Source organism: Crassostrea angulata, chromosome 10 (assembly GCF_025612915.1).
Source record: "Crassostrea angulata isolate pt1a10 chromosome 10, ASM2561291v2, whole genome shotgun sequence".
NCBI classification, from domain to species: Eukaryota; Metazoa; Mollusca; class Bivalvia; order Ostreida; family Ostreidae; genus Magallana; species Magallana angulata.
The window spans coordinates 30835924-30980102 of record NC_069120.1 but is presented as its reverse complement, the minus strand read 5'-3'; the positions used below and the strand labels follow the sequence as shown (position 1 = coordinate 30980102).

The 144179-nt window shown below is 33.4% G+C and overlaps 6 protein-coding genes across 15 annotated transcripts in view; 1 reads left to right on the top strand and 5 right to left on the bottom strand.

Moving 5' to 3' along the window:
- Positions 1-1592, bottom strand: part of LOC128166499 (choline O-acetyltransferase-like) — a 106864-nt gene extending 105272 nt beyond the window's left edge. The window contains exon 1 of one of the 2 annotated variants that reach the window (XM_052831704.1): positions 1473-1592. The gene's annotated coding sequence lies outside the window, so the exon portion shown is untranslated. The remainder of the gene's footprint in view (positions 1-1472) is intronic. The other variant, XM_052831705.1, reaches the window with a different exon arrangement.
- A 14514-nt stretch (positions 1593-16106) lies between these two features.
- Positions 16107-37404, bottom strand: LOC128165557 (zinc finger homeobox protein 4-like). Of its 7 annotated transcripts, none has more exons than XM_052830209.1 (11): positions 37121-37366; positions 35789-35937; positions 33074-34619; positions 32688-32872; positions 30106-30411; positions 29873-29956; positions 26648-26919; positions 23532-23717; positions 21980-22096; positions 21370-21555; positions 16107-17170 (listed from the first exon to the last, which is right to left on the bottom strand). In XM_052830209.1, exons 1-11 carry the CDS (start codon positions 37217-37219, stop codon positions 17028-17030), a joined length of 3273 nt encoding a protein of 1090 aa, XP_052686169.1. In that variant the 5' UTR covers positions 37220-37366; the 3' UTR covers positions 16107-17027. The 7 variants fall into 7 exon arrangements, with proteins under 7 accessions (XP_052686169.1, XP_052686170.1, XP_052686173.1 ...); XM_052830210.1 differs by having other exon boundaries at positions 32688-32869; positions 37121-37348; XM_052830213.1 differs by having other exon boundaries at positions 26846-26919; positions 37121-37346.
- Positions 37405-42105: 4701 nt separating this feature from the next.
- On the top strand, positions 42106-59886 carry LOC128165559 (carbohydrate sulfotransferase 15-like). The gene is made up of 8 exons (XM_052830217.1): positions 42106-42215; positions 47171-47486; positions 50400-50631; positions 50960-51076; positions 51214-51370; positions 51449-51605; positions 58900-59047; positions 59121-59886. Exons 2-8 carry the CDS (start codon positions 47256-47258, stop codon positions 59306-59308), a joined length of 1230 nt encoding a protein of 409 aa, XP_052686177.1. The 5' UTR covers positions 42106-42215; positions 47171-47255; the 3' UTR covers positions 59309-59886.
- Positions 59887-70151: 10265 nt separating this feature from the next.
- Positions 70152-127962, bottom strand: LOC128167421 (myosin heavy chain, non-muscle-like). 3 transcript variants are annotated; one of them, XM_052833134.1, is made up of 39 exons: positions 127377-127962; positions 124556-124712; positions 122486-122513; positions 119237-119351; positions 116974-116991; positions 116694-116711; positions 115604-115696; positions 113693-113756; positions 111317-111415; positions 111085-111228; positions 110895-110993; positions 110541-110659; positions 107671-107823; positions 100253-100423; positions 99730-99894; positions 99476-99590; positions 99141-99322; positions 98858-99049; positions 97518-97678; positions 97124-97232; positions 96829-97032; positions 96578-96726; positions 96130-96400; positions 95151-95299; positions 94901-95045; positions 92302-92514; positions 91996-92202; positions 91780-91884; positions 91535-91687; positions 90245-90412; positions 90027-90139; positions 89746-89926; positions 89167-89379; positions 83991-84370; positions 83588-83711; positions 82171-82379; positions 78060-78168; positions 73619-73788; positions 70152-71154 (listed from the first exon to the last, which is right to left on the bottom strand). In XM_052833134.1, exons 1-39 carry the CDS (start codon positions 127728-127730, stop codon positions 71046-71048), a joined length of 5928 nt encoding a protein of 1975 aa, XP_052689094.1. In that variant the 5' UTR covers positions 127731-127962; the 3' UTR covers positions 70152-71045. The 3 variants fall into 3 exon arrangements, with proteins under 3 accessions (XP_052689094.1, XP_052689095.1, XP_052689096.1); XM_052833135.1 differs by lacking the exon at positions 116974-116991; XM_052833136.1 differs by lacking the exons at positions 116694-116711; positions 116974-116991.
- Positions 127963-131962: 4000 nt separating this feature from the next.
- LOC128167422 (myosin-9-like) lies at positions 131963-132615 on the bottom strand. The gene has a single exon (XM_052833137.1). It carries the CDS (start codon positions 132344-132346, stop codon positions 131978-131980), a length of 369 nt encoding a protein of 122 aa, XP_052689097.1. The 5' UTR covers positions 132347-132615; the 3' UTR covers positions 131963-131977.
- Positions 132616-136046: 3431 nt separating this feature from the next.
- On the bottom strand, positions 136047-136733 carry LOC128167420 (myosin-11-like). The gene has a single exon (XM_052833133.1). It carries the CDS (start codon positions 136413-136415, stop codon positions 136047-136049), a length of 369 nt encoding a protein of 122 aa, XP_052689093.1. The 5' UTR covers positions 136416-136733.
- Between the last annotated feature and the right edge of the window lie 7446 nt (positions 136734-144179).

The following is a 144179-nucleotide window of genomic DNA, read 5'->3' as shown; positions in this document are numbered from 1 at the left end:
GAATTGAACATTCAGAAATACTGATCAGTTACCCGCAGTGATAGATATTTAAAAAATATATGTATTATTTTTACAATTTTAAAATGTCAATCAGTAGTACTTGTCTCGTTAATTCAATACTTCTAGAAATCTCTTAAGTTATATTTTTCAAACATCAATTTAGTATAAAAATATCTTGTAATGTGTCTCAAACTATACACAGACAGAACAATCGTTATGATATAAAAAGAAGGAATATTTATGATATATGTTCACCACATTGTGATGATATATAGAATCTCATACGTGTGGTGTATACAACCTTTGCTTTATCAAACGGGTGATGCTTTATCAGATAATCTCGGTCCGAACTATTTTTGACACAGCCCCTCGCTTCAACACTTCAGTGACCTATTTCCAAAGATTTGCTAGTACTCTCAACATAACTATATCTACTGCAAAAAAAATGATATAAAATGGATTTTGTCAAAGATTTAAATTACAAATATAAAAGAAAGCACATAACTGCGTAGTATAGGTGTCGGAACCGGGGGGATGGGGGAGGGGCTTTTGCAAAGTTATACATAACCGTAACCAGACATTTTTTTTGTTTGTCAAGATTTTTGATAAGTTTAATCCCCCTTCCAACTTTCAATTTGCTTCGCGTAGTTTATAAAACTGCAAATCACGTTAGCTATATATCAAGGAGTTCATTGGGACGACGCGATGAAAACAGAACGCTCTGGTTGTGTTTATATACAAGAACTTACCGAAATAATTTTCTAAACACTTTTATACCACAAACAGTAAGCATCTTTAATCATAAGGCTAGTGTTTGTTTTATAAAACAAGCAACCGTTCCTCGTTCGAGTCAATTCAAACTATCGAGCATTAACAACTTTTTGTATGTCAACAAACTTGATTATTCAAGTCTTCTGACCAGTATTTCCATTTAATCAAATCAATAAGCTCTAAGAAAAATTATTTAGAGCTAAAAAATATTTCAAGATTTATTTTAGTAAAACTTTACACTAAAACAGTTAAAATTATCTCAGAAATGAGGTACTAAATTGTATTGCGCAAGTTCACAGTAACCGCGTAACACGTGTACAACGTTGCATCATCGTTTTTAATCTTTAAAAAAATCAATTCGGGTCATATAAGGCACCGTCTCAAAAGCTTCATAATATAAATCAAATTGTATGAAATAAATAAAACATCTATAATTGAGTGATTTTTTATTTGCTATATCAAACTCGTTGAAATGTTTATGTTCGCTTGGCAGGCCTCGCGAATACTTACATTATTTCAACTCGTTGGATAAAGCAAATATAAAATCACACAATATAGATATCATCCTTATATATATATATATAACTTAAAACAAGCAATTTAAAACAATGTGTAGTGCAACAGCTGATAGTTCCAAAAGATTACATGTTGATATATGTTTTACACACGAATTGCCTTTATATACACTGTATGTTACTAACCTCGGAGTCGTACAATTAACTTCCTCCAGCGATTGAAATGACCAAGTCCAGGTTTTGTCACTAGCTTAATTTAGTTTCCATCGATAATTTCTGAATTTTCCAAGAAGATACAACAAGTACTTGTACGCGATTATGTTTAAAATAAAGTGTGAAGACAGATTCCCCTAATGGCCTGTCGCTGAGATGTCATTAAGTAATTAGTAAACGTAACGTGATCGTTGGAAAAGGTCAGTTAATTGATAGAACCGCTGACCATCGGCCGGGGAGGATTGCTCGGTCAGAGAGCCAATTGAATATCACGTGCATTTTTATTCAAGTACATTTATTCATTCAGACCACATTATATATTATGGTATATAAGGTACATTGAATAAAGATACTTTTGCTTGAGTACAATAACGTGTTTCATTCAATTTCTATTTCTGATGCCATATACATGCATTTGAAAGCCCACACGTTAAAAATGTTATGACCACATTAAAACCAGAGTTTAATTAATTAATAAAAACAGGCACGTGGCATCGTTTTGGAAAGTGGGGGGGGGGGGGGGGCAGACATCCAAAAAATCTTGACAAGCTAAAAAAAAATTCCTAATCCCGGGGGGGGGGGGGGGGGGGCTGGCCTAGTATATGAGTGGCGTCAAGCGAAAAGGGATCGATCGGACCTTCGTGACAAAATAGAGTATAAGAAAACAAATTGTAAAGTAAAATATTATACTGTTTATATGTACACGTTTTAAAGGTTAACAGATTATTAAAAATAAATATTAATTTGTGGATAATTTGAACCTTTTCTTTGCCATTGTCGATTGACCGCGTCTAATAACATTTTTACGATAAAAATAATATCAATAAAACATCTTATTCAAAAGAAGTGAATTTTCCAATGAAAAATAAAAAGTGTAAAAATAAATCGCGCTAAGCTATAAATAAAAATGTAACATTATTCAGTTAAATTGTTTACTATGTATATGTTACGGCGCATAAACGTCTGCCCGAGGATTTGGCTTCGATGGGGAATGATCTCGGGTCCAGTGGTAAAAACCTTATCGACCTCAATGACAATTCTGTTTATTCTCTAATGCCCAGGGCGTGACATAAGAATATTATGCAATAAGTAATCATTGATTAAGAATTACCAATACAAAGATAATTATATAGAGTGGAATACAAAATATTGAAGTGAAAGATGAGTTGAAAGTTTTAGATACATAATTTGTAGCAATTCTTCATTTAACAGCGGCGGCCATTTTAAAAAACATACTTCCGGTAACAATTCCCTGTACTAAAACAACAGAGTAAATCTTTCATGGCTTGATTTTACAGAATTTTTTAACAGTTAAAGAGCATAAATCTTACTAAATCAAAGTAATACAAAATATTAAATTAAAAATAAAATATTGATTCGTTTAATAAACTATTTATTCGGGGGACGAAAGCAAACGATTCCCTTTTCTATACATTCCCATGATGCAGTTTGATTTGTTTTCTTGTTTGTCCATAAATAAATCATTTTATTTACTTCGAATATATCTAACTTTGAAAGGAGACCGATTCTGCTAGTGTTAATACGCCAAAGTATATAACTTTCTAAGATACTGGCAATTGTTTTATACGTAAATATTTTCGATATTGTTATACCGAAAAAAATGAACCATGCAGCTTTAAAAAAAGCACTTCTGAAAAACCACTTGCCCAGAAAAGTTCAAGCAATATCAGATAGTGTAGAGTGAAATTTGCTTAAATCAAAATCTTAAGGAGTAGGATGGAGCCACATTCGGGATCCAATTTTACAAAGGTAAATATTTTTATTATTCACAAAAACTTATATGTTATATTATGTGGCTTAACTTAATATGTTAGCATTTTGACATATTGCTGATTCTTTAAAATTGTTAAGACTTTGACTCCTGGATGATTCTTAGGCCTCACAAGGAGTTTGATGTAGGTTTAAATCCCATATATAAACTGTTTAGGAATTTTTGATAACTGCAATGCTCAACATGTGATACGACTTTTAAATCATCCTGTGAGAAAAGGGACTTAATTATAACCATTAGAATATCTAAGAGGGTGGATTTTTATTTATACAGGATCTACAAGCATTATACTGCATTGTATATTGATATTTTGTATAATGACTCCATTAAGCTGATTTTTATCATGCCTATTGTTGCTCAGGTGAGCAATATTGCCCAGGGACCTCACGGTACATATTAAGATCAAAGTCTGAAGCCTTAATAAATAGTTTACATTCCTGTGAAAATGATTAAAATATGAAAAATTGCAAACATTGACCTAAGTGAAGACTAGTTCGACAATCATTTTAAGACAATCTGTTATTCTCTCGTGCCATGAGCATAAGTGACGGGCGGGAGTCGGGAGTGTAAGACTCGAACCTGTTCTTGTAGAGATGTTTTATTCCTAAATAAATAGTAACTAGCTTTTTTGGATGATGAAAAGAAAGTATGTGTACATTTAGCACGAACGTTTAATTCTTAACATATCTATACTTTACAAATTCCTAACAACTTTCCTATATTTTAGCTAAAATAAAGAAGACAAATTATCGACCTTTATTCATAACATCATAATAATTACGTATAATAAAGAAAATATAGCAATGTGCACCTCAAACTTACACTTTACATAGCTGTACAACTTCTGAATGGTGTATAAGAACAAATTATTTGAGTTGAAAAGTTTTACATTTCCCATACATTATAGATCCATCAAGAGAAGCTTTGAATATTTGGCCACATATTCAAATTCTCCTTAACAGGACTGCCAAATCCGATGATCACGCTATATGGTGATTAGCACTTCAGACTCCATTATTTTGTTGATTTTTCCTCCGTTTTTATTTTTAATTTAAAATGATTTCGTTATTACTGTTATCTTCGATTATTTCGTTTGTTAATTCGTTTATATACAATATCATCGTATTTCATTTTTGAGGATCTTGTATATTACATGTTTCTGCATGTGTAAATATCTTGAGATCACTTTAAGTTAGATAAAATTCAATAATAAATGCAACGTTAACAGTACTAGTGGAGTTCACATGATATACTGTATGCTCAACTTTTATTTCCACATTGCTTTATCTAATGTGTGCTGAGAGATCAGGTCTCCCGTCTACCGAAGTTTATGACCGCTAGCCATTAACACAATGCTCTTTATATGGACAGTTTTTCATATCGGAGAGATTCATTTTCTGACAGATCGTCAAGTTTCTCATTCTCTTGACCAAAAGGACGGCATTACACGCACCGCGTGATTAGATGGTCTGATGATGAATTCCGATTTAAGAGTTCTCTGAAAACTGCTCAAACATCTTCAAAGACCAAACCAACATTTCACAGCGCTAAGAGGGTCGCCAAGTTCTTATAATTAATTATATCATAAGCCTGAATGACGACGCATTGTTATTTATAGCTTAGTATGATCAATTAAATGCACCTTTTTTATCTGATCAATAATAATTTCACTTTTGAGCAAGACGTTTAATTAATAACATTGTTTACAAGGTAAATACAATATCGGAAGAAATGCTATTTTAATTAGTTTGGGTACCCCCAGTATTGATCGCCATGTTTGGGTTTCTACAGATGGTCGGTCGGTGAACACTCGCTAATTAGATCTACTGATTCGATTAAAGACTTCACTACAAAGAAGCGGGCCCTGCCACACTGAACTGATCTGATCATACATCCAGGCAATCTTAAAGCGCTACTGTAAATTTGTTTCAGAGCATAAAACAGAAAATTATTGACAATAATTCTCAACTAGGTTCGATAGTGCGAAAACTTAAGATTATTGATGAATGATCCCAAAAGTCAGACAGAAGATGGAGTGTTTGAATTATACTTGATGAGACAGCAGTCAATACCCTACATACTTGCCCAAAAGCATCCCTTACTTCGCTTATTGAATGTATTTAAATTCAATACAGAATTTTAAAAAAATTTATTCTACATTACTTACATTTAATGAGAGAGAGAGAGAGAGAGAGAGAGAGAGAGAGAGAGAGAGAGATGGAGAGAGAGAGAGTACTTTGTAGAACAGACAATAAGAACACAGTCTGTTGTAATGTAAAGGGACGTTTCTGTCATGATCTCAATGCCATACAAGACTCCTTGAAATGGCACAGCAATTGCCTGATGTGAATCATTATAAGCTCAACCATAAATCAACAGCAATCACAACTGTATTTTTAAGTATTCACTTAGAAAAATGATGCATTACTGTTTGTTTGACGTAAAATAGCAAAAGACAAACATTCACTTCGCATATCAGTTATTGCGAAAAGATCACTATGATTTAAATCAATTTGTGTACAAAAATCTTAAACGTCCAGTACCTCTCGTCAGCTTTGTATACATATAACAGTAAAATAAAGCACGTAAATAATATATAAATAGTGCCTGTTTGGGAGGGTAACAGTTGAAATTGACACCCCGAGAAAACCATTGTCAACCGACGCGAAGCGGAGGTTGACAATGGTTTTCGAGGGGTGTCAATTTCAACTGTTATCCTCCCAAACAGGCACTATTTATTTTGTTATACTGAATGTCTTTTTTAAAATTGTTAAGAAAATTTTACTGCTTTTATATAGGAATAACGTGAATTCTACAGCGAACCGTACGCGCATAATTTTCGCGCATGTAACATTTTTTAATGTTACCCGTTGCCAAGTGCGTTGCTAACGCTGAGGGTAATAGTAAATATTATTAACTGCGTCTTAACCAATCAGATTTCAGTATTTAACATGAAAGTATAACAAAGTATTTTACATCGAATAGAAACAGCGTGCGATAAGGAGACAAGATGACGGTATATCTTCTTATTTATCTTGGTGTCCTTAAAGCAGCGATATGGACAAATTAATCGTTATATCATCACCTCACGTTTACAAACATATCCATTCACCAACTCATGTCTGATAGCAGATTATCAACTCACGTCTGCTAGCATATCATCATCTCACGTTTACTAATAGATCATTATATCAAATAAACTAACGGGCATCATCTCGTGTAAACCAACAGTTCATCATCTCACTTACACTAACATATCATCAGCTCATGTATGCTAATAGATCATCATCCCGCGTATACTAACAAATCATCATCTCACGTATACTAATAGATCATAATCTCACGTATACTAACAGATCATCAATCCACGTATACTAACAAATCATCATCTCACGTATACTAACAGATAATCATCTCAGGTATGCTAACAGGTAATCATCTCAGGTATGCTAACAGATCATTATCTCATGCATACTGCAAACAGATCATTATCTTACGTATACTAACAGCTCACGTATACTAATATATCACAATCTCATATATACTAACGGGCATCAATTCACATTTACCAACAGTTTATCATCTCACTTACACTAACATATCACCAGCTCACGTATGCTTATAGATCAACATCCCGCGTGTACTAACAAATCATTATCTTGCGTATACTAATGGATCATAATCACAAATATACTTACAAATCATCATCTAACGTATACTAACAGATTATTATCTCACGTATACTAACATATCATCATCTCATGAATAATAGCAAACCATCATCTCGGGTATACTAAAGTCTGTCCCAACACATTTATGCACAACATTTAGACGATTTTTTAATAAAAATACGCATACCTGTGAAAGAAGTGCAATTGAAATAGTTGAAAGGGATAATTTACAAGGTAATTTTATTGACACATTATCATCTTTCACTCGGAAAAATTCACAGGAACGAGAAAAGATTCCTTACGGAGATTTATAATGGGGAATGTTAACATCTTTTTTCCATTTGGAATACACTCGGAAAACACCGCGCAATTTTACAACGTTATCATCCGGGCTTGCTGCAATACAAAATCCCCGTAGACATCACATTTTTAGGCATTGTATTGAAACCTGATAAGCTAACAGAGGCGTTTCGACTTAAAAATCTTGAAAAATGTTCATCCTTTTGAATGAACATCGTTTGAACCCTGAAGTATTTATACATGTAAATATCATGCAATTAAGCAAAATGTAAATCCAGGATATCTTGGGACAGAGTATAACAAATTATTATCTCACGAATACTTACTGATCATCATCTCACGTATACCAACAGATCATCATCTCACGTATACTTACAGATCATCAGCTCACGTATACTAACAGATCAATACCCAACGTACATTAATAGAGCTTTAGCTAACGTATACTAACAAACCATTATTTTTCGAATGCTAACATCCACATATACACTTAGATCATTATCGCAATTATTCTAACAGATCATCATCTCACGTACACTAACAGTCCATCAACTCACCTATACTAACAAATCGCTAGCTCACGTATACTAACATATCATGTATACTAATAGATCATAATCTTGAATATTCTAACAGATCATTATCTCACATATACTAACAAATCGTTATCTAAGGTATACTAGATCATCAGCTCACGTATACTAACAGATCATCATCTCACGTATACTAACATATCATCATCTCAGGTATACCAAAAGGTCATTATCTCAGGTATACTAACAGATCATCATCTCGCATATATTTACAGATCATTATCTCAGGTATACTAACAGCTCACATGTACTAACAGATAATAATCTCAAGTTTACTCAGATCATCAACTCACGTACATGTATACCAACATCATCAGCTCATTATACTAACAAACCATCAATTTGCGTCTACTCACAGATCACAAGCTCACAAATTTTAACTACATTGAAATCACTACAAGAAAGGAACGTTCTGACGTCAGGCTTAAAAGTATTCGTACCAAACTTTAACATTAATGGAAAAGCTAATATTTTTAAAACATGTTGATCGTCAATAACTACAATATATGTAGTCACAGAAATATAACAAAACAAATTCAGAGAAAGTGATAAAACCGACTCGTACCCAAACAGACTCATAATCCAATTGTCCGGCGGTAAACAATGATACTTATTAGATTGTAAATATAAAGATAAGCTGTTTAGGTTATGTTTTGATATAATTACAATAATTAAGAAATTATGAGTTAAATGAATGTAGATTTTTGATAATATGATGTCATCTCCTATAAGTTTGCCAAAGATCGAGGTTTTTTATATCAACATTTGATAGAAAATCTCTGTTTAAATTGTACATGCAATCTTAAATATATTGACAAATCTATGAATTCTTCTCCCTCTCTGAAGACATGCATAATATTATTATTCAAGTCTTTATACTCAGATTATTTGATTACAAGTCTGTTTGGGTACGAGTCGGTTTGGTTACGAGTTGACTGTAATTTAAAAAAAAATACATAACCTACTTTTGCCGGTTTTGTATTTTTCTGAAGTGTACATGTACCTTAACAAGAGGCCATTAGGCCTGAACGGACACCTCAGTATCATAGCCCATACACATACTAGACCTTAGTACCATAGCCCATACACGTACTGCATCTCAGTACCATAGCCCATACACATACTACACCTCAGTACCATAGCCCATACACATACTACACCTCAGTACCATAGCCCATACACATACTACACCTTAGTACCATAGCCCATACACATACTACACCTCAGTACCATAGCCCATACACATACTACACCTCAGTACCATAGTCCATACACATACTACACCTCAGTACCATAGCCCATACACATACTACACCTCAGTACCATAGCCCATACACATACTACACCTCAGTACCATAGCCCATACACTTACTACACCTCAGTACCATAGCCCATACACATACTACACCTCAGTACCATAGCCCAAACACATTCCACACCTCAGTACCAAAGCCCATACACATTCTACACCTCAGTACCATAGCCCATACACATACTACACCTCAGTACCATAGCCCATACACTTACTACACCTCAGTACCATAGCCCATACACATACTACACCTCAGTACCATAACCAAAACACATTCCACACCTCAGTACCATAGCCCATACACATTCTACACCTCAGTACCATAGCCCAAACACATACTACACCTCAGTACCAAAGCCCATACACATACTACACCTCAGTACCATAGCCCATACACATACTACACCTTAGTACCATAGCCCATACACATAGCGCATCTCAGTACCATAGCCCAAACACATACAACACCTCAGTACCATAGCCCATACACATACTACACCTCAGTACCATAGCCCATACACATACTACACCTCAGTACCATAGCCCATACACATACTACACTTAGTACCATAGCCCATACACATACTGCATCTCAGTACCATAGCCCAAACACATACAACACCTCAGTACCATAGCCCATACACATACTACACCTCAGTACCATAGCCCATACACATACTACACCTCAGTACCATAGCCCATACACTTACTACACCTCAGTACCATAGCCCATACACATACTACACCTCAGTACCATAGCCCAAACACATTCCACACCTCAGTACCAAAGCCCATACACATACTACACCTCAGTACCATAGCCCATACACATACTACACCTCAGTACCATAGCCCATACACATACTGCATCTCAGTACCATAGCCCAAACACATACAACACCTCAGTACCATAGCCCAAACACCTTCTACACCTCAGTACCAAAGCCCATACACATACTACACCTCAGTACCATAGCCCATACACATACTACACCTCAGTACCATAGCCCATACACATACTACACCTCAGAACCATAGCCCATACACATACTACACCTCAGTACCATAGCCCAAACACATTCCACACCTCAGTACCATAGCCCAAACACATTCTACACCTCAGTACCAAAGCCCATACACATACTACACCTCAGTACCATAGCCCATACACATACTACACCTCAGTACCATAGCCCATACACATACTACACCTCAGTACCATAGCCCATACACATACTACACCTCAGTACCATAGCCCAAACACATTCCACACCTCAGTACCATAGCCCAAACACATTCTACACCTCAGTACCAAAGCCCATACACATACTTGTCAAGGAGTCTCGTATTAATACAATAATTATAATATTGTAATGATGACCACCTCCCTGCCTGAAATCTTTCAAAAAGGACTATGAAACCTATAATTTTAGCGAAAATTTTAAAGATCATAATGGAGTGCATGACATGATTGAAAAGGTGCTAGACTCTGATATAATATAATTACACACCATATTTGTTAACTTTCAAGATAGGAGATAGGTTTTATGTGTATGTATATGTTTTCATAAAAAAAACCAAACCAAGGTGGCTTATGTTTATATAAAAACAACCTCCCACCCCCACCCTCAAGGGTAGACAGAAACTCACTCTGTGGGCACTTATACAACTACAACAACAACAACAAAACAGCTTTAAAAGCTTCACTTCGCCTGTTCCAGCTTTAATTAGTCAACTTCCTATGACAAGTGATCACCACCTGGCATTTATACCAAAATTATTTTACATGTAACTTTGGTTATCCAATTATAACTTTACCTGGGTACTATTAACATGTGAATTTGTTTATGAGAGTTCAAAAACTGCTGATAAACAGTGATAAAATACTTGATCATAAAACTTCTTAATTACATTGTATTCATTGATTAATTACTAAATATGAACAAACAAAGGAAGATAGCTCCATAACGAAGAAGAAAAGGAAGATAACTCCATCAACTGCAGCAACTTTTTCCAAATGCTTTCACAATATCTTAACTTTGACTGACAGACTCATTCTTTCTCTTTTCTAAATAAGTGAATTTTCTCATTTCTTTTCATTGAAATTCCTGAGCAGAATAAAAGAATAAGACAAATATTTACCCCCCTCCCCCTAGCCACAACCCTTGCCTTACATTTAGGTTACATGAAAGAAGATGGGTGGATAAGGCGTGTAAAATGCCCATACGCGGTCGGACAGGCTACTGAAAAATTAAAGTATCAATAAATCTGATGGGTTTTTATTTAAATCATTGAAAACAATATATATTTAACGAATCATTGATTTTTAACCTATAGGTATGTTCAATACTTGGAATATGTTGACTCAAACAGGCGTGTACGTATCAAAACCTGCAAATACTGTCATTTTTTAGAACTTCAGGGCATATTCTTTTATAGAGTGGGTCTGTGCTCCATATTTTTTTCATAGTCTCTATTGGAAAACAAACCGATTTCAATCAACAAAAACGTGGAGAGATGACCCACTATACATTAAAAATATCATTTTGTATCCCAACAATTGAACATTTTGAAAAAATAATACAAGTCCGGTAGTTCGTGGCCTTAGTCACACATAATATTTAAAAAGCCCACTTTGTTTTGTCTGAAGAGAAAAAAACTTTTTGAGAATCTGGTCTTTTTGCAGATTTGGCCTAGGCATGGCGCCCCTATGGTGGTAGAGCCATGAACATCACAATTTAGATTTTTCTTACCATAGAGATCCTTCGCACCATAAATGGTAACCATCGGCTTTACAACCGATTTACCCAAAAAGATGCATTGCACCTGTCATTAATATCTACCAACCCTCAATCGGCATCCTGTACAAAAATTGACAGACAGGTCATCTACACAAACACTGACAGACAGATGCTCATCAAATGTCCTCACCAATATTGACAGACAAATCATCACCAAATGCCTCTACAAACACTAACAGATAAATCATCGCCAATGCCTACACAAACGCTGACAGACAAATCATAACTAAATGTCTACACAGATATTGATGGACAAATCATCACCAAATGTCTACACAGACATTGACAGACAAATCATCACCAAATGTGTACACAGATATTGACAAACAAATTATCACCAAAAGTTTACACAAAACACTGAAAAACAAATCATCACCTGAAATGTCTACACAGATATTGACAGACAAATCATCGCCAAATGCCTATACAAACACTGACAGACAAATCATAACTAAATGTCTACACAGATATTGATGGACAAATCATCACCAAATGTCTACACAGACATTGACAGACAAATCATCACCAAATGTGTACACAGATATTGACAAACAAATTATCACCAAATGTCTACACAGACACTAACAGAAAGATTATCACAAAAGGTGTACATAAACACTGACAGACAAATCATCACCAAATGTCTACACATATATTGACATAATTTATCACCAAAGGTCTACACAGAACACTGAAAAACAAATCATCACCAAATGTCTACACAGATATTGACAGACAAATCATCGCCAAATGCCTACACAAACGCTGACAGACAAATCATCACCAAATGCCTACAATAAAACTGACAGACAAATAATCACCAAAGGTCTACACAGACATTGACAGATATATATTCACCAAAGGTCTACACAAACACTGACAGACAAATCATAACTAAATGTCTACACAGATATTGAAGGACATTTCACCACCGATGTCTACACAAACATTGACAGACAAATCATCATCAAATGCTTACAGAAACACTGTCAGAGAAATCATCACCAAATGTCTACACATATATTGACAGACAAATCATCGCTAAATGCTGACACAAACACTGACAAATCATCACCAAATGTCTACACAGATATTGACAGACAAATCATCACCAAATACCTACACAAACAATTTTACAGACAAATCATCACCAAACGTCAACACAAACATTGACGGGCAGGTTATCAGCTCAAGACATTAAAACAAAAATCATCAGCTCATATTTACTGACTCATTGGCATATATTGACAAACAGATTTTAGCCCAAGTATTCAGAAAACAAGAGGCCCATGGGCCACATCGCTCACCTGAGGAACAATAGGTATGATAAAATCAGCTTAATGGAGTCATAATACAAACTATCTGGACAATGTACAATACTACATGTTGATCCTGTATAAATAAAATCCATTTTCCCCTGGATATTCTTATGTTTATAATAATCTTTTCTAACAGGATGATTTTATAGTCATATCATATGTTGAGTATTGCAGTTCTCAAAAAGATCCTTAACAATTGTTTATATATGGGATATAAACGTACATAAACTCTGTAAACTTCTTGTGAGGCCAAAGAATTGTCCTGGGGCCAAAGTTTTAACAATTATAAAGAATCATCTGGCTGATTAGTTTCTGAGAAGAAGATTTTTAAAGATTTACCATATATATTCCTTTGTTAAACTTTGACCCCCTATTGTGGCCCCACCCTACCCCTGGGGATCATGATTTTCACAACTTTGAATTTACACTACCTGAGGACGCTTCCACACAAGTTTAAGCTTTCCTGGCTGATTAGTTTCTGAGAAGAAGATTTTTAAAGATTTACTCTATATATTCCTATGTAAAACTTTGACCTTCCATTGTGGCCCCACCCTACCCTCGGGGGTCATGATTTTCACAACTATGAATCTTCACTACCTGATGATGCTTCCACACAAGTGTCAGCTTTACTGGCTGATGAGTTTCTGAGAAGAAGATTTTTAAAGATTTACTCTATATATTCCTATGTAAAACTTCGATCCCCCATTGTGGCCCCACCCTACCCCCGAGGATCATGATTTTCACAACTATGAATCTACACTACCTGAGGATGCTTCCACACAAGTTTCAGCTTTCCTGACTGATTAGTTTCTGAGAAGAAGATTTTTAAAGATTTACTTTATATATTCCTATGTAATACTTCGACACCCCATTGTGGCCCCACCCTACCCCAGGGGGTCATGATTTTCACAACTTTGAATTTACACTACCTGAGGATGCTTCCACACAAGTTTCAGCTTTCCTGACTGATTAGTTTCTGAGAAGAAGATTTTTAAAGATTTACTCTATATATTCCTATGTAAAACTTCGATCCCCCATTGTGGCCCCACCCTGCCCCCGGGGGTCATGATTTTCACAACTTTGAATCTACACTACCTGAGAATGCTTTCACACAAGTGTCAGCTTTCCTGGCTGATTAGTTTCTGAGAAGAAGATTTTTAAAGATTTACTCTGTATATTCCTATGTAAAATTTCGACCCCATATTGTGGCCCCACCCTGCCCCCGGGGGTCATGATGTTCACAATTTTGTATCTACACTACCTGAGAATGCTTTCACACAAGTGTCAGCTTTCCTGGCTGATTAGTTTCTGAGAAGAAGATTTTTAAAGATGTACTCTATATATTCATATGTTAAACTTCGACCACCCATTGTGGCCCAACCCCCAGGGGGTCATGATTTTCACAACTTTGAATCTACTCTACCTGAGGATGCTTCCACTTAAGTTTCAGCTTTTCTGGCTGATTAGTTTCTGGGAAGAAGATTTTTAAAGATTTACTCTATATATTCCTATGTAAAACTTCGACCACCCATTAAGGCCCCACCCTACCCTCGGGGGTCATGATTTTCACAACTATGAATCTAAACTACCTGAGGATGCTTCCACACAAGTTTCAGCTTTCCTGGTCTTATGGTTCATGAGAAGAAGATTTTTAAAGATTTACTCTGTATATTCCTATGTTAAATTTCGACCCCCCCCCCATTGTGGCCCCACCCTACCTCGAGGGGGTCATGATTTTCACAAATTAGAATCTACACTACCTGAGGATGCTTCCACACAAGTTTCAGCTTTCCTGGTCTTATGGTTCATGAGAAGAAGATTTTTAAAGATTTACTCTTTATATTCCTATGTAAAACTTCGATCCCCCATTGTGGCCCCACCCTGCCCCCGGGGGTCATGATTTTCACAACTTTGAATCTACACTACCTGAGGATGCTTTCACACAAGTGTCAGCTTTCCTGGCTGATTAGTTTCTGAGAAGAAGATTTTTAAAGATTTACTCTATATATTCCTATGTAAAACTTCGACCACCCATTGTGGCCCCACCCTACCCCTGGGGATCATGATTTTCACAACTTTGAATTTACACTAACTGAGGATGCTTCCACACAAGTTTCAGCTTTCCTGGTCTTATGGTTCATGAGAAGAAGATTTTTAAAGATTTACTTTGTATATTCCTATGTTAAATTTCGACCCCCCATTGTGGCCCCACCCTACCCCAGGGGGTCATGATTTTCACAAATTAGAATCTACACTACCTGAGTATGCTTCCACACAAGTTTCAGCTTTCCTGGTCTTATGGTTCATGAAAAGAAGATTTTTAAAGATTTACTCTATATATTCCTATGTAAAACTTCGACCCCCCCCCCCCCATTGTGGCCCCATCCTACCCCCGGGGGTCATGATTTTCACAAATTAGAATCTACACTACCTGAGGATGCTTCCACACAAGTTTCAGCTTTCCTGGTCTTATGGTTCATGAGAAGAAGATTTTTGAAAATTTCTCGAAAATTCCCAATTATCTCCCTTTGCAAAAGGGCGTGATCCTTAATTTTCACAAATTTAAATCCCCTTAGGCTAAGGATGCTTTGTGCCAAGTTTGGTTGAAATTGGCCCAGTGGTTCTTGAGAAGATGTTGAAAATGTGAAAAGTTTACAGACAAACGGACGGACAGACGGACAGACGGACGGACAGACAGACAGACAGACGGACGACAGACAAAATGTGATCAGAATAGCTCACTTGAGCTTTCAGCTCAGGTGAGCTAAAAAGGCGACAGACGGATATATTACGTCTACAAATCAAGATGAATAACTGTGTTTCATTTTTCTAAAATGTTTATTTCTACAGCTGAGTTTTGCATTAACAATCCAAGTAGAAATGCATAAATAAGGGTCAGTACAGCATAATGATACTTATTTGTTTATCTATGAAGTCAACAATCAAATACTGGAATATTGTCCATTGCTTATTTGGTAAAACACTATTTATAAATCTAGAAAAACACACAGGCTTTTGGTAAGTTTTCTCTCTAATCTGTAATAATATACATACAAAGGCGAACCTATGCGTTGCTTGAAACATAATTTTTCTTGCTTTCTTATAGAACTGATTTTAGCATGGATATTTAAACTTCGTATATCTAAATTTTAAAATTGCAATTCGCATCATATAGAAAAGCATTGCAAGATTATCTTGCTTGATTTCCCTTTTTTATCTTTTTAAACTCTACTTATTATATCAAACTTTCCAACATGCGAATTATTTCTCGATGGACTGGTAGAATTTGTTTATGCCTATCTTACGGAGTTCATTGATTTGTTAAACACAGGAATAGAAGTATTCGCAAAATACAAACAGACATACGGATGAACACAGGGTAAATCAGTGTGTCATTTAGTTACAAAACATATGTTTCATTTAGCGCAACTATATTACACTTAATAATGAGAGTTACATGGCTACACATGAAAAATTACAATATACAGTGATTCACAAAATACTTTGTCAATGCCGAAAAGCAAATGACAATAACGTTACATATCAAGCACTATGCTTTATATACTGAACTCATATCTATTGTTACAACAAATCACTACTTGGGTGACTTTCACCAGCCACGAAAAGTTTTTAAACACTTTTTCTTCGAAAAACCAAATCCCTTTGTTTTAACTGGGAAAGAATAAAATAAATAATATCTTCTTTTTTCCTTTAAAAGATTTGTAATTCAATGGGACTTTTCAGAAGTCCGTACTAGGCACGTCATCCGGAGGCTGAATTTGTGTCGGAACCGCGTGACTTCTGGTGATGATCGTTATCCTGGGCTGGGCCTGAATCTGTTGTTGTTGAAAGGATGGTGAAGAAGTGCTCTGCGATGGAGCCGCTAAGGAGTGTGAACAAAAAAAAAAGCAAACTGCGTTATCATGTAAGTACATCAGAGTGAAATTGTTGTCAATAGATATAGTCGTCTGCTACATGTATTTTGTGGTTACTTCACAGTTTAGAATTTACACGAACCAAGGGGTCACATCGCTCGAGTAACATCTAATTAAAGCAGCGAATTCTAGTTAAAGTAGATTTAAAAAATTATCGATACTCGATATCGATTTAGTCTTACATGTACTTCAACTTAAAATAACTTTACTTCTTACTGTTTGCTTCATTAGAACTAGATTTAGCCCGTGCCTATATGGGTTAAACGAGTTAAATGAAAAGAATTTGAAAAAGTAAATAAAAGTTTTGCCACAGCCATACTCTTTCTTACCACCCATTAAATGGAATTTTTCATAAGAGTTTATGGGCAAAGAGCATGGCTTGGGTTGGATGGTCTTCACACCCACCCCATCCCCGGAAATTCTTTTCATATGCTTTAAAATAGTAATGTTGTGTGTTTATTGAAAATTCCTTTATCGCTTTCCGTCACATTTCAAGACACATTTTTTAAAACTATAATGTGTTCCAAACACTTTTCAATGGCCTGGTGTAACTACGCCGCGGTATTACTTCAGTAACTTCGCCGCTATCGGTATTACTTCAGTAACTTCGCCGCTATCGGTATTACTTCAGAAAAGGACTTGGGTGTGAAGAGATTGATTTCATGTTTGAATGTTCATCTTACTCTTTTCACATTTTTTATTAAATAAAAAATCCATTCCATCCATTCGCAAATCCAAAGTTTATGCTTACGAATTAAAAAATTGCTGTATAAAAAATGACGTTTTCTCTAAAGAGTGAGGGCGCCTTCTATGTTCACTTAACAAAAGCGTCTGTTGCGATAAGAGGAAGATTCCTCTTCTCGATGCTATGTTTTATTCAAGCTGCATGATATAAATCGACTGCGAACAAAACAAACTTTAGAAATATCAGTGAAAATGTTCGCATGTTAATTTTTGATTTGGCAAATTATTTTAACTTTTAAATATAGCGATGTCTAAGTCGTAATACAATCATAGCCGCCTCGACATCGGGGGCGAATCTTGATATGAGGCGAAATAACGCGGTACCTCTTTATGTCGTTTGTTTTGTTAACAAAGTTTGTTCATCATTTTTTTTCTTCATAAAATATGGCTGAATTGACAGGGAAAACTACTGCAATATCTTTTATTATGCACATACTTAGCGTAACCATCAATTAAAAGCGCTCACAAAAATTGATATAAAATCGGACCAAACTGAAGACAACATTTTTGCATCTAGAGATGATAACAGAGGGGTCAAACAACGAAATGAAACCATTTGGTTTAAAAAAATTAACATTCAAGAGAGAGAGATTGAGAGATTACAGTACCCTATTCTAATTCTAGACCTCTCATTTCAATATTAGTTACACCCACCATGAATATTTATGAATCTTATTTTCAATCAAAGGCAGACAAGTCTAAATTCCAGATATTTGCAGAGCAGTAAGGGTAAGAGAAAACAACGAATCCTTTTATCGCAACGCAGTTTTAAACCATTATGACTTTTAATTTCTATTGGAAATTGACCGAACTCTGTAACAAGTGACGAAGTGAAATTTAGCAGGGAATAAACGTAACATTAGTGACCGAAAAAGGTGTCATGTTGTAAATTTTGATTTTACCGGGTGGCAGTAAATAAAAAATTTACAACATGACAACTGGTTATTTCAAAATTTACAACATGACAAAGGACCCAAAAATACGGCTTTTAGTGCAGTCATCCCTTTTGAAGTGCGGTGCGGATAAGAAACCGTTGATAAGCGAAGAAGAAATACTATTTGCAGTGGCGTAGTCTCACACCTGAAAAATTACGCCTTGAGCTGTGATGAAAAGCTGTCGAAAAAGGAGAAAATATCCACTGTCTTACCACTGCCACTACTTTGAAAAAGTATATAGAAAACAGGTATTCATTTTGCTGATGGGAATGGGGTTGAGATTGAGAATAATCAATTTTAATTACAGGTAAGCTGTAGTCTCAGTGTAGTCCTACAGAGGCAAGTATTATGGACCTACCTGTAAAGACAATTAATTGTATTTTTATATGCAAAACTTATTTTAGAAGGTTTAAAAAAACTTGATAACCATATAGGATTTTAAATTGAAGCTTGAATATTTACATGTGTTTGATGCAGAATAACTTATTATGCATTAATCATTGTTTATTTTTAATGAAAAAAGGGTTTTAACTCGATAAAAATATTTAAATAAAACAATTTTCAAATTGATTATATGACAATTGAAAAATACTATAGTTTAGCTTATCATTAATCTGTGGTATTTTCTTGTTTTTTGATTATGGCAGTAAAGACAAATGTTTAACTCAATCTCAATTTTCTTTAAAATGGGGGGGGGGGGGGGGGGGTAATATCGATAGATACTTGGGAATTCTTTTTAAAACTTAAATGTTAAATTACGGTAGAATTACTATTTATTAATCATTATTCCTTTTAAATGACAATTCAATTTATAAATTGTCACTTTCAGATAATTTAAACATATTCTATACTGTCGTTTTATAGGCATCTTATTAATAAACTTCTGATTTTGAGACCGTTTATTACAAAAATTTACAGCTAACATTGTATACATGAATCTTAAATGCAAAATATAAAAAAAAATTCTCGCTTTTTCTTATTTTCAAGAAAAATCACTAGCACCTATAGATGCCCCATTTCCAACGGACTGAATATGTATCCCCCCCCCTTTAAACTTAGCAATTCTTATCATACCAATTAAACTCTCATATTTTACATGCATGATTAATCATATTCTGAAACATACTCAGGCCAATTGTTGAATTATCAATTTCCCAATGTAATATCAATCATAATTACACATACTGGAAAATAATCCGATTATATTTTTTTACAGATTTCTTTGGAGCTACATGTACATTGTAAAACCAATTCTTGTTCTTCAAAAACATTTGGATTTGATTTTGTTTCTGATTTAAGAATTGAAATTTTCAGCAAAACTGTAAATAAATATTTCAAACAGTTTTATCCAGCCATTGCCCACTCAATTGGATTAACAAAAGTTTTCCTTGTTTGGCGTTTTGCTTTTTTAACGACCTGCACATTTCACATTGTGTCCTAACGGTATGCTTTCCTTAACAAAAACGACTTTCTTGTTTAATGCAAAATCTATTGAATATACGAGGGCTGTCCCAAAATAGCTTAGACACAAGGCGTTCTTCACTTAATCGAAGACGCAAAATGATGAAACTTGTGCCACAAAGGGTAAAAAAAATTCTTTAAATTATGTTTTGAAATCAAATATTGTTTGAGATTAAATTAGGGGTATGAAAGCATGCTAGATCACAAATTCGTCATGCGGCGCAATGTCAAAAACGAACTATTGAGATGAAAAATGCAAGGTAAAGTACCTTCGAATGAAAAAAAATAAAATAAGATATAATTATATTCAAATTTGTTAAAAGTTCTTTGTTTACCCAGAAAATGTTTTGGCTATAACAAAACTTTTAAAGATTTTATAGCGCATTTTGTGATAATTTGAAGTGTTAACTTATAACAAAATGACGACATCAGCGTTTAGGGCGGCACAGCGGTAAGTGATAAAACTTTGTAAAGACCTTGAAGCACATCCTAAGCGGCGAATGAAGTAAATAAAATTCACAAAATCGCTTAGAAATGCGTTTTGTGAAAAAGTAGCAGCATTGAAAATACTCGGACTAGTATGATGACAATAAGTGAAAAAAGAAACTCCGGCCGATAGAAATTAATGGACGTCAAAATGCTGAATGACACATTTCGGTAAGACATACATTAGACAACAAGTAACACAGGACAAGTTTGGAGTCGACAGATCATTTGTACTCAGAAAATATTTTCTAAGTAAAAATATAAATGTATATTTAATGTGCCTCAGTGTACATGTTCAAAGAACATTTGTGCCGCCTGGCAAAACTTGTTTGAATTGTTCAGTATTGTTTGCCAAAGGGCCATTTAGGAGAACATAGAAGTCTCTAATGAAATTGCAGTGAACAGATTTTAAGTTATGTGATCTGTCTACGCTTTTTTGAGACAACCCATTGTAAAACTCAGACAAAACAAGGAGGTTGTTGACATGCTTGTTTTGCAAGATTCGGTGTTAAGTGTGATACCGGTTTCATTTGTGTCGCCATTTCCCACAGACATCTGTAGCATGCGGAAGGAGCGTGACGGGATCGCACCTCCGGTGTATCTTTTGTCAATCAGTTCCTCTCCACTTAAATTATCGGGTAATCCATCATCCGTGTCCTCTAGGTCGTCACTCTCGGGCGGGGCTCCCTTTTTGGTAACGAGGGGATCTGTTATTTAGGGAATCACGGAAGGTGTTAAAGGAAACGTGTTAACAGTCACGGTATGTAAGTGCAAAAATACGGGGTAGTACATCAAACAAATGGTTGTTGAAAATCAATACCAATTTATTAGTTGAAGGATTTCTGGCATTTTTGTTTCTCCCTATACTTCCCATATTATCAGATGTAAGATATCCAGCTCAAAAATCAATCAAATCTAGCAGTTTTCCAAACTATTTTGATATAGTATTTGGACAGCTGTACAATTGTTTAAAGATTAACTTAGATTAAGTTTCAGGATTACCTATAAATTTAAACTGGATTTTTTTAGAACACTTTTTTTATACTTTACATAACAATATGACATATACATTTCTTTGCCTCTTGACATATAATTTATAAGTGGAATTTAACTGATCGACCTTGAACCTACCATATTCCTGTGCCTCGTCGGCAAACCTCTGTAAAACTCTGAAAGACGGCGAGGGGATGTGTTTGCCGGTATAACGAATTGATGTTTGTTCGTAGTTTCCTACCCGTTCATTCTCATCTAAAAAAGATAACATTCTTAATATTAATATACACGTATAATATTCATCTGTACGCGACCTACGATGTGAATTTGACATTTGACTTTTTTCTACATTGCTACGATCGATTTTCATCATTCCTGTCGACCAATGAAATTTGCGTTTCTCACTATCAACGGCGATGACTTTCACCCACCGTTAACAAAAAAAACAAAGGTTATGAGATTTTTAAAATGGTTTTGAAATGTTAAAATATGTCTTCAATTGCTGTTTCTCCCGCGCTCATGCGCGGCAAGAGTCAAAACCATGCCTTGTTAAAAAATGCAAGTATTTGTAATATTGTGAATTTTATATTCATGAAACGTATCTGTTCTCAAGTCAATATCAAAAATCTAATTCGAGGAGATACGCCTTATGTTATTCAATTATTCAATAAATACTGGAAAAAAATCAGTATAACTCCTTCTAAGCAAAGATAAGCAGACAACAAAAAACATGCAACTTTTAAAGAGATTAACTAACAAAATGGTCTCTGATCACATTCAGTTTTAGCTTACCAAAGCTAAAAGCTCAAGTGAGCTTTTCTGATCACGTTTTGTCCGGCGTCTGACTGTCCGTCTGTAAACTTTTTACATTTTCGACTTCTTCTCCAGAACTACTTTAACCAAACTTTGCATAAAGATTATTGCGTGAAGGGAGTTCAATTTTGCGAAAAAGAAGGACCATGCTCCCTTTCAATTGAAGATAATTGAGCATTAATCAAAATTTGCAGGTATTTTTCAATCAAAGTACTGAAGACCTGACGGGAGTTGATTTTGTCGATGTTTATTTATTTTAAAATCAAAAATATGTTATTTTGCATGACAAGTACATGTAGTTTCTAATTTGTATTTGAATTACGCACATTTTTATAATATGAATTTTTGGACTTTTTCGACAAGAATGTCGAGAAACCCCATATGAATCATGTTAAATAATATTTAAAGATAAAATCAATTCAATCAAACTATGTATCAGTAATAGAAATATTTCTCGAAAATTGTATGGATCCAAGCAATATTAAACTCTAGTCTCTTTCAACCAAATGCTCGGCTGACACCTTAAATCTCCGACAAGCAAGAGAGACTCTCTGCTTGTCGGAGAAAAATATTGTTCAAAGAAAATTATTAAGAAATTTTTTTAAAGAGGCTACATTTATATATGGGCATAAAATGGCCCCCTTTATTTTATTTTATTTTTTAATATTTCCAGTATTGAAGATATGCACCTTTTATAAAACAGGTAAAAGCATGTCTGTAATCGGTCGGGGTATGTTTAGACCACGATAAGTGTAAAGAGAGGGGGGATAGTTTTAATCAGAGTCTGCATATCAAATCAAAATGTAATTATTTAAAGAACTTTCAAACATATAATTACTATATGAATCACATGCTTCTAAGGCGTTTTCGTGTTTACCTTGATTTTCTTGCTTGCTTTGCGGAAAATCTGAAGAGTTTTGTGAATCGTTGATAGATATCTGATTCAATTTCATAAAGGCTTTAGATGGTATGTCTGTTTTCTTGTTTAATCCAGAAAATCTCATCTCATCATCTATTGAATTGTGACGTAGCAATGGATCCCTCGGTTGCTTTGGTTTGCGACCTGACAATATGCAAATATTAAGCTTTCAGTAAGTCAACAAAGACACTTAGAGCCATTAGTTTTCTTAAGACTGAAAAATCCCACGTTTGTAACGTAGACTGTCTATCTTAAGATTTGCAAACGTAATAGCTTGACCAAATAAGATAAGTGTTGCTCTCTGACGTGATTGTGTTCCAATTAAGCAGACATCTATTACGATATTGATAACCGATGATGCTGAGCAAATTAGAGTTTAGATTATTTTAATCACCCTTAGACTTAAAGAAGTAAACATATAGACATGCAAAACCAGATATCTATATTGTTTGATTTTATATTTGCATATCCAACAATATAAAATGGTTTGAATATTTGCGAGGCTTGCCGAGTGAATATAAACATTATTTGATGAAGCAAATATAAAATCATTCAATTATATATGTTTTATTTATCTCATACGGTTTGACTTATTTAAAGCTTTTTGGGACAGTCCCTAAGAGAGATAGGAATTTGGGTTTTTGTTTTAACCTAATCGATGATGAAAATAAAATACTACGTGATTATTGTGACATTGAGCAATAAATTTCATTACGCATTCTCGGAAATTAATATTGCTTATGTCATGACTTTTTTCCTTTGAGCTAAATCACTTAAATGGAAATTTTGAAGACTTTAACAGTCTAGTTAATAATATATGTACCTCTGTGCATATTTCCTATGTAAAATTACAAAGAATACATGCACGGATCCCAAAAAAAAAATTCCGAGAGACATTTGAGTTGTCCGAGGGGAGGGGGATTTTACCATGTAATTAATATTTTCCAGGTTAGTGGATCCGAGCCCCCCACCCCACGATCCGCACATGAAATAAGGATGCTCTATGTATACTATATAATCATGAAATACTCTCCGTATATCTGCCAATGGTGAGTATTCACTACATTTTAAAACTCGGAACATCTCAGCTGTAATCCCTAAGTTAAATTCAAAGTCTGATAACTCTAATTTGTCAACCATCAAGAAAATCTGCATTGCCGACAAATGAAGTTTTCTTCGGTATAATAAAATATCTATTTACTAACTACTAACAAGTTTATTGTCCACCGTCTTGGGAGATAATAAAATTGCTATCGTCCTCAGAGCCAAGAAATAGGTATACATTGTTGACATGAATGCTCGTTAGTTTGAATTGATTCGAATAAGAAATGTTTCATAAAATCAATAACAAAGCGAAATATGGATTCGAAATTAAAAATATGAAACAGAGATGCTTACCGGTTGTGAAATAAGTCTTATGAAGCATTCTTTTGGGTAAGTTTTGGGTAGAGACACTACCTACCGGATTGCGTTCTGTTTTGGGTCGTTCTTGATAGCTTGAGTGATTTGCAGTTTGTATATAAATACAGCTATATCTGTACATATCAATGTCTTCATTTTGTAAATGTAAATACTCACCAAAACGTATCTAAAATCAATTTTTAGAAATAGTGTTGGAATACATAGGTAAATCTTAGAAATCTGTTGTTGAAGATAAAACTATTACGTTCTGGCCGGAAGTATTTGATAAAGCATCCCCCTTTAATAGAGCAAAGGTTTATCAAGGATAGTATACAACATACGTATGAGATAAATATACATGCAAACTACTCACACATTTCATACATTTAGGTACATGAGAGATATATCGGTATTTTTTATTTATTTAATAAAACAATAATGTTCAGATATTTGAAGAACGAGTTATGCATCATGTGCCTCACATGCAAAAACAAAAATAATGCAAAAAATTCGGATGAACAAATAATAAGAAATAGATCAACACCTTAGAAGGGAGCATACAACAGTGTAGTGTGGCAATACTTTTTAATACAGTAGTCAGCTTTGTATGATAGCTCAAACACTTTACAAAAGGTTATGTTCAGCTATCAATCACCGAGGATATATATTGGAAAAGAATTTTTTTAGATCCAATCTGTTCAAGCTTCATCTTCTACAGGATTAATTCAGACGCACGAATCAATAAATTGTAAATGAGGATCCGATGAATTCCTTGGATGGTAATTTGGGGACTGACCCTTAGAATACGTTCAACCATTGGCAAAACAAAGCTCCACAATTCGTTGATCAAAGTTATATTTAAAGAATTGTTTATCCTTAAAAATTTAAACAACTTAACATTTAACAACTTATTCCCTAAACATGGTGGAATATACAAACATCGTGAATTGAAATCAGAACCTCTAGTTTGATGTAGGTTCAGGATTAGATGAGCTGACTTTACATTTTATATCCTTGTAAAGCATGCACGTAGCATCGTTTTTGAAAGTAGCGCGAGAGGGCAGACTCATCAAATAAAAAAAATTCAACAAACAAAATAAATTAAAAAAAACTTCCTAAATTTACAAAAAATATCCTAATCCGTGGAATGCCGGGGAGGGGGGGGGGGGTGCGTAGTTTACTTGTGACTCTTTAATTTCACTGTTTATTTCCTTATTTTCACTTCAATTTTTTACATGCTACCAAAAAAGTGGGACCAACTCCATGATACTAAAGTAATTCAATTTTTTCTGTAAATTTAAGAAAAAAATTTGCTGCGAAAAATGTGGGGGGAGGGGGTAGCCCCCACCCCTGATTCCAACGTGCCTGTGAAGAACTGAAGTCGTTATGTAAACTGAGTACCTTGTCCTGTCAACCTGTCTTGATAGCTTTAACATATGGATTCCGAAGATGACTAACCAAAACGTATACTAGAATCCTGTGCTAAAGTAATTAAAAGGAGTGGCATTCTGGCGATCTTGATAGGGTGGGAATCAAACAGAAATATATTCAGACCACGAAAAAGGAAAAAAAAAGAGAGCGATTAAAATATAAAACAGAATGCAAGAAAGCCTGGGCATCGGGATCATCCATGAATATCGGATTAGCAAAAAGGATATCCACTGTATGCCTACTATCTATATCTTCCATGACAATTTCGTCATCATCCAAGTCGTCTGTCTCGGTCAACCATTGTAAGACACGAAATGACAAGCCTGTTTTTTTCGATTTAAGAAACCTTGGATGTTCAACATCAGCTGACGGTGACGCCACTTCCGGACTAAAATCCTGGCCGTTAGAGGATTTCAATGGCATCTGTATAGCCGGCTTACCTTGACCGTCAGCTTCTTGCACCATTTTGTAAACTTCTGATTGCTGGATATCTTGCTGGGGTTTCTCTGGGTATCTGGAAAAAAGACTTCTGTGCACTTATGTTGTAATGGCAGATATTAAAGATGTTAAAGAATGGGTTTTTGGTCCATTTGGAAAATGTTTTAACATCAAATGCGAATCCAAATATAATAATTGTATATTGCATCATGCCCTTATTATAGATATATGGAATGTGCATGAACTACGTACATGCATTAAGGTTTCCATCTATAACTATCTTATTTCATATCTAATAGATTGCAAGTTTGATTACTAAAATATTAGTGTGATTTTAAGGGGTTTATTTAATAATAAAGATTCATCTTTAAAATTAAAAAAAAAATTGAATATTAACAAATTTATCTCATTTTGAAGTTAACATTAAAGTCTATGGGAAAAAAAAGCTTTTTTAAATATATCTTTACAATACAAATTATTTTCACAGAAATCTCTCGGTAAAAAGTTGCAAAAGCTTTAATTTTCCTTGACAATGCTAAAAATCATTATTTAATGTACATATTCTTAATAACTGATTTTTTTTTTGGCAAGGGGCAGACAATTACACTGGTGAATATTGTATTTACCAGTGTAATTGTCTGCCCTTTGCAAAATTTAAAAAAATTCTCCCTGCAAACGCATTGTTCTAGAAATAAGAAGAATGTTAAATAGAGGGTAACTCTTAAATCGCCGTTAACATAAACGCTACCAATTGTAAAAAAATAAGATATTGAAGCGGGTAAGATTCACAATATTGGAGTTTTATCTCCGCCCCAGCCGGGGTTTGAGCGCGAGACCTACGCGCGGAATCAATTCTTCTAGCAGTGTGCCGCTTGGGCAGTCGCAGGCAAGCCAATAATTCGCTTTAAGGTAGAATGCTACACCAAAATTTTATTCTATGGATCATTAATATTCAAAGAAGGATATATATTTTGTGTCGTCGCTTTAAAGCCAATCACTCTTTGCAATGGATATGAATAATAGTGCGTAAATATCGACGATATCAACGCACTTTGAAAAAAAAATTGTCGATTTATTGAACTTTCAGATAAAATTGGTATATGGTAAAATTTATTCCTGTTATAACGTCTGAGTCATACACAAATACGTCCATCCACCCCACCCCATCCCCCCCCCCCACCCCCCCCCCCACACACACACACACACATATATATATATATATATATATATATATATATATATATATATATATATATATATATACTAGACTTTGACATAACCAAGCTTTCAGCCTACAATAATGCTATCAATTTCACTACACTCTGCTTAGTTAGAACAATCTAACTGTGTCTCGGAACAGGCCTTCACAACTGTAAAAATGCCTCCCTGATCACATATGTAGCAAAGAATAACAGAATCCCTCCGAAACGATTTTGGAAAAAAATTAATGAAGCTGCATTGAAAATAGCAGTTAAATTATTCATAACAAACAATTTTGAGGCTGTAACTTTAATTCATATAAATGAAGAATTAAACACTTTTTCACCAACGTTTTTACTCGCTTCGAATTTACACACCATGAACTCTCGGGATTTTTCACATTAAATGCACTGAGTTAGAGTTATCTCCCGTATTTCCTTTGATGAACAGAATAGATGACAACTTTTCATTGAAAATGTACACGTATTTGTAGTATCGTTTTTTACTTTTATGTGGTGTTAAATTGATTTAAACAATCATTGCTTTATAACCGGCGAAGTTGGGAAGGGGAATATTCAATTTTTTTTTGTTTTTCTTTTCAATGGCCGCGGCAGGTGCATCTATCCCCTTCAAAGAATTGTTCCATAAATCTATACATTTGTATCTAATCTCTAAAAAAAATTGGCAAACACAATTCAGGCCTCTGGGAGGAACTGAATCCAGTGGTAGGATTAATGTTCTATGTAGGAAGCTCATTCGGTATGGATAAGAAACGTTCTTGTCAATACCATCTGACGCTATTACATGTATATCCCTTGCTGAAAGAAAGGATCGCCGTATCCAATCATCGAAAGAAAACGAAATATCAATAAATATTTCACATATAAACATAGCTTTACATCTCAATGTTTAAAAAAATTGAGAATTTTTTATTTTCAAAGTGCGTTGATCAAAATATAACGCACTTTGAATTTTTTTTTCAAAGTGCGTAATTTTTTCAAAGTGCGTTGCCACAATGCATATCTATGCATGTGCGTTGTACAGTGTAGCTGAACTTATTAATGGAAGACTACAGTATAAAGAAATGGTTTTTACAGTAGTAAAATGGTGGGAAAAAATCTATACTGTGTATAAATAACTACGATATAAAGTGATAAATAAACCAAATAAAATGCTAATGATGCAATTCTACCCGTCAATTTCCAGCAATACATTTTATTGATCAAAGGTTAAATAATTTTGACGATGGGAAAATAGCCATATATGGTATAAAGGATGAAAAGGTGTCTTTTATTTTTATTTTCTATCATTAAGTGTTGAACGAGTGAAGCAGACCACAGGTGCTTGAGGACAGGACAGGGCCGACCCCCCCCCCCCCACACCACCACACACACACACACCGGGCCGAGTATTTAGACCCCGGGACTATTATACTTTATTTTTCTTTAAATTATTTTTTATGACATACATATAATCTAATGTATACAATAATTGTGCACAAAATTACTGAAGATTCTATATTGATGGGATATGATTTTTTTTTCAAAATGTTTATTTTATGTAATATTGTGCAATGAATGTATACATTAGATTATAAATATGTCATAAAAAGATAAAGTCTCCGGGTCTAGACACTAGTCTTGGGGATGGGCGAATGGAGGAGGGGGTGGTCAGTCCTGTCCTCCAGCACCTCTGAAGCAGGCATGCGATTTTCTTCATTTCCTTGTAAATTCTCATTCATTGAGTAAGTGCTTTAATTGTTGATACTAAAAGAGCATATCATGGACTACTTGTGGTACTTTCTAAAGATCAGAATGCTTCCCTCTCACCGAATCGTCTTGTTTGGCAGAGAGAAATTAGATCGCGAGAGCTGAGCCGCTGGCTCTGAACATCTTCTTTGGCGTGACCGAGCGCTGAAACCACATGATACGATAGCTGAAAAATTAGCTCACCCAGAGAATAGCTTTTTTGCATTTAGATAAAGAAATTTTACTTTATCAGACAGGATAATTGCATTATGATACATATCGTAATGTTCATATAATCTTGAAAAAGAGCTCACCCAGAAATCCCAGTAAGAGCGCCACCACTTTGAGTTCGTAAGGCATCCTCGGCATTGTTGTGAGAGTACATTTGTATAGGGGAATTATATTGCGCATGTCTGTAGGCTCCGGGTGACCTCTGCTGGTGTTGATGGTTCGGTTGATTATTAGAGTATTGCAGGGCCGGCACCGGAGCCTGCTGATACTGGGGCTGGAACTGCTGGGAGCGGACTGGGGGTGACGGCTGACTTTGGTAGTTGCACGGCTCCGAAGAATTTAAATCTGGACCGCGGTAAGATTTCGGCATCACAGGAGGTGGCGGTCGGCTTTTGTTGAAAAAGAAATATATGTGCGATTAATCTTTAAGTGAACTAATTGTAATGAGAACATGTAAAGCAATAATACTTGGTAAATTAAAGTGAAAAACATTTTAAGAAACGTTAACGCACTACATGTAGTATCTACACATATAGATTATTTCATGTAAATACGAATATGACAACAAAAAGGCATGTTAAATGTCTTCAAAGCCCCAAATATATAGAGATCTTTATATGCCATTGAATAAGTGGGTCAAGTTGACAAAGAAGCGTTGAATGACACAAACCACAAAATCATACAAGAGGCTCATGGGCCACATTGCTCACCTGAAAAATTAATTCTTGTACCATTCTATTTCGAAATGTTTAAATATGAAACTCTTTAAAAATATTGTAAATCTTTCATGTATTCATGTATTGGCAACACATTAAACGATGCATAAAATAGTAGCTTACTTTTTTGGACATCATATCCTAAGATCTAAGATGCTCAACTGACCAACCTTATTATCCTTGGCCTCAACGTATCAAAGATAACAATATTGTAAAAAGAACTATAAATAATGATAGAAATAAAGTGAAAGATGGTCACTGTGACTTTGATATGGGGATTAGATGATATGTAGATGCTTACACAGTAAATAACTTAACGTAGTATTTTATTTCTTGAGAAGAAAATGTTTAAACATTGCCGAACTTTGAACCCATCTTTGGACCCCAGTATTGGTATGGGGTTCACGGCTTTAGCAATCGTCAACATTGAGAATGCTTGCAAAATAATTCCTCACATTGTAGCATTGTAGTTCTTAAATAGGAGATTTAAAAACATGTTACCTATATATTTCTATGTTGAACTTTGAACTCATTTTAAGGACCCTAGTATTGGCCCCGGGAGTCACAATTTGGAATCTTCACAATCTGAGGGTGATTGCATAATAATCCAACAAATTGTAGTGTTGTAGTTTTTTAGAAGAAGTTTTAAAACATTTTCCCTACATTAATTCTAAAATGTTGAACTAGGTTATTGTTTTAACAATTTAGAATTTTCACTATATAAGGTTGTTTGCATAGTAATCTCATAAATTTGATGATTTTAAAACATTTTCTCTATATATTTCAATGTTAATCTCTGAATCCGTCCTAGGGCCCCAGTCTGAGGGTAACGGTTTGAACAATTTAGCATCTATACAAGTTTATCTTTCAAAAAGAATTAATAAATCTCACTAATTGTAGCAATGTAGTTTTTGAGAAGAAGATTTTTTAACATTTTCTTTATATATTTCTATGCTAAAACTTGACCCCCCCCCCCCGGGGGGGGCCCCAGTATTGTTTCGTGAGTCAGTATTTTAACAATTTACTTCATATACAAGCTTTGATGTAAATAAACTTTTCTGGTGCAATGGTTTTTGAGAATATTTTTAAAGACACAAACCCTCTTTTCACTGTTTCGTAAAAATCCCCCTTTTAAAAAGGGTTTCGCCCTTTATTTTAACAATTTAGAATTCCCTTCCAATTAGGACGCGTTGTACCAAGCTTGGTTAAATCTGGCCCAGTGGTTTCAGAGAATATGTCAAAAACGTGAAAAGTTTACAGACAGACGGACAGACTGACAGATGGACGGAGGACGGATAACAGGTGATCAGGAAAGCTCACTTGAACATTCGGTTTAGGTGAGCTAAGACGCAAAAGGTGCCTCTCTTTTTTAATAGATTAGATTCATTTTGTATAAAAGGCATATTATAATTCAATCTAATGGTTAGAGAAGAAGGTAATACATTTTATTAAAAGCTTAAAAACACGTGTAAATCCTAAGATGCACAGCATTGCAGATAATCTCATTTTTTCATTTTTCGTATTCAATGAAGATATTATTAAAAGACAGTTATTGTGCTTCATGTTTGTCTAATGTTTAATATGATTACTTGATAATATACAGTATTCTAATTATTTAACCAGAATTCCTCCCACCAAATAGTGTCAGAAACATCGCATGTATTTCTGCTATCTCAGATGCCTAGTTACACACGTACATGATGTTGGTAAGTTGCCATACTTTACACAGACAGCTATTTGAGAGTTTTCACATTGCAGCAATGAGTGAATTGGTGGGCGACTTGAAGTGTAATGTTTGTTTCATGAGGAACGCTTTTTAGCCAGCAAAGCTGCATGTTTTTCGGATAAATCACGAAACATTCTATAAATTCCTTCTACTAGTAATTCTTATTTTGGTTGGTTAGTTATTTACAAACATCATTATTCATGGTATAAATAAAAAAAAATACCTTTTCTTCTGTTTGAATTCTTTGAGGTCTATTCCTCCTGTAATATATGCAAATGGTTTTGGTGTTCCGCTTCCCTGAGTCTTTAACATCGTGTTCAACACTGCGTCGGGCATTTTATCCGAGAATTGTCCCTGGGGGACAGGGCTGCCGTCTCCTGGCGTCCGCTGTTCATCGCTGATTGTCTGCTTAAAATAATGTTTTGCATCTCAATGGAAAGCTACTTATTTGACACTAAACATATCATGAAGTGTGAAATTAATTTACACACACAATAAGTTCCTACATGAAAAAAGTGACCCGGGATGACCAAAATGGTATGGTATGACAACCCAAACTCTCTCCGTTTAATGCATACTAGTATGGTATCAGAAGTTGACATAACCTACCTGAACTGATTTCTTAGTCGCCTTCCACCCGGGCCCATACGATCCTGTGGGTCCTGGAGGAGGGGGAGGAGGAGGAGGAGGAGGCGGCGGTGGGGGTGCCATACAAGGGGGTGGTGCAAACTGATTATGTGATGTCATATTCTGCTCTTCTTTATCTTCCTTGTTAGAGTTAAAAAACACAGACTTCTCCAACTGACTTTTGGAGTTAATAGCTTTCGGAACGCCTTGGTTGTAATACGGTGTGACGTTTCCCTCTCGTTCGCGAACACTCGGAGAATCATTCGTAGGTGGTGAGCGGAAGCTTGATGTATCAAAACTATTCGATTTTACACTGGTTGAAGGCGAAATTGGTTGATCTTGGTCGTAAAATTCCTTGAAATAGCTAGAGCTTTGAAATTTTTCAAAGGGAGACAAAATATCCTCTATTGAATTTATTCCAGTAGAACTGTTGTGGCTTGGTTTTCTTACACGGTGATCAAAACTGTGCGACCTCACCGGCGGCTCTGGTTTTTCGCCATCTTGTTTTGGATGGTGGCCAAGTGGTGGTGATGAAATTGTTGACTCGTACTTAGGTAATGTTCCTGACGATGTCTGTCTCTGATATTGTATTACTGGTCTCTCCTCTACTCTTTTCTCATCATAAATCTGGTTTCTCTGAAATACGCGTGGTTGCGAATTACCTATCAAAAACATGGAGGAATCTGCACGTCCAAGGGTTGGGCTTTGTACATTTGATTCATATGATAAATGTCGAATTTCATTAGGTGATCGACTGTATTCACTAGAGGGGGATATCACATTTGATCTGACGCTAGATAAGTCGGATTGGTAATCGTTGTATTGTGGTTGTTCCCTAGATGTTTGTCTGACCAGCTGATGCGGGGGCCTAACGACATTCTCTTTTCCTGCAAAATGTGGCGATTCATAAATACGTTTTTGATCGCTGTGGCTTCCGTTGCTTCCATAAGAAGAATCTTGTCGATTATACAAAGGAGAAAATGGTCTATTCCGCTCAGAAAGACTTTTCTCGTATGATGGGGGAGAAATACCTGGTCCTGGACCATAAAATCCCCTAGATGGATGATTAGCAGGAAACCGAGCTCCCTGAAGCTGATTTCCAGTGGTCAGGTCTACTGCTGTGGGACTGTAAGATGTCTGGTAGCCACTACTGTCACTGCCGCCGCTTCGAAAATCTGCTGATGATGCTTGAACATTACTTGGACGGTAAGGCGACGGCTTTGGCATAGTGAAACACCCAGGATCAACAGAACTATTGCTGTCATGTTTTCTAGCTGAGTACGGATCATAAATATCCATGCTAGTTGAATGAATTCCACCAGATGTTACCTTTTGCCGCGGTAAAGACTGAAACTGACGTAGACTGTCATCGTCTGTCGAGTACTGACTACGAAGTGGACGTTGATACGAATGAAAACCGTCGTCAGAAGAAAATGTACGGTAAGCAGACGGGTTAATGGGGTGTGGGAATTTAAAACTATGAGATGAAGTAGGACTAACAGGACAACTAGCGGCCACTCTAGGAACCCTGTAATTAGAAAATTGGAAAATTTGTTCACTTACTGACGATGTGTGATAAAATGGACGAGGTCGACTGTTCATTGCTAAATCCATGGTGCATATCCACAGTGGAGATCGGTCAGCGGTAAACTGAGAGTCAATTAGTCGTTTTGTAAGTGTTAGCCTACATATGTTTGCTATCACTTAACTATTTAGAGCAACACGTGTTTTCAATAAGCATTGTCTGTGCTTGCTTGATTTGTGTTTTACACGCATGAATGGATGGAAATAAGAACAAAAGTATTTCTGAAATTCTATCTACCACAACCAAGTGCGGTTTATCTATCAGAACGTGTTTAAAACTGTTTTTGTTTATTATACATGTTGTAACATTAATTACTTGCCTAAAGATCTGGATTTTATTTAAAAACATTAACAAACCAAACATATGAAATATTCATTTGGCTCTCTGAAAAAATGTTTTTTGTAGGGAATATATAATGATATTTGAATAATCAAAAATTATATATTATGAAGAAGAAAACCGCCGTTAATCTCGCAACACGTGCCGTACGTAACCTTCCAGATAATAGTTACTGCTGGATGTCATTAAGAACATTTGTTACTAATTGAAAAAGTGGTTTATTCAGTAGAATAATGTACATGAAGGTTTGTGTTTCTGTGAATCAAACTGCGATGCACATAATGCATTTCTACATAGATTTGGTATATTCTATATTCAGAGATTTGGCATGTTTTATATTTATCATGATTCTTTATTTAAGAATTTAATTGAAAATATGTTTGGTGATCGCAACTTATCTTAAAACTTTATAGTGGAATTATATATACTGCGATTTCATTCATATTCAAGGGTATCAAATTTCGTGTATAAAGTGAAAATCACAGTTTCAAGGATATGTAAATTCGAGGCCAATGACCCCATCAATACAAAATGTTAATATAAATTGCATTTCAATGAACATTTAATTTCATGGATCAACTTAAAAACGAAATCCACGAAAATTGGTATTCAACAAATATTGATGAAACCACAGTATATATATTTTTTTCATTTTGGTATCTTGTTTCTACGAAACAAACTAGATTTATATACATGTATGTAGCTTCAAAATATTGCATTTTTTTATTGCAAACAAGATAACTTCTTGCATATATGAGACATTTTAGACCTACTTTTTAATAGTTAGTTGAAGCGTGTTGCCGGCATTCTTGATGTGATCTTGACCCTCAGAATGGTAGGCATTTGTTACGTTATGGTTCCCAATTTTGAGGATAAGATCCCCAGATGACAACGACCCGTCTGCCACACTTCCGGGTACCACCTGCATTAAAGAATTCTGATGATAATTTCGTAAATTAAAAATACCGGACCTACAACAATGCTTGTTGTTTCGTAAAACATCTACTACAGGTACAATTAGAATACCAAGCGCATTTTGTCGTTTAATTCCTTGATTATACATATCTTCTTGTGTTGTCACTTCTAATCAGCAAGATTTAGATTAGATTAGAAAGGTAATGGTAAACAAACATGTAACACCACTACTGGTCTGGTATTTTTTTCATAAGAAAAAAACATATGCTGTTAATGTAAAAAAAAATGAATTACAAAATCTCATTGCCTGAATTCAAATAAAATTGCAGTTGTTTTATATTTAAGCATTGATAACTTGTGTATTTGCTATTAATGAAGGTACTGATGTTTTGTGGCTTAATAGTATGAATTGAGAAAAAATATTTGAGAAATGTTCAAATTTTTGATTTACTTCAATGCGGGAGGAGTAAAACAAAGCGTGGAGCCGGTCCTCATTGTCATAGTTGGATATGTACAAATAGAACCAACATCCCCATAGTTTCACGTGATAAAAGTATCAGAGACCATATAACTGATTCATCATAGTTGTATTCTGTGGAAACAGATTACAAATGTAATGGTAGGTACTTTAATTGCATTATAAACCATTACATGTCCGTGCAGTGGTTTACATGACAGACATCAAGTAAAGAATCAGAAAAAAGCATATGTTCCAGACTTATAATTCAAAGCGAAATGAACCGCAGCATTACGTCATAGCATCAAATGAGATAAGAAAAAAAACCAAACGCCACATGCAGCAGGCCCCTAATCAGCTTGCGAACAGATCGCAGCAGGATCAACCGCCCCACCAGTTTTGTTTAATCTCAGACGATACAGAAATACCTTCGCTGTGAATCATATACATACCGTGCAATTTCAGATTGATTTTTCTGGATAGTTTTAATGGAAATTAACGTTTATTGCTTTTGCCGAAATATTTCTATTTTAGTTCCATTAAAAATACAATTCACCTTTAACAATGTATTTGTATTAAATTTGTTAAAAAAAAAAACTTTCAAATTTAAACATGAACTTATAGATTAATACTTAAATTTCATTTTACAGGTTTTAAATTGTTTTCCATGAGTGTACTATCAATGGTAAAGAGATGCCCCTATAGTAACATATGAAATATGGAATATACTCACTCTTTGTACTGCAAGGGGCTGACCAAACTCCCGTCCCCCTTGTAGGCGAAATCCCCAAGGGATATTTTCGTGAGGACGCTGAAGCCAAATTATTTCCATTCTTTTTATTCGCTCGTTCACTTGGCTCTCTGTAGATGTAAGTGAGCAGAAGAAGAAAATTTATCAGAGAAAGAACTCCAAAACATGATTCCACGTACGGACGGCAAAAATAGATAAGTGTGTTGCTATAGAAACGAATCCATCAATCAGTTTTAAGTTGATGACTATCTTGCAAAGTTTTATGAAGGAAAGAGAAATACAGAGTTTGATAAGATCCAGATTAAGTAGAAGTCAGTCGAATTTGATGTGAGTCAACTCTACAAAGTATAGCGAGGTTCACTGGCCTTTGTTTCATTGTTACCACGTGCCGATATTTGCTTTTTTGTCGACTTTTTATTTTTAAAACAAAGTAAAGTGAAGGACCTCTTGATAATACATGTATTTTTTAAATGTGCTTTATTATTATATCATCATAATCCAGGTCATAATATTTTATTTAATGCATTTTTATTCGTTTCCAGGTCTATAGATTTGATGAAAACAATTTTAGCTAATCGACGTCATTGCAAATTAAAAATTCCGCCATTTCCGTCTAATTATTCGTCGAAGCGAGAAGAAATTTTCGTCATTCTTGCGACGATTTCCACCCTTAAGAAAATGTCCAAACCTTTCATTATCGGCTGCAGGAGTGACTGATATATTTGTAATTTTGTCAGGCAGTGCGCATCGGGAAATGGGAGATAATTTTTGTTTTGACAAAATACTCGTCTGTTTGATTTATATTATTTGTAAAAGACTTAATTTTTCATTATCGAAAACGAGAGTGGTCAAGGGACCAGGGGGCCGTTTCACTAAAAGGCGTAAGCCCGGCGTAACCTTACGCTTGGCGTAAATCCGGACTTAAGGAGGCCGATTTGGGTTTTTTTGCGGAAAAACTACAATAGCATAACTCTTTATTTTTTAGAGATAAGACGCACTAATTACCAACCCACTGGTTTGAAATAAAAAAAAAAGTTAAATTGTTATTTTATTTTCAGCCATTTACAGCAAAAAGAATTGAGGCCACTTACATGGTTATATCATTCATTTCAATGTATTTATCGTTTTTAGTTTTAAAGAATATGTTAAGAAAACAATGAAGAATAAATTCGGACACAGTACATGCGAACAACGAACAAAAAACATGGTTCAACATATTACGCCTTTTATGATATTAATGTGTTAAGTGTTAAATTCCCGTGCTTGCGCGGGGTATCGTCTTGTAGAACTTAATTAAGGTAATAATTTCATAAATTACCTGGTTTGACTTCTATGCATAACTCTGTGTTCTGAATTTGCAAATAAAAAATTTTTTGAGAATTTTTTAATAAATCTATCAGTCCGTCTGTCTGTTTGTGTAATTTTGTACAGACTACACTTCTGTTTTAAAAAATCTTAAGAAGGACTGAATGATTGCTCATGATGACGTAAAAGTGTGTTAAGACCTTTACAAATTTTCATCGAGAAAAGATGACTGACATGTAGTAGTTACCCAATACAATTGCATTGGTTATGTTGAGATACACTTTGGACGAGTGTATAATTCACGAGGGACACAGCCCCGAGTGTATAATGCACTTGTCCATAGTGTATCTCAACATAACCAATGCAATTGTATTGTGTAATTCAATTGTACCATATTTAGCTTTCTGCTATTTTCAATTCTTATGGTATTCTACCGAATGGTACTTTTTATAATTGTACTTTTAATTTGATGAAATGAGATCATTTCTTGCATACAGTTGTATTGAACTGAAATAAAATAATTAATTGATTTCATCATGCATTTATTTTTACAGTGTGACATGGTGATTAGGTCGTGGTGTATGTGGCTATGGTGTATCTATATGGCTTCAGTTTGAATAGAAGAAACATAACTCCATGTACCTTAATCCCTTAATACCGGTATTAGATTGGTCCATATGCTATGGTGTATTTAGGGATATACCACATCATTTTACAATGGAAAATGCACCTAGCTATGGTACAATATTCTAAAGGACATGTATATACCCTCCAAGTAGATAAAAAAAATTGACATTTATGAAATGGTGTAAACAGAGTGGACAAGAAATATTCTTTGTTTATATCAAATATTTGATATGAATTATTCATTTAAAGGGTCATGGTCACGATTTTGGTCAAATACTGTTTTTCTGTTTTTGTTACTTACAATGCTTTAGGAATGCATTTTTAATGATAAAATGAAATTTGAGAGTCAGTCGTAAAGCTATAAGCAAGGTACACTGCTCACAATTCTTTGTCATGTAATCAAGGCCCGTGTCCTGTTTTTGTTTACATCGGTTCAATATACCAGTAAAAAATATTCAAGCTGCTTTGTCTATATTCTTGTTCACTTTCAGCATAAATAAACAGTTCCCAACGTTTAGCACATTCATTTTAGGTCAAAAATTGGAATTTTGACTTTAACATTCAAAATGTAAACAAAGGCTTTGTTTACATAGCAAAGAATTGTAAGCTCCGTAACTTGCATATAACTCAACGAGTGACACTCAAATTTTGGTTGCCTATTTAGAATGCCTTTCTCAAGCATTGTAAACACTAAAATCAGAAAAATATTTTTCGACTAAAATCGTGACCATGCCCTTTTAAATAAATATTTTGGACTTACACATATAATGAAATTGTTTATTACAGTTAAATTAACCTATAGGGTCAGTATTGGTTTCTGTCTTTACAAATAGCATATCGATTTTCGTTCCACTACTTAAATTAGGCCTTACACAGTGAACTCTTGGGTTCTAGTTCTCAAAATGTATATAGTGATTGAGAAAAAGTTTCATAATCGTTGTCCGAGCAGTATAAGTGGTAGCCGGTTTTTTTAACTTTACTATCTTTAAATTTATTTTCAGTTTACTTTCTATAATACGATACATGTACTTTATATACGTTTATTTACAACCAGGGACATATTAGCAACTATCGAAAGTCTCGCAAGACGCGATTTTAAAGATCGTTTAATGCATCAATTTTTCCTTATTCTGTTGTAAAATTAACACAATATCCTTTAAAAGATAAGAAATGTTTTATTTTACTTCATTCCCGTATAGGATCATAATTACGATGATGTAATTCTAACATATACATGTATCCACAATGATGGTTAAATCGGATATTTATTTTCCTTATATCTCATTCAGTTTGAAACATAATAATTCAAAATTTATGAAACAGATCCGTATCAGCAAGAAGAACACATTCGTTTGCTTTAATCAGTAGCAATGTTTTACAAGATTTTTTTTTTTGGTATTTGAACTTATTATTCCACAACAATTGACAAATAAGTTCTTATTTTAATGTTTCTCGTTGGTCCTTAACGTGGGATGATAACGTAAAATTTGCAATCTTTTTAAAAACGTGCATGATATTTTCTGAAATAAATAAATGTAAACATGGCGATAAAGACGTTGCTAATCCCGTTAGTGTACATACGTCTTTTTACAGCTAATTTCTTCGGGGATGATACATTTAATTTCGAAAAATGTCACTGGTGTAAGAAATGCAAATTTAAAAAAAAAGAAAAAGAAATTTTAGAAGTTGTGTCGAAAATGAAATCTATTTCTACAGCTTAAACAGGATCAGATTTTAGAACATTGTCAAGTTATTCATTAATTAGCAATGTTGTTGCCATTATTGCCAATTGTCTATCTGTAAACCTCCCTACTGCATTTTTGACATAAAACGCTACCAATACACACGTTCTTTGCAAAGAACGAACTGCATCTACATTGCAGTACTTCTCCCGCAATTGTACAATTTCCTACAGATGTTCTTTCTGGAAAGGCAAACGCCAAATCTTAAGTGGACATGATTTTTTACGTGGCATCTGCTTCGAGTAACACAGAGTGTAATTATGATTCTTGTCCTCAAACAAAGCGTGCTTACACTAAGGTATAGTTACGGTTGAGTGCTTTCATTTCAGTACATACTTTGTCATAAATGTCTTCAATTGGAAGAGCAAACGTGCATTAAAGGAAGAAAATATTAGTGAAATACAAAATACACTATCCTGTATAAAAGAATAAAAATAAAAATAAAAAGGTGTTTATACAAACTGATAATTTTAAAAGAGAAAAAGTATGCCCATAGATGGAATCGAACCAGGACACAAAAACATCCTGTGTAACGTAGCCAGCGGGTTTAACCTACTGAGCTATCCAGAAGTTACTCATAGTGATGTAAATATAGACCACTTTAATAGAAATCAGTTTCCGAAAATTTTGTCGATTTTTGCAAAATTCAACCCCAGGGCCGGGGTGCCCCAAAAAAATTCCATCTAAATATAATATTTTCTTTGAACAAAACTTATCAAAATATCTAGGATTTTTTTAGGGTCAACCCGTTGCTGAAGAATATCTAGGCAAAAAACCATGCAGAAATATACCATTTTACTGGAAGAATGCTATTTAAGCAACTTTAAAGACTAATGATAAAATTGCAAGAGCAATATGATAGGTTCAAAATGCAAATTCGAAAAAAATTAGAAATATTTACCATAGAAAATAACAAAAAAAAACTTTTTTTCAAAAGTGATTTTTTCAATCCGTAGCCCTTCAATTAATGTAAAAAGGTGACATAAATACAGTTTTCAAGAGCTTGGATTCCATACTGCTTAAATATCATATAGTGATGCATATAACTCAAGTTCATAAGGAGAATTCACAGAGTGAAGCATCTTAAAACTGTATATGAACAAAGATCATTAGTATTAATAGTATACTAATAATTTATATGTTAACAATCTGTTTTATCGAATTTTGATTTAATTGAAGCTCTTAAAAACAAAATGATCGAATTTGAAAATGGAAAAATATCTTGCATATTTGAAGATCCCCCTCTCTCCCCCCTCTCTCCCCCTCTCTCTCTCTCTCTCTCTCTGGTCTGATGTTCAAGTCAAAGGCACTTTGTGAACATTCGAGAAAGCGACAGATTGTTATCTCTTAAGATTGCAGGTCAAAATATGGACCAACTTAATACATGTACTTGATGCAAACTGGTAAGTTCCTATTTAAATGTTCTGATACGGTCTATTATTTAAACAATAAAATGCAGTTGTTTATATGGAAAAAGAAAGTAACGGACACGACAGAAAAGTATATTTCTTAAACGAGCCCTACATCTATAGCCCTACCTCTATAGCCCTGCTGAAACACCACAACAGTACATATACCAGCACGCAGTTTCTTACTATTATGTAACGATTCTGTCCCATTTTCGTTAAAAAAGAAGTGTATTTTGCTTAGTGTAGTCTAGTCCGAGGACTTGTGCCGAGACTTAGTCGGATGTATTTAACTGCAGGCGTAAGGTTATGGCAAAGGTCCTCGACAATGCAGCAATGATCATGCATAGGGACGTTAGAACCATTAAACTGTTTAGTGCGGATTTATGTAGCATGTGAAAACATGAATCAATTTTGAATGAACTAGCAATTGCAAAGGTCTAACAAAAAACAAACATTTAATTTTATCTTGTTTCAGTACGTACAAACAAATATACATTACTACATAATGAAATTATGACTATAATAATTAAACATCTTAAACAATTTGCCGAGCAGAAAGAACACAATTTTAATTAAAATGCATTTTTAAACTGTCTGTTCAATTAATTCAGTAAGGAAAAATAACTTTAGAAAATTAATTAATAATTTAAAAAATTAATAGAATCAATAAAGAGTTACGGATATTTTGGAATGTTCCTTTTACAAAGTCAAACAAATATGCTTTATCCGAAATAAATTGATTCTTTTTTAATCATTTGCATGTTCTTACCGCTAGTGTATACAATAATTGTGAACGTAATGTTATTTATTAAGCCCCTTTCACAATTGGCGCACGAGCAGAAGCTAAAAATATTTGCGGGATCGAAAAAATTCGATATGGTTCGTAAATATGTTGCTAAAATAATCGCAAATGAAAAAGTACTCGTACTAAACTTGCACGATTCAGGGCGACTGTTGTGCGATGTAAATGCATTGAATCGTGTAATTTATCTTGCGTCCGTATGCGTCTGTTGTACAAAGAATGTGAATGTTGTAAGATAATGCGATAGGATCGAACGAATGACCATATGATCGGGCGACTGAATGCGCCAATGCGATAGGACGAACGGCGCACGTCCGATAATACGTTTTATCGTCCGAATGCTCGTGGGATTTAGAGAAGGTATATATATATATATATATATATATATATATATATATATATATATATATATATATATATATATATATATATATATCGCCCATTTCCGACTCTCTTCAGTAGAAATAGTTGAATGCAAGAGAAGAAGATGACAAAAGCAACAGCCAAAATCAAGGTCAATTGTGGCCTGAAACAGATACGCTTATACAGTGTATACTATATAAGGGAACTATTCGCCCCGTTTTATTTTTGCTCATTTCGCTCTTTTTGTCAGTTAACAGATTAAGACTTGGCGAATTCCTATGTCTCATATTATCTCTCTTTTACCACAACATTGTTAGGGCGAATTCAACACCCCTGCGAATGTGTTCGGAATGTTTTCTTTATCGTTGCTAAGTATGTAACAAATCCAGAGGTGCTCGAATGAAAGTTCACTAGACTTCACCGAGATTTGTTCAGTTCCTGTGAAATTTCGAGCGGAAGTATAAGTGTTCGGATAATATTCTCAAAAAAGTAAGTACTGGTCGATTTTCATATCATATACTTCTTTGATTTATGTTAACACATCAACATCTTTTAAGATGTATGTCTTATTTCACCAGCTAGCGGTTTTTAAAAATTAAACGATATTACTCAGAACAGAGTTATCGTTCGTGTTTAACCACGTGTAGAGTGGTTGATGATATAAACATTGGGTTGCTTAAGAAAATCATAGCCATGTTTTATGCTTGTGGTGTGCAATACCATGTTTTTTTTTTTCAAAAAATAATGGGTGAATGTTTTGCATAAAATCCTAGTATATCGAGCCATTTTCAAGGAACGTTCTGCATAAAATAGTACAGTCTGTTTCACTATTGATGTTATTACTAGGTCAGGCGCAGATCGAAAATTAATTCTTAGGGGGATCTCTATTACGCATGTTAATTGTCGCAACAGCAGAAAAAAACTGTTTTTTTGTATTGTCACATTTATTTCTAGAACACATTTTATCCTCCAATTAATGAAGATAAAGTTTTAAATCAATAAACCTCTAGAATTTATATTTGACTACAAGTACCTAGATTCTCTAAAATAGACTATAAACACGAGGCACTATTTATACTGGGAAACTAAAAGGGTCAAATAAAACCACGTGATCTAAAATTTATATGACAATAACATTCGCAGGGGTATTCAAGGCGAACCAAAATCGTAAGTAGAAGCGAAAATGTCACGTGGCGAAAATAACCCTGTATCCAGTATATACTAGTGGCAAAGCATGGAAACTGAAACCGATAAATTTAGCGATGATAGTGGAAAGTTGCAAGATTTATTGGGGAGACGTTGAACAACAGTCTTATGGTCGCACAACAGACACGTAAACATCTGCAATTTATCTTACGATCTTTAAAAATCGTGCATCGCTCTTGTGAGTACACAAAACATAATTGTAAAACGTTCGTACTAATGTCCGTGCGTTGCATTTCAATAATTTGAATCGCATTCGGTCTTGTCTGAAAAGTGTGTATGTCCACTATTTTGAGGAGACTTGATGCGACCAAAAAACGCATGCAACGAATGCTGGAGCTCGTTCAACATATACGATAACTCGTGCAAAGCAAAAAATTCCGATTCTAAAGTGTTGTAAATTGCTCGTGCTCCAATTGTGAAAGAGGCTTTATATAGACCCCTTCACGGAGTAACAGCGTCTCATACTCTCTACAAATTCATAGACTTATTTTCATGAATTATCTTAATAATAGTAATAATAACAATAATCATGCCCTTTATTTATACAGCATGACACAATTAGTTTACAGAAACTATTTTACATTGTGGTCTTGAAAACGTATTTACCGACAACAATTATGCACAGAAACTGATAAAACATACATATACAAAAAACATGATTTTTTTTTTTTAGAAATGAATGTACAATATATGTAAGTAAAACTATACGCCTACTACCTTAAAGAAATAATAGTCAGACGGCAAATCTAAAGAAAGCCGAATTAAAAATTAAAATTGTAATAAAATTCGGCATATCTGGACATATTTTACATTATCGTACGGTTAACAAGCTTATCTTAAACTGAAAGATTAAGATACTCTCCGCTTATCGGAACAGCTGATTTCGATTGGGAGCTTGCGCAAATAATGAAATGATCCCGGAAAAAAATGATAATTGTTTTTTTATATCCATGATCAAATATCAACATTTGTTTTCCTGGTTTCTAAATTGCACCAAATCATGACTATATATCCCAAGAAAGTAAACAAAAAGATTATGTTTTGCACCGAAATTATGTTTTAAATATTTAGAAAGCCATAACATAAGGTTAGTAATTGACTGTCGACGTTTGGGCACGGTTTTTCGAAAGGTTGTTAAATTTAAGGATAATGACTTGTTTAATCCTAATTAAGTGATTAGCTAACAAAGTGGTTAAATTATTGGCCCGGTTTTTCGAAAGGTGATCAACTCTAACACAGTGTTAACTCTGTGTTTAATTCGGTGTTAAAGTTAATCACATTGTTACACAATTTCAAAAGTGTGTTCGAGTTTAACCATGTGTTAACTCTGTTTTAACTTTAATTCATCCCAAGTACCTTGTTAAGATTTAACACAGTGGTTTAATGTGGCCACCGGTGTGATTTTGTGCCACCTCAACTCAAAAAGTTGGTCAAGGACGCATTTTCCAAAAATGTTAAAGTTTAAAAATTCTTATATAAAAATGAAACACAATTGTATAAAAAATGTTTTAGGCACCAAGTTGTTGTTTAATAATACAGAAACATAGGCGACCGCCAATTGCAACTACTCGGGTCTTTCTGATAAAGGAAAAATCTCTGTCGATATTATTAAGGATTTTCACCGCGGTTGAAAATTGACCCATGTGTCATTTATCTAAAAGTTATAAAAAAAAAAATTGGCCCGAATCGTGAAATTATGATTATGAGATGTGTATATCTACATCAACCGAGTAATTTCTACACTATTTCTTTAGAAAACCGTTTGTGATTCACAGCTCTATAGAAACTTAAAGAACAGGAAGTTTATCGATCGGTTGAAACTTTCAACTTGGAAAAATCACGGACTGCACGAAATAATCATAATAATAATGTCATACTCAAATTCGCATCTAAGACGACTCGGCTTTTTCTTTAACCTAACGCACTGATGTACATTAACAATAATTTGTTCAGTTTACTTACTCTTTATGCCCAATGCATTAATGTGTTAAAAGAAAGATGTAAATATAAACAATATAATGGTTTGTTTGATGATTTATGCAGGCCATGAAGGTAGCAATCATTCCAGAAAAATGAAAGTTTCAATGTTTATTTTTTCCTGCTATATATATGTCGCAACTTTCATACCCCGCATGCAACAATAAAGAAATCATTTTATTGTTTAAATGATCCTTTTTAACCGAGAAAAAAAACAATCACATGAAAAATATACATCATTATTTATGGTACATGTAAACTGTATACATTAAATCCTCGTAGACTTTTAGCTCCAACCCACAAATAAAAGAACTTAAAATACACGAGCGCAGTTTGGTACATTTTTCTCTGTCCGTGTTTTTTGTCCAAATTTATATTATGTGAAAGAAGAAAACTGTATATCAATGCGCTCATATGTAACTTTAAAAAATCCAAAGTTTAATTTGCCTTCTTAATGTTGTTGACTAATGTTGTTTACCTTCTTTGAACCCGTTTGCCATAAATGACTGCAGGTTGTAAGCTTACGCAGACATTTGTGTAAGTCTAATTTATTTAATATCATATACATTTGTGAAATGATCAATAATCCTATTTATCATAGTGCCACAAATGGTAGAATTCACATTCTTTGACCTGTCCGAGGTTCGTGCAACACTTCATTTTCGGAAGGAATTAATCCCATTGGAATGAGTCCAAACGTTCACAGACGGATGCTGTTTTATCTGAGCAATCTGACCATGTTCGCCATTTTTACCAGTCTATTAACTGGGTTTAACTTGATTAGGTTTGAAAAATCGGACCAGCTTACACGGATCGGAGTGCCACGGCCGAGACAGACCGAGGCTGAGTGGTGTTCCGCCGTTCTGCTGGGCCACGCTGATTCAGACAGCAGCACAGTGGAAGACCTCTTTGCCCTGGTATGTATTTCATTTTCAGAGCTATATTTTGATGGATATCATAAAGAATATAAAAATGTATTTTTTAACGGAAATGAAATATTTACATGATATACAGATTGCTTAATGTTTTACCCTTATATTTATTAAGCGGGAAGGTACAATGACAATATTGAAGGAATAAGGAATCATGCTTTGAGGTGATAATTTTGGTCGGGGCGTGATCAAATCTAATACAGCCCGAAGGGCTTTATGATAATGCCTTTTAAACAATATTACATATTTTTTGTTGTTCTCGTAAATGTAAAGTAGGTCATACTTTGTACACTGACTGTCGTGTTTGGCACGTTTTATCTTTTCGGAGAATGTCGGAGTTCTTCATTATATTCAAAACAACTAGATGATACCCTGCGCAAGCGCGGGAATTAACACTTTACACATTATTATGATGAAATGTCATTTTTGTATTATATACTTTGCCGACTTTTTCCCTATCGTATTCTTTAGAATTGAAATAAAAATCAAACTGCATTGTTAGATATTTAGATGAGCGGGCAGAGATAAAAATCTAAACTGAAATGGATAATATATACATGTACATTTTTTGTACGTGGCTTTAATCCTGTTTGTTACAAGAAAACTTTTTCATTGTATTTATTTCAAACCAGTGAATGGGTATTTAGTGTATATCTCTCTATATATATACATTTGGTTCTTTAGGTCAATTTTAAATATAATTTCTATTACTGTTCCAAATAAGAATTTCAGATAAAAGACTGTTTTGAAAAACAATCTGGAGGGGAGGGGGGTGGCATCCCAATTAAACTTCCCCTTTTTTTAACATTCATCATTTATCCATAGAGACGTAGGATACAACAATCTGCTCATTAATGTGTACAAATTATGTCTAAAGTTTACAACTAATTTGTCGTAGTATGAAAAAGTATTAACCTAAAACACGTTAGTTTATGCATTATTATCCATTTTCATGCATATTAAACATATTAAACCAAAGTTGTCAGATTCAAAGTATCTGCCCGATGGTTAACTCGCCCTACACTTTCCACCATGGTGTCAATTAGTCAAAACGTTTCTGGGCACCCCGTTCTGGAAAGTTCTTTCCATTGATACTAAAATCTCATTCATTTTTCCATTTTATTTATTAACTTTTTGTATTAATCGAAGTCCGATCCAAAGTATGTGCCCGCGAAGCATGATGAACTCATTCGTTCTATCCCATTTTCTCACCAGAGGTCGTGCTGCGCAAGCGAATGAGTATCAAAACTAAAATCGCCCACTAAAGAAACGAATTGACTCATTTCATTTTATCAACATTTGTCAAATCTTAACTTCTATGCATTCTCTAAATAGGTTTACAGTTAATATATTCACTCTTTACGTAATTATTCAATATTAATCAGTGCAAGTATATATTTCGAACAAGAATATCCCTGACTTGGATCCGCCAAAGCGTGTCCACCACCTTATCTCATTTTTGCTATTTCGGGATTGTTTTTCGAAAATGAAAGTAGGTTTTTGATTAATTTCACAATAATAATTTATCAGTTAAAATTCAGGTTATACCTTACGGACATAATCTCACATGTATTGAAATACCAAAGGTGTAAGAAAGAACTCTGGTGCAGGCATTTTGTAGCTTATTTGCAAAATGCCTTAATTTATAACCGTCTTCTAAGAAAGACGGTATAAAGAGTTAAACTAATTTACAGTCTCCGGGTTGTGCACTTCCTCTCCTTAGTGATTGGTAGAAAATACATGATGTGTAAATTTACATTTATTTCATTGGTTGAAATAGCCTACTGTTCGGCGCAAGGAAAATAATTTTCTGATGATATTTTTCACGTACGACTTAACAAATTTCGTAGATTTCAAATCTTATAAAGTGAGAAAACGAAAAAGCAGTACAAATTGCTATGAATAAAATTCAGCTTTTGATTTTTAGGTCCAACTAGTTGAAAGTAATATTCTATAATATCTATTGAAATTATTCAATATTAATATTATTAGTAAATATTTCAATTATTATTGGATTATTCTTTTGAGAACCTCATGCAAATAAATAACCATGATTATCTTTAAAAACTGAAGTGTAGATAAGATTTATAATTCCATTTTCGGAAAAAAATTATTATCCGGCTTATTTTTTATACCTTTAAAATTTGCAGATTCTACCAGATGAGCATGATCTTACATGTACCTTTAAAATAATCCATTTCCATTTTATCATATGGTCCCTTGAAATTATATAAACTTATGCATTAAGTTTTAATTCAATACAATGCAGCAAAAAAAAATCACAATGGTTTGAAATACATAATCTCCAAGAGAATAATGATAAGTTGAACTTTGTAATAGAATAGTGTACAAATCAATGTGTTCTCCATTACTTCATTATATGGCAATGATCATACAATTACCGTTAGAAATGCTTAGAGTAACGGAAGCAAATTGAAAGTGGGGGGGGGGGGGGCGGGGGTAGACTGATCCTCAAAAATATTAAAAGAAAAAACATAATTCCCAAAATCATGAAAATCCTAATCCGTAGAGGGGGGGGGGGGGGGCTACTATGCCTTTGACTCCAACTTCTCAATCTTTCAAACGTACATTACGGAACAATTATGTTTCGAAAAAAAGTGTGTGGGGGGGGGGGGGGGGCTGAACCCTCTATTCTGCTATGTGCCTAATGGTTAGGTCTAACTTAGCAAAAAAAAAGTGGGGGGATACTTCAAAACGTGGTGCTGAAAAAATATTTAAAATTTACCATGAAAACTAGTACACCCAACTCGTTTTTTTTCTTCGTGGTGTGTTGTTTATGTAATGTGTTGTTTATGTAAATAACCAATTGTGATTCATACAATATTTTTTAGGCTTTTCACGCTTGCGTCAATATGATTTCTTTTGTTTTCGTTAAAGATGCCTCCAGACTTTGAGCAAAAGTTTAAGAATCCATGTTTCTACGACGCTTGCCATCAGACTAATAATGGAACAAAAAGAAAGCTCCGCTGTCTCCCTTTTTTTCATGTGTTGGGCGTAGACAAATGTGGTTCAACAGATTTATATTATCGCATAGTGCGCCATCCTCAGATCTCCCCAAATAATGGAGTCCTTCATAAGGAAACCTCGTGGTGGTCGTGGCGGCGGTATGGTAAGTAACTGTTGACCCAGATCGCCAGCCCTTCAATATCAAACACTTAAAATACTTTCTACGAAGGTAGAAGGCGTTGATAAATATCAATACATAACCTTTCTCTTTGATTCTCTTGAAATATTTGCATCAAGCGAGTAAACGGATGGACCAACAAATCTGTCGCTAGTCCGTGCAGTACGTCCTTTCTGTTTTTTCAAGTTGATTAACCTTAATGATGAAACTAATAATTCTACAAGACCTAAACTCCAACTGAACAGAATATGGCAAAATATAACAATATTAAAACTTTTTAATACCGTTTAATACATGCATCAATTTTCCACAGGACACAAACTTCGGACTGATACTCATCACAAGGAATCATTCATTGATTATCTACATTACTTTGATGGACTCTCAGAAAAACTTGAAAAAGACTCTAGTAGCTATAATAGTATAACAGGTTGGTTTTTCAATGCTTCTGTCAAATAAATATCTCTCTCTCTCTCTCTCTCTCTCTGTCTCTCTCTCTCTCTCTCTCTCTCTCTCTCTCTCTCTGTTTCTTTGTCTGTCTGTCTCCATTTATTTTTTTCATTTCAGTTGATGGAACACCCATGGACTTCTGGGACTTTACAGGATGGCCACAGATTCCACAAAATGTGAACGTCGGGAATCCTAAAATTCTGACCCCTCATTTGATGAAATATTTGAATCCCTACGTCAAGTTCATCTTGATATTTCGACAGCCCTCTGAAAGGTATTCTATTATAAATATTTATTGTCTTTTTTTATTGTTAAATAACTCTCATATTTCTGACCAATTACTGGCTTTCAGGTTGTTTTCTGATTACATTTTTCTGAAGCTTGGAGAGCCTACAGCGAAAGCTTTTCATGAGAAAGTTTTAAAATCAATAAAAATGTTCAACAATTGCTGTGCAAACAACACGGTGCGGGCTTGCCTGTTCAGTAGAGAACTTCAAATCAAAATGCCGGTAAGTGAACTAGTTAACTCTTATAAGTCATGATAAAGGATACTATTATAATATATCTTCATTCGAGTACTATTAGACAGTCTTTCAGTAACGAAATGGACTCTTCTTACTCTAAATGTATAAATAATTCTATAAAAATTAAGAACTTTCACCAACGTGCAGAAGAATCGGCACCTTTTAACATGACGTAAAAATGTACATTTTTTTTATATATTTGTAAATGCAATGTAAACGTATAAATATTTGAAGTATTTAAAAAATATTTGTTTGGTCAACCTGCATTTCTTGGCTCTTTTTGCTGTAGCAAAGAATATTGACCGAGTTTGAAAATTGACATAGAATTCATTTTAAATGGGCTATATTTGTCCGTTAAAATTTAAACCCCAAAGTCATGAAATTAAAAAAGAATCAATGTTTACAGTTTTTACTCAAAATATGATGCCCCCGGGAGTGGAGTTAGTGAATTTTAATGACAAGTTCCTTTGTCAAACTGGGAGCGTCATCAGTCTTGTTACTGTATTTGAACACTGACCAAGGGAATCATCTGTAGCCACGGTCCAGATTATGCATATTCAATGTAATTATCACATCACTAATTGTTTTTGCTATATAATACCATGCATGAAAATAATTATAGGAAATTAAAATATTTCATGGTGAAGATTAACAAAGATAGCAATGTTCTGCGATACTTTTTCATTATCTTTTAAAAAAAGGTTTTCTAGCTGCGAACTCGCCTACTTCCAAAGCCACATATTTTCAAGCATACTTACTGTAGGACTATGTTATATTTTAAGAAAGAACTTTTTAGATCACCTCAGTCACTTAGGTGACCTATTGCAAATGGTCTTCGTTCGTTATCTGCCGTTCGTTGTCTGCCGTGCGTTAATAATTTTATTTTTTTAACTTCTTCTAGAAAACTACATGGCCAATTGCCAATATTTTGGTTTGAGGCATCTTCAGGAGGAGGTGATATAAATTTTGAAATTTATGACCTTATCATCCCCGGGGAATCCTGAGTGTGGCCAAATAAGCAATAGATGTCAATTTTTCGAAAATCTTCGTCTCTACTCCCACTAATGTTGGAAAAAACTAAATGTAAGGTAATGATGTTCATGAAGCCTTCTACCAAAATTAGGAAACTGATGGCCCTTGTCAGGGATTCAGGCCGTAGGGCAGGGTATACAGACATTTAATGAAAATGTATTAAACCTTTAAAGACATTCTTCTCTTCTTCCATGAATATATTTGAGATAAATTTAGTGGATAAATCTGATGTCCATGAAGCCCTCTACCTTAATTGTGAAATTCGTAGTCCCTGGGTCAGGGGTTCAGGCCCTAGGACTGGACCATTATGGCCATAGAGTGAAAATGTATTAAATCACCATTTCCACAGTAGTCCAAGATAAACTTACTGCATAAATCTGATGTTCATGAATCCTTTTACCAAAAATTTGATATTGCTCCTGGGTCAGGGGTCCAAGACCTTGAGGTAATATGGCCATATAGTAAAAACGTCTTTAATTTTAGAAAATTTTCTCTACATCCACAGCAGGGGAAGATAAACTAAAATACTAAATGCATAGTTATGATATGTCTGAAGCCCTCTATCCAACTTGTGAAATTCTTGACCCTTGGGTCAGGGGTTTAGGACCCTTGAGTAGGGCCTATTAGATCTCATTGTAAAAATGTACTGAATATTTTAATATTTTTTCTGTACTTTCAATGCCGTGTGAGATAATCGTTAACTAAATGCATTTTGTAAAATAATATCCTTTTTTTTTTACATTGTGGAATTTACCGTCCTTTCACTTGAATCTCTCGGGTAACCTAAAACCGTTTGTCGTCTATTAACAGTTTTACATTTTAACTTCGTTTGAAAACCACAAGGTAAATTTTCCGCTGATATTAAATTAAATATGTAATCTATTTTAGGAAATCGATTTAATTCCCTGTGCATTGTATGCTTGTAGAAATAAACTGTATGCTTGTTGTGTGCGTTATAAAAATTTTATGTAATTGAAAATATTAAAGATTGACTAATAAATACCTGTAGGTCTCTTTTTACTAAAAGTTTACAATTGTTGACCCCTGAAGCTAAGGTATCGATTATCCGAGATTTCTCTACTATGGTCCCCCTCCCTCTTTTTATGAATAAATGTTTCTCAAAGTTAACATCAAACAATCAAAGGCGAAAGTAACAGTCAGAAGAGCCTCAGATTAGGGTGCAGACTCTAAAGCAAAGCTTAAAATGCAAAAATAAAACCCTCTGATTGGTCCATCCAAGGGTTATGGTACTCAGGTGACCATCAAGGCCTGTAGGCCACAGGCACCGGAAGTTATAAAGTTTTCTCCTAATAAAATAAATACCCCATACCTAATATTACACAAGGTACGCATCGCTGCCATCATGGATTTATAGCCGGTGGAATGTGTTTAAAACTCATCGGTGAAATTATTTAGCCATCCTCTCCGTCTCCTGATCGGTCATTCAACATCGAAGATACAACCAATTCAACCTAAACGTGCGTTACACCCGTCATTAGTAAAATAATATCCCATAATCTGCATCTACTGCCTTAGATGTGCGACAAAGGGCAGAAGTTGATATATTTTCGCCATACTCTGGGTAATCCCTTCCAAATATAGCACTGATACGAATATTCAAAAGGCGTCGATTTTGAATTCGATCAACATACAAGTTAAAATAAATTTGAATTCGATCAACATAGAAGCTAAAATTAAGAAAAGGGATACTATTAACAGTCAATTATAACTTTTATTACACAAGGTTAATATAACCATGATTATAAATGCATATATTTTGAATACTAGTACATGTATATTGAAACAAACACACGGTGCAGGGAAATCTCATTTACATATAGGTGACAACATCCGTCCACCCTTTAGACATTTATCGCATATCTAAAGCAGAAAATGCCGATTGAGGGATGGTTTTTATCAGTGACAGGTGTAATGCGCCATTTTGGTTGAAGTGGTTGTAATCTAAGGTGTTGAAGCACCGATCGGAAGACAAAGAGGATGATCGCAAAATAATTTCACCGATGAATTTTAAGAAAAAATTTTCCCTGATATGACAGTTTAAATTAAATCCAAGATGGCGGCGATGGGAACCTTGTGTACGAAAGCCCATTAAACTTCAAATTTTTTTCGCGAATAAACGCGAAACTTCAATATAAATAGTATCAATTCATACAAGAACTCTTATAAAGAACAATGATTAAAAACAAGCACAATTTATTTTTAAATAAATACTTAAAATATTTAGTATTATTATATCATCCGTTTAACGTTGATTTTAGAAAAATCAATTATCTTTTTTCGTAGAATTAATATAAATTCAAACGTGGGAAATCTTTAACATCTTAGTTCTGATTTTCAAGCGACATAGATTGACATAATAATTAAGAGGACGAATTTATGTTATGAAGCGTTGAAGCGAGGGGCTGTGTCAAAATTAGTTCGGACCGGAAGTATTTGATAAAGCATCACCCGTTTGATATAGCAAAGGTTTATCACACGGGTAATATACACCACACTTATGAGATAAACAAGTATATAATGCTATGACAAAATTTGAAAGTCAAATATCAAGTTATAAGCAAGATACAGAGTTCATAATTCTTTGTTTTGTAAACAAGCTCGAATATTGTCCTTTTTTGTGTTGTATTGGTGTAAGTTTCAATCAAATGTATCTTTCCGTTATTGATAATAGTGTCTATGAAGATATTGAATTAGTTTAAATTGCTTTTCACATGTCATTTTGTCTAAGAAATGGTAACTCTTTACATAACATTTTTTGTAAACAACTATAAGACTCGAGCTTTCTTTACATAACGACCAATTCTTACCTCTGTATCTCGCTTGTAACTTGACTTTAACATCCAATATTTAAGTCAATCATTTAAAATGCACCAGTTAACAATTTTATACATAAAAAGTAAAAATACAATTTTTGATCTAAAATCGTGGCCAAGTCCCTTTAAAAATCTTCTTTTCAAAAAACTACAGTGCTACGTATAGTTAATTTACTATGTACAAGTATCTTCATGCCTACATATCAAGGTTGCAGTGACCTTCCTTACTTTGTTTTGTTATTTTGTTATCTTTAAGTCTATGATAATAAGATTAATGTAGCAAAGATCTTATATATGATGTCCAAAAACGGAGGCTTTTTAATGCAATGTAAAATGTTAGGACATATGAGAATTTTAGTGAATTTCACATTAAAGAAATCATATCTTTATTAAAAATTTCGAAAGAGAATGATTCAAGAACTGTTGTTCAGCTGAGCCATGTCACACATGAACCTCTTGTTTGTGATTATCTGATTCCAAGGGCAAGTTTCAATCCGGCTGTTGCTCGCGCAAATAATGCCTGATTTTCACTGATTTTGGTATAAACAGTAATAAATAGCAAACACTCAACGACTAAATAATTCGTCCTTTCCCTCAAAGAAAGAAGAGACTTTCTTTTTCATGAGATATTTTGTTTTCTTGGCGGAGATATGTGAAATAGGGGCGGGGTGACTTCTGTCGATTCTAAATTCCAAAGGAATGATGTTTTTATTAATATTTATTTCATCCTCGCTTCTTCTATCAGCTAAAAAACACTCTATCATTTATTTAAAAAATTACAAATTTTGCATTTCAAGCTTCATATTGGAGTCTAAACCCAAATCCGACACTCCTCTGAGTGTAACTCCCACCTTTTATTATTTGATGTTTGAAAAACATTTATTCATAAAGAATTGGGAGGGATGCAAGAGTCGGAAGAATTCTCGATTATCTACATATACCTTAGTTCCAGGGACCATACATTGTAAACTTTTGATAAGAAAAAAGTCCTGTAGGGCTTTAATCGTCAATCTCTAATAAAATTCAATTTCATTTATAGTTCACACAACATCCAAACAGTTTCTTTCTCAAAGCACAGGGAATTAAATTTATTTTATAAAACAGAACGCATTTTTTATATAGTATAGCCAAGTGGCAATTCGCCCTGTGGTTTTCAAGATGAAATAAAAAATGTTCAATCGGTTGCAGACTAAAAACGCAATAGGTTACCCGGGTGACTTAAGTGACCTAAAAAAAATACATTGTTCACGATACGGCCATATTTGTCACACACCCCCACCCAATAAAAACCCCCAACGAATGGGCAGCGTATTTCACAATTTAAAAACAGATTATTATGAACAAAATAACAATACATGTATATTTAATTTAATTCTCAAGACTGTGAAAATACAGAAAAAAATTCGATACATTATATTTTCATTGTATGTGCCATATTGGCTCTGTAGCTACCCAAGGTCATGAATTTAAAAATATTGTGAGAAATGCATTTCTTTTAAAATAAATTTGAGGTATATAGTGTTTTTTTATCTACACGTGTATGCATGTGAATGTAAACTATTATAAAAGATTTCAGTACATATAGAGAGGCAATGCACATCCTTTTACCTATTTTATTTCTAAGTGGATGAGGGTATGAATTTCCACGAATAGTTTAAAAATGCATAAGTTTGTCAACATTTTTACGAAATATAATATGCAATGCTTATAACATATTGTTAATCAAAATTATATTACAATATATGAAGATATTTAACTATGCAAATTTACTGATATAATTTAGAATCTATATAGCTTGGAATGCATTGGTAAAAATCTTTTTAAAGGAAGTGAACATGAAAAAAATAATTGTTGCTTAATAAATTTTAAAAGCCTTTTGAAACTTAAAAATGAGGTCTGTTACCTTTTTGTTTATTTCTATCAAGAGATTTTATCAATTTAACACTCTCAGTGAAAGGTTTATGGAGGTAATCCATTATTCCCCAGCATGCATCTGTTCTCTGACGTAGATAAGCCACATTGCTGCTGGTGACTGGGTCAATGTTGGAACTAGGCCAGTGTTTATGTACAGAGTTGATAAAAGTTAAGAAGAAAAATATGCCTTGATGTGAAGAAAAATGAATATAGATAAACTAATTTGTGAAATATAAGACCATCACATTCCAGATGTTTGTACGGAGATGCATGGGGCAGTCAGTGTTTACAAAAATAAAATGCTGTTTTTAGATTTCAATTCAAAATGATATAAAATTGTAATTCCATTTTCTTTGTGGGGTTTCCTACCGTTACTTTTTATTTAAATGCCCTGGAAATTTTTCTGATTTGTTTTTTTTATACATAAGATCTTGATGACATGAACGCCGGTTTTGTGTATGCTGTCAGAAGAATAGCAGGACTAAGACACTTTTTAAAAGTCAGGATGCTGTGCATGCACCTTGTGTGCTCATTTATCTAGCACACATAATGCTCAAACTCATAAACAAGAAATTCCCGAGTGCAAGAAAAAATAGGTCACGATAACACTGATCCACGGACATTCCATTCTAGTTACATGTCACATTAACTGCTGGTAGGAATGCATCATTCTGAGATCCAAAATCTTCCTCCATAAACACTGTTTAAAATGACAACTCTTTACATAATCCTTTCAAGTTTCCATTCACATTTTGATGATGGCATTTTATCTCTGTTACTAAACGTGTGTATAAATGCAATGTGTCTCACTGACGGCAGCATCAGTGCTGCCCTCTCTTAGATGCTTAGAGATAACCCAGCAGGGAGGTAATGATTTTAACAATATGGCAGCGCTCATGGATTGCAAGAATTAGTTATTCTAAGTGGTATATCTTTTTACTCAGGAAAGCTCTGTCTAAACGGTTTTCAGATATCATTATACACATCAAACAGACAAATTTTAGCCCTTGATAATTTTTTCATGTTCACTTCCTTTAAGTATTTTCAACTGAAGCTGCAATACTTCAGTTTGGAATCTCATTATGTATTAAAGTATCCTGATTTCTTATTGTTGACACAGCAATCACAGAAACAACACTGGCTTAAATATTTGTATTTGACTTTATATAACAAAGCTACTTTGATTAAAGTTAGCTGCTCTGAACAGAGTTATTGGCAGTGTTGAGCCTCATGTGAGCGATGTGGCCCCTGGGCCATTTTTTAAAGTTTAGTCGCCAATGATAATATAAAAAGCATCAATCCTCTTAGTCTGAAACCTGTAACTTCACCCTTTGCATAAAAATAAATAACTTAAAAGTGGGGATCTTTATCCTCTACTTTATCTCCAGATTCGAATGTACATGATGTAGGTGCTATTGGGATCTACATAGCATGATATTACTGATATTTTATTTATCATATCTTGCCGGTGGTGTTATTAACATTCGTTATGTCTTTAGGTTCGTCTTCATGTCGGTGTATACTCTGTGTTTCTTGAGGAGTGGCGGAAGGTGTTCGATATGGAAAACTTCTTATTTCTCAGAACAGAGGACTACTCCAAAAATATAAAAGGCACATTAAAAAAAGTCTTCACCTTCCTTGGAGTTGGTAAGAAATTCGTGCAAGTACTTGCGACTCTTGTTAAATGCTATAAATAAACATTTATTTTTTCTTTCCACAGATGACATAACAGAGACAATGATGGAAGATATTTCGAAAGGAAAAAGAGTTTACGAAACGAAAAGAAAGAAAAAATCCGGAACAATGCTTTCAGAAACTAAGCGTATATTAGATAATTTTTATTATCCGTATTTGCGCAAGTTACATGCTTTAACAAACGATGATCGCTTTCTTTGGCAAAACAAATAACTTTTTGGTTATCAATTCAGACGCAAGTTGCCGGCAAGCCGTGTAGAAAGAACACATACTAGTATACGAATAATGGGGGCATTGTCAATGTTAAGCTTTACCTACCGTGGATGCTGTTGTGTTAATGTGGTATGGGACACCTTGAGATAAGCACATCACATTCAAAATATAAATACCGTTTTAAAATTTCCAACATTTATCATAGAATGTATTTAAAAATTTTGTAAAGGTAAGAAATGTAAAAGCCAGAGAAGGTTTCAAACTCGGAACTTGTTGATCAATGTAGCGATGCACATGTCGCACATGCCAGAAACAAGTGTTTTATAGGGAAGTTAATAAGTTTGCTATTTTTATTATAGTAAGGATTATTACAGAATTTTTAGCACAGTCACGTGAAAGCAATCGACCAATCATATGCTTGGGGAAAATACGACATTATAACAATATTCTTTATGTTGTCATAATATGGAGGTCTTTCATACCCCCTTAATGTAACACTTTCGTTATCTTTTTTGTTTCCATTGTTTGACTCATACTTCGTTGAATGTCTGTCGTATTAAACTATGGAACATGGAAAAGTCGTCTTTCTGGGTTTTTTCTTTTGTTCACCCGTATAGACTGAAAATATTCGAAACTTTATAAATAACAGGATTAATCATTCACAACGACGGAACAACCCCCCCCCCCCCCCCCCCCCCACACACACACACACCACACACACCTGTTAACGTCTCACTTTCGCTAGTGGGTTTAATTTTAAAGGATGGATCCCTCTTTGCGGTACAAAATTTAAGCATTTTCGTTTTAAAATATCTGACATACATGTATATTCAATTACAGTATTATTCTATTGCAGCATTTGGATGAGATTACATTATACAAATACTGACTGGGTCCCAATGGGGCAAATATTATCAATGTTGCCAGAAAACAGACTCAGGCTGAGTCAATATTTGTTCTGTTGTAAACAGAAACAAACCAGAAATCAGGGTTGGAAAACAAATCGCCATAATTTTCTTAGCATAGAATTCAAGACGTTAATTTGCACCCAAACCATTTCCTAAATATCCTCGGTATCAAACGGTCTCCGCCGCTAGTAGGAATTATTCTACAAATTTTCTATCTATTTGTACTCCTTAACGATTTGCAAATCCTTATATTTACATTCCACATATTTTTTGCTTGTAAAGTGTATTGAAAGCTACGGCAGTTATAACACTGTAATGCACACAGGGTACTCAAAATGACGAGTTTTATTATGACGTCACAAACGCTGTGATTATAATGTTTACAATGCTTCAGTAAGGCATTTTTATTAGGCAACCAAAATTTGATTGTCATTTGTTGAGTTATAAGCGAGTTACAGAGCTTACAATTCTTTGCTATGTAAACAAAGCTTTTGTTTACATTTTGAATGTTGAAGTGAAAATTCCAGTTTTAGACCTCAAATGAATGTGTTAATCGTTAATAACTGTTTATTTATGCTTAAAATGAATAAGAAGATAGACAAATCAGCTTGAAAAAGATTTTTTTACTGGTATATTGAACCTATGTAAACAAAAACAGGGCACGAGCCTTGTTGACGAAGAATTGTGAGTCCTGTATCTTGCTTAAAACTCATCGACTGGCACCTAAATTTCATTTGATCATTAGAAATGCATTCCTAAAGCATTCTAAATGATAAAAACAGAAAAACAAAATTTGACCAAAATCGTGACGATGTCACTTTAATAAATCTGTCTTAACAGATGTAATTAGTCGTTTTCTCCATCATTATTAGTCACTTACTCCTTTGGTATACAAGGGTGCTAATCTACGTCATCACCGGGATGACGTAAACATACAAAGTCAGCCATTTTCTCTCGCTTTGAATACAAGGGTGCTAATCTACGTCATCACCAGGATGACGTAAACATACAAAGTCAGCCATTTTCTCTCGCTTTGAATAAGAGGTAAGGTTCTTTTGTACCCAGAGACTAAATACTTATTAAATACACCACTCTTACGGAATTACATTAGACCCACTCTATTATGCTAAAACTGTATAACTTTCCAAACTGCAGTCATTTCTGAAAACACCTCGCATTTATCCAAATGTATGCCGAGGTAACGTTAACGCACTATCGTACATTCAATTCACACATTATATGCATGTTTTACAAATAATAAAACATATTTTTAACAAAACTTATTATTAGCGGTCTTTTAGCCATTAATGAATCCATCTTGTCAATTTCAATCTAAAATTTGATATTGTTGACACTATTTGATGCTATTACTAATATCTTGATAACGTTAACACATCCATTTTTAAAGAAGGTGTCCCTTTTATCTTTCGTCGCAAAATCAGAGTATTGTTTTTGTGTGGCGAATCACTAGTACATACCGGTATATTTTCTACTATATGTTTGTTTTTAGAATTTATATTTGCAGCCATTGATCTTGGGTGATTTAGCCACAATCGACTTTTACGTTTAACCATCTTCACCTATAAATAAAAAGTATATAATTATATTGATAAAATAAGAAAACACGTTATTAGTAAAGTGTGAACGTTATCATTGAAAAATGGATGTGTTAACGTTATCAAGATATTAGTAATAGCATCAAATAGTGTCAACAATATCAAATTTTAGATTGAAATTGACTAGATGAATTCATTAATGGCTAAAAGACCGCTAATAATAAGTTTTGTTAAAAAATATGTTTTATAATTAGTAAAACATGCATATAATATGTGAATTGAATGTACGATAGTGCAAGTGCGTTAACGTTACCTCGGCATACATTTGGATAAATGCGAGGTGTTTTCAGAAATGACTGCAGTTTGGAAAGTTATACAGTTTTAGCATAATAGAGTGGGTCTAATGTAATTCCGTAAGAGTGGTGTATTTAATAAGTATTTAGTCTCTGGGTACAAAACAACCTTACCTCTTATTCGAACCGAGAGAAAATGGCTGACTTTGTATGTTTACGTCATCCCGGTGATGACGTAGATTAGCACCCTTGTATAATAATGCAACCCTATATCTTAGAAGACTGGTCCCGTAAAACAGACATACAAATAGATGATTCCAATAATACCCCCTTTCTTAAAATTCATCTAAGGGGGTATACATGTAACTAACCATTCATAGTGATAAACCAACATGGTCAATAAATGGTTAAAAAATCCACCAGATAGCGATTTATCGTAGTAACTTATAATCTTACCCTCAGTGACAATAAAAGACGGTACCTCCAGGCAACTTGGTTTTTGGGACATCAGAGAGGAAAACCTGACTTTACTTGTGTCCACCCCATCCTCAATTCCAGATATGGCCGACTGAGGAATCAACTGCAATATCTAATTTTTTTAAAAGAAATAAGGTATCATTTTTGGGTGTTTATCGGTATTAATGTATTATAGGCGTCCATGACAACCCCCCTTTTTGTAAAACTTGATATAAATAGAACACATTTTACGATCTGTTGAGATGTGAGCTATACTTCATTAAAGTAAACGATATACACTAAAATATAACACAGAAGCGACATACAAGACTGTCTAGCCGATATTTATTTTAATGGGAAGCGACTCCATTTTGTATAAAATTCTAACATTCGGTGGGGATGTTAATACATTCGAGGTGTTTTTCCGAGCTTGCCGGAAAGGGCCGAGAAGTTGCGATTGTATCGGGATATAAATACGGGTTGGTCACGTGATCAAATCCCATAAAGCCCGATGGACTACGTAATTGTTTATTAAGAGCTCTTTGGTGTCATCTCCAGTTTTGATGTATTACCTTATGATCCAATATTTAGCGATGTTCATAAGCCTATTTCCTTACAAACGTATGTTACAAATGCTGAAGACATTTAATGACTTGTCAGAACAAAAAAGGAAACAAATGTTAAAGTGACTAGGGGATTCAAAAAAGATATTTTACTTTTTGATAATGAAAAGTTATGTTGCATGTTGACATAATTATCTTGCATGTCAACATATTTATCTTGCATGTCGACATATTTGATAGAAAAATAACATGCACACAAGGGGCAGATATATGCCACCATACTAAATAGCAAGGAATGAATTAATTTTAGTTTAACTTATAATTTGCCGTATGCCTCATATGGACACAACTGTGATCGGCTAAAGCCGATCACAAAAAAATTCAAAGGTTCCATTCACCTTGTAGCCAAGTTGTAGGTAACGGGCAAATGAATACTATAGTCTGTTCCAAGATATTTATGCAGCACATTTGGATGTCGTCGGTCCTGTAACACACCAAGCGGTGCAGACAGATTGAATACTGCGCGTTATCATTCAGTGCTTATATTCATATTCATACTATGCCAAAATATATTGATAGAAATGTGTAAGACGTCTTCATGTAGGTTAGAGTGGTGTTTTGTTTTAGTTCAAAATATTCTGTTTTGAGTGATTTTTGGTGATTTCTACGAAGAATATGTGACCAATGTCATTGTGATCAATCGTTGTTATAAGTTTGATATACAGCATACTAGCATTCTATGTAGCGTTAAAAACCTATACTGTATATTTTCTGTGATCTCGACCGGGATGAAGTCTGTGGAAGCAAAAAGAATAACAAGGGGGGGGGGGGGGGGTGATGCTGGGTCCCAATCTATGTTGAAAGGCGATACACTTATTTAATTTCAAATATAGAGAAAGAAAATTTGAACGGAACGAACCCCAGGGTTCTTTCGAAGCTGAAGCAAGGGGCAAAAAAGTAAAGAAAACTTATACAAAATATAGAAAAAAAACTTATCATAATGATAAAGTATTTGTGAGGCAATATCTACATTACTATTCCTCCCTCTCACCTCCCACCCCCATGGATTAATTCTTCTTCTTTTTTTAAATATAACTAAATTTTATGTACTAGTTCAGTACATGTTTGATGTTTTAGGCCAGAGAGTTTTTGGATTGACTATTTTTATTTCTCTATTTATAGCTCGTTCACAGAGCTGAATGAATATATATATGGTTTTAGCCTAAAATGACCCCCTTAAATGAACATTGTCATTTTACTATAATTCTTTGTTTTATTTGAACAAAATACATTTGAAGTTTTTTTTTCATAATTTTCATTTTGATTTTAGTGCCCAAAATTCAAAAATATGAATCATAAAGTTTGCCTTTTCCCGCCATGTTCGCATTTTTATCATAAAACGGCTTGTTTTGAAGCAGTTTTTCTTTAAGGAAACATTGAGCGACTGCTTGAACAAACAAAATATTTTCACCAAAGATGTATCTTTCCAGTACTTATAAGTGACAAAAAATTCGTTCTTGTTCAAAGAGTCGCTCTATATTTTTTATTCGAAAAAAGATAAGAAAAATGTCAATTTTAAGTTATAAAAATAGCGTCACTTCTGGCGTCATAAACTGCCAGTGAGTGCATATAAATCAAATAAATAGGTGAAAAACATTTTATATAAAATAACACAACAAATTAATGTACCTGAATCACTTTAAAATTAGCGAATTATGGGGGCCAAATTTGACGTATATCATGTATAGTTCTTTCTAAAATTGAATAAGACTTTTCTATTCTGAGAGAGCAAATATGGGAAAACAAAATTGAAAAAAAAACCAATATCACAGTTGATTCAATACAATATGTTTAAGGAATGAATTCAATATTTCTTTGTTTTATACGATATAAAATGGTTTGGGGCAGTTTACGCTTTATTAACCGCGAAGCGCTTTATAAACCGCGAAGCGGTTTATAAAAAAGCGTAAACTGTTCCAAACCATTTTATATCGTATAAAACTAAATAAATATTGAATTCATTGCTTATAATTTAATTGTTTACTCTTCATTATAGATAAAAACGGTCATTTGACCTTTAAAATGACATAAAATTGTACAAAATTCACACGTAACGTCAGGCGTATTGATACGTTTTTGACGTTAGTCTTACTATGACGTAGGCAACATTCTTTATACAATATAAAACAATTTTTTTTAGCCAATCAGAAAACGCGTTACAACCAGAATTAAATTATATCCCTATAATGATATCATACCGATTACTGGAAGATTATTCACGTGATCCCCTTTTCGTGTTATAACAAAATGCTCTAACTTGGTTTACATTTTTGGGATTTCTTAAATATATGGATCCATTTACTATTATCTTATCCAAATTCAAAAACAGTAAACCTTTTCTTAAAATTTAGAAACTGTGGCAATTTATCATGCATGTCAAATGTGTGTAAAACCTTCAATAGTCTATGATAAAGAAAGACAACTCTTGCTGATTGAAGCAATTTTTGTTGCAAAACTATACAAGGTGCTATTTTGAACTAAAATGCAGCGCTTCAGTATGTTTTGTAACATGAATAGAAAATATATATAACTATAATTATATGTATATTATTTTCTTATACATTTTATATTTTTAATTATATGCTGCGATGGTAAAAGTTTGTTTTTTCTAATCACTATGTCTAGTTTTCTTCATATCATGATTAGACACATTATCAATTTTTGAAAAATCTAGCAGCGCTTCATCACTTCAACTTTGTTTCATATGAATCGATTGATATTGACTTTGATGAAAATCAACATGAATTTTTTTTAGAAAATATATGGCAAAATTAATAGCAGAGGGATATTACACCTTAAAGCTTGGTTATGTAAATGTCAATAATACGTTGTGTCAATGTATCTATTTCGTATATGTCCGATATCATATGCAATGTCAACCCGTGCATGCACGAATCAAAGTGTATACTCTGTCCCAAGATATTTTGGATTCACGTTTGGACGATTTTTAATAAAAATACACTTACCTGTGAAAGAAGTGCAATTGAAATAGTTGAAAGGGATATTTTCCAAGATAATTTCATTGACACATTATCATCTTTCACTCGGAAAAATTCACAGAAACGAAAACAGATTCCTTACGGAGATTTATAATGGGGAATGTTTACATCTTTTCTCCATTCGGAATACACTCGGAATACATCGCGCAATATTTCAACGTTATCATCCGGGCTTGCTGCAATGCAAAATCTCCGTAGACATCACATTTTTTAGCATTGTATTGAAACCTGATAAGCTAACAGGGGCGTTTTGACTGAGAAATCTTGGAAATTTTTCATACTTTTGAATGAACATCGTTTGGATCCTGAGGTATTTATAAATATCAAACAATTAAGCCAAACGTGAATCCAAAATATCTTGGGACAAAGTATAGTGTAATTTACACTGTCAATTGATTGCAAAAATAGTTACCACCTGGTTGAATCCATCCAGCGACCACAAAATCAAAAGATCTCCGTGTTACCACTAACTTTCATTGGATGTCTTAAATATATATGGCTATATACATGATTGCATTAGAAAGGTCACTTATTGAAATTTTTCTTTTATTTTCAGAACGAAGACCATGTTAGCTCTATTTTCAATGTCGTTTTGTGTGCAAATCTCACCCCCTATCTTTTTTGTAGGAACTTGTCCAGCCTGCAATGCATGTATGACCAAGTATGCCTACTCCTGTATATATTTGTTTGATTTATCAGGCTACTAAATCGAGAGCAAGTTGCACCAACGGTTATTGTACATGTACAGTTTTAAAGTGTCAAAACGTAATGTATCTTGTCGCACACTTCGCTTTTGTTTCAGACGGAAATTAATCCCCCAAGCTTCAGGCCTCATCCTACCCCAAGGGATTGTGATTTGAACAAACCAGAATCAACACTACCTTGGAATCCTTCCATACAAGTTTCAGCTTTTCTGGTCAATTGGTTGTTTAAGTCAGTTTTATTATGAGAAGACTTGTTAAAATGCCAACAAATCCATGGTCCTGACATAATCATATATGTATATGTATTAAATGTGTTTAGATAAGTATCTATATATTTAATGCAATCAAAATCAAGATTAGTCAATTTATAATCTTGACCATCAAAAAGGAGATCGCAATAAAGTAAAATAAAGGCTATCTGCTAGGATACCAGTAAACATGTTACGAAGTTTTTTGGCAAGAAAATCCTATCGATATGCACGTTTTACCACTGCCATTGGTAAGCTTAATGGTATGGAGACTGTTGTTTCTGTCATCATGACCATGTTAAATTAACTTTATTCTTGCCCATCAAGAGAGCAGCCCCGTCGGTGTGTTCCCCGAACGGCTACTCGACAATTAGGCAATTAGACAATTATGGGGCCCTATTAAATATTGTTATATTTACCTGGATTGTTCAAGAGTATCATGTGTTGGATTTATTTTATTTAAGAGGAATAGACACGATTTCTTAAACTAAGATATTCCTATCCAGTTAAGTACATTATATGTATTTAATTTACTTATTGACTTATTAATCTAACATTATATTTTACATACATATACAAAAAAGGTAGATGCTTACTCCAAAATTTCCTAGCAAGCTAACATGCAAACAAATTTTTATAAGAAAGATTATAAAATTATTTAATTGAAAAACTCGATCGAAAATCAGGGATATCATTTTTGATTTTGTTCATAACGAAATTTAATCTATCCTTTATTATCATGATGAAAAATATCAAAATAAAAAAAAATCGCCTTTGTTTCGAATCTTAATGTCATATATATGAATGCATTATATTCCCTTTAAAAGATATTTTTTGACATTAATTTACAAGATCTATTTATGGATTTGTTGTTCTTGTTTATCTTAACCTTTTTCTGAATTTCATTTGCAATGACAATAATAAACTGAAAACTGATATTTAGGGGATATCTGGGTGATTCCAGGCACAGTTATTAGTCAATTCAATTTACATGTACAAATTTTTTAAAGAAAAATTGACTAGCTAGACAGTAATGTTTTTTTTTCTGTACAGATGCCATATTAGGACAAATTTTTACCTATTATTTTATTAACCAACAAAACAAAAAACTCTCACAGAGAAGGGTATTGAAAAATATTTCCGGACAAAATGATAATTTCGGACAATTTTAGACGGATATGTACATGTATAAGAAAACGGATCAGAATTCCGTTAGCAGTTTCAAATAAGCCGTACATATAATGTAAAGTTGGTTTTCGGTGCTCAAAATAATTATGCATCTATGCCATATGTATATAGGAATACGATGCTGTTACCGAAGGAATGCAACTTTAGATTTTCCTTTTCCTTATTAACAAATTGATTGCCTCCCCTACAGTAACTAATTACTACCCTTTCGTGTATATAAATCATGCATTTCAATCGCCCTTTATCCATAAATCAACTGCAAGAAGTAGGTTTGTGCATTGTGTTCAGAAATTTTTAAAACATTATTTTTTCAAATCCCAAACCCACTCTCCCTATACTGTTTTTTATTCAATATGACTATGCGATTATTCATTGATTTATATTGCAGACTATCCACCATTTATAATCATACCACCTGGCACAGCTGAAAACCTAGAAGCATATCGAGCGGCTCTTCCCTTTAACATGTTAAATGCCCAGTGGTTCTTGTTGAAAAATTTGGCCTTGACCGCTGCACCTCCCTGGGCCAAGGTCATACATGCTGAAATTGTACATGAGTTTAACTTTGACCTTGAGTCTTGCACCTCACAGGAACAAGGTCACATTGCTGTTATTTGTTCAACTTACAGTTGTTGTTGTTTGAAACTTTGGCCCTGACTGCTGCACCTCCCAGGGTCAAGGTCACATTGTAGATTGATTTAAAGTTTGAACAAACATTGTATTTGACTTCTAAATTGAAAAATATGCATATATCTAAATATCAGCTGTGGCCATTATCGCCAATAAATAGTTTACAAAACCTTTTTTTTGTTTTTCTTGCAATCTCTGAGATAATTAAAAGTTACACTTAAAATTTAGTTCTGGAGAGAGACACATTATGAGAATGCATGGAAACACCAGGAGAGAGAGAGAGAGAGAGAGAGAGAGAGAGAGAGAGAGAGAGAGAGAAAACATATTATAACATGCAATGGTTCGGGCTGGGGTGATGGGGTTGATTTCAGGCGATGATTCTGATATGTTAATCAAAGTTACAGAAATTGTCAAATATACATGGATAATTAAAAAGAAAAATTAATTGGTATCCTTTACGTATTACTAGATTTATAGAAACATGCATTTATTTCTTATATATTTATGCTAAATTGCTAATTTAATTGATATGGGGAATCCAGGTGGACACAGGTAACTTCTACCTGTACCCCTTTAGAGGACCCCATAATTGCCTAAATAAATTGGGTGTTTGTTTTGGCGAGTAGCCGTTCGGGGAAAAACTGCCACGTCATTATGAAATTGTGACAATAGCCCTGTCAAAATAAGGGAGACCTTAGATCATATAACTATATTTACATCTACAAAGTATTCTTCCCTCTATTTTTTACGGAAACTTATAGTTAATTCATAGCTCTATAGAAACAGCCAGATTGAAATCTACATGCCCTGTTTATTAATTGGTCGAAATCTACAGCAGCTGAAACTGACAAGAAAGTGACAGGACCAAACTTGACACGCCCAGTTTATCGATTGGTCGAGACCTACAACTACTCAGGAAAAAACACGGACTGCACGAAATAATCACGACGACGTCAGACTTAAAGTCTCACAGGAGACGATTTAGCTGTTTCTTTTAGTTAACGTACTTACGTACATTAACAGTAATTTAGTGAATTTTACTTACTTTTCATAATCAATTTATCAATTGGCTAAAAGAAAGATGTTAATATAAACAATACAATGCTTTCTTTGATGATTCACTACAACTTTCCACAATATTTCTTACATACATACTCATACACACTTCTCCCAACTGATAAAAACAAAAACATGAAGCATACATACTATCATACAATCAGGATTGACTATCTGAAACAAATGTTTGTAATATTTTATTTAATGCTTCCATATAGCAAAGCTTTCACCATAAATTCAATAATAATGTTATTTGATAGCTAGCTATAAGCATAAAAACATTCTACACATCTACTGTCAATTTAAATGGAGCTTTTAGAAAACAATGAATAGTCAATATCTTAATCCATTTTTTAACTTATGTTAGAACTACAAAAAGTTCTGTTGCAATTAACAAAAAAAAATTAGTTACAAGGCAATGTCCAATCACAGAAGTGTAAATACATATTAAATACAGTACAAAGGAAACTTATATGGATGAAAGTCATCCATGTCTTAAATATCACATGTTATAAAAGAAGCAACAAAGAATCTGTCATTCATTTAGGTCAAATCCTAGTGAAATCTGATATCATTAAACTGAGAATGATAATGAAAACTTTGTTCATAACACATAACCAAAAACTGATCATAACCACTTCCACAAAAAAACATTTGGTCCTTGCATTTTCATTTTGCAATTAAAACAAAAAATGGAATCACTGAATGGACTTACTGGCTCCTAGCACTTGAGATTACACAAGAAGCACATTATTATAGCACAGAACAAAAAAACCAAAAAAACAGTGATAGTTGACAGGTGAAAATGACAAAATTAACCCATGCAATGACAACTGATGCTTTAAAAAACTACTTTAATAATAAAAATTAGAAAAAAAACTGTTCCCATATTACCAGGTATGAAACATATCTGGGCAACAAAATATAATAACAATAAGAGATTAGATACAGTCTCTAAATGTTGGATGTTTATACACCATCTTAATATTGTAACAGATAAAGATATTATTCAATACAGACAGGAAGACTCGAGAGATGCATTGGTCGCTGACCAGCCTATATATGTACACAGAACACTAAGCCTCCGAGTTCTCTGGTGTCTCATCAGCACTTATATCATCATCAGCAAGCTCAGTCTTGATGGAGGATAGCAGGGAACGAGCTGGTCTGGCAGTTGCACTGGGTCTAGAAAACACCAAAGATTTGTATCAGTAGTATTTCACATTTCACAGACTAAATCCCTTCACAGCATATTAAGCTGAGACTTCCAAGAAAGTCCTTTAATAAGAGATGCAAAAAAAAAAATGATCTGTATTCTTCATTGCCTTTCTATTTGTCCACAATTATAATCATTATATTTGAATGTATAAATCATTCCAGGGGTATTATTCAGAAAGATTATACACTGACATTAGGCACTGATGCTTCAAGGTTCCAGGTCAATGAATTTTGGTGAAGAAAGCTGCATGCAAAACTATTCAGACTCAACTTATACAGCAGAAATGTTACTAGATCAATGTGTTCAAGCCCTTCTTTAGGAATGTAAAAAAAAAACCAAAAGGTCACACCTGAGCAACAAATTTTACAATGTCATCTGATAGAAAAATAAATGTGATACAATTGCATGTCTAACTTAACATTCATTCAAGTAAATTCTTTTCATGCTTCTTCATACTAGCTTGCTTTTAGTTTAATTTTACAAAATTCTTATTATTAGTGTACAGATTTAATTTCATACAAACGTTATTCTCAGAGGTCACAGTATAGTATTTAAATATAATAATACAAGTTATTTACATGTTAATAACAATTCCATGAATTTACTCAAGATATCTTCTCTATCTAAAACTGGAACACAACCCCTTCCCTTTTTTCTCCTAGTGAATTCCATTTATGACCTGCATGATTTATGGTATGAATAAATTTTAAATCTTTAACAATTCCTTGCTTCTTCATAAATTTCACAAATCAAATCATTTAGATATTTTCTTTACATTTTTTCCTTCATAAATGCTAGTATATTCTTTATATTAAAAAAAAGGACGTCGACCCACTGATGTCTCTCTTTGGTAGTTCAGTATGACTTAACTTGAAAGTTCTGCATTCTACCTTCAGAAGGTCGCTTGTCTCTGTTAATTCCATTTCATTTCGTCCTTATTTCAGAAGAGTTTTTTCTACTATATATATTTATGTCCTTGTACTTGTGACCCTCAGAGGTTATGGTATATGCCTTAATGTGAAACAGTTGTAGAATAGCTTAATTTCTTACTCATTTTAAAGTTGTAGGCTCTATTTTCTTCAGAAGGATTTTGTTTTGAAGTTGAAAATGTAAAATGTTTACAAAAGAATGCTGGACAAAAGATCAGAAACACTCACTTGAGCTTTCAGGTCAGGTGAGCTTTTGAAAGCTATGCATAGTTGAGATTTTATCTCCATATGAAAATTGATGGCATACTGGAGTTCATGCAGTAAGCTATTAGAAACTTAGGTAAATCAATTAGAGGCCAGAAATTTAGTAACAAAAAATTATCTTGATAGGTGTCTTGAAAAATACAATAGATATTCTGCATAGTTGTATGAGGACCTTAGGATTGACCTGTACAGATATGACAGAGTTATGCGAGCTATGGCCTACTTACCAGTCAGAATCAGCGGTTTGATGAGCATGGAAACTACTACAAAATCATATACCACTTACAAAACTACCAAACCTACCATCACTTCAATCAATGTCATCATATCATAAATTAATCTAAGCTTGAATGAGGAATCCCAATTCTTGTTGGAAGGAAGCTATGACAATACATACTATCTTCCAACTCCTAATATCCAAAGGTAATCCAAGTCTTGTATTTTTTTTTCAAAATATTCATATAGATTTACAAGATAAAAAGGACTTTTTAAATAACTGTCAAATAAAATCTGTGCTATAATAAAGACATTTTTTCATGGTTTTTTTTGGTATTCCAAAGGTACTATCTGATATTAACATTTTATGTCAAAAACTATTAAGTACGTCATGAGATGTTGAATAGTTCAATTTTGTTCGAAAAAATTAATTTTGTTAGACGGTCCAGAATATATTATGTTCCAAACTATAATTACAAGTGAATTGTGTATTAATTCACGCCCTTCCCTGTCATTAGGCTGTGCCACATCTAGAATGATAGTAACATCTTACCAAGGCCTTCACACAATGGACACTCAGGATTTAGGAACTTTGTTTCTACACAAAAAATTTATGGTCATGATAATAACATATGACGTTTGTTTCTACTTGTTTTTCCCCTATAAAACCTTGTGCCAGACCTACCCTCTATATTAGGAAAATGCTATGTGCAACAGTTATTACTTGTTAAGATGGATCTAATAACACTGTAACAAGTTTAAAACTAACTACTGTATACAGGGTTGATTTTGCCCATGTTATTTTTGACCTTTTTCACTTGCATAAGGATTCGCCCCGTCTTGAATTCACTCAGATAAATTTGTGAATAAAGAGAGCTATTTTGAGATGTAACGGGGATGAATATTTCTCAGTATACAGTACTCGAGTTTAAACCTGTGTAATAATTACACACAATTAGATTACATACCCATGCCCTCTCTACAATAATTTTATCTACATACAGTCTCAACTTTGTGTTACCTGTATTTCTTCAGTGATGAGATCTCCCGAGAAGCTGACTCGTTCTGCTCCATTTGTTCATCAAGGTCTCTCTGCAATTTCCTTTTCTGAGCATTTACACGCGTGATTTCCTCCTCAGCTTCATCTATCTGCCTCTTCAGAGCCTTTACACGATTGTTCATCTTCTCAACCTATTTAAGGACATTACAGAATATTCAAAAGCTCAGGTATATTTAGGGTCTTCCGTTTCCAACGGAAGACCCTCTTGTTTTTCTTCGGTTTCTTTTTATTATTATTTTATTTTTTATTTTTTTTCTGACTCCTTCTCGGCTTTATATCTCAAAAAGTTTTCATCCGATTTCAATGAAATTTTCAGAGCTTTTGTAAAGTTACTGTGCCTCTAAGATTTTAAAGTTTCAGCATTTACGTCACTTCCGTTCAAATTTGGCGGCCATTTTTAAATTTAAAAAAAGTGATTTTGTCCGGAAGAAATCTCCGTAAACTTTAAAGATATCGCTTTGAAATTTTTACTGATGATAGATGTATCAATTCTATAATGTACTGGGGGGTTTAAAAATTTTTTCATCAATTTTGCTCCAAACCGGAAGCAGTTCCAATTTTTGGAAATTTTCATTTTTTTTAACAAAATAAGACAATACTAAAGTCTTATAGAACTTGCCACTGTGAATTCAAATCTGAAATCCGTTTGAGAATCAGACGATGCATTACAGAGATATGGGGGTTTAAAAATTGATTTTTCCGGAAATTTTGATTCCGCGTCCTTGGTTTTAAAAATAGCGTAATGTTCAAAGTAAAATGAATTCGTTCCAAAAATAATTGTTAAGTCGTGCTTGAACACATTCAGATTTTTTTTGTCAAGTCGTTCTTGAAATCAGAAAGGTTTTTGTTAATTCGTACTTAAAATCATTCGGATTTTGTTAAGTCGTACCAGGAATAATTCGATTTTTTCTTTTTTTAATTTAAGTCAATCTTGTTGTTGGTTGGTTTAAGAGCTCTGCTTCTTACAGGAACTTCCGGCTTTACTTCCGATATTAACGGAAGACCCACTCGTTGCTTTGCAACGAGCTTTGCTCTAGTCTTGATTCTTATTTGAATAATCGGAGCTACTTTGCTATAAAAAAAAAACATATTTTTGGGGCATTTGCAGATGCTGGGCAAAGGTCAAATTGCTCATTTTCAGACAAAATTCAGAAAAAATAATTAGACTAAACAATTTGAGGGATAAGCCGTTTTCCTCTCACTGATTACTATGTGAAAATTACTACCAATGATGAATGGGGGAATTCACTGCATATTGATAAGACTTATTCATTGGCAATAGTAAATAGTAAAAGGCTTATGGCAATTAGAAAGATAATAACTTCAAAATATTAGAATTTCAAAATATTTCATATTGTTGCTGATTTTTTCAGGGTTGGCAAAAAAGCGGGAAATACTCATATTTCCCAGGACAGTGGGAAATACTGGGAATTCCCAGGAATTACTGGTATTTCCCGGGAAATACTGGGAAATAAAGTTAAACTACATATTAAAGTACTTCATACTTAGTCTTAATCAAATCTGTTGGGATGTAGACAAGAGTACACCTTGTCAGCTATAAAATTTTATAATAGTCTTTAATTTTAACAATTTTTGACTGGCCAGTAATTCATTGGTTATCTTCTGATGAATATTCCAAACATGGTTCATTCATACACAATTGTTATTTGTTTTTAATAAGACTTAGGTCAGGTATAGGTGCATCTATACAGTTATCATAAACATGATATCAAAAGTTCCATTTTCTGATTATTTAGTGTACTATGTGAAAATGGGCCAAGAAAGTTATGAATATAAGGTGTGACCTGTGTCACTTTCTCAGTATGCAACACACTTGAGAAGCCAATTAGCCCCACTCATAGTCATAGTATATATCTCCCCAAAACAGGAGCACAAAACTGTCAAGAGTCAATTATTAAAACAACATGTGTGATTATTTAATTGTTATTTGTAACACCTATAGTAATTGTGACAGTTTATTTTGTGCTTTGAATTAAAAATATGTAAAACACTAAACTTGGGGTACAAAAAGCTAGGCTAAAATTTGTACTCTAGCAGCTGTAGAAGTCTTTTTGAATAGGTGATCTGGTGAATTTAACATTCATAAACTGACAGTGAAATGGCGAAGTATGCTAAATGGTGTTTTGATGCTTATTGTTAATATCTTATATCCTAAACATACATTTTACATTGAGCAAAGTAAAGAAAAAAAGATTATAAATTTGTATTTCCCAGTATTTCCCAGTTTAGTGAAAATCAGTAGTATTTACCAGGACGGGAAATACCGGTATTTACCACCGGTAATTCCCGGCACTGGTATTTCCCGGCCAACCCTGGATTTTTTGAATGTTTTTCTGTAAAGGACACATCCTAGCTACTGTCTCGTTCCCCTCAAGCAAGCCTATTTCCCTCGGCTTCGCATCGGAAAATAGACTTGCTCTCAGGGAACTGGAATCTTACTGACTTCCTCAAAATGCATTAAAAATTCTTTATTTCATTTAGGCTTTATCAGTTTATGTAATATTAGAGCTTATACACACATCTGTATCCAGTATTGAATAAAAGGACATGTATAATGTAGAAAATATTCTCTTTTGAGAAGTGGACAGGCATAACATGGATGTAGGCTATGCCTGTCCACTTCTCATGTAGACAACTGATGGCAAAATTATTGAACCCTTTTTACCACAGAAAGGACTATGTGCGGTATTATGCATTTTTTGCCCCCCAAATTAAAGTTTTATATAGAGCTTTAAAAATGAGGTGGAAGATAGTTGAAATCAAATTGAAAATAAGTGTGCAAAAGGTTTTCACTACAGCGACGTCATAATGTAGAAATGACGTTATAAAGATTGTCTAACTTCGTAAAAATGAGGTTTGTAGCAGAAAAATGGGTGTTTTCTGACAGTTATTCAATTGGGAAACATCCAGCACAGGCTTGCTCAAGTACCATTTTGTACCAGATGTGTATAATTATATGAATAAAAACATATGGACAATTCGTACTTGAGCAGACCTGCGCTCTATTATTCCGAATGCAAAATAAAAAGAAAAAATGACAATATTTTCATTGGTTTGCAAATTTGCGGAAATTGGGTCATTTATGTGACGTCAAAGATAAACAGCGAATGAGCAATGGTGACTAAAATCAAGATTAAAATGATAGGCATCCTCTGTACTATGACTTAAAAAGATTTGATTTTTATACGATAGTATTTAAAAATTGGTTAAAATTGGGGGCAGATATTTGACATTACCGAATATAGTCTTTTCGATATTGAAATTGTTGTTTAAAATTGTTGCTGTTTAAAAACCAATTTGCATTAAAAATCTGCATAATAATCTTTTATTATGAATTAAGTTTATGCATTCTTCAAGAAGAGTTACGTGGTTTTTTTGGAAACAGAGAAAATTCTGGTTAATCTGATTATTGTTTAAAAGCTCAAAAAAGAATAAAAAAAACTTCACATCTAAATTTTTGTTAAAATGTTTCATTAGTCTTAACATGGTTTTAAGTGCCTCAGTGTTCAAATTATCTCCATAAAATATATTCTTTTGTGTTAATTCTATTTATAGATAACCTTATGATGTCTCAATGATAAGCTTGTACAATTACAAATTTCAAACAGATTATTCAGTTGCTATTTATCAAATTATTGTGCCAGTATAGGTGTCAAATCACCTTTGTTTATAGGACAGCCGAGTATAGCCCTCAGCTTGGGCCTCTCCAGTTTACCTGTATCGTCTCAGGTGACTCGTGCGTGAAGTCCAGCGAGTTTTGGTTGACTTTGTAATCAAAACAGAGGCTAAGGCAATGGTGTTTGATTTAAATTTACTATTAATAAAAAGGGCATCACTTTTATTTATCATTAAAAGGGCATGGCATTTGGAAAAAGGCCATGGCGTTGATAAAATAGGGCATGGCGCCGTGCCATGCTAGTTTGCTTTAGATTTAACACTAATGGGAGTAGAAATTTTTTTTTTTGAACATTTTGCTTTTTAAAAAAACATATTTGGCCCCACCTATGACATCCTGGGAGTGGTAGAGCCATGAATTTCACAATTTAGATTCCCTTACCATAGAAGTGCTTCACACCAACAATGGTAACAATTGGCCTTGTACTTTTCAAGAAGTTAAAAATGTAAAATGTTTTTTCTACTAATCTACGATAGTTTCATATAGTTTCAACTTTCATACACAAAATAAAAAGGAAAAAAACTTCTGCTATCAATGAATGTACTCTTGAAATTAAAATGGGTAACGTACCCACCGCTATTTCAAAGCACCCAGTGACCCTCCATTTTTTTCACAAATCCTTAGACAAGTCTATCCAGCAGGCAGGCAGAGGCAAGTGCCTCTGAGAAAAAAAAACATTGTCTTACCGTCCGAAAAATATGTTACCTGTTCTTTGTATTGGTCAGCATGCCGACGTTCATCCTCTGCTTGAATGGCTAGGTCCTTTAGTTTCTTTTCTTGTCGCCTCAACAACCTTTGCAGCTGAGTCCTCTCCCTGATAAGGTGAACCAGAACAAAAAATCAGTAAAATAATAAATTTAGAAACCATGTAACATTGTATTAAGCAGATGACTTTAAAACCTACGACAATGTTTCTATTCTCTTTGACAAAGGGGGAAAATACCAAAAACCAAAAAAGCAAGAGGCCAACAGGGTCAAATTGCCCACTAAAGCAACATCATCTTACGGAAGCATAATGCTTACTAAATATATGACAAAATAATGAAAGAAAAAGAGAGCTTCATATAATAAAAGTACTGAAAGTACTGGAAAGTAATTGGCAAGCTTGTTTTCAAGTTGTTGGGAATACATGCATTAATATTTCATTTTGGGGCACAATAGAGTAAGAATACAAGTTTAACCATTAGAGTTAAATATTGAAGTTTTAATCATGAAGTTGTTGTTAGCCCGATGAACCTCGAATTTCTACTAATTTCATACTACCCAACATTCTTTAACTCATCTTGTATTTGGCATGTACAATATTTGGCGGAAATTAGTTTTTTAACAATTTGGCGTGGATTTTAATTAGTCTATTTCTGAATGTGACAATTCCTTTACATATATGCATGGCATTTAGCAATGAACTTGATTTAGCAGAAGCCGCATTCCGCCAAAAGCGCTAAAAAGAATACACAGCCAAACGTCTACGATGACAGGATATTGTAAATTGTAATGTAAATGTTCATAAAATCTATATGGTGAATTCAGGGGAAAGCTGTTTGTTACACTGGCTCAAGTAAAAGCTGAATAAAAACTGAAACAAAAGTTCAACAATCTGAAGTTGTATTTTAGTGTGTAAAAACAAAAAACAAAAAGGGTACAAGGTATTCCAATGTTAACCGAGTCTTGGAGTTCCTAGACAACAACTTTATAACATGCAGAAGTTCGAGCAGGACAGTTTGATCCAATCTGTTCACAAAATCGATATCAATGTGCCCAAATTCAACACAGTTGGACCAACATCAACACTCCACAGTTAGGCGAATTTTTTTTTTTCAATTGGATTACGGGTTTTTTATTAAAAAAATTGGGTTGGTAGGTCGAAAAAAAAAAAACGAAAAAAAAAAACTGGCAAACATGATACGTGGGTTCTTTCACTTTCAAGAACTTCTGACACCGCTTGCCCCACAGTATGTGTGGGACAACACTGTTTCAAGGTCTTAAACGACAGTTTAATGTCATTTTTGCAAATGACAGATATGTGAAAGTATGCCATTTAAATGATAAAACACAAATCACCGTTAGACAACATGGCAGGTGTGTGATAGAGAAGTCCGTATTCCAAACCCGATCAATTTTAAAACTGAAAGTGTATGAGTCGGTTCTATGATATCGCGGTAGTTAAATCATTTTGTGGAAAAATCTATCAATACTGAAATATTTCCAGAAATAATGTTATTGTGAGTTTCCTCTATTATATATCTCAGTGATGTTCAGCGTGTCTCTGTTAACAATGTCTAAAAATATCGCGACCTCAAATGTCAATTTTAGCGCGTGCTACTATTACGTAAACAGAAATACCGCGATACCATAGAACCCGCGATATGATAGGAAACTACTATAAGAGTTAAGGTATTTTTTTGTGAATGAAACCAATTTATGTGGTTTTTATTGATATTTTTCACCAGTCATTTTTTTTTTTTTTTTGTATTTCTTTTAATTTATGTTGGTCAGTAAAAAAAAATTTGGAAAAGTGCATTTTATTTTTTTTCTTAAAGTCAAAAAAGTTCGGTCGGCAGATCCGTAATCCAACGAATAAAAAAACGTTCGCCTTAGTCCAATAAAACACACTGTACTCTTTCAGGTCTTAAACTATTCCCCAATCATTTCATTTTTTTGACAAGCATTGCTTTCTTTTCATAACAAAGAGATGTAATGACACGTTAGGAAAATAAACATTCACATGAACGAGCTGTTTAGATATGTTCAAACATCTATTCTCCAGCAATTATTAAAGAACTATATATGATATTAGTCAAATTTGGCCCCCATTATTCGCCATTTTTTAAAGTGTTTCAGGTACATTATACTGTTGTGTTATTTTTTAGAAGAGTTGATATAAACTATATTTTTTACCTATTCATTTGATTTATTTGCACCCACTGGCAATATATGACGTCAGAAGTGATGCTATTTTTATAATTCAATAAACATTAGTCATTATTTGACATTTTTCTTATTTTTTTTGGAATGGGAAATATAGAGCGACGCTTTGAACAAGAACAAAATTTTTGCCACTTATAAGTACTGAAAAGACACATCTTTGGTGAAAGTATTTTGTTTGTTTAAGGTCAGACGACACGTTCCTCGAGAATCTTTTTTGTATCTCCTCGTAATAGGGAGTTCCAATGAATAAAATTAATTTTATAATTATTTTAAAAAAGATTAAAATTTAATTAGATGTGGTTATGTGTCTAGATGGCCAAGTGGTTAGAACCGTGGCCGCCCACTGCCAGAAGCGTACAATGTATATGTTCTTGAGGTCGTGAGTTCAAATCCCCTGTCTGGCCGAGATAGAGTTCCTATATAGTGAATTTTGCTGTGCTGTACATGTATTTATTTTTATATCAGCAATTCAAGTGTATTTCCAAGAAGATTATATAGGAATTTGCATACTCTAGTATTTTGCAGAAATGCCTGGTAAGGTACCCTAATTTTTTGCAAGAAAGCTTGTCAAAATAGTAGTAAACCATCAACAAATTCCTGGAAAAAGTTATATAAAATTGAGGAACGTGTCGTTTGACCTTAAGCGATCGCTCTAGGTTTTCTTAAAGAAAAACTGCTTGAAAACCAGCCGTTTTACACTACAAATGCAAAAATGGCGGAAAAAGGTAAACTTTATGATGTCATATTTTCAAAATGTGGGCACTTTATTCAAAATGAAAATTATGAACATTCTCTAAATGTATATCTGTACAAAGAAAACAGAGAATTACAGTAAATTGGTGATGTTCATTTTAGGGGACTGTTTTAGGCTCAAACCATATATAGTCCTTTGCTGGGAAATTAGGTAACTAAAGAAAATATCTGATTCAAAGACCAGTTTCGGTGAAATTACATTTTTGTCTCATGGAAGCATCTTGGTTTTTTTTATATAAACCATTATGCACATTTACCTGAGAGAAAAAATTGTAACTTATGTTCTCATATCAGCTTGTTCATTTTAAATCTATAATCTACTTAAGTTTAGAAATCTTTGATGTTACACAAATGCAGAAAAAATGAACATTCTAGTGCAAGACAAGTCAATATTCTCACTTTCTTGGAATACCAATGTGTTTTATATCTTATGTCTTGATTAAACATTATTTTTTTAATGTTTACTTATTGTTAGGATGTGCATAATTATATGATTTAGAACAATAGCCCATGGGCCACATGGCTCACATGAGCAACATTAGCCATAATAAGATCAGCTTCATGAAGTCATATACAAAATTTTGGAACAATGAATGAGTAAAACAGATCCTGTATTAAAATATCAAACTTTTCTGCAGATGTTCTTATGTTAAGCCCCTTTTATAACTAGATGATTTTATAGTTATATCACATACTGATCATTGCCATTCTCAAAAAGATCTTAAACAACTGAGAATCAAAAAATGTCAATATGCTTACATATAAGTAATACTATACAGCGGTGTTATACATGTATATTTTGGAGATTAATTAAATTTATTTTCGATGTGAAAAATTCGACCCCACCCCCCATTAAAGTCTTATCCTTATTTATTTGGTTTTTAAAGATTTTTCTCGACATATATTAAACAACCTGAGGATATTTCCACTCAAATAACATCTTTTCTGCTTAATTGATTTTTGAAAAGAAAAAGATTTTTTTTTAATTTTCCCAATATATTCCTTTGTAAAAATTTGACCCCCAATTGTGGCCAGATGATCATGAACCACCAGCAGACGTCTCAGTTTCAGAAATGATAGATACTCTAATGATCCATAAAATGAAATTTTGCTGTATCATTCCGCCTTAACTTACTTTGTCTCTACGTCCAACTGCTCCTCAAGATTAGAGACCTTGCCCTCCAGAGTGGCAATGGTGGCCTTTGTACGAGTTCGTATCTGGTTTTCAAGTTCTGCTAGTTTTTCTTTAAGATCTTTATTCTGTCTTTCCAATGTTGAACGCTGATTCTCCATTTTCTGGGACAATGACCTTTCAGTGTTAAGTTCTGTGGTCAGCTGTTCGACCTGAAAGGGCAACAGTTCAAATGAAAAATAAAACAACCTCAGTTTGTCTTAAAGGGGCATGGTCATGATTTTGGTTAAATTTTATTTTTATGTTTTCGTTATTCACAATGCTTTAGAAATGCATTTCTAATGATCAAATAAAATTTGAGAGTCATTTGTAGAGTTATAAGCAAGATACAGGGCTCACAATTCTCTGTCAAGTAGACAAGGCTCGTGCCCTGTTTTTGTTTACATAGGTTCAAAATACCAGTAAAAAATCTTTTTCCAGCTTATTTGTCTATCTTTTTAATTATTTTAAGCATAGGTGAATCGTTCCTAACATTCAAGATATTCGTTTTAGGTTTAAAACTGAAATTTTTTTTAAAACTTCAATGTTCAAAATGTAAACAAACGCTTTGTTTATATAGCGAAGAATTTCAAGCTCTGTTACTCACTTATAACTCAACAAATTTTGGTTGCCTATTGAAAATGCCTTTCTAAATCATCGTAAATATTAAAATCAGAAAAATAGTTTAAGGTGGCATAGAACACCTCTATATTGGGACATACTATTTATCAAAAAAACAATAAAATCAAGTGTAATTTTCTTTCTTACCAATATATAATTTAAGGTGGTATAGGACATCAGTCAATATTAATGTGGATAAAAGTACATTAAAATTAGAATACTTTCGCTGATTTAAAATTTTTAAATGTTACACTATTTAACAAAAGAATAGCTTTTGTAAATTTTTGGAGAGTTAAAAAATCTAAAACTCCCAGCGGGATTCGAACTCATTATTTGTAGTAAACCCTCTAACCCACTACGCTAGGCTGTTAGGTGACAGTTTTGAGAAAGAAACTACTTATATAATTAGACTTCATTTTAATGTTTATTTCGATAAACAATAAGTCATAAGATGGAGGTGTCCCATACCACCTTAACAATGTAGTTCAATATGTTAGCACCTTAACTACGAATTTGTAAGTCATGAGGTCGAATCCTGTTGGGGCTTTTTTATCTTTTACCATTTTTAAACCCAGTCTTTTTGGTCATATAAGATAAAATTTGGAAATTCTAAAACGATGAACGTATTTGATTACTAGTATGATGTACACATTAATTTTGACAGATGTCCCATACCACCTCAAACTCATAATTCCACTGCTTTCAGATTAAACGTCTTAATTTACAGCTATAAAACAATGAAAAAAAAGTCAAATTCTACCTGGTTGAGTGCCTTTCGTGCTTTGTCAGTTAACATTTCACTATTGCTCTGCTCCTCTTCAAGCTCTTCTTCCAGTTGTTGAATTCTAGCATCCATTCGTCTTTTCTCCTCCAACAAAGCAGATCTAAAAAAAAAAAAAAAAAAAAACATGCAATTTTCACTACGAAATTCATTGGTTTCTTTTTGTGCACAATTCAGTTTAATAAATAAAAAATCTTTTGATAATTTTACTGCTTTAGAAAGGAACATTCTTCTTTCTTGCACTTAAAAGAAAAATCTGCATGATTGCTAGAAGACTGTTGGGCATAGCCGACACATTAAATATAACTGCATAAATGCAGATATTGGTGCCAAGATATCAATAAATATGCCAATTAAAATTCAACCTGAATTGTGAACTTACTTTCCAGTTGTATTGCTACTAAGTTCATCCTGGAGTTCATCTCTCTCTGCTTCAGCATTACGCTTGGCTTTTTCTGCTGCTGCAAGATCTTCTTGAAGCTGCAGTATTTCAGCATCAAGTGTTTTTACCTTACGTTCATTCTCTTTTAAAGAGCCTTGTATTTCTTCTCGCGCTAATCTTGCCTCATCTAATTCTCTCTGATTTTCTTTCATCTGTGCCTGAATACGACGCAGTTGTTTTACAGCATCTTCCTTTACTTTGTTTGCCATTTCAACTTGCTGAATATAGTCTTTAAGATCATTTTCAAGTTTTTTGCGTCCATTCACTGCTATTGCCTTTTGTTTTCTTTCATCCTCAAGTTCAGCTTCCATGTCTCTCAACTAGAAATGTACATGTTCAAATCCATAATACAACACTTACATAATAACATAAAGTGAAAAAAACATTGTTCGTTTGGAATTGTCTCCCACCTCATCGAAATACCCCCCACTGATAAAGTTATATTAGCTAAAAATAATTTTTTTTTTCATTCGAAATTTTTATTTTTTAACTATTTTTAAAAAGTTAAAATTCAGGATTGAAAAATTAAAAGAAAAATCCCTTCCTCCTGTATTTAGATCATGTGTCCCTTTATTTTATGCTGATTTAATTAAGATCATGTGTCCTTTATGCTGTTTTAATAAATCAATCAATAAAGAAGATCTACACCTGTTTCTTTTAAATAATAAAAGAATTTAATTAATTATCAATAAATACATTAGTTTGGTTGTTGCTTTGGATGTGATCCTCAAACATAATAATTACTAACAAGTGCATAGAATACATTAATATTACAAACAAATAAACATCGATAGATAATACAATCATTTTTTTAAAGTGTTCTGTACATAGAAACAGCATTTTGTATCCAACTTTGGGGGTGCATATTATACACAAGTGTGTACTGTACACAGTAATTTATGATATTTAAATTGTCTATTTAAGCAGCACTGTTAAGGTTTACTTTGTGGTCACGCCGACCAGAAAATACAGGAAATGTTAATTATGACATCATACAAAACAACAAGTCGCCAAAAATGCTAATGAAGTAATTTCCGATAGTTGTGGGTACGAAAACATTAAACTAAATTAAAAATTACCTATGCGTGCAATTTTGTAGTCAAATAAGCCCAACAACAACAAATATAAACAACACTGACCAATTTTATAAATAGAAATATTGCCCAACAACAGGCTAAGCATGTAATTTGATCCACGCAGCTATAATTGTTAAAACATAAAATAAAAATATAATAAAGGAAATATTTCAAACAAATACAGAATATACACAGATTAATTAAAAATTGTTTATAAACCATAATTTAACACACTTAAATTTAATTAGTTGTGGGTAAGAAAACATTAAACTAAATTAAAAATTACCTATGCGTGCAACTTTGTAGTCAAATAAGCCCAACAACAACAAATATAAACAACTGACTGATCGCGGTGCAGTTGTCGATGTGACACCATACTGTTAATTTTGACGCACATTTTGTGAAGAGAGTGGCGGATCAAACAATATTTAAACATGGAAAAATGCATTTAATAAATGAACAGAGCATAATCTAAAAACAATTATTATACCATTAAAGGTCATATGAAACGATATCCTGACTATATTGAGTTATATACGGGAATGAGTTAATAAGTGCCTATTTAATAAGACTGACATTGTTTTTTGAATATTTTATGCAAAATGTGAGCGCCACAGTCGATCAAAATCACTTACTCGCGAAAAGGAAGATTGACTTACGCGGCTTACCTCCCTTGCTTATGACGTCAGTAAGACCCAATAGCCATATAAAGCTATGTTGTGAATACAAATATCCATGTCATTTTGCAGCATTTTAAAAGAAAAAAAAATACTATTCTATATAAAAACTTGTATAATTATAAAATAATCAACCACGTCAGTATTTTTTCTCTCAAGAAATGAAATCGTGTGCGTTTATATTTAATAGCGTGACGTGTACATATTTAGTTTCGAGACTGCACGGAGAATGAATGATTTTCTTCATAGATCCACATGCAAGTTTAATATAATTTTAATATATGCATGTATATATGTTTTATTTCGACCTTTTTTTTATGAAATTGACAAATTCAAAAATAACTAATCGTTTTTTCCCATTTGCACGTTCATATGAATGCGATTCATTAAGATTTTTTTTTCTAAACTTATAGGCCTCGTGGTGCCTCATTCGCTTCACGATTATACTGTTTGTTTCGCTTTCAAATTCACAAATATGTTACCATTTAATTATTTTTAGTCTAGGAGAAATTTCTTCAAATGCTTTGTTTTTGAAACGTGTACTTATATTGATATGTGCGGTGTTTTGATTTTACAACGTGTATACATGTGCGGTGTTTACTCACAGATCCCTTCTATCTCACTTCCTTCCGCAATTTTTTCTTTCGTTTTTTATCATTATTGATGCTTGTTCTTAATAAAATCTGTTGATTATCTTCACATTCGTTCACAACTATTTCTATCAAACAACCGATTTATTTTACTGATACATTTCTAAATCCTTAAATGCCATGATATTTCCGCAATCTTAATAAAACGTAAATACACGTGTACATAAAGTATTTTCTTAAGATATTGGTACATGTATATACTGGCCCTGTACCAGTTATCGGCTAAAATTTAACGTTTTCTTTTCGCAATTCCTTATTTCTTGATATTTTTGGATAAAACTTGACATAGTTTAAAAAGTGCACTCCTTATTTATCAATCTGTTAGTTTATATCATTATTTAGAACCCAAAACATCTTGCCGTTTTGTGCTTTTAAGCACGCCCCGAATTTGCCGAGTTTTTACAATTTACTGTACCAGTTATCGGCTTCGTGATAATAACATAGTAAAAATCCGTGTTCATGTTGATTTTATACTCTGCTAAATGTAGTTTAAATTATGCACCTTGTGAGGTCAAACTAAAGTATTCGGGGTCATGATACATTATAAACAAAACTCATAAAATAATTCGTTTATTATCATACGGTAATACACCAAATCGTATACTATTCAATACATAATTGTGCAATCAGGCGTTCAATTGCGCTACGAATCTTTCGGAAATTCGTGAATTCCTTTTGTTTATACATGTTAAATGTATTTATTTTATATGTCAAATCAAAGAAGGGATATAATAACGTATCACAAAAAGGTAATATTCTATTTTTAACTTATTACGCCACTTCCCCCACTGCTGAAAGTGCAAAGATGTAAAATCAGCGGTAAACAATGATCGTTTAAGCTCATGTATAAAACATATTCAAGAAAGTTTTCAAGCAAACTTACTTTTCTTTAATCGAAAAAGACGACTGAAATAAAAAATATTGGATTGTTGCGTGCTATAAACCCGAACTCTCAGTTTAGCCGATAACTGGTCTTAGCCGATAACTGGTACAGTACCAGTATCAATAAGTCAGAAATAAATATTATTTCAAAATAAAATTTAAGAATAATTTTGCGGCATTTAACAGCAGCTCTTAAATACAAACTATGTACACAATGCCTCAAACATTTTCATTGGCCTGTCTTATACTTTTTTATGTGACAAAATACATCAAATCAATTAAAATACTTTAATTCCCTTTAAATGTAGCTCAATCACTATACGTACCGAAGAAGAAAATGATGTTTCTATTTCAAAAGGATAAGCATAATTCATTAATCGGCTGTTAATGTTGGAGCATTTCTTTCGTTAAATTTCCACTGCAGTGCAGGATCTTCATCATGAAAGCTTATTCATTAACGACCAATTAAAACTAAGTCATCTGTAGGCTACTACGAAATCAAATTATCTCATTTGAAAAGAAAGACACGTTCATATATGCAAAAATTACTAAAATTTAATCGATAAACTTCTTTAAAATTACACTAGTTTTAATGCATCGTTTACATCGGTGGGTCTGTGTGACGTCATAAATCCACAAAATCAAGAACGATAAGCGGGGAAGAATTTTTTGAGGTGCTCAGTTTTCACGGTTATTTCTCAGTAATGCAAAGGCAAAAAAATCTTACATCACGTATTTTAACATTTGTTTATACCAAGCTTTATATTTATGAAAGAAAATCATAGTGTTAAAAATCGTTTCATATGACCTTTAAATCATATCCATTATGCTTGGTTTGATTAGAAATGGAATAATTTTTAGGGCGTGCATTATTTCTTTATCAGAGTGTTTAATGTATAAGTTCGATGTGTTTGACATCGTGAAGCCTATCTAAATTTGCTTTTTACAAGGGCATACACGAAACAGATCATTACCGTCTTTTAGATATAAACTAGAACTGTCCTAATGGGACTAATACCCCCGCAAGGCTAATTTCAAATGGGACAAATAATTAAATTGAATAATAATTTGGAACACATACAAATAAAAAAATTCTAGAATTGTGAAAAAAAAAAGTTAACAAAGAAAAATTAAAATCAAAATTATCAGAATTTCACTGTAAATACATAATTATGTATAACAATAATACATTTACAAATTTATGTATCTGATCTATTTTGTTTTTTTATTTGATTGTTTTAAAGAAAACCCAACAAAATGACATAACTCCTCCCTTTGCAGTAAATGGAAATACTGGTAGCCAAGCAATGCTCTTCTGTTGATAAAACTTTGATTACTTTCTAATTAAAGTCTTGACAGATGCAATTAGTTGTTTCAAAATTTCCCCATTTTCTCCTGTGGTACAATGGAACTCCATATCAGAAAATTAATCCCATAGGACTATGATTTTCTTTGATGAGCTTGTTAAATTTAATAAACTCCCAAAACATTACCATAATTACCATACTATGTAGCATTAACAATACTGTTTCATTTAATATCACATTTATATCCTGATTAAATAACTTTACATAAATATTTTGTAATAATAGATGCATCGTTTAATAAACGTTTAAATCCGCTGATATTTTCATAGTAAGTTTAACAGTGCTGCGTAGATGTTATTTATAAATGATTTGTAAAACAACATGTCACTGCCCTGCCCTCCTGTCTGTTCAACTTTTCTTAAATCCTTAATGAATGATGCTAAAATCAATATTGAGTAATTATTCCTGAAAATTCATTTTTAGTCAAATTTCAAGTAGAGATTTACAATAACGACAATGCAGACCTGTCTGAGGAGAAGCTTCTTTTGGTCCTCCACTGCCTCCTCTTTGCCCTGCAACTCTCTCTCTAGCTGAGTCTTTAGTGCCTGCATGTTAACTTCTAATCTCAGCTTAGCATCTTCAGAACACTGCAGCTCATCTTCCAACTCCTCAATTGTATTCCTTTGTTCCTCAACCTGACTTTCCAATGTCCTCTTGGCCTTCTCCAATTCATGCACCTGAGGAAATACAAATGTTCAAAGGCAGTTAGTCAATGTAAAATTGTAGTTGCCACCCAAACACATACAAAATACTGTAGAATCATTAGATTTCGTGGTGGCTCAATTTTCGTGGAATTCGTGGGTACCTCTCAACCATGAATTAACATCCTCAACGAATTAATATATTAGGATACAAAAAGTCATATTTCCTTTGTAGGTTTCAGTGAATACACGAAATTACGTCCCCATGAACCTGTAAAATTTAAGCAATCCACGAAAATTGGCCCCTACGAAATTTAATGATTTCACAGTAAATGTGATTTTGATTAGATATCATTTGAAAAACTTCCAACTGTTGGAAAACCAAAAATGACAGTTTCTTACATTCTTTCCAACATCTGAACTGGTTGAGATGAGGTCGTCCAGTTCCCGCTGAGATGCTAACCTGCCCTTCTCTGACTTTTCATACATTTCTTTCAATTCTTCTAACTCTCTCTGCAAATTCAATATCTTAGTCTCTTTCTCCCGAGCCTCTCTTTCCACATTATCTCTCTCATTTGCAAGTCTGTAAAGTTAAAATATATACATGTGTGATTATCACAGATCATTAATCCTAAAACAAGATTCCTTGATTTCAAAATTTCAATTCAATACACAAGACATACCTCTGTGAAACAGCCTTTTCATCTGACAGCATTTGGTCGAATTTTTTCTGCTTTTTGTCACTATTAGAAACAGCAGATTTCTGGGTTTCCAACTCCACAGTCAAATCTTCAACCTAAAATTAACAAAGCATAAAGTTTAAAAAAAAAATTAAACCTATGAACCTACACAGCAATTCCAGTAAAAACTGTTCAATGAGACTTTAACAAGTCTAACTAACCTCTGCCTGTAGCTTTTTTTTGGACTTCTCCAGTTTGTCAGCCAATGTTGTGGATTCTTCTAACCTGACAGTCAGAGCCTCAACTTCACGAGCAAGTTTCTTTTTCTGCTCTTCTGCATTCTCCATATTGTTGGCATCTTCCTCTGTCTTTTTCTTAAGCTCAGCATTCTAAAAATTAATAAATAAATGGTTTATTACAACAGTGAAACTTCTTAATACCGCCACCCATAAAAAACCAGCACCCCCTCGATATCGGCAAATTTAAAAAGTCCCGACCAGCTCCCTCTTTATTTCTTCTATGTAAAAACTGTACACCTTTTTGTCAGACGATCTTTAAGGTTCCTCGACACACCAAAATTCTATTTGATTGATCGACAGAGAATCATTTTTGAAGTACGATTCCAAAAAACAGAGATCAATATCAACTTTGTTATTTTATATGAATTTCTTTTGCATTTTTTCAATGAAATGGGAAAACCTGTTTTGAGGACAAACAGAATACTTTCGAGCTTAAAGGGGCATGGTTACAATTTTGGTCAAATTCTATTTTTATCATTTGCAATGCTTTAGGAATGCATTTATAATGATCAATTGAAATTTGGGTGCCAGTCGTTGAGTTTTAAGCAAGATACAGTGCCCACAATTCTTCGTCATGTAAACAAGGCGTGTGCCCCGTTTTTGTTTACCAATATACCAGTAAAAAATCTTTTTAAAGCTGGTTTGTCTATCTTATTATTCATTTAAAGCATAAATAAACAGTTCCTAACGATTAACATATTTATTTTAGGTCTAAAACTGGAACTTTCTCTTCAACATTCGAAATGTAAACAAACGCTTTGTTTACATAGCGAAGAATTGCAAGCTCTGTAACTCGCTTATACATGTAACTCATCAAATGACACTCAAATTTTGGTTGCCTATTAAAAATGCCTTACTAAAGCATAAACATTAAAATCGGAAAAAAAAATTTTGACCAAAATCGTGACCATGCCCCTTTAAAACTTGGTGTCAACTAATGTGTAATATAATTATACATAAACAAATGCCAAAGATGGTTTTGTCAAGTATTTGATTTTTTAATTAAGAAAATATTTCTGAAAATCAAAATTGTAATTCTTTTATATCTTTTTAATCTATGAATAAAAATTAAAGAATAACATATAGTCACATAAACTACTTACAAAACTCAGGTTAGCTAAAAAGTACAGGTTAAATTGGGGAAAAATCGGTGAAATTTGGAAGGGAATAGGGTCAAAATGTAGGGACCTAAATTACCGCTTTGTGACTTACTTTGGCTTGCAACTCTGACATTTGTTTTTCAAGTTGCCTCTTTGCTTCTTCTTCCTCCTCAACTCGTTCATTGAGTGAAGAAATATCGTCACTTGCTTGCCGTAGTTTAGACTGAGCTAACAATTTAGCTTTTGTTTCCTCATTTGCTAGTTCCTGAAATTCAGAGATTAATTATAAAAACTTGTGTCAATCTTTTAGTATTTATTTTAAGAGTAGATAGTCTAAGTTTTGCATCAACAACTTACCTGTGCATCTAGCAGCTGAGCCTCTAGGGAGCTGATCTTCTGGCTGTTTTGTATAGTTTTTGTTTCAGCTTGCTCAAGTTGTTTACTGACAGATTCCAATTCAATCTAAAATATTGAATAGATAAAATAATGTACATGTAAAGCATGAAGACAAATGTAAATGCTGTATCAAGTGTCATTCTTGGTTTCAGTGTCCCTTCACAATCAAAAACTTACAGCAAGCTTGTTGGATTTGTCTGTTGCGTCAGCCCGACTTCGTTCTGTTTCCTGTAGTTTGATTGTAGCCTCCTGCAGCTGCTGTTCAACTTGTTTGCGTTTCCTTTCAGACTCTGTTTTAGCCATTTGAACAGATTTTAGATCATTGCATAAATCTTGATTCTCTGCCTCTAGGGTCTGTTTAGTTTTCTCCAAGGTTTGTTTAATCTACAAGAAGTTTTCAACAAAATTGATATACTTTTTCTTCAAATTATACACCACAATATGAGATAAAATCCCAATCATCAAACCAACAACTAGTGTTACCTTTTTGACATTGTCCAGATCTTCATTAAGTTGATCTGCTTGCTGTTGATATTTATGTTTGAGATCATGTGCATTAGTCTCATACTGTTTCTGACTGGTCTGCAGTGCTTGCTTGAGTTCTCTGAGTTCATCCTCGCGCTTGGCTCGGATGTCTTGGACAGCTGCAGTGGCATCAAGGTTCTCCTCTAGCTCAGTCTTTAAAGCCTCAAGTTCCTGAAACATCCAATGCAATAAACTGAATTCAATGCACAGGGTTTGACATTAAGTTTTTGAATTACTAGACCTGTTGGGCTACCTCAGAAGTTTTTCACTAGCCCTGACTCTTTTACTACTAGCCCTGACCAATTTTTCACAAAAATAAACTAAACGTAATGAAAAACATAAAATATTAAATACCTGTTTCTGTTTAATTGTATTGGGTTATCTTTATGAATAATGAATCATTCAAATACTATTTAAGATTTAATTTTATTCAAACTGTACTAATAATGATACAAGTAATGGTTGACCAGGGACCAACAAAACTTTTGGGAGACTTCCCTTACTTCTCCTTAACAGAGAAACATGGAGAAGTTTGAGAAATCGGGGAGACTTTCATTACTTGACAATAGATTAGAAACAAGTCATTATGATTAGAAAATAAAACAAATTCTAAAAATTGAAAAAAAATTTATCAGTTTACTTAATTTAAATTATTTATTGTATTCATACATTTTATAGATCAAATGTTTTGTAATTGTGTTAACTAAAATGACATATAAAATCAATCTCTGTTTTTAGTGTATTTTGGTGGCATTAGTCCAACCCAACCATTATGTTGAGGATTAGTTTTTAAAAAAAAAGATATTATAACTGTAAACAAAGGGTTTATCAGGGGTGTGCAATTACCATCGCCCGACGCCCGGGGCTACCGATTTTAGAGGTCGGGCTAGCAAAAACATTAACTGTGGTAGCCCGTCGGGCTAGTAAATCATAACCAGAGTTGGCAAAATATGCCGGTAAATTTGCAGTGTCCTAGTAGGAAAAGTGTATCGTCATTGTTATCACAGAGGCATAATATCTGCTCCTTTTAAGTCATGATAGCCAAAAAAAAATTCTTAAGCATTTTTTTCTCGTGCTACATTCTTCTGAGAAAAAACACTCTGCTGTAAGTTTCACACTTTGAAGTTTTACCGACAGTGTTGACCTGACCAGTGGCTAGACGAGATAGTCACGCCTCACTGCACATAGCTTCCGTAGTTACCTGTGCAGCTGTTTCAAGTGACATCACTGTAAAATGATTTCTTTTTCTGTAATATGTATTCATTGGCTTTTTTAAATATAATTTTTTTTACAGAGAGAGAGAGAGAGAGAGAGAGAGAGAGAGAGAGAGAGAGAGAGAGAGAGAGAGAGAGATGCATTACAGAGATATTATAAATTTCTTCACTAACTATTCTCATAAACACATTTTAAAGTGACCTGCTTGGTGAATTAAAAAAAAATTCATATTTTGCATATTATTATTTGTGCATTTTACATTATTTTTAATTAAAATTTACCATTACGTAATTAATTGCATAGTTGTATTTTGTAAATGGAAATTAAACAGGATAAAATGCATGCACACATAGATAGTTGCAGTGATTTTATAGAGTCTGTTCACATTCACAATGTTATGTTTGGTTCTTATTATATAAACGGTACCCAAACCAATTAAGTTGAATATTTTTGAACTAGTCTACCACAGAAAACATGCAAGTAATAAATATTTCGTATATTAATAATTATATACTAACTAGTATCATACAGGGTTTTTTTTTTATAAAATGAAATGTCGACATGTCCGAAATAGTCTGGCTAGTAACTTTGAATCTTGGGCTAGTAACTTTGGTACTCCCACTAGCCCCTGGGCTAGTGGCCAAATTTTGTAATTGCACACCCCTGGGTTTATGATTATTTTAGCATAAATTTGGCAGTGTTATTAGCTAATTACAAGTTACCGACAAATTCACTGTTATATATCAACACTAGCCTTAAAGTAATAAACATCGTTTTGTACAGCATGTGGTTGCATCACCCGTATTTATAACCCTTAAAGATAAGACAGACTACAAGAGGCATAAACTGAGTTTGTGAAGACGTCTTTAGAATTAAATAATTATCATTTTATTGCCCTTGGTGTTAATTTGCACGATTACATGAACTCCGTGTACAGTGCGACTTGGACTTTTTGTCCGGAGGAAATTCCGGCGAAGTTACCGATCAAAAAGTGAGTATTTCCCCCACTTCATCCTCTAGGTTAATCCTTGGGTTGTACTTAAATTACGGTTTGAAGAATTTAAGCCTGTTAGGAAAAAGTGCTTTTACTTCTATTGATATTAATATTACAGAAAAAGTATGTGCACTTTTTTTTTTCACACGACCAGTCGGGCTAGTACACAGACATTTAACCCGACCGGACCCATCGTTTACTAGACAATGTCGGTCGGACGTGCCTTAGTGTCGAACCCTGATGCAGTACATGAATGTTCACTGTAGCATCACACAATAGTTCTACTGTCTGACCAGATGGAGACACAGACAGAGAACAGCTCATTTTTCCTCCATTGTATATACCTACCTCATTCAGATCCCTTTTCAGTTTTTCAGCTTTGTTTCTGGCTTCTTTTTCAGCATCTAAATCTTCCTGCAACTCTTGCATCTGTGTCTGGAGATCTCTGAGCTGTTTCTGGAATGTACTCTTAGCAGCTCCTTCCTCTTCCACTCTAAAAAAAAAAAAAGAGGAGTAAAAATCATTTAATCCAAATCCACTAGTATTTGTCTTAGGTATTATACGTCGCAATGCTTCCAAGTAATAACTGCACTCTTACTTCTGGAGAGTGAACTGCACCTCCTCTTCACGTTTGGACAGCACACCTTGAAGTTCCTCCACTTGTTGTCGTTTTTCCAGCAACTGTTCTCTCAAGTCATTTATCTCCGTTTCCAAACGCCTTTTTATTTTTTCCAATTCTTGTCGAGCCTTTATTAATCATGAAGATAATGATCATATCACTGGCATGGCACATTTTATTTGCATATTTTTTTCATTGACAGATTTATTGATTCATCTATTCACAAATTTTTTTATTGACAACTGATTACTGTACAATTTGTGTTTCTTACATACTTTGCTATAAATAACTCATGCTAATTAGTCGGATATGGTGCGAGTTTTCAAATTGATTAATCAATGTCACTTATAAGTCAGTACCAAATTCATAATGCATCATTGTCAGTCAACAACCACAATGTCTTTATTGAGTAAAATACAACTTTTAAAATGGATAACAAATTTACACATAATTCTGATGTCTTCATACAATTCTCCAATAACATGTTTCCTACAAACTATAAAATGGCATCTGATTTCACCGCATTTTGGATGCCATTATGTAAAAAACACTCATTACACTTGGGTTACTATTTTATTACTATTGAAAAATATATTATGGTTTATACCCAACTCTCTCATTAGGTTGTTATTTGGAACATAACTGTGTGTCTGTGTGTGTGTGTGTGTGTGTGTGCGTGCCACCCAATGTTCCCTCAAGGGAAATAATGTCTCTTAATAACAATAAAATTGACCTTACTTTCTTTTAAACTACTGCCCTGGTGCATTTTTTCATTTATTAATCTTAAAAAATCAAAGTAAATGTCTGGAAAGTGATGTTGTTTTTTTGTTTTTTTTAATAGAAGTCTTTCTTTTCTACTGTAAAAATTTCCTTATCATAGATCACAGCTATAAATCCCCTTACTATCAGTTGATTTTCTACTCCTAAAAATCAAACTTAAGGTAAGTGTATATGATACCTGTGTTTCTTTTCTTAACCGCTCTTCAAGATCAGCAATGATGGCCTCATATTTATTCTTTAGTTTCCCAAGTTGTTTGGCCTTTTCTTCTTCCTCTACAAGTTGACTCTGCACTTCACTATAACGTTCCTCCAAACTACGCTTTTCTTTGTTCAACTTCTGATTGGTATCATCTTGAACAGCTAAGTCTTCCTCTAATTTCTTAATTTTAGACTCTGCTGAGACTTTTTCTAGCTGTAACTTTTGTCTTGATTGTTCCTCTTCTTCCAATCTGAAATCAGGATTAATAATTTTATGCATGGTATTGACAAACAGACAATTAAAATTGTTTATACATATTTTTCTAACTTCAAATTCAACAACACTTCAAAACTTTTCCCTTAAATTTCCAGATCCCTTTTATCAAAAGGAGCCATTATTTCTTTATCTTCTCATTGCATATACATACTGATCTTCTAAATCTGTAACGGTCTGTTGGAATTTCTTGCGATCATCAATCAATTGATTGCATTTTTCTTCCTCTTCTTCAATTCTTATCTCCATTTCATGGAGAATATCCTCGAGTTCATCTTTTTTGGATGCAATACGCCGTCTAGCCTAAAATACATGAAGATGAAGTACATTAATTTAAACTTAGTGGTTCAATTCATTCTGCCATAAATGAGGCAATCCAAGGAACTACAAAACCCTTTGTCTTACCTCCTCAGCCTCTGCTGCCACTTCCTCACTTGCTTGGACTTGCTCTGCCAGAATGGACTTTTCCTCAATGATCTGGGCATACCTACGCTCAATTTCCTCATAATCAGCTTTTTGCTTCTCAAAGTTCTCCTTGTATTTCTCCAATTCTTTTTCTTTTATAGATATTTTTTCTTCTTGTCCAGTTACAGGCAATAAAGGTTTCACCTATCATAAATGCAAATTATAAATCTTATAATTCATTTTTTATTGATATAACAAAATCCTAATTTCATAATTTACTAAACTTCTTCAATACCTTAGTGAATAATCTCCACCAAGCCCAGTTGCGGAGTTTCAAGTATGCTGCACAATTTCTTTGAATCACCCTGATTGCACTCAGCTGCTGTAGACGCCTTTGGTAATTTCTTTTTTAAAATAAACAAAAATGTGCATATTAAGATTACGATCAGTCAGTTGAAATGAACAACACAAGTTGAAAGCTTCATCCTCAATTTTTCCTTATTAAACTAAGTTTGAGTTTTGTGCAAATAATTTTTGTAACCTTTTTAATCAAAAGTACTATATATCATATTTCAAAGTGCACATAGATATAATTATATAATTAATGCCTGAATGGCCAAATTTTACTGTTTCATACCGATTCATTAAACAAAGTCTTGAGACTTGAGGATATGTTACATGACAGTTACCTTCTAGCTATCAAGCCTCTGCACAGAGATTGGAACTGAATGATAACATCCGTTAATTTGAGATCTCTCTCTTCCTCCAGATGAGCCAGAACACCAGCTCGGAAAAATATTTTGCTCTGACCAATGCGGTACAAGTTCGGATCCAGTTCCAAAGCTCCTATCTGTCACCAAATAAAATCTTTAACAAGAGGCCTAAAGGCCTTGAAGGTCACCTAAGCCCTTAGACTGACCTGTCAGAGGCTCCTATTTTTGCATTTTAAGATTCTTTTTGGAGTCTAAACCCCAGTCCGAGACTCCTATGACTGTTATCCTCACCTGTTCTTATATGATGATTGAGAATCATTTACCCATAAATACTTCTATAATATTCAGAAGAAAATATCATAAAATAAATTAAACTTTCACTATGTGAACATATTGGCCCTACCCAAGGGTCCTGAACCCTTGACCCACGGGTCTTAAATTTCACAATTTAAGTAAAGGGCTTCATGAGAAGATCATATTTATGCATTCAGGTTTATCTCAAATGTATATGGGAGTAAAGAAGCTGATTTTCTAAGATTTAATACATTTTTACTATAAGGCCATTTTAGCCCCACCCTACTGCCAGAACCCCTGACTCAGAGACCATGAATTTCTCAATTTTGGTAGAAGGCTTCATCGACATCATAACAAGTGTGCATTTATATTTTTTTCAACATGTGTGGAAGTACAGAAAAATTTTTAAATTAGGCCTTTTTTGCTTAATTTGCCCATGAAGCGTTGGGGGTGATATGGTAAAAAATTACACGATTTATTTTCCTTTTATCCTAAAAATGCTTCAAACCAAAACTGGTATCAACTAACCTTGTAGTTTTCAAGAAGTTAAATATGTAAAAGTAATATTGCATAACATAACATTTAAGTTTTATAATTTAAAAATTGTCCTATAAAAAATTGGATCCCTTAATGTGGTCTCATCTTTCCCCCATATATGATGATTTTGACAAAAACTGAATCTACACCACCTGAGGATGCTTCCACACAAGTTTCAACTTTTCTGACAAAATGGTTTTTGAAAGGAAGATTTTAAAAGATTTTTCACTAAATATTTTTGAAATAAGTACAGTGGTTCTGAAGAAGCAGTTGAAAATGTGAAAAGTTTATGATGATTATGACAACAACAATGACAACAGATAATGGACAAATTTTGATCAGAAAATCTCACTTGAGCCTTTGGCTCAGGCGAGCTAAAAATATGTATAAGACATGTAAGAATGAACACATGTGCATCTTTAAAATGAGTGAAATTAAAGCTTATTTGAATTTTCATTTTATTTTCCTCATTTTTCATATCTTACCATCCTTTCTACAGCTTTCTTTCCATCCATGAATCCTTTAGGAATGCAGTTTGGACAGAGAATTTCATATCTCTGGCGGAACTCTTGGAAAAGAATTCTGTTCGGAAAACCCTGTCTGCAGATTCTAATTCCCTCCAACACACCGTTGCATCTCAGCTGCTCCAGGACAAGTGGTGAATCAATCTTCCCAGCCTTAAGAAGGACAAATTCAGAAAAATGTTGATATCTTACTTCAGAAGCACCCAGATCCAATTTCATGTACAAAATTAAAGTCTTTCATTACCTTCTTATCATGATTTGGAATGATACATCTGACAAAGTTGGGGTTTGTGTTGCGTAGTGTTGCCATCAGTTTGGATAATTGTTCCTTATACAATTGACCAACAGTTCTAAACATTCCCTTTCTAGTACGTGATCCAAACATTGTGTCTCCACCAGCTGTGGCCCCCATTCCAACAATTTCAGCTAGAATTATAAAGAAAGATTTTGCTAGTATTTTCAAACCCAAATTTGAAAATGAACAATTTAACTATTGAACAAATTTGAAAAATCAAAACTGGAATATATTTCATTCCTTAGTAGTCATGTTGAAATACTTATATCCGTAAAACAAATTACCATCTTTCCATATTGTTGATACAAATGGATCTGATGAACCTTGCATCAATGAAACCACATTTTCATTCAGTGGATCCATATTCTTCATTAGCCATTGACTAGCAGAATAATCCACCTATGTGAAAATAAAAACATCTTTTTATGTATAAGCAACAAAAATTTTTTAAATGTGTCAAACAGCCTCAAAGCTATTTAAACTGAAATCTTTATAAACAGTTTTTCTTTTTAACTGTCACGGTAAAAAGAATACTAACCTGGCCGGCATAATGAATCAGACTGAAATCCGCATCTGCTCTGAAGTCTGGTTTCCTGAATTTTGGATGTGTTGAATGCTGTGCTACCACTTTGTCAATGAAAGTTTTGTCTGTAGCTTTTGGGAACCAACACTCCTCATCCAAGAGGGCCAAAATGCCCAAAGGCTGTAAATTGTACCATATTGTAAAAATTAATTTATCAAAATTTCTTGCAATTTTAAATAATACTTGCTCGCCTTCTTACTACAGCCTGACTATTTTGAAAAGTCTACATTCTCAATACTGTCAACCAACATTAATTTGCAATGATATTAATCCACGAGTTACTGGAGATAAACTGGTTCATGACAGCCAATTTTTGCAAGGAGGCCTTATCCACATCCCTGTTGTAATTATACCCATACAACAAAGAGTGGTTCACTGTGAGAAAATTTGCGATTACTAGGCTCTCATGAATATTTCCCATATGTAAATAAAAGTTGGTTTACAGTAATACTTGCTCAGCTTATTGCTACACTCTGACCTTTTCGAGAAGGTCTATGGTAGGCTGAAGATCTAATCCAAAGTCTATAAACTTCCACTCAATGCCTTCCCTCTGATACTCCTCTTGTTCAAGGATGAACATGGTGTGGTTAAACAGCTGTTGTAATTTCTCATTGGTGTAGTTAATGCACAGCTGCTCAAAAGAGTTCATCTGAAAAAACACAGCAATACATTTTCATGGCTAATGTACTTCTCTATGAAACTTCCAATAAAACTTTACAATCAAGAGGTCCAAGGGCCACATTGCTCACACGAGCAAAAACAGCCCTTAATTTGAACAAATCACCATGATAAAGTCGAATACAAAAACATTTGAACAATTCAGCAGGGAATATCTTGTTCCAGTCTTCAAGTACCTGGGAGCTTGCAAAGTTATATCACATATGTAACCCTGAAGTTCTCGATAAGATTTTAAACAATTTTCCATACATATTCCTAGATCAAACTTTAAATGCCTTTGGAGTCCCAGCATTTTGTGGGGTCATCACTATATCATGATACTTACAAAGTAATATCATTAATTATAGCCTTGTAATTATTGAAAAGAAGATTTGATAGACAAAAACCTATTCTAATCTAACAAGGTTCAAGATTTTAAAGCATTCTGAATATGACACCTGTTGCTAATGCTAAAACATTTTTTTTACAAAGAATACCTATGACTTTTTTCTCCTAAAGAAATTTTTTCCTTGTTTTCCACATAAAATTCCTCCCATCCCTGATATAACATAATAAGGCAAAACACAAAAAGCTACATATTCTACATATATATATCATTTGACCCCCCCCCCCCCCAAAAAAAAAATTGTTTAACCACTGATAGGGCCCCTTTAAACACTGAACCCAGGGTAAGGGTCATATTTTGAACAAACTTAATTCTACCATATACCGTATATCAGAGGGTTTTTTTTCCTGTGTCACAAAGTTTGTGAAAATGTGCAGCTTTTTTTTTTGTATGTGTACCTTAATCGAACCACTCGGCGATGTATAGGGGTAGGTTTCTTAACTGGAAGACGGATGTATAAAAAAACAACACTATTTTATTTCAAAGGATTGCAGATTATTTTCATGTTGTAGTGTACAATTCATTAACTGTTTTGTATCTATAAACAAACTTCTTGTCAGTCATAGGCCTAATTGTACTGCGAGTGATTATATAATATGACTATTATGGACTTCATTGCATGGTCAACATTTGGTTATATGGACCCATGTCAAGTGATATCGACCTTAGACACAAAAAGTGATATCGAACTCACAAGCTCTGTCGTTATCACTTTCTGTGTCTTAATTTGGTCGATATCACTTGACATGGATCCATATTACCACATATCGACCTACAATGAAGTCTGCAATTGTATAATATAAGTTTGTATCCTTTCATATTTTAAAATATCATTTTGTTTTGTATGATACAATTGCATATCATACAATACAAGATGATACTGTAAATATGATATGATACAATATTATTTTAAGTAATACAATATTGTATTATTATTATTTAAACAATAAAATGCTTTCTTTGGTGATTCATTCGGGATATGAAGGTAGCAACATTGCAGGAAAAATACATAACCCGCGTTAGCGGGTTATGTAAATTTTTTCTGCAATGATCGCAACCTTCATAACCAGCATGAATCATCAAAGAAAGCATTTTATTGTTTATATTAACATCTTTTTTTAACTAATTAATAAACTGATTATGAAAAGTTCACTAAATTACTGTTAATGTACAAAAGTACGTTAGCTAAAAGAAACAGCCAAATCGTCTCATGTGAGACTGTGAGTCTGGCATCGTCATGATTAATCCGTGCAGTTACTAAGGTTGCTGTAGGTTCAGACCAATCGATAAACAGGGCGTGTCAATTTCAGTCCTGTCACTTTCAGCCGCTGTAGATTTCAACCAATCGATAAATAGGGCGTGTAGATTTAAGTCTGGCTGTTTCTATAGAGCTATGAATTAACTATAAGTTTCCGTAAGAAATAGAGGAAATTATGCTTGGTAGATGTAAATATAATTATATAATATACTATGCTATATTGTATTGCATCTTATGATACAATAAGATATCATACCATATGATAATGTATCAAACTATACAAGGCAATATTGTATCTTTTTATATTTATGATATTGTTTTGCATTATATAGTACAATATGTTATCATATGATACAATATAATACTGTTCTAATGACGGAATTTCATAAGAATAATATTATTTATATAACAACAATTGCATCTACCAAGCATGTTTGAGTGAGGTACATAAAGCATAGTTACATGAACCATGAAAGTTGGTCATGACAGTATTTTCTTTGTGAATTCAGTGGGCCCCTAAAAAATATTGTGGGCTTGTATAACTTTAAAAGTTGGGAGCCCACATGGCCCCTGGGTTTGAAAATGTTATTTGCAACCCTGTAAGATGCACCATCCATTCAAGTTTGGTAAAGATAGGTGCAGCGATAACTTAGATATGGTTAAGGGCACAGACTCCAAAAACTTTTAAATGCTCAAAAATCCTTAACCTCCTCCAGCATGGCATAGATTCAACATTCAAGTCTGCCAAATCAATAAGTATGCCCAGAAGCACCAGCCATGGAAGTTTGACACTGATGCCGATGCAAGGGGTACAGCAACAGCATCAGTTCCCCCCTCCCCCCTCCCCCCCCAAAAAAAAAAACTTCGTCTTGATAGCTTTAAAAGCAATAACTATGAAGTTTTACATGTTGTTTTATATGCAAAATAGCAAACAAGTACAATTTGCAATGAACAATTTGCATACAAAACAACATGTAAAAACTCATATTTATTGCTTTTTTGTCTTTAAATAACAGTTTTGGTCATTATTTTTGGTATAAAAAAGTCAGTTTAAGAAATGTTTACAATTTTAGTCCACATATGTACAAGAGGGCAAGACATCACCCCTAAACTTGACATCAGACTTTATCCAAAACAACAGTCATCAAATGATGAAAAGAAGTAAAAATTTGAGGACAAACTTAAAAGTAAGTTGAAACTTTCTACAGACATTGCTTTCACATTGCTGGACAAAGCTTGAAAACAGAATCTTACTACACAATAACTGTACATTTTAATGACAATAATCGGTGTTCACAACATGCTGTTATGGGGACAAAAAAAAACTTGCAGAAAACTGCACAGCACAAATCATTGCAGAGGAACTTAGAATATTCAGGATTCTTAGTTATTGTTACCATTCAACAAAATGTCTTTCAAATGTTAATCAATCATTTAAATTTAATCATTCAAAAATGAAATGTTTTATTCTTGGCACCACAAATATCTATAAATGTATATGAAAGTTGTGGCATGTACATGTAATAATAGATGTTTATACCCCTTTACTGAAACACTTACTAAATCGACTTGATCAATATGAATTTTAAATACTAATAATGACTGGAAATGTGGATTTTAATTCAAGACATCAAATTATAAGCCAACAAAAAAGTAAAAATTACCGTATTTTTCAGAAATTAGTAATTTCCAGTAATGTCAACAAAATGTTTTAACTTTTTGAATAAAAAATTATCTACATGTAAATAAAAAACATTTTTGTTCATATTTCTCAAACCTATGGATAAAATCTTTTAAAGAGACATGTCTTATGGAGAAGAAATATAAGGCAATCACTTTTTAAAAATAAATCAAATGAAATTGACAAAACTTTAGAAATATTGCTAATTTTCAAAATTTGGCCGATCCCTGATTAGAAACAAACTGATCCCGATCTAAATTGCAAAAAATTGAAAATCAACAATATTCCTTCATGTGCAGACAAGAACTCAATTGAATTTTAAATTGTTCTCCTAATTTACATCAGGTGTGGTTAAATTTTGAAAATTTCCCACATCTCTAAAAATTCCCAATTTCATTCAATTTCTTTCTAAAAAATGATTGCCTTACATTTTTTTTTCTATAGAACACGTTTCTTTAGAAAATTTTATCCATAGGTTTGAAAAATATTATCAAAAGAAGTTTTTTATTTTCATAAATATTTTTTTTTATTAAAAAAATAAAACATCTTATTGACATTACTGGACATGATTATTAGATATTTATATTAATATGCATTTATTCACAATAAATTTTAAACTCTACAGTGTGTTTATTGCAACCAAAACAGAAATTTCTACTTTTTTGTAAAAAATACCAAAAAATCATATAAAAAAATTAAGGGCATACATCCTTCTTAGAACAATGCATTCTTGCTTCAGAAATGATACTCTAACGATCCATAAAATAAAATTTTGGTGTAGCATTCCACCTTAAAACTGTAAGTTAAGATAAAAGGCTTCTATGATAACATTATTGGTTTAAACCATTTATTCATTCAAACTAGCGGTAATTTTTCGACCAATTCTTCGAAGTCGACCTACTTATACTTCTTCTTTTTTTTAATTTTGCAAAAAACGAACTCCTTCATCTGTTTTTTTTAAATATCTTCAATAACAGTCTTTCCAAGTCTGCTTCTGTTATATGTACACAAATATTGCAATACTCTATTTTTTCATCATGAATGAGGCACTGAATTAGTAAAAACTCTAAACTTCTAAAATCATATTACATAATACATACAGACATTCAATTCCTCTATTCTTCTATAAAAGCTACACCTTAAAATGGTTAGTGAGTTTGAAGCTGCAAATATAGGTTAATTACCACACACCTTTTTATATAGTGCTTCTTTATAGTGAACTATGTACAAGCTTATAAGTTCACAAATTATTATAAATGACCCTTTTCTGATCCAATCAAAGATGGCAGAGTTAAAATAATACCGCTTGTGACTTAAACACGAAAGAGAAAAGACTGAGTAAATTATAGGTGATGCAGATGAACAAACTACTTTAACTTATAAACTGGTAAATAAATAAACAATTCCTGGAGGGTAGGGATGACACCAGGAGTAAGACCTGACTTTTATACCTAAATCATTTTACATGTAGGTCTACCACTAATTAGTTATTTTTGCTAGCCAATTATTACTTTACTATTAACATTTTTTTTTTTTTAGAAAGTTCAAAAATTGTTTTGGCAGTTTTGTCTTTAATAATAATCATACTTGTATAACTCTTTTAATCTTACAACTTCTTAATTAAAATATTTCTAATGATTAATTACTAAATATGAACAAGCAAGGGAAGATAAATACATTATGAAAAAGCAAGGGAAGATAACTCCATTAACTGTTACACCCCCTTTGAACTCTTTCCAACGGTTTCATAGACAGCGCTGATTCATTCTTTTTCCTAAATATGCGATTTTCCCCATTTCTTTCATTGAAATTCCAGAGCAGAATAAAATAATAAGACATATACCTGCAGTAAGAACCCCTACCCTATACACTATGAAACAGGTGTTGAAGAGTCAAGTCTAAACCGGGAATCAAACCCAGGGCCTTTGACGTACTGTGCCAGCTGACCCAGCACTCTACCCACTGAGCTATTGAGACCCAATATATTGACTGACATTCACACCTGTTAACCCTGTGACACTTATTTGCTGTTTTGGTCTCGCCCTAGATTCAAAATCCCTACCTTTGGGGACATAGAATTTAAAATTTTGGTAGAGGGCTATATTTTCTTTCTTAATACAGTCAATAAAATGATTTAACATTGAATGCATTAACACTGTATGACCATTTTGGCCCCTACCTTGGCTCGACAGGAAATTTACAATTTTGGTAGAGAGCTTCCTAGTCTAAAAAATTTTGAAGTTAGTTTTTTTTCTTACAGATTTGTGGGAGTAGAGAAGAAGATTTTAAACATTATATGCATTAACACTATATGGTCATATTGGCCTGCCCTAGGGCCTGAACCCCTAACCCAGGGGCCATGAATTTCAAAAATTTAGATAGAGAGGTTCATGGACATCATAACCATGCATTCAGTTTTTTCCCCTCATGTATGGGAGTAAAGAAGATTTTCTAAGATTTAATACATTTTCCCTGTCCTAGGGGTCATGAATTTCAAAATTTAGGTAGAAGACTTCATGGACATTATATTAACCATGTGTTTAGTTTTTAACAAATATATATGGTAGTAGAGAAGAAGAATTAGTAACTAAAAACATATCCTCTTTGATGCTTTATAAGTCCTGAAAAGTTGGTGCAAATCAAATAAATAGTTTTGGAGAAAATAAGCTTTGAAAATTTTCGTCAGAAACAGAAGATCCTAATAAAAAAGAAACGTAGAATAACAAGAGGATTTTCCGCTGGAAACGGAAACCGAAGACCCTAAAAATGAAAAAATCTTGTTTGAAAGGGGAGACTTAATCAAATAGCAACAAAACATAGTAATTGAACAAGGGTGCAGCAAAGACTTTTGAAAGACAATTTGTAAGGTGAAAATGAAAATTTTGAATTGTGCGACTGTGTTGAATTGGATGAAATGTAAGGCCACTTTTACATGGGCTTTTTGAAGATCATTGGTTCTTGTGAAATAAATGTCTCCCTTGATAGTCCTAAGAAAAACAAAACACTTAATAGACTCGTTACTGACTAAAGTGTTAATCAATCTCATAGGCGTCTCAGCTTTGCCTTTGCCATCTATGATATTAATCAACCAAATATAATTCCATAGTTGACCAGTACAAATCCTTGTCAGGCATAAAAGATTGCAAGGAGAAAATTATTGACTGCAACATGGCCACTGTAGTGTCCTTTTTATATTATATTTAATTTTTTAACTTATCAAAATACAAATAGTTTGGGTCCTTGGCAAAACAAAACACCTACTAATTATGTTACTGACTGTCTATGGAAATATGTCAGGTTGTTTAAGTCTAAAAAAGACTAGGCTTTAAAACCCTACATATTTCTGTAGAAAGTCAATAACAAATCTAATAATACTGATGCCATCACTTAATCAACAGTAATTTTGTACATCCATTGAGTGAAAAAAAAATTATGAATTTTATAATACAACAAAGTGTAGAAGCCTCTTTCCTTAAACTGGAAATAAGAATTAGTATGAAACAATAAGATCAAGAATATTTCATCTTTTTTCTGTAAGTTGTATTCTCATTCGGAAGAATTTTGGTTTTTGGTGTTTATTGAAATAAATTGAATTATTTTTTGGTGTGTATCAATTGGCATAACCATGCTGAGTATCAGCAAAACACACACACAGTACTGATACAATCAAACCAACATTTCTATTTACCTTGCCCTCATTTGACTGCAGGTAAAAATGTACAGAATTCTATGTTAGACAGGACCAAAGCCAGAATAGTGACTTCAATTTTGCAATGACTTCTGAGAAAATGCAAAACTCGTCATTGTTTAAAAATTACAAATTAAATATTTCTCTGCCTTGTAGGTATTGGATGTTTACCAAATGATCTTGTCCAACTACAAACAAGAGCTTACCTTAAATATTTCAAATCCAGCTATATCCAAGATTCCAATAAATGATGCACCTTGTCTTTTGGTTCTGTCAAGTGATCGGTTGATTCTGGTTACCAGCCATCTAAACATTCTTTCATACAAAGCTTTTGATATGGCTTCCACAGCAAATTCAACCTAGTCCAAACCAAATGCACATTCTTTCATAGAGATAAATTTTCTCTGTGAATAATAATAGTAAAACATTTAAAGGGACATGGTCATGATTTTGGTCACAATTTTTATTTATATTTTTAATGTTTACAATGCATTTCTAATGATCAACCAAAATTTGTGTGTCACATTGTTTTCCCCTGAAAATTTTTGATGCATTGGGAGGTTGGGGTGCGCGGTGCGACATAACAGCGCCCCAAGCCAGCACAAAATCACTGCGCCTAATAAAAATATAACCATTTGATGAAATGTACTACATGCTATGTACTGTGATTAATTTATGCCTACATCAACAAGTATTATTTCATTTTATTTGTAATTCATATATTAAAGAAATAAAGTACAAGTTTTCGTGAATGTTGCAGAATAACCTCAGAGGTCGAGAAATGTTGTTTTGAAATATAGAAGCTAAGGTTTTTATATTTCAAACAACATTTCGAGACCGAGGAGGTTATTATATTGGCAGTTCACACCTTCACATGCAACGGTTTGTGTACACTACACAAGTATCGGAGGGTAACATGTCAAACACAGGTGATGCTTTTCTGTTGAGCGAGCGAGAATGAGAGGAAAATAACGGCATTCAGCCAGAAATTAAAAATACAGTACCTGGTTATATAAATAGGATTTTTTAAATGACTACTACTTACGGACACCTGTTCATATAGTAAGGAGAAGAACCCAGCCATCGGCATAATTTTTATTTACTTTATTTTAATTGTTAGGAAAAAAAAATTGCGAATGCGGAGCACGCACAAATTTGCTAAAAATCTACAAATCTACAGTAAAAATTTCGAGATTTACACTATAACTTTGCAGTCAGTTTCTATACATGTGCACACAACCATTTTCAGAGGCATACTATACGATGTCCCTTATAGTCATGTGACATCGCTTCCGTGTATTACATGCAGTTAAAGGTTGTTTTTTTTTCTTTATTGATTACATTTGCTCAAGTTTCCAACATTTTTATGGCAAAAAAACAGTTTAAGCACATCGTAACTAAGCTAACACCATCGAGTGAACATTGTGCTTGTTTTAGATCTTGGAAAACCCACAACATTCGATAATGGCAGAGGTGTAAAAAAGGTACATGATATTAAAACAAGAAGTAGTAAGGTCTCTATTTATGCATTTATTACCAATAAATAAACTTGGTTTCAATATATCTCAATCATAAGCCAAGTCCTTTAACCGTTAACCACATGTGCCTCCTCGTTGAGATCGATGTCGAAGTAAGCGGTACTCTCTGCGGGTGCAAGCGTTTTTATGAAGATTGAACGGAATAACGACAATTTTACATTTACTTATCACTGTTTAAATGTGAAATAAATGGAAAAAGATTTTTTGCTTTATAATAAGTATGCATAGCGGGAAGCATGGCGGCACTTTGTGATGCATGGCGGGGGATCTTCAATGCATGGGGGTACCGTTATACAAATACGGCCTGGGGAAAACACTGTGTCATTTGTAGAAATATAGGAAACATACTGAGCTCACAATTCTTTGTTATGCAAAAAAGGCTCATGCCATGTTTTTGATTACACTGGTCAAAGTTTTTTTTCAAGCTGCTAATTTGTTTTTGAACATAAATAACCAGTTCCTAGGGTTTGTTACATTTATTTTTGGTCTATTCCTTTCATTTTCTTTTCCACTTACAAAATGTAAACGAAAACATGACCTGAGCTTTGTTAACATAACAAAGAATTGTGAGCTCTGCATCTAGCTTATATCTCAACGACTGACACTCAAATATTGGGTTAACTATTACAAATGCCTTACTAAAGTATTGCAGGGCTCGACATTAACACTTGTCCGCTTGTCCGGTACCAGTTAAAAAAATATCCAGACAAGTGAATATTGCTTGCCACTTGTACGACTGGACAAGTGCATTTTTATGTAAAGAAGTCTCCAACATTTTAAAAAGTAAAGAAAGTTTTGTGATAAGTTCATCCGTAGTTATTTTGAATTTCGATCCCGACTTCAATTTGAAATGCAATTGAGTTACTCTTGATTGGGATTGAAGTTCACTAATTACAAACAACTTTCAATATTGAACTGAAAAGGTGTGGATCTTAGTTCTTACACAGTACCAAACACACTTGTTATCAAAAACAAAGGAAGAACAGGTAGCAAAGATAAAGGATTATGGAAAGAAATGTAATTTATATTAGGTTTCATTCATCATTGATAGACTATGATGACTTTCCATGTTTAGTTTAAAAAACAGATGAGAAATAAATTTAAGAGTTACGTGTATTTTAAAACCTGATGCTAAATTCAAAATGTCTTGTAATTTGCCATGACAAAGCTACGGCTGACAAATCATGTTTAATGTTATATGGAACCAATACATTTAGGAAAGACACTTTAAGTTTCCATTTAAGAAGTCAGGTTATTAATTATGGCAAGAATAATCAATAAATGACTTTATTTTAGTAATTCAAGTTGACAATATTTGATCTTTAATATTGAAAAATTTTTGGACAAGTGAAGTTGAAGTTCAGACAAGTAAATATCTTGGTCACTTGTCCGAATGGACAAGTAGGAAAAAAAGTTAATGTAGAGCCCTGTATTGTAAACAATAAAACCAAAAAATAAATTTTGACCAAAATTGTGATCATGCCCCTTAAGTGACCAGTTTTGTAGAGGTTGCTGTAATTCTATGCTTAAAATATAACCTGCTCTTTGGTCTGAGCTTTGGTGACATAATCCCTTCCAACTTTGATCCTTGGTCTAAGGAAGGCTTGAACAATCCCAGTCACAGGAATGCCGAGCAGGTGACAGACTTTCTGGGCAACTGCAAATGAAGTGCAACAAAATATTTTAATCAAACCATCTGAATGAAATGGAATATCAATAAACAATCTTCAAATTCTTATTGCACAAGACTAACACATCCAAATTGGGCCTTAAAAATATCAGGTTTTCAGGCCTGCTTTAATCTTATTTTAACAGCAAGTCTAATTTCCCATATCTATATTTGACATTGTTCTGTTAGCCTGAAAACTAAGAAATAAATTCTGTTGCCTTACCGGTGTCGTCTGGCATTGATGCTTGGTCTGAATTCCTACTTTCCTGCTTGAATTGCATATTTCCAAATAAAAGTACTGAGGACACAACTCGGTAAATTGCTGAAAACAGGGATATACATTTGAGTTAAACAAGAACTCATAAACGATGGACATTATAGTCTGAATTTGACAAAGGAGCTTGTATGCGTACCAGATTGCTCCTCAGGACCAATGCCCATGATTCCCATGGCTTCAGATGTAGATCGAAATTCTGCACTATCATCTACCCCAGTCAATGGAATTTTTCCTCCCGATAAAAATCGGTAATTTTTTATGTCATCCAAGAGGAACTCCTCTGTAATTCATAAAGAAGCAAACTCCTGAGAAGAAAAGTTTGTTATTGTCTGTCACTTAAATGGTTAAAAATCAAAGTTTTAACTTACTTCTTTGCTCTGCTGTGGCACCCACAAGGAATTGGTAAAAAATATGGAAGCTTCTTTCCTGTTCTGTTTGTCTAACTGATCTAGACTTTTCTAAAAGATCTTATGGAAAGTTAAGGATAAAGAATATGATCCGATACAAGTATACCACATAATCTAACCACATACTTTTATTAGAGCCATTTTAACAAGACCTTGGACTTTCGGTGGAATGTACAGTACAGGCAATACCAATCCCGTATTTTTCACATAACCCTGCGGTCCAAATTACAACGCAGTTTTACACCGGTGTCTCGGGTAAAACCGCATACCCCCACAGTAGGGTTGTACAGAGTCTACACCACCGCAGTCTTGACAATAAATTACAAGAAAAGAAAAGTATTGAACTGAAACGTGAGTTACCCATCTCGACTAAAAAAAAATTGACAGCTAGACATAACCAAATATATTATTCATGGAAGTATCTAAAATAACAGACGATATATTTTGTAAAAATTTATAGCTTGTTTACTGTTATTCATCAAATGAACACTATTTCATACAGTTACTTGAAGATGTATTTTTACAAACCATTAAAAATTCACATAGCCTATTCAAAAATTGATAAACATGCTTGGCAGTAAGATTTTCATTTATTTTTTTTCTTACTTCTTTCTTAAATCTTATTTATTGAAAAGTATTTAAAACTTTTTTGTTTAATCTATGCAAACTGCATACTCGGCAATTCAAACTAGTCTAATGAAATGCCTTTGCAGATCTATATTCAAGCGATTGAGTTCCAGCAAACTTTAATTCAGCCACTTTGCAATCGTATTATAGAAAACAACTAGACTTTGATCCGTGCGTGCATGGGTTGACATTACATATTGGACATTTACGAAACAGGTACATCAACACACCATATTATTGACATTTACATAACAAAGCTATAAGCGTACAATAATGTTATTAATTTCACTATGGTTTCCTTAGTTTGAATAATCTGTGTCTCGGGAAAGGCCCTCACTACAGTTAGAATGTCTCCCACTGATATACCCATAATGTAGCAGAAAATTGCAAATTAATGAAGTTGTCTTGAAAAAAAAAAAGTCAAATTCATCATAATAAACCTTTTATGAAACTGTTAATATCTTTCATCTAAAAATTTTAATATATATAATGGAAGAATTCAACATTTTTTCACCAACGTACACGTAATTTCTTTGCTACAGAGACAATACACGGAACGCATTCTATCGTAAAACTGCATGAGTCTGTAGGACATAATTAATTTTTACGATAAAACATATTCTATCTTCACTCTCCTAAGAAATATAATGTGAACTTTTATGCATGTAATCAAATATTTTTTGTCATCACGATAACAAAAGTAAGTACATGTACTTAGTTGAAATGTATATTTGTTATTTTATACTTTCTCTCATAAGAAATCATTAATATATATGAACAGAATATATAGCAAATTTCCCATGAAAATTTACCCGTATTTGTATTCATTTATCATTTCTGAGTTTATTCATGCAAATATGTAATTGTGAAAACATAAACTAAAGATCTCGTTAGCGTAAATGTATTGCGTAAGTGCAATATTGTAAAATCCAAAAAATCCAGATGATTTCCGGGATTTTTTTAGGAATTTTCGTTGATTATTAATTAGCGAAGCTTAACTGAGAAAAAATAAAAACAAATTGGTAATCCTCAAGTACCAATGATGTTTAAAATATATAAAACAAAAGACAGTATTTTTCCGATTTATCGGTATTAAAGACCAAAAATTCGAGTTTATTATTTTAATATAGTAGTAGAGAAGTACACATTTACATGCATTATATTAATTATATTTGTAATTTGTATTTTAAGTTCTTAATCTACTTGTTCATGGACAAGGTTTTCTGTACAAGTGATATACATGGTCTGGAAAACGTTGCACTACTGACTTATCATGTTATAATAACTTATGGCAATTTGAGGTTGCAAGGATATTTTCCTGGCTCACATCAGATACTATCTAAGTAATAATTGTTGTTCTCTTAGTTTAACCTTACATACTTGTTATATAATTGTTGTCTTTAACTTTATACTAGGTGTTATTTAAGACTTTTTTGTCAAGATCTACTTTGTTGTGTAAAAATGATGATTTTTGAACTGAAAGTCGGACAAATGCCGTTGGGTTTAATGTATTCGTACATGTTAGACAATGACTGGACAGTTAACAATGAGAAGACCTTCATCAATTTGGAGTTTGACATGTACTGCCAAAAGTCCAAGCTCTTGTTAAAATGGCTCTATTCATAAATAAAACTACATCTTATGATTTTTTTTCTCCAAGCTCATTTCTCCTCATTTATAATAGTTTTAAGAGATGAATGTACAAGATACATGTCTCTATGTTGGCTCCTGATATGTATCCAGATGAATCAAAATTGATTCTGATGAACTTCCCCTGGAAAATAATTTTGGAATACTTTTTATATAATAATTATAATTTTTTCAGTATTTAAAGGTATTCCAATGAATAACGACCCATTTTGTATCAAAAAATGAATGTTTCAATATTTCTTACCATGCTGTCATTTTGAAGTTTTTATCAAATAAAAATACTCCACTAAAGGAACTTTCAAAATTTTGATTACTGTCTTATTAATTGCACCTTGAATTTTAATCTTAAGATTGATCAACCTCCCACTCCTTCAACTCCCACATTACTTGACAATGCAAAACATTATGTATGGTATGGTATGGTATGGTATATGTATTAAATACATAGAGGGGCATACAGATTCCTAGGAAATTCATCACAACTTCCTGAAGATATGTACATGCATCTACGCCTTTGTCATTATCAACTTGCAATTATTAATTCTATTCATTAGTTTTAGAGGAATTCTTCTGACAAACTATTTCAGTAGTATTTTTCAATACTGGCCAGACTTTATAAGTTTATATAGAAAAAAAATTCCCAAAATTAAAATTCAATATTTCATATATGCACATCTAAACATTATTCCTGTTTCATAAAATTGAGTGACTCAGGTGACCAAAAAACTATGATCAACAAGAAATAATATATAGTTTATCCTTTGAAAAATTTCTGCATTTTCTTGCACAGATACATGTTGAGCTGCGAAACTTATCGAACATATGTGTATTTCATACAGAGTGTATAATGTGGACATCATATTGTAGACGCATCACATTACATTCAACAGGGTAAATAAGTTATAGTATATCCAAGAAAGTAACATGGTAACATGTTTTTATTCATTTTCTACAAAAACACTTCGTTTTTTTTTAACTCCATATTGTCACTGCACATTATGTAGTGTGTGTTTTACACATGTGCGATGATTTCACAGGAAAACCTTCTAAAATGATAATGAATTTTTCAAAATATGTGTGCCTGGATTTCAGTCAGTTTTGTCTTTCATCAGATATTCCTCAATATTGCAATAGTTGTCATATTTTCTTCAAAACACATTTAAGGTATTCAATGTATAATGAAGGGATATTAAACAATTTTGAAGCATTTTAAACTAGTTAGATATGTATTGCTTGATTACTATGAAAGTGAAATGAACCAAATTCACATGACAGACAACATATAAGGAGCCGGTCATTTTGCACTTTAAATTTTTTTTAAAGAGTTATCTCCCCTTGATGAAAAAAAAAAAAGAAAAATTTTGTTTCATCAAAATATCTGCGGTAAATGATTCATTTTATTTCATATTTAAATAAAGAGAAAGTTTATGCATGTATTAACCAAAAGAGTTTTACTAATTTTAAGTTACTTTTTACAATATCTTAATAAAACATACATTGCCCATAGACTTCAATGCAAAATTCAAGGTGTAATTAGTTGGGCCATAATAAAAACTTTGAAAATTCCTTTGGTGGAGTATTTTTGATAACACCTTCAAAATGATATCATGATTAAGAATATCTGACCATTCATTTATTAGGTACAAAATGTGGTTGTTATACATCGAATACCTTAACAAATCTATTTGTCCAATGAAATGGTTCAGGTAAATAAAATACCCCTGAATAGTGCTATCAGCATTATACAGGGGGTGTGTAGCAATGAGCATAACAATAGAAATCTTAACCACATTTGGCTGTAGTCAGATATAAAAGGAAAATAATGCAAATTTATGAATTCATGTCAGCTTTAACTTATTCTATTATTATGATAACAATGCAATTACAAACTCATTTTTAAAACGTTCATCAATTTTCACTTTGAAAATCACTTATTAAAATGTGCATTTTTTACTGCTTCCAGTTACTTACAAATCTTGAGGAGTTATCATTCTTGATGGTTTTGGCATTTCCAAAGGCCTCCAAAATAGGATTAGCCTGCAGCAATTGATTCTCCAATTCTCCCTGTTAATGATCAATTTTTTTTTAGATGATAAAAAGCTTGGATTTGTTAAATACACAGAAACATAATTTTGAATTTCATTTTGAATAACAGCAATATATATTACCACATCATCTGTGTAAAAATTAAATGCTTGTTATACAAAGTAATTATTTTACTGTAAATGTATTTATGTGAAGCTTGATAGCAGGCATACATTAAGAATAAAAAAATAGCACCAATATTACTTCAGACAAGCACTACATGATGTGATTGAATTCTATTGTCCTCAACTAATCCACCACCTGCAGCAGTGAGACAATGACTGACAAGGTGTCACCTTCCCACCTCCGAGTGACAAATGAGGAACGTTTGTTCCTTCTTCCACCATCCCCTCCAACTAACCATGCAGTTGGACACATACAAACCAGAACGACCATCCCAGATCACTGAACAGTGTCACAGAATGAGCTGTCTTTGCTTACTAAGATGCATGCATGATTGTAATGCTATGTATAATGAAGAAAAAACTGCTTTTTTATGCCTGTGCACATACAGTTCTAACATCGACAAATCTAAAGCAAGTACGATGAAATAGGCAACATAGAATGATTCGTGACTTTAATGCCCTTTATCAAAAATAAAGATGAAACTTGTCTTTACAAATAATTTCCATCACTTTTAAGACTTTATTTTATCTGAAACAAACAAAACTGAATGCAATGAAATGTAGGTGAAATTAGATACAGCCATGCTTCATGTACAAACAACCCAGCACTGAGCATGCACCTACATATCAATTTACAGCAGACACACACACACACACACACACACACACAAACACACAGCATGAGGGATTAGACAAGATCACTTCTTTCAATAAGTGTCATGTAACCACCATAAACACCTACAATGCATTTCTACCATGTCTATAGACTACACTGAGCAAAATGTGTCAATGAACGTGGTGGTTGCATGACAGACTCCAGAGCACAAGATTGAGCAGCTCTTGGTACTTACAAGGTTGATGTCTTTGCTCTATGAATTCCACAGAGAAAAGAGATATTAATTAGTTAAGAAACAACAATTATATATTATAGAGAGTGTGCATGCTGGAAAAGAATAGTATAGGATATCATGCATGGCAAAAGGTTTGTATTTGTTCAGAGATTTTAACAATGTGTATTTTGTACCATGATACACCAGGAAGGGAATGTAGGAAATGGATTATAATAAAATACACCATTATAGAGATAAAAGAAATAAGATATAGTTTCTTTTGATCAAAAATATGTTTTACCTGCTGAACTACATGTTGCTGTAAATTTAAGGAGTGAACAAAATTTCAAGTAAAAACATGAAGTAAAATTTTTCCCCTTATCATTCAGAATTCAATTTTTTGAAATCATGCAAACAGACTTCCCCCACAACTTGTTTTCAATTCAATTTAAATTAATAAATCCACTGCTAAGGGGACACTGCTGAACAAACTAAATTCTAGAAAACAGATAATGCCCAGTTCTAACATCATTGTCATCTGAAGCTCTTAGGAAACTGTGACACCAGATAGAAAACAAATGGACAGATGTTCGGAACTATTTTATTCAAACCCCTGACTAAGTGACTAACTGACCTCTAATCAATGATAAAATGCAGAAATAGCATTGTGTATGGTCAAAACCAGGGTGATGACTGTTGTGATCAATATCAAAGCTTAACAGGCCTCTCATGATAAAGACTGGCTTTTCTTTCTGTTCTACAGCCTAATTCCCTTTTTGCAGCCACTGGTTGTCAAGTTGCTAAGATAACAGCAAAACTACACTAAATTGCTGAGTGCTGATGAAAAACTTTCACCTGTTTAAAGGCTTATCAACAAGGCAGCTCTCCTTTTTTTAAGGATCAGCTATTTTCAACAACTTTAAAAAATGTTCAACTTTTAGAAAAAGTATACATCACTCTGTTTTACCTAATAAATGAAAGGACTGAATGGGACATGTCCCAGCATGTAATTTCTGTGTAATGTTACATAGTATGATATATAGAAAACTAAATAGAGATGCAAATTTACTGAAATATCTACAATAGAACAAGTTATTTTCATGAATCAGAATTGCTGTCTAAATAATAATTTAAACACATTAGCGAAGTCATAAAATTACTCTGTTTGAAAAAACTGCCTTTTTTTATTCAAATGTGATTTTCGTAATAGTTTCATTTTCAAGTCAGGGCTCACACTGGCTCAAAATTTTGTGTCGCAACCTTTCGCGTGATAAATCATTTTTTCTATCATAGTGTTTATCACCATACTAGAATACTAGTTTTAGATTACATGTACATGTATATTATAGCATACCACAAACTACCATTTCATTATTAAATTATTATAAATATTTATAGAATTATGTAATTAATTATGGATCTATATGGTTGTGAATATTGACATCTTGTGACAAGTATAAAGCTTTTTTAGATCTTTTTAGAAAATTAGCATTATACAGATTTTATCTTTTAATTTGTTTTCCTATGATTAAATTTATTTTTAAAAAATATAGCAAAGGTCAAATTTGCTGTATTGTAATATTATTCAATCCCATAACATGATTGTTAATGCATCTACTTGGCTTGTTGATTGGCGTATGAACATCATATCTAAGTAGATATATGTAGTTTGTGTTATTTTCGGGAACAGAGGAAATTCTGGCTGAAGGTATTAATTGTAAAGATTGTGATTTATAGTCAAGATTATCATTCCAAATCATACTTCTTTTGTTTCAAATAATTAGTTATTGAACTGTGACATTTTAGCTAAATTCAAATGTAAAAATTCCAAGTTTGCTACATAATTCTATTTATAGACTACCCTTACGATGTCAGAATTTTAAGTCTAAGCACCTTGTCAAAAAAACTTACATAACAATTCAAATTAAGTAATTTTGATCAACTGTATACCATATCTTAAACCAGTTACACTTTTTCAAAATATATATTTCATTTTATGCAGTTTTTTGTTGTCCGTATCCATATTCTTTGAGAAATGACGATCACATTGTAAGCTCAGTTGATGAGAGTATTAGATATGTCCGTGGTTAATTACAAATCCATTTAGCTGTAATAAGGTGTGAAAATCACCTATCATTTTTTAAAGACAGTTGTGTATACCCCGCTTACAGATGGCTTCCACCGTTTACCTGTGTGATTGTCTTAAGTCAGCCAAGCGTAAAGTCCAGCTACAGACTGTCGCTTGGAAGAGATTATGCAATCAAAACAAAGGGCTAGGTGATTTTCAATGAAATCTGGGTGTCGCATTTGACAAAAAACTGTCGCATTTAATTCTGAAAAATCGCAAAAAGCGACAAATGCGATGGGCAGCGTGAGCCCTGCAAGTAATGGTTAAACCTTATCTAATGTTCTTGTGGAAACAAATTACATCTTGAGTTAAATTTCAAATAACTATATAAGAATAAAATAATGGATTCATCATTTCATTTTCTAGCTGACAACATCAATAGCCACAACAGTCATACAATTGTTAGCATACATAACAAACCAAAGAAACTTCTTACCGTGACATGCAGATTGGATACCGATGATCGATTAGACCTGGACGATGCAGCAACATATGCCAAGTACTGGATGACTTTTTTTGTGTTTTCTGTCTTTCCAGCTCCAGACTCTCCACTGAAAGTTATATGACAGTTTAAAATTATCAAAAAATGTTGCATTATCTGTACACCTGTCTAGCAGAATCTTTTTCTATTGATATAAAAACAGTGCTCTCTATCCTTTATTCTTAATTAATAAGTCTTGTTAGAAATGCAGCAGGAACAAATAACAACAGAACTTAATTGGGATTATATGTTGAAATTCATTTTATGTCTTTTATTTTAAGGGGGATGTGCGGCCATCTTTTACATTTGAGAAGAAAAATGTATTTATTCATTGCCCAGATTCAGCACCCAAGTCTTTCAAGTCAACAAGTAGGTCCAGATGCATCATCCATGCAAGTTTGGTGAAGATGGGACAAGTAGTAACATAAATACCAGACCTGCAACAAAAACCTTAACCACGTCCAGACGCCGTTCTGGGGGTTTAGCATAAGTTCCTCAAGACTTCGTCTCGAAGAGCTAAAAAATTGACACGTTATTAATCAATTAAAAAATTTTACTGTTACTTTTTTCTAAACACATCGTCACATGGTAAAAATGATTGATTTATTTTTGTCTATGTAAAGCAATAACATTTAACTGCATAACTGGACACAAAGTAAAATCATAATAATTGCTCATCTTCCTGCACTCGAGATCCCCCTTTGATGTCCGACATGAGATAGGTGCATGCTTCTAACACCACGAGTGCGTATTATTCACGAGACATTACCGTATTACAACTTTTTAGAATAAAATTAAATGCTTCGTTATGATTATTTATCATAGTTTGTTAAAATATAGTCTCATTTACATCATTTTCAGGCTTAAATATTCAATTATCTTCAATAATCATGTATTAAACATGGTTTCCTAACATCGGAAACGCCACGATCGATTATAAGTGTTTTGATGATAATTATCTGTTAAATTTAAAGAGATATTGTATCTAGAGTGAAAATTTGTTTCTTTTTCGAGATTCATATTTCGAATATCACTTTTTAAGCATCGTCCAAACATCCAACTTCGGAGATAAATAACTTTCTTAAGTGCAAATAAACCCCTATTCCGTGCAAATACGATCGATAGTAACTTATATTCTGGGTCTTTTAAAACATATTAGAAGTCTGCCAACACATGCAGCACTTTGCAAGATGATTTCTTGTGGCCCCCATGTTTTTATCGAAAAATCGCCATTTTTTGTACAAGTGCGCATGCGTAGACTCCCAAAATGGAGTCCAAAATACTTGCAAATTCACTTCCGTTGACTCTGTTTTGGGACTGTTCTAGACTGACATGGGGGTTAATGATAATTATCGTTAACTATTCTAATTGGTTATAAAAAAAACACTTCTTATTGTTTCTCAGCTTGGGATGCCATTTTAATTTGCTAACAGTCTACACAGTATCATGGGCCTAAAATATGATGGTCACTTGTCACGTAAGGCAGGGGGTCACTTAATGCAGGAAATTACGTTGGGCGGTCTAAATATGGTTGCATAAGACAGAGAGTCGCTCAAATGCAGAGAGTCGCTAAGGCAGTCTAGACTGTATTTTAAACCGAATAAATCCCCTACTACAACAGGGCCTGGGAAGGGGCTGCGACACGCGCCATATGCGCATACCGCCGAATGGCGCAATGCACACATGGTGTGCTGCGCCAAACGGCGCGCCACGCAATCATTTCGTAAAATGCGCAAGCGCATTATTTCATAGTTTGTGATTTTATCGTAGTCGGCGTTTTTGGTAATCATCAATGGAATGATCGAAACGCCATTTGATCGTAGAGATGCCACCGGCAATGAAATCTAACAAAAGATTTCACTTCCCCACAGACATAAAACATTGATATCTATGCAGTTCCCTTCATTATGTGTTTATTAGGCAGCTTGCACAGTTGCACTCACTTTGCCCTTCACACTGCAAGTTGTGAACGAGTGTTTTTCCAGCAAAACTGTATTCTTAACCAAGCAGAGAAATTCTTTGGTACCTAAAATATCTGATTGGCTTCTTAGAGTTCGGTTAAACAAAGAAGAAAACCTTGATTATAGTGATGTTTTTCAAAAAAAGAGGAATTCTTTGAAAAAAGCATATTATCTCTGTCCAGTGACAAACATCCAAACACATTTTTATTTTGGATTTAATTACATAAATTTTATTGTCAAAGATGCATGTGATGACTGTATTATTGTTATCTGATAATATTTCCAGTTATGTATGACAGTTAATTTAAAAAATGGCCCACCCCATTGTATTTTTTCTCGGCCCCATAAATTTCAAAATGGCCCCATCATTTTATGAAGCATGGGGCCATTGGCCCAACCAGTTGTTTGTCCTTCCCAGGCACTGCTACAAACCGTTCCTATAACAGTGAACAGGATGTGTAAATAAATGATAAGAATTCTCTTACACAACCTATCTCATCTAACTTTTATGAACCCTGTGTCACCAGACCAGGATAATAAACAACAGCACATCATAAAGCCCTCACTACAAGATGACAAACCAATCTGACATGGATCAGATGGTTATTGGCAGTTTATAGCCATGCCTTTAGAGCTCATGTATATATATGTGTGTGTGTCTGTGTGTGTGTAATTTAAAATCAACCCAATGAAACTACCGGTACTTGACAATATCTTGTAAATACTCTTGAAATATGTAAATTATCCACATCCTCTTTCAATGACTACCACAGAGACTACTTCAACAGCAGAGGAAACAAAGACTTGCATTTTTTAGGGACACGATATACTAGTACAATTCCAAAAATGTGTAGCACATACTTAAATTATCAGGGCTTGGTAAACATAATAATTATAAAGTACATGGACTTTAACACTCAAACATCTCATTTTGCTTACAATTGAGCTTATGAAATTGTAAATGAAAATTTGCTCTATATCTAAAGAGTAAATCCACACACAATACTTTTAGAAGGTTTGATCTACCATGACTCATTTGATATATAAAATTTAAATTAGTTTTCTCAGTTAATTATTAATAAAAAAAATTTCATAACTGTCAAGAAAAGGGTAAAACACCATTTTTACTCTGACATGAGAGAATTTTGAACCCCCTCTTATTTTACAGAGTGTCGCTTCTTAGCCAATATGCTCCATCCTCAGACACTTAAACTGGCTTTACAGTATGTAAATAGGTACTTACGTGCAGAGAATAGACTGGTCTTCCCTATCTGTAAAATACAACAAAGTCACATTTAAAACAAGAAAATACAAGAACAATCATTTATTCTATAAACTTCAACTCTCAACTTTGAAAAGTTTGCATGCATGCCTTAGCATGGCAATAAAATGGAAGATCAACAAACAAAATTCAATTCATTTGAAGCTCAAGTTTTGCTGCAAAATAAATTTTCATAAATTTTACCTTTATCTTACAAATTTACAACATGAAACTCTACACATTATAGGATGTATAAGAAGCACCACAAATAGTTATATCAAATACTTCATTGAGTTTCTATTCTAATTCTGAACAACATTTCAAGGAAACATTACATTTGTAATGATTATTCAATATTAATTTAAGGATTTTGATGTTCTGTTATTCGAACCCAACTTCATACTATTATCATACTAACAAGAGATGTTTGTAAAACACTTATGCCCCCCTCCTTTTGAAACATCTGTGAAGATACTGAAAGGAAATTGCAAATAATTGAAACATCTGCAAAGAAAATACCCAGAAACTGCAAATAATTGGAATTTTTCTATGTCCAAGGGGCATAACTCCGTCAAAAATTACTCGATCATACCCAATATCGAACTTGACCTAGATATTATCATGATTAAGGTCAGACGACATGTTCCTCAAGCATCTTTTTTGTATCTCCTCGTAATAAAGAGTTCCAATAAAAATCATTATTTTCATAATGATTTTTAAAATGATTAAAATTTACTTGTATATCGATATATGCCTAGATGGCCGAGTGGTTAGAGACGTGGCCGCTCTCTGCCAGGAGCGTAGGTTCTAAAGGTTGTGAGTTCAAAGCCCAGTCCAATATAGGGAATTTTGCTGTGCTGTATTATTTATTTATTTTTAATATCAGCAATTCAAGTGTATTTTCAAGCAGATTTTATAGGAAATTGCATTCTCTAGTATTTTGCAGAAATGCCTGGTAAGGTATCCTAATTTTTTGCAAGAAAGTTTGTCTGAGTAGTAGTAAACCAAAAACAAATTCCTGGAAAATATCATATAAAATTGAGGAACGTGTCATCCGACCTTAAGCTGTATACCAAATTTCATTTCAATATGTTTATCCTCTGCGAAGAAAATGAACAGAAACTATTAATGGACCGACCCACCAACAGAGAGACGGGCAGCAGCAAAGCAATATGCCCTCCCTTCTACGAAGGAGGGTATAAAAATGATATCTGTCTTACATACTGGCATATGTAGAAGATACCAAAATAAAATCCAAGTGTTCACCAAGTTCATGTTCAAAGCATGTTTCTTCAGCAGAGTTGCAATGAAAATACATGAAAAGTGTATGTTACTATTATAAAATTTTGTAAGGCATATAGGAGGTCTTCACACAACAAGTTTTGTTCTTTGTGCGCTATAAGGGAGAAAAAAAAAAGATGTGGTCACATGTAAATATGGCTTTGAATATGCTTATCAACTTATCTGAGGTGAAATTATTCAATAAAAAAAAGGTTTTTAAATTAAACTTAATTTCTATTCAGGAAACTAACCATTATGTTTGTTATTAAAAGTGTAAAAATTGGAGAGAAAAAAATAAACTTTTGAAGTTTAAATAATGAATTGGAGAGAAAAAAATAAACTTTTGAAGTTTAAATAATGAATTTTTCTTTTAAAGTTGACCCGAACTGAAAAACCTAAAATTTAACCTAAAAATTATGAACCCAACCCAAAATCGGGACAGCCCTACCTATTAAAAAAATCTTGAAATCAATAAAAACATCTATTCACTGAGTGCATGCATCTGCACATTTTATCACTTATAATCCACACAAGTTAAAAATCCTTCTATAATGCATTATTTCTTGTCACTACTACTGCTTTCATGGAGAACTGCTTGAGGCTTCATGGTCAGGTTAAAAAAAATTGAGTTACGCATTCAACACAGGTGCAGTGCAATGATACAAACTTTTAAGTGTTGACTGTCTGAGATTTATAAAAATGAGATTGATTCTCCTTTATGGGTGAGGGGTCCCGGGAAAGCCAATTATGGCAGCATTTAAAGTAGTTTACCTTGCAGCATACTCCTGTATGCTGTGTCTGTGATAGCAAATACATGTGGTGGAACTTCATGTCTTTTTTTGCCTTTATAAAGTTCAATGACTTTCTCTGTGTAGATGGGGAGTCTCTTGTAAGGGTTAACTACCACACAAAAAAGACCAGAGTACGTCTGTAAAAAAAAAAAGATCATGAATTACAAAGATAATTAGAGCAGATGGGTTCATTTGCATCATCATATGATATTCTTGGAGTACAGTGAAGTCACTGAGCAAAGTGCCTGGTAAACTTTAAGGTCATACCTGACAATGATCAACATATGCTTTGCATGCATAGAAATACCCATAATGATAGATCTGCTTTAAATACATTCACTGTCTGTACACTGAATTAAGTCTCCTTTGACCTATCATAAACTCAGGGAAAGTTGAATGACAGACACAGCTTAAAATGTTTCCAGGAATACAAATTTTCAGCTGTAAATTAAAATTTAATAACAACATGTTGAATGAATTAATTTCAAATTTTGTGTTGATGATAACACATATGCAAAACAAAATCGATTTAAGGAGTTTTAATTGACTGACACAAAAAAATGCTCTCTCCTTTCATATCATTCACCGTTAACATCTAATCTGTGGTATGTCTGGAATGCCTTAAATTGAAAAAAAAGATTACACTGGGACAGGGAAATGGTTGAATGATTATATAGCACTTTAGTCTAGTGTCTGTCTCTTGCTGGGGTAAAGATTTAAAGCAGTTTGGACAATAGCCCTTATTCACTGGTCTTAAACATTAGATAAACAAAAGACACTAAAGCTGTGTACAGTGCAGTAAGAACAGACAAACGAAGCTGTCAGCAAACAGTAAGGATGGGTGACCTTTGATCAACAGAACCGTGTCACCAAATTAAAGACACCAATACACAAGTAATTCTAACCTTTATCTGAACTATATTAGCTGAGCATGCCTAAATCTGCCATTCATTAAACTACCTACATATTTACCAAGGCTGCAACATGCCTTTTTGCATCATTAAATTTTTATAACTATTGACCAAGACATTCCAGATTCTGTCATTTTGTATAAAAACTAGTTAAAGCATGTCTTTTCTGTGTCATTTTTTTTTTTAATTCACAAAGGTATGAACTTTGAAAATCAATCAAAACATCTGGTTGTACCACACACAATTTTTATCCTCCTTTTTTTTTTAAATATTATTACATGGATAGTGTCTTTTTGGACATGCATTTGATACATACTTTAATGAACCCCAGGCACTATTCAATACTGGTGATATCAGGATTCAATATTTTAATAAATTAATATTGATTATTCATTTTAATATTATTATCAGATTGGACTCCTCAGTGACCTCACTCCGTGGTTTTACTCCCATCCTATAAGGTACCTCTAGTCTATCCTGTCAACAAACAATGCAAGTACTCTTGCATGTGTAAATCATAAATGATAGCTCTTTCTAAAAATTCTATCCCTCTTTGTGCTCCCATAATATTAAAAAATGTTAAAATCAAAAGCTTACTTATATTATAGTCTCAAATGATCAACATGTTTCTGAAATGACCAAAATTTACTTTCACTCAGTAGGTAAAACAGGGGTACGGTATTGTTAAACAGTTTAAGGTTTTTTATCACAAAATGGAAGGTTGGGCAGGGATCGACATTCGACATTAACTGTTGCCTTATTGGCAAGTAAAATGTCATTTCAAGCAAGTGAAACTATAAACTTACTTTTCCGATTGGGCAAGTGAAAATTTTAATAGAAATAATTAATGAAAATAATTTAAAAACATAAAAATAAACTTTCACTATACAACTTTGCATATGGAAACTCAGAATGGCCTCAGTGTTGATTTTAGATAAGTCGTCCAGTATGAATGCTTTTAATTATCAATTTTCAAATCTATACCCTCATCTCATAATTATATTTCATTCTTTGATAAAACTGAATATCATGATGTAGTTTCATCATATTCGCTTACGCACAGAATTTATAAGATCTACAATATTTTTGTCATACGACTTATCTTGATCATGAAACATGTCGGTAGCAATGACTGCACTTCAAATGGCTTTGCGTGCATTCTTTTCCATTAATAATTTGTAAAAGAAAAAGCATCCATCGAAAATTATTCAAACAAGACATGTTATTAAAAGTTAATGAGGTTTAATCTGCCAAAAATTCTGGTTTTATCCAGCAACTAAGCTTATGAAATAAAACATATTTGGTCATCACATACATGTAATCATATTTATATGACACTCAAATAAAATTATCGAATGTGGTGTTGTCTTCTTACTATATTGTAGTTTTCGGGCTACCCATTTTAACATTCACGCAGTCAGAATTTAAGTTCACTTGCCCGAAAAGTTGATGTTTATCCCTGTTGGGTTGTGTGTCATTGTGTCCACGTAAAAGTTAGTGATTGGCATGATTTTCTTTTTTCCTCAGATATCCTTTCTGTTTTAATACTTCAGTAAAACTGTGATTTTGTGTATTAAAGGGTCTAAGAACACATTTTATAAGCTACGATCAACAATCATTTTGCGTCTCTAACAATTAAGCCAGTCAAAAATATATGATAAGAAATAAAACCAATTTTCGTGGTACTACATGTACTATATACAAGTACTTTGGAAGTATTTATATTCTTAAAATGTTACTTGTCAGTTTGAGCATTTTAATTGCTTGACTATTAAATACTATAACTCATGATTTTAGCTTAATTCTGAATCATCTTTCCTACTGAGCAAACTAAACGTCGAAAATCAGTCAATTGTCTCAATGTGTGGAGAATAGTTCCCATGTACTTACATATATTAAGCCTGAAAAATAACGATCTTTCAAATTGTGAAGAACAGAAGCTTCATTGAGACATGTAAGTTCTGCCATATCTTCTACTTTATTGAACTTAGGAGGATTCATTTTCTGGCAATCGTCTCTGTGAACCCTCACACGTTTTCCGGTTTCTTCTACCATTACTTCTATCTCATCCCCATGGTCGCTTGCAATACTGGCAGCACAGAAACCATGTATTTCGTGGGGTATCCAGATGAGTTTTTTTGAAGCCCATTCAGCCTGTACCATAGGGTCATTAATTTTGTTTCTGTCCACAGCCAAATACTGAAGTTCTTGAGCGCTCACACCTGCATACGGATCGTCCGCCATTTTGAAGCAAAAAACTTCCTACCTCTGGATCAGGATTTAGTTTAGCTTGGTATTTTATATGTCTCCTTGAAATTGTTTCTGATTATCACTGTAAAGTCCAAAAGTTCTTATAAAAAGGCAATCCAGGTAAAAGAAAATCCAATATCTCTTCTGATTCATGCAAATTTGTCACCGGGCCCCCGCCCGCTCGAAATAAACAGGCACTACCACTGGTCACGTGACGAAGCTGGGTTCGGTGAAGGAAATATCTGTCATTCCGGAAATAACATAACGTTTCGTAATATGTAAGGGACTTTTAATAAAGTACAGGTGAAAGCGGAAAAATGTCTCAAAATCCGTATATGGGCATTGCCGCAAACATACTATTGGCGGGGAATAAAATTTTAAATGATACACTGTCCATAAAAAATAACATTAACATGACTAACTTATAATATTATTTGCTTTATATATATATATATATATATATATATATATATATATATATATATATATATATATATATATATAAAAGTCCAATGCTCAAACAACTTTTATCTATAGCGATTTTGCCCTACCGGACTCCACAGTACATTAACGCAGGTTATGTATATTTTCTGCAATGTCGCTACCTTCACTTCCAGAATGAATTACCAAAGAAATGTCTTTATTGTTTAAATATTGCACAGCATAGAAGCAAATCTCATTTGCCATTAAACCATATCTAATTAATGAAATGCTGAAAATGCTGTACATTACAATGATTTTATTCTTACACTGTCAGTTACTGAAATTACTTAACTTAATAAAGGTTATTTTTTTATTTAATAATAACAATTTAATACGGTTACATGCCAACGGCGTTTCAAACAGCTTTCTCTCTTCATTTGAGCAACAAATTGAGAATTCAACTGAATACAAAATTTTCAAAAGTGTGGATTTTATGATACAGATACAGATAATACATGTTTCAGAGTTTTGAGTGCGAGTCTAAAGATTCCCGTGGAGAGGCATAACCCTGTTCTATCCGTCACTGAGCTTTGCAAAGACCCATTTACAGCCACTATATCATCAACAAATCTTAATTATAGTTTACAGTCTGTTTACATATATTTACGGTGGCGAATTCACAACAATGTTATAACTGATGTTATAACACAGGTTTTCAATATAATAGAGTATCTGATTTTGTTTGGTGGTGCACATTTTTCTCAAAACTGCATGCATTTAATAACTCTTAACTATTATTTTGTTTGAAAGTTAAAAGTACGTTCAAATTTTGAAATAAAAATCATATTAATTAAGCGTAATTTTAAATTCATAATCTATATTTATCCATAATTGATAAAGATCAAAATTCGACTTAATCTTCATAGATTTTTAAGATCAGTATCCCTGTCAATCATGACAATAACGGCATCAATATACATGTACATGTAGCAATTTAACGAAACTTAACATTTTTGAGCGCTGTAAGCTATAGATAATGAAAGCGAATTATAGTTGATCTCGGTAGACTATGGTTGACAATGTGAATACTAAAGCTCGAGTTAAGCAACGAATGTACATAACTTAGCTTATTTAATAAGCATAATTTAGCTTATCTGTATTTTTGCGATTTTTTATTTATTAGTGAAACCCATTGTTACATGTAACAATCTAAATATTTGCTATATAACAATAAATGTTAATGATAAATATATTCTAAAACCTGTTATATCTACTTTGAGAAGTATTTCGATACCTTATCTGTAAAACTAAGAAAAGTCCCGACAAAATTACGTACATTAATTAAACCATTGTCTCCCTGAAGAGACAGACATATGGTATGGTACTGCCCTTTCCGATATAGTTCATTTAAGTAGTCATGTTGTATATTTTATTTGATCAAATGAAAGATATCGGAAAGGACAGTACCCCTCTCAATGAGAGACTATGTCTATTATTTAAACAGCGACTCGTCGGTAAAGAATTTCATTACATTTTAGAATGTTAGGCATCAGAAAAAATACGGACACATATATCTAGACAAGAGATATTGTAAAGGACCGATGACTTTAAAGTCTTCTGAAGACATGTCAAATTGTAATTCTAAATCTCCAGGAAAATAATTGTGTATTTATTTCAAATATTTTTGATGCTGTCTGTTTCCCTTATTTTTTTCTTGATCTGATCCTTATATTAAATTTTTATTTCGCTACAGAACTGTGGATTAACGGAAAATTAGGGACTGTCCATTAACCCGAATTTCGTTAAACGTCTTTTTTACTCTCTTTCTTCCTATGGCTGGATATATATGTACTTACGCGATTGGTATCTATGTTAAACTTTATTCTGTATATTTGTCCTATTAATTTGTACCTATATACTGAAATTATTGTTCGCAAAGCAGTGTCGCCGGGAGCAAATTGAAAGGGGGGGAGGGCTAGACTTCTTACCAAAACTCTTCACAGGCAATCCCCCCCCCCCCCCCGGTTCCGACCCGACGCCTATGTAAAGTATAGTTTGCAGCAGTTTAATATTATTTTTACAAATAGACTGAGATTAACATGTAAAAAGTATAGTTCACAACCATCAGATGTAGTTTTGTTCGTAAAATATTTGAACCAAAAACCTAGCGTACGATTTGCTAAATTAGTCGGTGATGGTTTTAGATTTAAATCATAACGAATATGAGATAATCAAATGTATGCATACGGTCAACATTTCAAATCAGGATATCAAGAGTAAATAAATTTATTATAAGGACATCTCTTGAACGAAAAACACCAAAATAATAATATCGTTACATAATTTACAAACTCGGTTACACACAAAACTAATTTTAAGCAACATCAAGATGGAGGTCACAGACATGTGTACGAAATGTTTTGGCTTTTTTAAAGTTATACTTATCATTTGCTGAAATATCGCATCGTCGACAGGATTGGACCATATGACCGAAACATTGTGTGCAGCAAACTTTTAAAAATGATTTTGATGAACAGATAACAGATTTTACAGATTCTCGTTTCCGATTTGATGCAGGAAAGTCATACGAACCAAATGGAGAGACAAGAACCAAAGGGAATACTTACCATATGACTAAAATAACCATAATTGTCATATTCCTGGATTGACAACATACAGAAATCGGGCAAACATTGACAAAACCTTGCTTCCACAAGTAGTGAGATTATTTTTCAAAAGATCGATGACTTATTGGTATTATTCAACTTACCGAAACTATTTAAAATTGATCGAATTGATTTAACTGATGCAAACCCCATTTGAATTATGTACCGATTTTGTAAATGCAGCGGAGAGTCGGAAAAATCATCAGAAATGCTGATTTCTTTTAATCAACCCCATTCTCTCACCAGAGGTCGTGCTACACAGGCTGTCAACGCCCGATGTACAAGATTCTTGTACAAACTTAAACGATGGGCAAAATGTAATTAAAATCTATGTAATTATTCCTTTTGTCTATGAATATGATTATGAATAATTAAATTTAAATCTTTAACGCCGTTATTTATTTTTATTTCAACGTTACTGGGAGAACTATTTTGCGGAGGTAAACATTTAAATATGATCACATTATCTAGTTTGACAGATGTTTGAAAAATAAGTTTCTGTTCGCTACCGATTCAGCGATGATTTTACATAAATCAGCAGCAATGTCATCTCATGTGATGTTTTTAAAAGTGTCCTCAAAGTCATCGCCCGTCGATGACTTTCCTTCAAGCTGATTGTACAGAAGAAGCGAATCAACAATGCCATGTGCTCGCCATGCTTGTTTTGATCATGTGACAGACTATTTTTTTCCGGCGTTGACAGAGGCTGTGTAGCTGCAGCACGACCTCTGGTGAGAGAATGAATCAACCCCTGAACGACGAGGAAATAGACAAGCCACCACTCAACTGCTGTTTAATACAAAGCACTGAAAAGTCCACTTAAAATTGTTCTACTATGGGCATTTTTCTGAAAACCTGAATTCATATGTACATACATGTAACAGTAATCCAAACAAATCTTTCCTTACTTATATGTATATAAGATGTTGAAATGCTTCCCCAATCATTTAGTGAAAGCGTTTAGTTTCCTTTCCTAACAATTTATTTAGTATGACCTTTTTATTGTTGCACACAGCCAACTATACATTTCACTAGATCATGCGGATAGAAAAAAATAAAAGGAAATGACTTAAACTTCTTCCGTTTTGAAGTGTAAAACAGGGACGTAATGTAGCCAGCTTTGTTATGACATTACAGGGAAGAAATTGTTTTTCATTTGCAGACGTATGCAAAACTTACATAGATCAAATCCGAATAGTACCGGTCCTTGATGTTGTAAAGTACAGAGGCGTCGTTCAGGCAGACGAGTTCGGCCATGTCCTCTACTTTGGTGTATTTTGGAGGATTCATTTTCTGGATCTCCTCTTTGAGCACTTTCACTCTTTTATTGGTTTCTTCTATTTCTACTTCATATTCTTCATCGACTTCCTTAACTATACTGGCCGAACAAAACCCCTGGCTCTCATGAGGGATCCACACTAATTTTTTAGACGCCCATTCCGTCTGGTCTACAAAATTTTTCTTTTGATCTACCATGAGATATTTTAACTCCTGTTGATCTAATTCCAAACTATCCGCCATTTTTGTTCAAAATAATATCTTCTGCAGTTTTTCCAATGATGTGCAAAATTGTTTTTAATCCATAAATACACCCCACAGACACATGTACACGTATATCAGTACTAATTTCAACTGCTTCAATTACTCCATAAACACACCAGAGGAAGAGCAACGCTATGCATACCCAAAATGGAATAGGAAGGAAAGACACACAAGGATACAGATGTCACGAGGTATATCATTGGACATTACACCGGACATAGAAGTTTCCGGTGGCAAAGCGCAAAAACACTACATCTTTGCCAACTACAAACTAACCGGATGAAATATAATGTAATTGTTATATCAAGTACCGTATGGAACGTTAAACCTTTTAATTTAAGAATGTCATGAGCTACATCCCGATACTTAATAGTAAGATGATGAGCATCACACAGTGAGACACAAGCTTTATTTAACGGCCTTACTTCAAAGAGTTGGATGATCGCGACCTTTAGTGAAGTATAATAATTAAGAGCTTGAGAAAAAGCGCTCTGTATAAAGATATAAACAACTTTTATAAATACTTTATAATAGCGTATGAAGGCTAGAAAATCATATCTTAAATGATAGAGCGGATATAATGGGCAATTTGCTGACTATCCAGCCTATTTAAAACTGAAAAAAACACCTTTGTGATTCGATTGTACTCTTAATCTTATAAAAGGACAATAAGATGAAAAACATTTAAGTATTGAATCCTTATTTTTTGAAAGATATAGTCTCATAACTGCAACGGTGTGTGCATACAAATTGAATAACGCGCGTTCAACGTTTGTGACGTCACAATTAAAACTCGTGATTTAACCTTTTAGTACCATGTCTGTGTTATGGTGCTATATCTGCAGTAGCTTTACATGTAAAATATACGTGGAATGTAAATATTTTAGAATACATTGTACTTGTTTTGACTGGTCCACGACACAACCTTTACCAAACAGGTGCATACGACATATAACAAGTTGTTTTTCCTTACAGAGGTCTGCTTTAACCTTTATATTTCACAGTCACTTAAATTAGGGTCAATGTATAAAACTTACTTACAAATAGTGTTTTATAAATTCTAAACTGTATTGGACAGAGAATATTATCTCGAAATGGGTTTTCCTAAGGTCCGTTTAGTTAAAGGTTCCTGCACATCCCATTACATATAGACAACCTTTGTTGAATTTTATTGAGTATTCTTTATCTACATGCACTCTGTGGATGAATTGAAGGTATGGCCCAAACAAGGCGTTTTTTATTTATACACTGACCCCAACCTTAGACAAAATTTATTCATGGTCGCTTCAAACCCTTTAACCAATATATACTGGCCGAAATGTCTAACGCCCCACTTTTAATATTTTGAAATCTAAGATAACTTAATTAAGGTGGCTCACTACACCATGAAATATTTTCTCAAATCAGCAGAAAATAACTTGATTATGAATAGATATCATAATGGATAAGAAGTATTTAAGTCTAACAGGCAAAAAAATGTCAAATTTTTGATAAAAAATTACATTCTCAAAAATTTAACATGAACAAAAGCTCCAGCTAGATTCGAACTCATGATCTGCGGTTATGAAGCCCAATACTTTAACCACTGAGCTACGACGAAATGCAACCCAAACGAACGACATAATCAGTTTAACAAAGCATTTAAATCGCCATCTTGTGACGTAGTGTCTTAAAAAGTATAAGTCTGAATGTAGTGAGGTACCTTTCACATTGATTTTTACGTCGTTACCACTATCGTCTGCTTTTTAAATTGTTTAACTGTCCATGCGAAATAAGTGTAATCGAGCGAAAACTCATTCGACCATGACCGTTTCTATTGCAGACGTGGAGTGCGAATTCGATAGGTTTTTCGAGTGTGTTTTTGAAAACGGTTTGATTCAATCAGTTCCCTGCCTTAAGTTTCTTATGAAGACCAAAAATCAAATTGTTATAATGCGGCGTATGACTGTGTAAGAACGTGCAAGAGCAGTTGGCTTAGTTCAAGCAGAGCGCAGTTAACAAGATGTTTGTTTTCTTTAACAATAGGCCTAGTTGCTTTATTTACTTACAACTTTTTCAAATTTTGTTCTTAAACACTAAGAGGTAATCTAAATTCATAATATTCATTACAGGTCGCTAGAGTTTTGGGCAAAAAAACAATTCAAAGGATTGTCCGAAGTTCAATGTAACCGGAAGTGTTGACAATTAAGGTACCTCGGAAGGCAAAACGTCGTGTGACGACTCGTCAACAGGATCGTTACACTAGTGTAACTCACATACGAGATAGGAACCTTACAGAAGCGAAACAAAACGACACACCTTGGGCTCGCATGGAAGGCCCCTAAGTGAACAAACTGTGCGAATCAGGGTGAGGAAGGGAGGATTGCGTGCGAGGCGACCTTGTGTAGGCTTAGTGTTGTCAGCCAGACACAGACAACTTCGTTAACTCGGCCAAGACGTCATCTGAGGTATACACGAAAGTCCAGGTTCAATTTGCGGACGGAACCATGTCTATCGCAGAATGGGAGAACGTTATAAAGACGCATGTGTGAGAGAAAGGGGGCAATTCGGTGGTGGCTCAATAATGATATGGGCGGAAATATCATTACACACGAAAACTCCGATGGCCCCTATTCTCTAATTCTTCAGACAGTGGCGATTCCGCACATTAGAACATATTGTGAAATGGTTCTAATGCAAGATAATGCCACTCCCCCACACTGCCAGACCAACACGGCAAATGCTGCAGGCATATTACTTCCTCTTACTATAGTATGTCCCAAGTTATTGCTTCCATCACTTTTTGATGATTTTTAATAAAAATACACATACCTGTAAAAGAAATACAATTGAAATCGATGAAAGGGAATATATCAAAGATATCTTCATTGAACAATTATCCCTTTTCACTCATTAAATTTCACAGGAACGAAAACAATTTTCTTACGGAGATTTATAATGGGAAATGTTTACATCTTTTCTCCATTCGGAATACACTCGGAATACATCGCGCAATTTTTTAACGCTATCATCCGGGCTTATTAATGGCTGATGAAATGCTAAATCTCCGTAGACTTTCAATTTTGGGGTGTGTATTGAAACCTGAAGCGGTAGAGGGGGCGTTTCAAAACAGATAATCTGGACATTTTTCATATTAGCGGATGAACGTTGTTTGAGCACAAAGGTATTTACTATTATTGAAATATCAAGCAAAAAGTGGTGGAAGCAAAAACTCGGGACAGAGTATAGTACTTGACTGGCCCTCATGCAGTCCCGACCTCAACCCTATAGAGAATGTATGGGACGAGATAAACAGGAGAGTTCAACAGCTTTCCCAGCCATAAAATTTAGCAGGACATTAGAGAGACCTTATACATACTTGGAATAACCTTCCTCAAAGGTTTTCCTGTGATTATGTTAATCCCATGAGAAGCAGATGTCTTGCCGTTACACGTGCGAATGGAGGATGATACATGTGGTAAAATTGCTGTGATATTTACATCACGTTTCTTGATTGTGTGAGAAAACCCTTAAATAAAGTTTGATTTAATTTTTTAAAAATGTTTACTTAATACTCTTTATTCTTTACACTTAAAAACAGTTACGGTCGAAATTATCAAAATTAAGAATAGTGTACTGCAAAAATTGCCTGGGGCGTTAGAAATTATGACTAGTATATATACCGGTACATGTATATTGCTCAGTGGAAATTGGGTTTGATGTGTTTACTCACATAGATTAAGTCTGAAAAATATCTGTCCTTGATGTTGAACAGAACTGATGCATCGTTTAGGCAGATGAGTTCAGACATGTCCTCTACTTTGTGGTATTTTGGGGGGTTCATTTTCTGACACTCGTCCCTGGTCACTTTTACTTGCTTGCCACCTTCCTCCAGTAGGACTGTCAACATGTCCCCCTCCTCTGCAATGATCCCTGCCGCACAGAAACTCTGCACTTCATGCGGCACCCACACCAGTTTTCTGGCCAAATCAGACTGCATGGTTGGGGCATTTTCTTTTCGGTTAACAATTAAATATTTCATTTCTTCAGCCTCCATTGCTGATTCCATGAATATCACAACTTTTCCTGTAGGTGACAGTTATGTCCAATGCTAATTTAAGTTTATTATCACGCTTGTATCATCAGGTGATAATATTGAGTGACATTATAGCACCAAAAGAGTTCGTGTTAAAAAAGCAGTAAGTTAAAGCCATATCAAACACAACGACTGACACCGTGCGGCTATTCCAATGAACCACAGCATCAAATTCAACCCCTACACGGTCAATTTATCCATGTCTCCCCACTCTCTATGTTTACGGTTTAATTTAGTCCGCACACCCTCTAGGAACGACACAGTGTGTCCGCTATAAAAGCTATTACGGCCATTTACCTGAAAGCAATCTGCACTTTGAACATGTATCTTAAGTGAATCGATAGTTATCATATACCTGTTATCAAGATAATATATGATATATAACAGAGGGGGTTTCTCCGCATAATTATAGGTTTCTAAGTAAACCACCTTTCTATGAAAGCAATGAATAGTCATATAATTTATATCGGAACTACAAACAACTGGCCGTTACACAATTTTGTAAATTGTGTATTTTAAATTACAGTGGACATTTCCTGTGTCTTCACGATTGACCCAGTTTATCAAATAGGGCTGATTATAAAGAAGAATCAGAACAGCATCGTGAAGTATGATTTAATCAGACTTAGTAGTTAGTATATCATATATATATATATATATATATATATATATATATATATATATATATATATATATATATATATATATATATATATATATGTATGTATGTGTGTGTGTGTGTAACATGTCGAGGGGTCCGTTACCAAGTCAATTCTGTATGTATGTATGTATGTATGTGTGTATGTATGTATGTGTATATATATATATATATATATATATATATATATATATATATATATATATATATATATATATATATATATATATATATATATATATATATATATATATATATATATATAAATTTATTTATTCGGTGTAATACGTATTGAATACATGCATTCAAATCTACCACCGTTCCGTCGTATGCATAATCAAGAAAACGATAGAGCTACGTCAAAAACCCTCTACAGACACCATTTATTTTAGAGGGCATCCTATATTCTAAGGTGATGGACCAAGCCCTCTCTGGACATGATATATTCTAGGGTGATGGACCAAGCCATATCTGGACATCATATATTCTAGGGGGTGTGGGCTAAACTCTCTCTCTCTGGACCCCATTTGTTCTAGGGAAATGGACTAAGCCTCTCTGGACATCGGTATGAACTAATATCTCTCTCTCTCTCTCTCTCTCTCTCTCTCTCTCTCTCCATTCATTCTAGGGGTTTGGACTAATTTCTCTCTGGACACCATTTATTCTGAGGGTATGGAATAAGCTCTCTATGGACATCATATATTCAAGGGGGTATGGTCTAAACTCTCTCTCTCTCTCTCTCTCTCTCTCTCTCTCTCTCTCTCTCTCCACCATTTATTCTAGGGAGTATGTACTAAGCTCTCTCTGGACATATATTCTGAAGAGTGTGGGCTTAGCTCTCTCTTTCGACATTATCTGTTCTAGGGGGTATATGGACTCAGAGGTAAGGTCTAAGCCCTCTCTCTCTAGATCTGCCCCCCCCCCCACCCAAAAAAAGAAGAAAATATTGCGATGAATTACTTAACAAAGGGAGCTGGTTGATACCTCTAAAATTGCCCAATTGCCATGCCCAATCTGATTTCTTAAAACAAAAATTTGTAACCCACCTACTCCCATATAAAACCTACAAAACACAGTAAGGTGGAAACAGACTTTTTTTTAAAACATTATTTTATTTAAAAGTTATTATACAGTAACACTAATACGTAAACAATACAGGAATTATAATTGAAAAACATAGATCTAACTTTTGTCGACGAATACATAAATAGTTTGTAGATTTTTTTAAAAACTATATTGGATGTATTATATTTAACACCCCCCCCCCCCCCCCCCCCCCGTGGAAGGGGTGGGGGGAAGAAGTATACTTTTAACTCCAATTCCACTGTTTAATTTATTATTTTCAAATCAATTTTTACATGGTCCCATAAAAGTGGCGGGGGGGGGGGGGGGGGGGGGGAGGCAACTCCATGTTAAATTCAATTTTTTTGTATGTAAATTTAAGAAAAATCTTTCCTGTGCAAAAAAAGGGGCATATTGTTATTATATGTTGTTTTAAAATATCATTAGATATATGTTATCGAAGTTACACCTTTGTTTACATTCGTTAAATGAGCTAAGAGTTTGTTCGTAGAAAAGCGGAAGTTTGCCTATTCTATCCAGTTCATTTAAATTAGTTTCAGAAAATTGTAAGACATAATTAAGATTTAAAATCGCCTTTTCCATAAAACTCTCAAAGATTTCAAATAGAGTGCCCTTAAAAGATACCAGTCACCGCTTCTTTCAGAGCCTTGAACCTACTTTCAATATCTATAATTGATAAACCTCCATCTGTTATATCGCCTATCAAGGTATTTCATCTGATTCTTTCATATTTGTCCCAAATGAAAAGTAAATAATAGTCTTTGGACCTTACAGACGTATTCTTTATCTGGTAAACATAATATAGATGCAATATAGATCTAAACTAGTTTTGAAGTTGCTAATGTTTTGATTATACACGATTTGTATTACGGGGCGCTCTCTCCCGTATAGGACTAACACTTGGCCAACCGTGAGCTTATTCTCTTGTTGTTGGACCCAGCCTCATGAAACCTCCAACAAGCCAACACGCGTTTTAATTTCAGACTTTATATATACTTCACATGTAATATACTTTTACGTGAGTTTGGTATGCATCAGCATCGAAGGTTTGATTCCAACTGACTATATTTTGCAATTCCGAATAATATATAATGAACAATGGAATAACTCAATAAAGGATTAACATAATAAGTACAGATGTAAGTAAATCAATTATCAGACAGCTATTGAGTAACTCGGGACATTTGAGCAGCATGTACATAAAAGGATTAATAAGATGAAAGAAGCTTAAGTGTCAATAAACATAAACAGAAGCCAATTAAAAGATTATTGTATTGTTTATTAGTCAACAGCTGTACAGCTCATAGACATATACAATTAATATACACATGTTACAATACATATACTGGTTACTTGAAAAAAGGCCAGTTAATACATGAAGTTTTCTGATTACAAAAGCATTCATAATATTTTTACCTAAATTGCACAAATCCTTTACATTTTGTGTTGACAATAATAAAATTAATTTAAAGACAGAGGGTTTAATATAATAAAACTTCTTAAGGAATTTTTCTCTTAAGTTACAGTAATAAGGACATTTCAATATAAAATGATATTCATCTTCTATATCTAAAGTACAAAGAGGACATAAACGTCTTTGTAATGGAACATTGTTATATCTGCCAGTTTCGATGGTAAGACAATGAGATGATAATCTTAATTTACATATAAGTTTCTTATATTGTAAAGGAATTCATTTTGTTAGATATGACTGCACGGTACAATGATCAACTAAATATCTATAGATTGTACATTTGGAAGAGGCATTTATATATCAGCTAGTAGAGACTGTTTAAAATTATCAAAAATACGTTGCTTGGCGATTGTTAAAATAATTTCTGGCTTTTCAAAAAATTGGTTTTCCCATAAGTTCATTAGCCCAATACTTGTTAACATGTTCTTGATCTCTGCAGCCCAGATTAGCTGTCCATCACTGACTGAGCCTCAGGTGGGATTAATGCTGCGCGGAATTCATAACGTTTATAAAACAGTTGTAGAAATAGATGAAAAGTTTTTGTGGCAATTAACACAAAGTCCGAAAAAGTTAATTTACACAATAATTAAAATTAGTCCGAAAGATTGAATGTCACACCGTGACATTTGCCAAACACTGTTAGTTTTTTTACGTTTCCACGATTCAAAAAGCTTTTTAATGTCGTGATATATTTTCATCTAATTTTTATTGTAACATTCTTTTCTATCATGTCCTATGTAAATAACTAAGCACCTGACAGCTTTATTTGTTGCTTTAACACCGTTGATTTCATCATACACCGTTGATTTCATATCATACATATCTATAAGTCAAATAAGTATAGAAAAAAAAAGATAATGGACACCCCTTTAATCCCTCTTGTCTTACAACATGTTTTAAATAACCATCCATCATTTCTCATTTTAAATTTAGGGTTTTTATATAATATCTCGACCTATTTAAGAAATTAATCGCCAATGATAATTTTTTTAGTGTTTCCAAAAAAAAGTTCAATTCTACCGAATCAAAAGCCTATTCAAAGTCAAGAAATAATAATATGCAATCTTTGTTCTTCGAATTGCAATATTCAAATATATCCAAGATTAGTCGAGAATTTTCACCATTGTATTCTGCAAATAAGAGTTTCTGGCGTGTACACTTAATTCAAGGTGGCTCGACTGACCAAAAATATTATTTGATGTATGGATAAAGTATCTAATATGATACATGATTTCACAAATAAAAGGCTGATATCGGTTTTCAATTATTTCATTCGAAGAAGGTGGGCGCACAAGATTCTAAGTTTGCAGGAATCAACGACATGAATCAGTTGGGATTTTAATGTGATAAACTTCGAAATTCTACAGATACGAACAAAAATTGATTACTTAAATGTTGAAAGTATTACTTTCTTGGAAGTTGAAGTACTATAGTGTAATACTACTATTCATAAAACTTACAAGTTTTTTGATAAAGGGCAAACTGATACACTTACCCTTATTGTTTTCGACTACCCTGTAACAGTATTCGCGATAGTCTTTGATAATGTAGACTGAAGGTCCACATGTGTCATATGTGCTTACTTAAACAATAAAATGCTTTCTTTGGTGATTCATTCGGGATATGAAGGTAGTGACATTGCAGAAAAAATACATAACCCGCGTTAGCTGGTTATGTTAATTTTTTTCTGCAATGATCACTACCTTCATAACTCGAATGAATCATTAAAGAAAGCATTTTATTGTTTATATTAACATCTTTCTTTAAGCCAATCGATAAATTGGTTAGGAAAAGTAAGTAAAATTCACTAAATTACTGTTGATCTACGTTAGTAAGTAAGCTTAAAGAAACAGCCAAATCGCCTCCTGTGAGACTTTGAGTCTGACATCGTTATGATTATTTCGTGCAGTCCGTGATTTTTCCTAAGTCGCTATAGGTTCCGACCAATCGATAAACAGGGCGTGTCAATATCTGTCCTGTCATTTTCTCGTCAGTTTCAGCCGCTGTAGATTTCGACCAATCGAGAAATGGGGCGTGTAGATTTCAGTCTGGCTATTGAATTAACTATACGTTTCCGTAAGAAATGAGGGAATAATACTTGAAAGATGTAAATATATGTTTATATTTGTATATCAATTGTTCTTTCCCACTGTAAGTCCATACGGAGGAACTGCAATTGTTTTTTTTTATAATCGCAATTGCTTTGTCTGTATATCATAACGTCATAAAGGCGTGAATTCATATACTTTTCCATGATGTTATAGATTTAAACCACTACCGGTATACGATACATCATGTGTTTTTCTCCAACTCCATAAAATTGATGTATTTATGATTAAAACATGTCTTAAAATAACATTTTAAAGGAATTACTGTTATAACATCATTGATTCTGTTGACAAATCTATGTGAATTTTAAAACATAGGTAATCACAGATTACAAAGCTCACCGAGACGAGGCATCAACTTTATGAGGCATCACCTTTAAAACCACCTTTATCATATGATATGAAAATCATAGTTAATGATCTTGGATATTCATGGATACTGTTTTGACACAATATCGTATATCATATGTAAAAAAATTGTATGATAATCCTATGTTCATTTCATACATTATTATAAGATACAATGTTTATCAATACAATAATATAAAATATGATATTGCATCCAATGATACTTACAATATATATCATTTAATACAATATAATACTGTAATAAATATTGATGCAATATGATTTTGTAACATATAATATGACATTGTATCGTGTTATACATTATTGTATTTAATCACATAATACAATATCATAATATCTAATATAAATACAATATAGCATTATTTGATACTATATCATATCACATAATACATCACAATATTGTAACATATGATATTATATTGTATAATATAGTATAATTTTGTATTGTATGATATTGTATCATATTTGATACACAATATTGTATCATATGATACAATATAATTTGATAAAACATTGTTTCATATCATATGATACAATATCATCTGATACAGTACGATATTATATAATACAATATCATTTTATACAATATCATATCATATGATACAATATCATATTATACAATATCATATTATATGATATCTTATAATATCATATAATACAATTTCATGTTTTATATAACAATATATTATATAAACCAATATCATATTATACAATATTGTATCATACGATATGCTATAATTATAATATACAATATCGTATCATATGATACAATATCATATATTGCAATATAATATGAAACAATATCATTCGATAAAATAATATATTATACAATATCATATTCTACAATATTGTATAATAATATACAATACTATACATAACAATATCATAATACAATATCATATAATAATGTACAAAAAAATTGATACAATATCATATCATATCATATAACTTTTTACAATATAATGTATGATATTACATTGTATCATATAAAACAATAGTGTATCATATCATAGAATACTATATCATAGGAATCATGTTAAATCATTTAACAACAAACACATCTATCAAGCAGGTTTGAGTGAGGTAGGAGAATTTTTAGCATCCTTGATAATGGAGATCAGGCTCTGCATCTGAAGCTACCTCTGCAATTCATTTATATTATAGTTAAATCGATTATGCAAGCTATTATCTATAAAACATGTAACCTGTTCCAAAAAACTAAACCTCATCCAGCATCCGAAACCTATGGCTCAGATTCAGCATTCAAGCCTGTCAGATGCATCAGTATCATGAGATGCATCATCCCTGCAAGTTTGGTGATGTAAGGACCAGTAATAACTAAGATATAATCATCAGAGGGCACCTGCTCTAAAAACTTTAACCAGCTCTTAAAACCTTAACCTCATCCAGCATCCGAAACCTATGGCTCAGATTCAGCATTCATGCCTGTCAGGTGCATCAGTATCGTAAGACGCAACATCCTTGCAAGTTTGGTGAAGTTAGGACCAGAAATAACTAAGATATATTTTTTAGCATCCTTGATAATGGAGATCAGGCTCTGCATCTGAAGCTACCTCTGCCATTCATTTATATTATAGTTAGATCATATATGCAAGTTTGAAATAGTGCTATTACCTACATATATTAAACATGTGACCTGTTCCAAAAAAACTAAACCTCATCCAGCATCCGAAACCTATGGCTCAGATTCAGCATTCAAGCCTGTCAGGTGCATCAGTATCATAAGACACACCATCCATGTAAGTTTGGTAAAGTTAGGACCAGTAATAACTAAGATATGATCATCAGAGGGCACCTGCTCTAAAAACTTTAACCAGCTCTTAAAACCTTCACCTCATCCAGCATCCGAAACCTATGGCTCAGATTCAGCATTCAAGCCTGTCAGGTGCATCAGTATCATAAGACGCACCATCTATGCAAGTTTGGTGAAGTTGGGACCAGTAGTAACTTAGAAATGGCTATCAAAGGGCACCTGCAACAAAAATTTAACCTGCTCGAAAAACCTAACTTCATCTAGCATCCGA

Excerpts from the sequence above, each read along its gene's own strand:
- LOC128165557 (XM_052830209.1), bottom strand. The coding sequence starts at position 37,219 with ATGGAAATAATTTGGCTTCAGCGTCCTCACGAAAATATCCCTTGGGGA. Across the intron at positions 35,938-37,120 it reads AGCCCCTTGCAGTACAAAGA|GTGGTACCCGGAAGTGTGGC; the intron begins GTGAGTATATTC and ends TCTTTAATGCAG. Across the intron at positions 22,097-23,531 it reads AAGCAAGCAAGAAAATCAAG|ATGAGAATGAACGGGTAGGA; the intron begins GTAAACACGAAA and ends TATCTTTTTTAG.
- LOC128165559 (XM_052830217.1), top strand. The coding sequence starts at position 47,256 with ATGAGTCCAAACGTTCACAGACGGATGCTGTTTTATCTGAGCAATCTG. Across the intron at positions 47,487-50,399 it reads TGGAAGACCTCTTTGCCCTG|ATGCCTCCAGACTTTGAGCA; the intron begins GTATGTATTTCA and ends TTTTCGTTAAAG. Across the intron at positions 51,371-51,448 it reads TTTCGACAGCCCTCTGAAAG|GTTGTTTTCTGATTACATTT; the intron begins GTATTCTATTAT and ends ACTGGCTTTCAG.
- LOC128167420 (XM_052833133.1), bottom strand. The coding sequence starts at position 136,415 with ATGGAATCAGCAATGGAGGCTGAAGAAATGAAATATTTAATTGTTAAC.
- LOC128167422 (XM_052833137.1), bottom strand. The coding sequence starts at position 132,346 with ATGGCGGATAGTTTGGAATTAGATCAACAGGAGTTAAAATATCTCATG.
- LOC128167421 (XM_052833134.1), bottom strand. The coding sequence starts at position 127,730 with ATGGCGGACGATCCGTATGCAGGTGTGAGCGCTCAAGAACTTCAGTAT. Across the intron at positions 111,229-111,316 it reads TGCCACAGCAGAGCAAAGAA|AGGAGTTCCTCTTGGATGAC; the intron begins GTAAGTTAAAAC and ends TATGAATTACAG. Across the intron at positions 89,927-90,026 it reads GAAAAGGCTGTTTCACAGAG|ACTTGCAAATGAGAGAGATA; the intron begins GTATGTCTTGTG and ends TTAACTTTACAG.